The 137,854-nt window shown below is 55.8% G+C and overlaps 6 protein-coding genes across 34 annotated transcripts in view; 3 read left to right on the forward strand and 3 right to left on the reverse strand.

Annotated features, from left to right (window-relative positions):
- On the forward strand, positions 201–83,841 carry LRP1 (LDL receptor related protein 1). The gene is given in 93 exon segments (XM_021091826.1): positions 201–833; positions 9,273–9,395; positions 12,158–12,295; positions 14,307–14,426; positions 17,040–17,168; positions 17,277–17,540; positions 26,879–27,041; positions 27,132–27,354; positions 28,341–28,530; positions 28,966–29,109; positions 30,288–30,524; positions 31,729–31,909; positions 32,741–32,963; positions 34,039–34,240; positions 34,591–34,716; positions 37,490–37,630; positions 37,730–37,855; positions 38,245–38,360; position 38,625; positions 38,799–38,879; positions 40,511–40,678; positions 44,564–44,746; positions 45,156–45,356; positions 46,714–46,959; positions 47,168–47,365; positions 48,758–48,962; positions 49,135–49,299; positions 49,753–49,997; positions 50,224–50,355; positions 50,850–51,077; positions 51,308–51,482; positions 51,568–51,662; positions 51,922–52,071; positions 52,195–52,335; positions 52,609–52,743; positions 54,525–54,656; positions 54,900–55,034; positions 55,222–55,351; positions 55,477–55,603; positions 56,218–56,369; positions 56,453–56,577; positions 56,866–57,243; positions 58,542–58,731; positions 62,074–62,278; positions 62,646–62,838; positions 63,495–63,620; positions 63,827–63,955; positions 64,214–64,333; positions 64,543–64,656; positions 64,955–65,104; positions 65,182–65,304; positions 65,635–65,751; positions 65,892–66,020; positions 66,272–66,394; positions 66,476–66,616; positions 66,722–66,912; positions 67,709–67,892; positions 68,044–68,129; positions 68,300–68,419; positions 68,836–69,023; positions 69,150–69,355; positions 69,867–69,941; positions 69,944–70,006; positions 70,009–70,053; positions 70,637–70,785; positions 71,206–71,299; positions 71,421–71,537; positions 71,762–71,881; positions 72,243–72,365; positions 72,499–72,624; positions 73,251–73,367; positions 74,068–74,139; positions 74,142–74,173; positions 74,278–74,410; positions 75,072–75,191; positions 75,304–75,426; positions 75,761–75,901; positions 75,985–76,119; positions 76,197–76,316; positions 77,296–77,564; positions 78,000–78,178; positions 78,668–78,774; positions 78,963–79,079; positions 80,116–80,292; positions 80,436–80,576; positions 80,689–80,862; positions 81,069–81,230; positions 81,645–81,819; positions 81,926–82,027; positions 82,178–82,242; positions 82,346–82,436; positions 82,535–82,679; positions 82,843–83,841. Coding segments are annotated over 93 exon segments (13,626 nt in total). The 5' UTR covers positions 201–766; the 3' UTR covers positions 82,984–83,841.
- NXPH4 (neurexophilin 4) lies at positions 87,497–101,179 on the forward strand. Its single transcript, XM_003355482.3, has 6 exons — positions 87,497–87,713; positions 95,360–97,281; positions 97,736–97,831; positions 99,112–99,381; positions 99,997–100,245; positions 100,345–101,179. Exons 1-2 carry the CDS (start codon positions 87,654–87,656, stop codon positions 96,221–96,223), a joined length of 924 nt encoding a protein of 307 aa, XP_003355530.2. The 5' UTR covers positions 87,497–87,653; the 3' UTR covers positions 96,224–97,281; positions 97,736–97,831; positions 99,112–99,381; positions 99,997–100,245; positions 100,345–101,179.
- Positions 100,345–104,887, forward strand: SHMT2 (serine hydroxymethyltransferase 2). Its single transcript, XM_021091827.1, is given in 12 exon segments — positions 100,345–100,542; positions 101,782–101,861; positions 102,039–102,239; positions 102,520–102,601; positions 102,693–102,815; positions 102,943–103,082; positions 103,392–103,501; positions 103,504–103,556; positions 103,762–103,861; positions 103,944–104,099; positions 104,180–104,287; positions 104,400–104,887. Coding segments are annotated over 12 exon segments (1,449 nt in total). The 5' UTR covers positions 100,345–100,374; the 3' UTR covers positions 104,528–104,887.
- On the reverse strand, positions 105,047–112,983 carry NDUFA4L2 (NADH dehydrogenase (ubiquinone) 1 alpha subcomplex, 4-like 2). 2 transcript variants are annotated; one of them, XM_013997635.2, is made up of 5 exons: positions 107,562–112,983; positions 107,150–107,483; positions 106,723–106,811; positions 105,897–105,957; positions 105,047–105,779 (listed from the first exon to the last, which is right to left on the reverse strand). In XM_013997635.2, the coding sequence occupies exons 2-5, from the start codon at positions 107,204–107,206 to the stop codon at positions 105,723–105,725; spliced, it is 264 nt and encodes an 87-aa protein (XP_013853089.2). In that variant the 5' UTR covers positions 107,207–107,483; positions 107,562–112,983; the 3' UTR covers positions 105,047–105,722.
- On the reverse strand, positions 113,573–120,895 carry STAC3 (SH3 and cysteine rich domain 3). Of its 3 annotated transcripts, none has more exons than XM_021091829.1 (12): positions 120,564–120,895; positions 119,510–119,674; positions 118,964–119,231; positions 118,624–118,721; positions 118,337–118,409; positions 116,956–117,053; positions 115,266–115,332; positions 115,028–115,077; positions 114,651–114,736; positions 114,415–114,466; positions 114,189–114,326; positions 113,573–114,016 (listed from the first exon to the last, which is right to left on the reverse strand). In XM_021091829.1, the coding sequence occupies exons 2-12, from the start codon at positions 119,573–119,575 to the stop codon at positions 113,918–113,920; spliced, it is 1,095 nt and encodes a 364-aa protein (XP_020947488.1). In that variant the 5' UTR covers positions 119,576–119,674; positions 120,564–120,895; the 3' UTR covers positions 113,573–113,917. The 3 variants fall into 3 exon arrangements, with proteins under 3 accessions (XP_020947488.1, XP_020947487.1, XP_013853105.2); XM_021091828.1 differs by having other exon boundaries at positions 119,510–119,576; positions 120,564–120,880; XM_013997651.2 differs by lacking the exon at positions 119,510–119,674 and having other exon boundaries at positions 120,564–120,880.
- Positions 123,210–137,854, reverse strand: part of R3HDM2 (R3H domain containing 2) — a 155,606-nt gene continuing 140,961 nt past the window's right edge. For 22 of the 26 annotated variants that reach the window (XM_021091855.1, XM_021091846.1, XM_021091843.1 and 19 more), the window contains 10 exons: positions 137,204–137,446; positions 136,730–136,856; positions 136,332–136,492; positions 135,539–135,693; positions 134,333–134,433; positions 128,839–129,008; positions 126,963–127,110; positions 125,563–125,660; positions 125,129–125,213; positions 123,210–124,242 (listed from right to left, as the gene is read on the reverse strand). In XM_021091855.1, the coding sequence (XP_020947514.1) occupies positions 123,902–124,242; positions 125,129–125,213; positions 125,563–125,660; positions 126,963–127,110; positions 128,839–129,008; positions 134,333–134,433; positions 135,539–135,693; positions 136,332–136,492; positions 136,730–136,856; positions 137,204–137,446 (1,629 nt within the window). In that variant the 3' untranslated portion in view covers positions 123,210–123,901. The remainder of the gene's footprint in view (positions 124,243–125,128; positions 125,214–125,562; positions 125,661–126,962; positions 127,111–128,838; positions 129,009–134,332; positions 134,434–135,538; positions 135,694–136,331; positions 136,493–136,729; positions 136,857–137,203; positions 137,447–137,854) is intronic. The other 4 variants (XM_021091850.1, XM_021091849.1, XM_021091851.1 and 1 more) reach the window with 1 other exon arrangement.

Consider the following 137,854-nt stretch of genomic DNA (forward strand, 5'->3'; position numbering starts at 1 on the left):
CCTCTTCAGTTCTGCAGCGCAAGGGACCAAGCCCCAGTCAAGGAAAAAGGCGCTCCAGGCCCAAAACTAGCCAGCAGGGCCGGGACCCCCGCTCTAGGACCGCTAGCCAGAGATCCAAATCTGGTCGCCTCTCTGACTCCCCCTCCCCAGGGCAGCGCGCCAAATCAGCGCATGCGCACTCACAGGACTGCCGCGTAGCTCTTCCCCCCCCCTTTTTCTTTCCCCGCCCCTTCTCTCCCTCCCTCCTCTCCTGGTCCCCTCCCTCTCCCCCCTCAGCCCGCCCCGCGACACCTCAGTCCGGGTAACAGTGGTGCGAGCTCCAGGCCCGTGCACTGAGGAGGCGGAAACCAGGGGAGCCCCCAGAGCTCCATCAGGCCCCTTCCAAAGGCTCCCCCACCCGGTCCACGCCCCCACCCCCCTACCCCGCCTCCTCCCAATTGTGCATTTTTGCAGCCGGAGGCGGCTCGGAGATGGGGCTGTGAGCTTCGCCCGGGGAGAGGGGGAAAAGAGGAACGAGGAGAACAGCAGGGGTGAAGGGTTTGGATTGGGGGGCTGGGGGTGCAGCTGGTCTGCAAGCCCTTCCCAAGGGGGCTCCGAACTTACCTCGTCACCCACGCCCCTGGTGCGCTGTGCTGAAGGATAGGATAAGAATAGAGGAGGAGAAGGGAGGAAGGAGGAAAAAGGGGGACCCCCCAATTGGGGGGGGCGACGGCGAGAAGTAACAGGACCAGAGGGGAGAGGGCTGCTGCTTGCATCAGCCCACACCATGCTGACCCCGCCGCCGCTGCTGTTGCTGCCCCTGCTCTCAGCTCTGGTCGCTGCCGCTATCGATGGTGAGTGAGATCCCGCGGCCCCCTTGGACCCCTGGGGACACCCACTCCCCAGCCCCCACTCCAGCGTTCGGAGGGGAAGGGAGACGCGGGAGGGGGTGCCTTTTGTTATCCCAGTCCAGCTGACACAGCAGCGGCCCAACTGGGGGTGGGGATGGGGGGGTCCAATTTGGAGAATGGGGGCCCTGACAAATGATGCTTCAGGGACCCCCCAGCCCAAACAAAGACCAGAGGCCTAGGAAGGGAGAAGAGGGATCCCCTTTTTCTGATCCTGGGATCTAGAGGCCTTCTCTTCCTATCTCTGGTCGGGGAGGGCCTGCGCCTCTTCTACGTCCTCCACCCCCCAACCCCCCATCTGAATTGTAAAGGAATCCGGATTTACAATGTACTGGTTGCAAAAGGGGGCGGGGGTCCTTTTGCAGTGCCCTCTGAATCTGAAAGGGGGAGCCAGGTCAGGGGTGCCCTGCTGAGAGCAGACAGGCCCTGGAGAAGGCTGTGGGTGGGGAGAGGGAGGGCCAAGAGAAGGCCCCCTGCTTGGGTGTGGAATCTGGGCCCTTGGAGACCAGGCTAGGAGGCCTGGGTCCAGGATCCAGCAGGCTGCCAGCCTGGGTTCCGCGGAAATGGGCACTTCCCCTTCTCAGGGCCTCTGTCAGTAGCCTGGCAAGGGCCGTGTTGGGGGGCATAGGGTGGGGGCAGACGAAGCTGTATGACTTTGAATTTCTCAATTCCTGGGAGCTTTGAGATGAAAAATGTCAGATGTCATCCTTGGGGAAGGGGGCTGGAGAATGGCCTGGAATGCTGAGGTGGGAGGGTAGAGGAAGGTTGCCTGCTCCCTGACTTCTGGCTTGATCACATTTTGGAATGGAAGGAGAGTTGGAGGTTGGAGGGGGGTTATGTCTATGCCTATGCCCCCACCCCCTCACCCCCTCATTCTCTGCTCCTTTGGTAAATGTGTTTATTTCTCTCCACTATTTTCCCTCCTACACACACAGACACACACACACAGACACACACACACACACAGACACACAGACACACACACACACACACACACACACACCACTTTGTATACTGCAGTTAGGCTTGGGCCAGAACTGTGTCCTTTCGGTGAAGTGGGGTGCCCCCTTCCCTCTTTCTGTGTCAGCTATTTTCCCGCTTACTTGTGAGTCACTGGTTCAAGTCTTGCTCAAGCTTTGAGCTGGGGTCATGGAGTTGAGTTGGGCTGGGTCCCTGATTTGAGAAGGGGTGGGATCCCATCCCTTCCCGACATTTAGTCCTCTCATCCCGGGGAAAATCTGGGCCCAATATCACCCTGCACCCCTCCTCCATCTTCTAAATTTTGCCAGGTTGGGATTGGGAAAGTTTTTCTCTGAAACCAGATTATCTCTCTCTCTTCCCCACCCCCCAGCTTGCTTCAGCTAGGGGAGGGAGGTTAGGGGGTCAGGTAGTAGCTGTGCCCAGAAAGACACTATATTCAGTGGCCCTCAATCATGCCATCTTGGGGACCCTGTCCACTTGTCCCCACACACCTCAGTTATCTGCCCAAGAGGAGGAAGGAGGCTCTGCCCCGAATATCCTTCAGATCAGCCCTTGCCCATGACTTCCTCCGTTATTCAGGTTGTTTCCTCTTGTTCTCAGCCCTGTGAAGTGGGAGAGGGAACTGAGGCAGAGATTTGGGTGCAGCAGCTTCTGGGAGAGATAGTGAAAAAATTTTAAGAGTGAAAGTGTGAGCCATCAAACGTTGGAGGTAAATGGAGTTAGAAGGGAGAGGAGGTCTCTGAGAGCAGAAGAGGTCCCCAGCCCTGTCAGGAATGGCCCAGGGAGCTTCATCCCTAGGGCTGTAAAGTGGGGTTTACCCACCAAGTTGGGGGGCAGGCGGTGAGTGGAAGAGAGAGACTGGGCATGTTCTCCTTAACTGTCTCCCAGCCTTCCTTAAGTTTGCACCCAGTCCACAGCTGTAACCCCAAGTCAAACCAAACTCTACCCAAAGTCCCAGGGAGAGGACCCCTCCCCCCAAACACATCAATGTTCTCCCCTTAGCAATGGGAATGGGAATCGGTGGTTCTACCCTATTCTAGGGGGTGGAAAAGGGCACCTGCCCAGACCTGTATGGCCAGTGTTGTCCAGGACAGCCTAGGGATTCCTGTATCCCCACCCTTGCCCTCATGGCCAGGCCCCACAGACACAGAACTTTCTCCTCCGCTTTCCAGAGAAGGACACTTCCTGGCTCCAGCTTCCCTGACTCAGTGTCTAACCTTCTGCAGACCTTGCTGCTTTCCCTCCAAGGGAGCAACCCTGGGGTCCTCCTCCACCACCCCTGCCTTCTCTGCTAAGCCCGAACCCAACCCGCAGCATGCCCTGCTCTTTGGGGAGCATTGTCACTCCCTGCTAGTAAACAGAACAGGGTATGCTTGCTACCTGGGAGGATGGAGGAACAGATGGAACGGGGGACGGGAAGAGGGGTTACGGAGGTCCCTGCTGAGACGAGGGACATTTTGTAGTAGAGAGGGCTGGCTGCCTCCCTCTCTCTTACCCATCTCCACATACCCGCCCAAGCCATGTATCACCAGTGATCAGACAAACTGGACAGCTGAAATGAGTTCTGAGGCTGAGTTGTTTGCCTCCTGGCTCTCCAAGGGGTGGTTCCAAACTCCTTTCTCCTCTGGTCAGACTCAGACCCTGAACATCTCCCCTTACCCTCATCTTTCAAAGCAGGACATGCAGGACATTGATTTAGGGATTGGAGGGGTATTTTGATGTTTGTGGCTGCTTCTCAAGACTTCCTTTTCTCCCAATCCTGCTCTCTCTTCCTCCATTTCCTCTACTTTTTTTTTTTTTTTTTTGCCCCCCAGCCACTCCCCATCACTGGGCCTCTTTAAGGATGTCAGCTGGGGCCCTGGTCAGAGCCAGATCCTGTCCAATTCTCTCAACTCTTCCAAACTCTTTACTTTCCTTTGGGAAGCCCTTCCTTACCAAGTCTAACTTTCTTTCCTCCTGCTGTTGTCTTGGCCTTTGCATATCAAACCCCCAAGCCTCAGGTTATTCCCCTCATTAGTCTCCTCTTGGGGTCCCCCCACCCCATCACCCCATGAACTCTCCAGCATTCGAGTCCTCCAGCTCTGGATGGGGGCGCGTTGCCCTTGGGGAATCTGGTTGCAGTTGAATGGGACCCTGCAAGGGTCCCTGACCTGGTAGAGCTGGGTGCTGAGTGCTAGTGTTTGGAGAACCTAGGGCCCTGTGTTCAGTCCCACATTTCAGCCCAGTGAGCAGGATCCTGCATTGTTTGGAGAAGGAAGCAGTTAGCTCCGGATTGCTTCCGGTACATTGGCCCCAGGCCCCAGTGTAAAATCTGCCTGGGAAAGAGGTGAGGGACCATGAGAGCAGGCATTTGTCCCTCTTGCATCCCCACAGGAGGTGAGAATCTTTCTGATGCCTGGACTTGGCCAGTTGAAGAGCTCCAGTCTTCCCTCCTCCCACCCTCCCAATTCCGTGGGAGGCAGTGACCCCTATTCTGAGTCTCCCTTGGGTCAGACTCTGCTAGGGCAGGGACTCTGTCTGCCCAAGTCAAGATATATGCTTCTCCCACCCTGAGTCTCAGGGATATTATTCTTTGGGTTCATCCCAAGACAGCTGTGTCATAATCTTGGCAACCTCTGGGCTCAAACCCCTTCCTGGTTTTTTGCCTGTCTGTCTGTAATGGGTGCGTGCTGTCTTGGCCTAGCAGAACCTCCGTCTCTCCTCCTGGTTCATCTGTCTTATCTCATCCTTCTGCGGCATCCTCTGTCCTGTCTCTCTCAGTCTCTGTCTCTTGCTTTGCCTCTGTCTGTCTCCATTCACCTCCACCCAGGCCTCTGTGTATCCTGGAAGCTACCTGGGAGCAGAGGTCTCTCTTCTGCACTTTCCCACGTGCTTGCTCTGTTGGAGTTACTCTTCCCCTCCCTGGCCAGACTCAGAATATCCAGTTCGGCTGTGGAAGTTCTCTCCCCACTTTTCTCCAAGTTCCTCCCTCTCCTTTCCCCTCCACTAATTTTGGGGATGGATTTTTGGAGAGAATGTTTCTGGAAGAAAGGGAACTTGATACCCTTTGTGGGTTGAGTAAGAAGGGGAATGCAGAAATTTCAGAAAGAAGGAGGGAGGTTAGACTCCTAGCAGAACTTCCTCATAACCTGAGAACTGGAGAAAGCTGTGGGGAATGGATCAGGAGCTTAGAGCTTTTACTTCTGCTGTGCCTAAGCCCTGTGTGTGTGTTGAGGGGTAGGTGGAGAGGGCTTCTGAGGCCTGGTGAGAGATATGCCGACCTCTGGAGGCATTGGAGGGGTCTGAATTTTACTTGCGGGGGAAGGAAAAAATGATAGGGAGGTCACCAGTCAGGCTAATGTCCTGCTGAGTCAATATTGACTCAGGACAGAGCGGGAGACCCTTCCCCTCCCCTGGCAATCCAAGCCATCCCGTCTGTCTGTCCAGGCCGCAAAGCAGAGGCCCAGACTCAGGAATGACAAAAATGTGTCTGAGCCTCACTGAGCTGCGGGAAGGAGCCACCGGGTAACACCCAAAATACATAAAATTCAGTGAAAAGCTCTCGGTTTGGGTCTGGGAGGCCCCTGCTGCCCCACCCCCGTATGTTTGAAAGTTTAGATTCCTGCAGGCTCTGCCCCCTACCCCCTGGCCACCCCCTGGCTCCTCTGTTCCCTGAGATATATCATGTGGTTCCTTTTAGAAAACATCCCCCGGTATATAGCCCATCATCTCTCCCACTGCTGAGTCTGCTCTTGAAAAGGACCTAGTTGGGGGGGCGATTCTCTTTCATGCTTCCCCTGCCTCAGGTCTCCTGGGTCTTTAGAAGTCTCACCTCTCCTCCTCTCCCTCTCTGCTCCCAGGGGGATCAGTGGATGGGTTTTACTCCTCCAGAAGACCCCTCAAGGTCTGTCACCCTCTCTTCGCAGGTCAGGCACTCTTGCTGCCCTTCCCTACCCCACCCCCAAGTCCCAGAATGGGACAGGACGACAGCCAAGGCTCAAGCAGGGCAGTGGGGTCCTTGTTGTGTCTGGATGCGCAACCAACCCTACACCTCCTGTTCTGGCTCCAGCTTGGTGGCCCTGGGGGCCATGGCTGGGCCGGGTGCCTGGGTTTGAGGGGGGGCAGGGGTGTTGGCCAGAGTTAGCATGGCGGTCACATTCATCTCCAGGCAAAGCTGAGAACAGACGGCCCCTGTGTCCTGGCCTTCTCTCTGCAACCTCGCTCACTCTCCCTCTATAGTCCTCTCCTCCTTCTTCTCCCTCCTCGCTTCCCTCTTCTGTCCTGTCCCTTTCCGGCTCATCTCCTCCGCCCTCTCTCCTCCTCTCTGGGGAGCCCTGAAGGCCACTACCACCTCCTGCAACCCGTCTCCCCACTCCCAGCTCAAGGACCAAATATCCTCCCTTGCCGTTTTCCTTCTTCATCCTTCTTCATCTGGCTCCATCATCGTGGTCAGTGAGAAACCACCTGTTCAGTTACTAATCTCTCTGTGCCTCAGTTTTCTCATCTGTATGATGGGGATTGCAACTGTACCCATGTCACAGGGTTTGAGCATCTAAGGGGGTTAATATGTCCGAAGCGTTTCAGCCCAGTGGCTGACACAGAGTGGCCATGTGGAAAAGCATTAGCTCATATCCTTGGGCAGCCCCAAGTCTCACAACAGGCAGGAGGCAGAGGAGGCCATTCGTCGCCCCTGAACTTAGGGCCACTTTGTCTCCTCGTCTAAGGCCACAAAGGTGGGTTTTCTGGGTACTGGCATCTGGCATGGAAGCCTCCGCTGAGGGGAGTGGGGTTGGCTGCCGGCTCTAAGCGGATTACAACTTTCCTACCCCACGCCTGCTGCAGCTCCGCCACCTCAGATGAGGCTGCCCTTGGCTGTGTAGACTGCCCCAAAGTAGGTTATTTGTTTCTTCCCTCCTCTCTCCTCCTGCAGGCAATTGAAGACAGCCTAGGGCTTTCTCCACTTGGCAGAAGGGACGTTCTTTCTGATCCTTGTGCTGCCCTGGCCCGTGGGAGGGGTGCACCCCTGCCTCTCTGCCCTGGGCCCAAAAGGATGCTGCTGTGGGACAGGGTCCCTGAGGGCTCCTCTTCCTTTTGCTCCCATCCCCCACTCCCTCCCTCTGCAAGAGCACATCTGGTTTGTGAATCTCTCTCATTCCAGCTTTCGGAGTTTGCCAGCTGCTGTTTCCTCTGCCGAGAGTTCAGGCCAAAAATGGGGGTGGGGGACAGCAGGGGTTTGGGGAGGGGACAACATGAGGGCCAAAGGAAGAGGGGATCGTGGCTGGGACACGGAATGGAGGAGAGGTCGGAGTGACCAACCAGTGACCTTGGCCACGGCTGTGAGCTCAACCCCGGGGAGGAGTGGGGGTGTGGACTAAGTCCAGGTGGGGGTGGCGGTGACATGGGGGCCTTTCTGGGCTCCAAACAGCCCATCTGCCTCTGAGTCCTATTCCAGTCTCCTCTACTCCCCCCCCCAGCCGGTCTCGGCTGGCCAGGGGAAGAGGACCGGTCTCCGGCATGCTAACTAGGCTGGCGGGCTGTTTCCCCGGGAAGACCTCACAGCTGGCCCAGTGGGGCAATGAACTCAGCATTATCCACCTCCTCAAGGGGCCTTTATTCCCTGCTCAGGGTGGGGGGTAGGGGAGGGAGACTCGGGGCTGGGGGGCCCAGCCAGGCCATCCTTGATGTGTTTCCTGAACTCAGCTCTCATCCTGGCCAGGGGCCTGAGTGCAGTCCCGTCTGCCAGAGATGGGGGTTAGGGGGGAGGCTGTCTTCTCCGTGTGGCTCCCCTCCGACTCCGTCCCTCCCAGCTCAGAGCCCTGACACACTTTCCTTCTGCTCTGTCCCAGCTCTGAGCTCACTCTGCCCTGCATTCACGGTGGTTGTGCACAGCTGCCTTCCCAGGCTGGCTCCTGAGGGACCCTCTCGCTCCCCCCTGGCACCCTAGTGCCCAGTGCAGTGCCTGGCACAGAGCTGCTCTCCCCTGCACGACGGCTGAGAGAAATGGGAAGAGGGCTGGGAGACTGGGTGAGGGTGAAGAAGGGGGCCTTTTCTTCCCCTGGAAGACATGCTGATGGGACGTGGAGGAACAACCCCTGAGAACTTTTCCGTGGGAATGGGGAGACTGGTGGGGACTGGCTGGTTAGAAGCTGAGAGTCAGCTCAACCGGTGTGAGCACTGGTTGTGTCACTTGCCTGCTGGGCGACCGCACCCTCTCGGAGGCTCGGTTTCCTCATCTAGGAAATGGTGGTATTAGTAGCACCTACTTTGTCGTATTGTGGAGAGGATTAAGTGATACATGGAAAGAACTGGTTTACCACATTTCCCGGCCCACTCTGAGGTAACGAGGAGAGTTAGTGTTACCGTCATAATTCCTCCTTGGAGGATGATGTAAGAGAATAGGGTGGGAGCCAAGGGAAGTTGCTGGGGCAAAGGAAAGAGGTCCTGGATATAGGAACTTTGCCAGTCTGCTGGGCTCAACCAGCTCCTATAGGGAGTTCCCACTGTGGCAGAGAGGGTTAAGAACCAGACTAGTATCCATGAGGTTGTAGGTTCAACCCCTGGCCTCACTCAGTGGGTTAAGGATCCAGCATTGCCATGAGCTGTGGTGTAGGCCTCAGATGCAGCTCCAGTCTGATGTTGCTGTGAGTGTGGTGTCGGCCGGCAGCTGCAGCTCTGATTCAGTCCCCAGCCTGGAAACTTCCATATGCAGTGGGTGCAGCCAAAAAAAGACCCAGCTCCTATAGGTCACCCCAGCCATCCCCCTGCCTCATACCAACTCCATCATCCTGAGCAATCTTAGGTGCCTCTTCCCTCCGAGGGCATGAGCTGAAAGTCTAACCAAAGGGAGGCTGTGTCTTTATAGAGAACGGAGGTAGAGACGGGGCTCCTCTGTGGACACCACCTCCAGACCACCACTGGGCCAAGGGCACCCCAAACATCCTTGGTTGTTGGGAGTTGGAGATGATAAGTTCCAGGACCAGGAGTGTCCCAGAGATTAGAAAAGACCAGCTTTGGACTTCTAGTGGGATGGAGAGGCAGATAAAGACAAAACATGTCACAGGCCTAAACACCCCATCACTCTCAGCCAGCAAAGTGAGGGGTGCTGTTGTTTGACCAGAGTAACAGAACAGCAAGGGCTTTGACCCCGAGGATCAGGCAGGGGCACGCTGAACAAGCAGCCTTTGGGACTGAGGGGTGGGGGGGGCAGTAAAATGTGCTCTCTGCATCTGCCTCCCCCATCACAGGTACGCAGGAACGTTCCAGGAGTGACCCTCAGCCACCTGCTCCGCAGCACGTGGACTGTGGCTCAGAGTCTGAGCCAGATGGGGACTGATACTGGGGAAAGAGGAGTCCCTAGAAGGCTTTATGGCATCAAGCTGGCCTCCATCCTCCCTTCACGCCCCTGTTTTCTTCCCTTGCCTCTAGTCCCTAAGACCTGCAGCCCTAAGCAGTTTGCCTGCAGAGACCAGATCACCTGTATCTCGAAAGGCTGGCGGTGTGATGGTGAGAGGGACTGCCCGGATGGATCTGATGAGGCTCCTGAGATTTGTAAGTACCTTTTCTGGATCCCTTCTCACACCCCTGATTGACCGCTTTCCCTTTTGGCCCAGGCAGTTTGCGTTGAGGACGGCTGAGCTCCAGCCTGGGGTGGACCTTGCTCTGTGACTGTTTGTCCATGACACAGCTAAACCGTCCTCTCGCACTCTTCAAAGAGCCCGGCATGGTGCTTGGTGTGCCCAGAAATGGGCTCCCTCAGCTGCTCTACCCTCAAGTCTGCCTGAGACTGTTCTCTGGGCTGACAGCTTTGCTGGAAGGGGAGGGTCCAACCTCTCTTTCCTCTGGGCTCAGCTCGTCCCCCTTCTTCCCACCTCTGAGCCTCCTGATCCTTGATGAGGGCCCCTAGGTCTCGCTGGGTCCCCTTCCTGTCCTCAGGGTCCCAGGCCAAAGGCCACTGGTTCTTGCTCAGTCTCTGTACCAGAAGCCCCGCCCCTGCGCATCCCCCCCCAGTAAGTGGCGTAATCAGAGGCAGCTGTTTAAACTGGGAGAAAGGTCCCCACCCAGCCTTTACCCTGCCAGCAGGGGGTGGAGGACTTGCTGGCGGGATCCTCGAGTCCTGGGCAGCTGGCCGTCTCTACCTTCAGCATCTCCTTTGCTGGGCTAATCTGGGCCGGGGTCCGGGGGACCCTGCCTTCCCAAGTCTGTATCTGTTCCCTCTCTGGGTTTATTCCGTCCCAGCCCCAGCCCCACACCCTCACCCATAATTATCAGGGATAATTTTAGGGCTGGAAAGGGAGCCACCAGTTCTCTCTGCCTCACCCCCATACCCTGCCCTGGAGGTGTGGAGGCGAGGGATATTCCCTAAGTGTCTCTACGGTGGGGTTGCTCAGCCTCGAGTGTCTTCTTGTCTGATGCCATCTTTACGCCCCACATTTCTGACCCTGATGCTTTGAAGTTTTCTTGTAGCCACATTCAAAAAAGTAAATACAATCAGGTGAAAATAATTTTAACTTTATTTTACCCAATGTATGCAGAATATTATCATTCCACTGTATTATTCATATACATTATTAATGAAATTTTTTTGCATTCTTTTTTTGTGGCCATGACATTAAGTCTTCAAAAGTCAGGTGACGAAAGCCAGGCACAAAGGCCAGCTCTGGCTCTTTGCACCCATCCTTCCTTTACTTTGATGCACACTCCACCTTATACACATCCCCACGCTGTCCCCACTCATATACACTCCTGGACCCATCAATCTCACACTCAGCCACTCCGGGGCACTGACTCACTCCCCCCAGCCCTCCTGGACATACACAGACAAGGGCAGATGCTAGCACAGACACGTCCTCACAACAGCACAGAGTCAACACTCTGAAACGGGGATGCAGAAACACCACCTGCCCTTGGACCCTCACACACCAACCCGGACTCGCCCCCCAAAGGACATGGAAATGCACATACTGAGGCCAGAAGCACCAGCACACGTGGAGACTCATAGATTCACCCTCACTCCACACCGCTCCACGGTGAACACTGCCCTCCCCTGTGCACGTGGACTCCTCCCAGGCGGAGGCGGGCAGGTGCATTCACACACAGACACTCGCTCACGCCCTGTCCCGGCTTGGGAGCCAATGGGCATTGGTCTGTCTCCCAACCTACAGGTCAGCCGGCGCCCTAGCTCACCTGGCCTCCTTAGAATCCCCTGAGGAGCTCTACCCTGCCCTCCCCCTAGCCCATCCTCTTGAGCAAGAATGGAATTACCAGAGATAACACCAACAGGCCACAACCTTTGACCCTTCCCAAACCCGTCCATCAGGCAGGCGGTTCTGGGGCTGGGGGTTGAGAATAGCACATCCAATAGAAATATAATGCAAGGCATGTATACAATTTTGAAGTTTTCTTGTAGCCACATTCAAAAAAGTAAATACAATCAGGTGAAAATAATTTTAACTTTATTTTACCCAATGTATGCAAAATATTATCATTTCACTATATTATTCATATACAAGCATTAATGAAATTTTTTTGCATTCTTTTTTTGTGGCCATGGCATTAAGTCTAAAAGACAGTGTGCATTTTATGCTTAGAGTTGGAACTGGTCACACTTCAAGTGCTCCATAGCCACATACGGCTTGTGCTGCACATGGGATTGTGCAGTTCTAAAATCCTTGGTCCCCCTCTCACCCTCAGGCTCTGTGATCTGGGGAGCTTTGGGAAGGAAGGGTCCTTTGTCTCCTGAATGTAGAATGTAGAGGCGATGGGGTCCACAGCATGGAGCATTTGGGGAGTGGACCCTGCTGAAACCTCGTTCTCCCCTCCACCTGGCGGCTCCCAGGTGGCTCCTGTTGGGGATGGTATAGAAGAGCTTGATGGAGTTCCCATTGCAGTGCAGCAGAAACGAATCCGACTAGGAACCATGAGGTTGCGGGTTCGATCCCTGCCCTTGCTCAGTGGGTTAAGGATCCAGCATTGCCGTGAGATGTGGTACAGGTTGCAGACATGGCTTGGATCCTGTGTTGCTGTGGCTGTGGCATAGGCCGGCAGCTGTAGCTCTGATTCAACCCCTAGCCTGAGAACCTACATGTGCTGCAGGCGTGGCCCTAAAAAGCAAAAAAAAAAAAAAAAAAAAAAAAAAAGAAAGAAAGAAAAGCTTGAGGTGAAGCGTCTAACCAGCCCTGACGTCTCCTGAGACTAAAAAGTACAGTAGCCTGAAACCCCAGTCTCAGTTCCTCAGCACCCCCCTGCAGTGAACAGCTGGTCACATGGTCTCTGTGGCCAGTGTGGTCACCATGGCCTTCATCTGTCTGCAGGTCCACAGAGTAAGACCCAGCGGTGTCAGCCGAATGAGCACAATTGCCTGGGCACCGAGCTATGTATTCTCATGTCCCGCCTCTGCAACGGGATCCAGGACTGCGCTGATGGGTCAGATGAGGGGCCCCACTGCCGAGGTAAGGCCTTTTCTATCGCTCCTATCTCAGCCCGGACGCAGAGAGTTCTCAGCAGGGCAGCTGACGGAGGGTGTTCCGGGCTGAGGCCTTGTCCTGCTCCCCCATGGCCCAGGCACTTCTCTGGCTGTGTGTGTGCTTGGACGAGTCACTAGCCCTCTCCAGACCCTACCTTCCCACCTGTGAAATGAGAGTTTTATCGTAGATCAATGTTTTCATGCTTTTTATCTTTATAAATAGCAAGGCCCCTTTTTCAAATGGTGTCTTCCATGGAATCAGCATATGAAGAGCAGATACTGTGATTGAAGTGGGGGCTGGGGGTCTGGAGTTTCAATCCCCTGCCTCCCGGCCAGGGCCCTGAGGGCATCCCCCAACAGTGCAGATCTTTGAGATTCTCTGAAGCTTCTTGATGGGAAGATGGTGCAGGATAAGGCGGGAACTTTAGGATGATGGCTCAGACTTCCTTCCCACCTGCAGCTCAGGTCATCAGCTCTGCACTTCTTCTCCCGAGAGCCCGCATGGTCCAGGGAAAGTCTGGATCACACATGAGCGATGGAGGAGATGCTGTGGGGGGGCGTCAGGAAATAGTAGCCTCTACCTTCTACTGCCCTCCAGCTCTGGCCTGGAGCAGGAGGCTGGCCTTGTGAGGCCCTGAGCAAGCCCCTGGGGGCGGGGCAGTCTTCTGGGGGTGGGGACTGCATCCTGTGCTTGTAACGCGTGTCAGAAAACATCTGCCTGTGAGAGGAGACACATCTGGATCCTGTTCACTGAGGGCAGGGAGTGTGGAGCAAGGGAGTTTGTGGAAGATTTTTATCCTTTCCTTTGGTTGATTCCACATGTTTTTGTCTGAAGCTCCTGGAATGGGATGCAGAGTGTGGGCCTAGGGGCTGACTTCAATTACCAGGCACGTCCCATCTTATCGGGTGGTGCATGCTCAAGTCTGCTAGCTTTTGAATAGCTGGTCAGTAGCAAAAACAACCAAGAACCTCAAAAACCTAGGGTTTGAACTTCCTCCTCTGATGTTACAGAAGTTGGACCTCGCCATCCTCCTACTGCATATCCAGGAGAGAAATTCCTTTCTAGATTTTCCAGGACAAACACCATATCCCCCCCTTTGTGGGGGCTGGATGGGCAGCACATTTGGGCTCTCGGGCGGAGGTGGGGAGGAGAAGGAATAACCAGGGCCTCGCCCCCCCATCCCAGCTCCTCCTGGCAGGCTTAGTGCCTATAAACGTCTTAGCATCTCAGGCAGCGCTCCCTCCTGGGGGGGGCAGGGGGAGCAGGGGTGTGAGGCAGCTGGACAAAGGGGTCTTTGTGGCCAGGCCGCCTGGCCCCACGCAAGGCCATTAATTGGGTCGCTGATCTGGGGGGGCAGCTGCTCTCCCACCTCTTCCCCCTCCCATCTCATTCCCTTCTGTCTCCCCTGTGGAAGTGGGTCAGTGGCAGGAGGAAGATTAGAGAAGGATCCTGGGGGAGCCAGTTTTGCTCCTCCTCCTCCTCTCCTGTACCTGGACCTTGGGCCTTCTCTCTGAGGCCTTTAGGGCTCGAGGCGTGGGTGGCAGGGGTGCTTCCAGATCAGAGCTGGGGTCCTGTACAAAAGACTTAATTCCATGCCCACTCCTCACCTTCAGCGCCAAAGCCAGCATTGCAATCCCCAGGTAGTGCAGGCAAGGGGCATATGAAGGGGATAAGAATCGCTGTCCCCTCTCCCTGTTGACTCCAACAAACTACCAGAGCTCCTCTCCATGGGGACAGAGGGAGTCCAGGGCAGCTAGAGCAGGGAGATGTAGGTTCTAAGCCATAACTGGTAATGTGACCTTGGACCTGTCTTATACCTTCCCTTGGTCTGTTTCTTCACTTGCAAAATATAACAGATGCTTCCTAAGTCCCTTCATCTCCAACACTGCAGGCCTCGTAAATGCTTTCTGAAGGGGTGGCAGAAATTGGGGGAGGGTTGCAGCCTTAGTATGGCTGCCAGGTCTCAGGGTCTGAGTGTGTATCTGCCGCTACACAGAGCAACGAGGACAGTGTTCTCATCTGGGCTGCCAGCACCACTGTGTTCCCACACTCAACGGGCCCACCTGCTATTGCAACAATAGCTTTCAACTGCAGGCGGATGGCAAGACCTGTAAAGGTAAATGCACACGTGCGCGCACTGGGGGTGAGCGGGTGGCCCTGGCTGGGAAGGAGAAAACAATGGAAGGAGCAGGACGGGAGGTGGGGCCACGTGCCTGACAGCCTCAGGGCTTGACTGTGTGCTCTAACCACTCGCTTCCACCAGACTTTTAAAAATTCAGGAGTTCCCGTTGTGGTACAGTGGTTAACGAATCCGACTAGGAACCATGAGGTTGCGGGTTCGATCCCTGTCCTTGCTCAGTGGGTTAACGATCCGACATTGCTGTGAGCTGTGGTGTAGGTTACAGACGTGGCTTGGATCCTGCATTGCTATGTCTCTGGCATAGGCTGGCAGCTACAGCTCCGATTAGACCCCTAGCCTGGGAACCTCCATATGCAGCGGGAGCGGCCCAAGAAATGGCAAAATGACAAAAACAAACAAAACAAAACAAAACCAAAAAACCCACATTTATTTAAAAAAAAAATTCATTTTGGCAGTTCCCGCTATGGCGCAGTGGGTTAAGAATCCAACTTCAGCAGCTGAGGTTGCAGGTTCAATCCCTGGCCCCGTGCAGTGGCTTAAAGGATCTGGTGTTGGAGTTCCCGTCATGGCTCAGCAGAAATGAACTGGACTAGTATCCATGACGATGCAGGTTCGATCCCTGGCCTTGCTCAGTGGTTAAGGATCCAGTGTTGCCGCATGCCGTGGTGTAGATTATAGACACGGCTCAGGTCTGGCATTGCTGTGGCTGTGGTGTAGGCCAGTGGCCACAGCTCGGATTCAACCCCTAACCTGGGAACCTCTATATGCCGCAGGTGAGGCCCTAAAAAGACAAAATAATAATAATGATAAAGGATCTGGTGTTGCCACAGCTGCAGTGTAGGTCACAGCTGTGACTTGGATTCAATCCCTGGCCTGGAAACTTCCACATGCCTCGGATGCAGCCATAAAGTGTTTGTGTGTGTGTGTGTGTATGTGTGTGTGTGTGTGTCATATGTGAGTTTTCCTATAAAGAAAAGTAAAGCATTATAGTTAAAACAAAAGTCTCCTTTGACAAATCCTCTTCAATTCTGATCCTTTTCCCATCTCTCTGGAGGTCAACTCTGTTGCGAGTTTGCCATCTCTGTGCAGGCCTTTTTCCGTCCATGTATACACGTACTCACAAAGAATCTAATTGAAAGTACTGTTAATGTGCTTGTGCCTTTTTTTTTTTTGGCCAAGCCTGCGGCATGTGGAAGTTCCTGGGCCAGGGATCAAACCTATGCCACAACATGACCCAAGTTGCTGCAGTGACAACACTGGGAACTCCCATATGGGCTTTTTTTTTTTTTTGCATAAATATTACACTATACTTTTTTTTTTTTTTTCTCAATTTTTTCACCCTGTATGTTCTGGAAATTTTTCCAAGTTACTGTGTAAAAGATCTACCTCATTCTTTTAAAAACCACTGTGAAGTGTGACTATTACCAGAGTTTACTTGGCCATCTCTGTTTTGATGAGTAAGATATTCCCAGTTTCTCTCTGTTACAAACAATACAAACTTTTCTGTTTTAAATTTACCTCCTTTGGGTCTTTGCACAAATGTCACCTTCTCAAGGAGGCCACCCCCACTGCCTGCATTCTCTGTCCCCTTTCTCTGCTTAATTTTTTTCCATAGCATCAGCCACTTTCTATTGCACTATCACCTCAAACACATAATGTACCTTTTTGTTTTCTTTATTTTTGTAATAATTATATTTCATTTATTATCAGAATTTAAGTTTCATGAACGTAGTAATTTGAATCTGATATATCTCCTTAGCCTAGGACAGTACCTGGCACATGGTGGATACTCAAGAAATCTTTTTTTTTTTTTTTTTTTTTGGCCTTTTTAGGGTCATACCCACAGCTAGGGAAGTTCCCAGGCTAGGGGTCAAATCAGAGCTGCAAGTGCTGGCCTATACCCCAGCCACAGCAATGCAGCATTCAAACTACATCTGTGACCTACACCAGAGCTCATGGCAATACAGGATCCTTAACCCACTGAGCGAGGCCAGGGATGAAACCTACATCCTCATGGATACTAGTTGGGTTGTTACTGCTGAGCCACGAGGGAACTCCAGATATTCAAGAAATCTTTTCTGAATGAATGGATGATATGCACATGTATGACTATTTCTTTAGGGTAGATTCCAAGTCTGGACTAGCTAGGTGACTAAGTTTGCAGAATTCTTTTTTTTTTTTTTTTTTTTTTTTTGTCTTTTTAGGGCCGTACCTGCGGCATATGGCAGTTCCCAGGCTAGGGGTAGAATTAGAACTGTAGCCGCCAGCCTACACCACAGCCATAGCAACGCCGGGTCTGAGCTGAATCTGTGACCTACGCCACAGCTTAACACCAACCCACCGGATCAATCCTTAACCCATTAAGCGAGGCAGGGATCAAACCTGCATCCTCATGGATGCTAGTCAGATTTGGTTCCACTGAACCACGACAGGAACACCCTACGTTTGCACAATTCTTGTAATAGATTCTGCCAAATTGTCCTCCAAAGTAGCTGTCGGGATGGACATACTCCTGGTGGTGTCTGAGGGCGCTCCCTGCCCTGCCCTCGGCGTGCTGGAAATGACCACGCTTTCACCTTTTCCCGGCAGACTTTGACGAGTGCTCGGTGTATGGCACCTGCAGCCAGCTGTGCACAAACACAGACGGGTCCTTCACGTGCGGCTGTGTGGAAGGGTACCTGCTGCAGCCAGACAACCGCTCCTGCAAGGCCAAGAATGGTAGGCCCACCTACAGCTAGGCACCCTCAGTGTTGTTCCCTGATGGGGAGTGGCTGGAGAGGTCCCAGGGCCACTTACTGCGTTGACCCTTCTCTCCTCCATCTCCAGAGCCAGTAGACCGGCCCCCCGTGCTGCTGATTGCCAATTCCCAGAATATCCTGGCTACGTACCTGAGTGGGGCCCAGGTCTCTACCATCACGCCCACCAGCACTCGGCAGACCACGGCCATGGACTTCAGCTATGCCAACGAGACTGTGTGCTGGGTGCACGTTGGGGACAGTGCTGCCCAGACACAGCTCAAGTGTGCCCGCATGCCCGGCCTGAAGGGCTTCGTGGATGAGCACACCATCAACATTTCCCTCAGCCTGCACCGTGAGTCACCTGCCCCAGCTCGAAGAGCAGGGGAGGGCAGGGGAGATGGGCAAGACGGAGCCTGTCTGGGACAGAGACAGGGGGATAGACGGGAAGACCCCTGACCAGGGCAGGAACCTATACAGAAGCCCCTGGCTGAGGCCGAGGCAGGGGGCTGCACGTGATGACACTTGTTTGGAGCGGGGCCGAGTCACAGCTGTGCTTCCTCCCCTCTCTCTGGGCTGAGTCTCTTACGGCTCCTGCAATTTTAGCCCAGGGCAGAGGAAGGCCTCCCAGGAGAAGCGCCCAAGGGGGCAATGACTGGTCAACCTCCAGAGGCCAGGGACTGTCCCTTTTCAGAGAGAGGAGTGTTGATTAGTCTGCAGAGGGGCTTTCCCACACAGCTAAGTTGTGGCTGAGCGCAAAGGAGCTGGGCTGGGTCCCTCTCCACGTCCATCATTTCCCTTGGGGGCATCGCCAGGATGGCCTCCCTGCTGCAGCATGGCTGTGGGGTCCTGAGGCTGTTTCTAGGGGGCTCTGTGGCAGGAATGAGCCCAGAGGCAGGGCCAGGAGTGCTGGGGCCATGTTCTAAGCATCCCGGATGTTCCCCTTCAGGCTCCCTTCCCAGGCAGCACTGTGCCGTCTCGGGTGGAAGATGGGGTGTCATTGAAGAAGGGGCCACCAGGGCATAGATCCAGTGCCTGGAGCAGTCCTGCTCATCTCATATACTACATAAACAAACGAAACATCCAGCATCATCACATTTCCAGGAAATGCACCACAGGGCTGAGGGGGAAGATTTGGCCTGTGGTTGATCTGACCCTTGGGAGAGAGGGTAACTTGATCTGTGACCTTGAGTAAACCATAACGCCCCCGTCTCTGCTTGGGTTTCCTAATCTGCCTAATGGGTTTGAGCTTGTCAGGTCAGTCGAGATCAGATAAATTGAAGTCAAAGCCAGAAGTAACTAGAGGACCGTGCACACGAAGTTTAGGGTGTGAACCTGGAGCCCATTTAGAAGATCTCTAAGTTCCTTCACTAGGTCCCTCTATGGTCTTCCCCACAGGAGACAAAAATCCCAGGAGGACACAAGTGGAGCAGGGGTTCCTCGGAGAGCCCCGCCCTCTACATCCTCCTCATGTGGTCCACACCTCAGCTGCAGCCCCTCCAGTGCATCCCGGTGGGGTCCTTGGGCTGTTGGTGACCAAGGCTCAAGATCTGTGTTAGACCCGGCCTCCTTGGAGGGCTGGGCTGGGAGCTGCCACCCCTGGCTGGCTGAGCTCTTGAGGGGCAGGCAGCTCAGGGAACCTCATGTCAGGTAGGGTAGGATCCGGGCAAGACCCCAAGAAACAGCTGCCCTCTCTCTGTGCCTTGTCGACAGCCCCACCCAACAGGCCTATCTGGGCAAATAGCTCTAGCCAGTCCCTCCCTGGCCCTGCCTCAGGGCCAGATGGGCTGATGGGCTTGTGGGTAGGCGGTTGATGGGGTGCCCTGATGGGAACCTTCTCCACTTTTGCTCTGCCCTGGCCCCTTTCCTGCCTCCCTCCCTAGGAGAAGCAGGAAATAACCTCAGGCGGGTACCCCTCCCTTGGCAAACAGAGCCTTGCCTTCCAGTCTGCTAGATTCTCTGGGCCCCTCTGGGGCAGAGTCCAGGAGGCCAGGAGAGACCAGAAGATTCTGGGGAGAAATGCTGGTGGGGTGAATGAATGAGTTCCTCTTGCTCCAGCCTCTGTCCTTTCCTCCTGCCCTGCCCCCACCCCACACCCCATGCCGCCTGAATGTCTGGCTGTCACCCTGAGGATGGTTGTTTTGCTCTCATCCCACAAACTAATTATGGGCCCTGAGCTGAGGACGTCGGATGTGTCTCTCCCTAGCACCCTCCCCCATCCCCAGTTCATCCCCCTTCCCAGGAGAGGCTGAATGGCCTGCCCTGGTGTGCAGCATGGCTGGTCCCAGGCGCTCACCTGAGCAGTGGGCTGCCGGCCTGTAATTAGCTCCCCCAGGGGCACCGAGAAGAAAGGCTGCTGCTTCTTCTGCTTTCTCTCTGCCCTCTGGGGGAGCCCTGCCTTCAGTCATGCCACTCTTGGCTGACCCTGACCTCCATCGGACCCCTGGGCTGAGCCCCACTCAGGAGGGCAGGGTCTGACAAGGGGGAGGTGCTGGAGTCCCCAGCCGAGAGGCTGAGAGAAGCCCGCCTGCTGGTGTGGGAAGAAGGGGGAGCCTGCCCTGGAGAAAACTCTGGCAACAGAAATAGAATAGAAAGAAGGAAGGCGGCCAGGAAATGAGCCTGTTTCACATGGGTCCTGAGGCACATGTGAGTAGACCTGCCCTGAGTCCTGAGCCCCCAGAGGGCCCCTCCCAGGCCCCGAGGTGGTCAGTGCAGCTTCAAGGAAAGGCTCTGGGGAACAGGATCGAAGTCCTCCCTTTTCCTGTCTTGGGCCCAGTGCCTTCCTTCTGTCTCTACTGCAGAGTTGGGGGATACTCCTTAACCAGCATTTGTATTCACAGATAGGTGTATTTGCGCCCGTGCGCGCCTGCTTTCCTCTCGTAACCAGGCTGAGGCTGCCAGTCCTTCCTCCCCCAGCCTTGTCTCTCATTGGCCTGATTGGGGAGTGGTCCTGGAACTCATCCTCACCTCTACGCCCTCCTGCGTTGTAAGCACAGTGTAATTTGAGGATGCCTTCCCCTCTGCCGTGGTCCAGCGGGACGGGAGGTCACTGAGGACTCTGATCCCATGACTGGAGAACATGACGGGGAGAGACCCACCCCTCAGGGTTTGCTTCTGCTTTCCCAGAGCAGGGAGGTCTTGATTTTAGGTCCTAGGTGGACGTGTATGTTTTATTTTGTTTTCTCTTTTTAGGGCTGCACCCATGGCATATGGAGGTTCCCAGGCTAGGGGTGGAATCAGAGCTGTAGCTACTGGCCTACACTGCAGCCCACAGCAATGCCAGATCCGAGCCGTGTCTGCAACCTACACTGCAGTTCATGGCAACACCAGACCCTTAACCCACTGAGCAAGGCCAGGGATGGACCCTGTATCCTCATGGATGCTAGTCAGATTCGTTTCTGCTGAGCCAGATGGGAACTCCATGGACGTGCTTTTTTTTTTTTTTTTTTTATTATCATAGGTATGTTTTTATTTAATACCCATTAGGAAACTCCTGTAGCTAGCATATCAAATCTATGATTTCATAGATTGTCTAAGATGCAATAAAATAAGAAAAGTGGATTGAAAGAAATAGACTAATGATAGAGCAAGCTGCGCTCGAACGACATGGCGCGTGTTTTGAAAGTGATAGAAGACCAAAGTCCTAGAAACTGAGGCCCAGAGGGGTCGACAGGCCTGGCCTGCCCAGCCCACCCCCTTCCTCTGACCACCCTTTCAAGGAACCTCAGGCCCTATCCAACCCCCTGCAACCCCACCCCACCCCGGCAGGACTGGAGGTCAAGTCTATGAACCCCAGCCCAGCCCAGGCCAGCCCTGCCTTGCCCAGGTTTCACTCCTTGGACGAGTCCTCCCTGATCTTTGAGGAGGTTTCCCCTACAGGGAAAGAATGAGCACAGATTGTAGGAGTGGGACCCTGGGAAGGTGTGTGGGGTGTGTGTGTGTGTGTGTGTGTGTGTGTGTGGTGAGGGGAGGGTCTGAGGTTGCAAATAGAGGCCTTGAAGGAAATGATGTTTGCTGAAGTCACTTCATTCTGGCTTATGTAGGAGGGGATGCTGTGGAGGGCTTGTGGGGGTTCTGGGGGTCCTCCCCTGTACCATGCTGCATGGGCACGGAGGATGTGGGCGAGAAGGCCCAGACAAGGCCACCGAGGCTGCAGGCAGCAAGGTTGCGAAATGGGTCCCTAAGTCCAGCTGGCCAGCTTCACTTTTCCCTCCCTCTTTGTGTGTGTGTGTGTGTGTGTGTGTGTGTGTGTGTGTGTGTGTGTTTAAAATCACAACAGGAAACAGGGCAGTGATTTGTGTAGAGAAGGGGCAGAGAGAGGGAGTAGCTCCTGGATCCAATGAACAAGCTTCCACGCTGGAGGGGAGCTGGCCTCCCTCTGAGCTGGGCACCCAGGCCCTCTCAGCTTCCACCCCAGCCGAGGGAGCACTTCCAGTGTCACATATGAAAACCAGCACCCGCCACCCCCTGCTTCTTGGGCCTTTCTCATCTGCTGGGGGTCAGAATATTGGGGGCTCCCCCCAGCCCACTCTTCCACTTTGCGCCCCGCCCCCCCCCGGGCCCATCCTGGTGCTTTTGCTTCCCTTTCCCAGTCCGGGTTTCCTAATCATTTAACAGCCCTTCTCTCCTCTTCCTGGCCAGGCCAGCCCTGTGTCTCCCGGCACAGCTCCAGCCCAGTCCTCTCCTCCCCCGCTGTCTCCTTGAAGTTGCCTCTCCACCCAGCCTGCTCCCAGCAACCCCCTCCCTGTTTTCAAGCCAAAGGAAGTAACTGAAGCAAGAGAGATGTGTTTTAGAGCCCAGCACGGATTTCTCAATAGTGGGAAGACCCTGGTTCTGATTCTGAATCAGAACTGCAGAGTCCAAGCATTCCATCCCCGGGACCCAGGACTGAAAGCCCGTGTGGACCTGGGCCAGGCAGGGGAGGGGAGCAGGGCAGGAAGGGGGCCCTGGGACAGAGTGACGCGATGTGGCTGAGCCCTGGACCTGCTGGTGGAATAAGAGGAGCTGAAGTCAGGACCCAGTGGGAAACAGGAGTGTGAGGACATGCCATTTTAGCAGAGCTTCTGCAGGCCTACCCGGTGGTCTCCTCCCTACCTGTGGAGGCTCCGGGCTCCCAAGCATCTCCCCTGGCCCTTGGGTGACGTCCCAAAGCAGCTTTGACAAGCGGGAAGATTGCCTGAGACATCTTGTCCCACTGTCTTGGGTGTCCCCAGGCCAGAGAAGGAGGATCCTGGCAGTAGAAGGGAAGGGAAAAAGTGATGTCCCAGCCCTAGGACAACAGAGCGGGCACTCGGTGCTCACCAAATATTTGTTGAATGAATCAGTACGTGTATGTCGGCGCTGGGGACAAAAATGAAAGACCGTGCCCTGCCTTCAAAATATTCGTAGTCAGGTCAACAGGCTGTGATAAAAGGAACTACTGGGGCTTATGGAAGCCTGTAATATAGAAATCTTCCTTCTGGGGACCTGAACAGAGTCTTGAAGAGTAGTAGGTGTTAGCCCTGAACTGCTTACCTGGAGGGCCCGCCTTTAGTCGGGAGGCCACAGGCTGCAGGGAAGGATGGGGATGAGCGGAGGGAGGCGCCCTTGAAGGTGTGAGCAACAGCTCCCATTGCGGAGTGTTTGTTTTGTGCCGTGTCCTGTGCTCAGTGCTGTCAATGCACCAGCCCACTTTACAGATAAGCAAACGGACACTCAGACATTAACTTGCCCATAACGCCACCGTTGGAGGGTGGCAGAAGCAGGATTCAAACCCAGGCTGTCAGTGTCTGAGGCCGGTTGGGCCCTGGGCAGAGCTGAGTGATGGGAGAGGCAGGGGAATTTTCTGGAACAAGGGCAAGAGCTTGGTGTGTTCGCTGGGGATGTGGGTAAGGTAGAAATGGGATTCTCCTTCCTCCTCCGGGGCCCTTCTACCCTATCTTGTCATCTTGGGGTATGTGGACGAATATTTCCTCAAAGCATAGCAACTCTCTTCCTCCCCCAGAATTATTTTAGGAAGAGCGGCCAGAGTCCTGCGGCTAAAACTAGGGTCTTCTTAAGAATGGGGTGGGGGCTGTTTTTGGAAAAGCAGCCACTATTTAGGGAAATGCTTCTTGAATGATGTGAAAGATGGAGAAGTTGAGAAAAGCTGGAGCTGTGGGGAGGTCAGAGTGCTGAGCCTCGGGTGGGGGTGCAGGGAGGGCTCAGCAGTTACAGACACACACCCCAGGTCTATTCTGGGGCCTGGAACTGAAAGTCCCTTTGCGACATCACAGACAGGCTGTGGTCTATCCCCTGTCTCATTGCCCTCCCAGCGTCCTAGCCTCCTCCTCTGTGCTGAGAGTCCCCCGTCTTCAGGATTCACCTCTGCAGGGTGCCGTGATGGGGGTCAGTCCTAAGAAGACTGGGCCACAAGGGGACACCTCTGGGTGTGTGGGATCAGAAGGCTCAGGTCCTCTGGGCTGAAGCCCAGGACATCACTTTACCCCACTCCATGCCCTGGGACAGAGGGCAGTGGCCCAGGCGCCAGGAGGGAGCTGCCCTCGCCTAGTCTGAGCCCGTCTCACTGCACTCGGAGTGGTGAAAGTAGCCAAGCGTGTGTGTGCGTGTGTTTGTGTGTGCGCGCGCGTGCACGCACGCACGCGTGTCTGTGGTGGGGCGAGCAGAGGAATCTGGACCTTAGGAGGGAGGAGAATAATGTGGTGGAGGGGGTTGGATAACAAAGGATTTTTGCTTTTGCAACTAATAGTCTCCAGCTGCAAAAATACCAAAGGGGAGGCCAGGCCGGGCTGGGGACTCCAGTTCTTGCCAACTCCTCACCGGCCTGCTGAGTGGGGCCCTGCCTGGCCTTTGGGAGGTGGAAGGGGAGACCAGCCAAGGGTAAATGTCTGAAAGCGGGGATGGGTCCCTCTGCCTTTCTTCCTGGAACTGGCAGGGAACCCAGGCCACGGGGGAGGCTCAAAGGTGCTGAGGCTGGAGGGGAGGCTGTGGAGCTGCACCTGGGATGGGGCCACGGCGTCCCCTCGGGTTTCTTCTTCCTCCCCTCCGGCTGAGGGAAGGGTGGATGGGGGAGCAGGGGCAGGGTGTTGCCAGCCTGGGGCTGGGCAATGACTCAGGAAAAAGCCTCGGGAGGTTGGCTAGAAGGATGCAGCTGCACCAGCTGGTGCTGGGAAGACAGCTCCAAATGATGAGGTTCACCTACATGCCAGCAGCCCCCAGACCCCCACCGTGCCCCCCGAGTCAAGGGCACGCAGCCCTGTTTGCCTTTCAACCACCCTGCCGGCTGCCTGGGCCCGAGCAGTTTCCGCACCCCCCATCCCCCACCTTGGGACTTTGGTTTCCTCTGGACGCGGGCCCAGCAGCATTCATTTTCCTCTGTTTTCTCTGTGGTAACTGTGGGGTAATTTGCTCACCCGACCCCTGCCCTGGGCCCTCTTCTTCCCCGGGCCTGGGCCCCATGCTCTCAGGCCACTCCACCCCCTCTCTGACCCTGTCAGGGCAGGACGGTACCAGGGCCCAGAGGAAAGAGTGGCTGGGTTTGGAGGATGCACCCCCAAACCTCTCAGGGGGAACACCTCATCCCTGTGACCCCTTTCTCCAGTCATCTTGGGGTGGGGTTCCACAGGAGGGACCTGAAGAGGAAACTAGTCTGATGAGAGCCTCAAATTGGCTCTTTCCCTTCCTCCCGCAGCCTAAGTCCTGTGACTGTGAGTCAGTGTCAGGGCCTGGCCAAGTTCCTTGGGAACGACATTCCTGTTCCCTTTGCCCCCTGCCCCCACCCATTGTTAGGGAACAGCCCTGGTATCCCTTTGGGGAAAGGGGAGGGGAAGGAAGGGTTGAGCAGAACGACTCGTCATTATACCTGTAGCTGTGTGGGGGTAGAAGAATCCTTTCCAGGTTGAGTGTGGTGGGGGTGGGGAGAGGTTCGGTAAGAAGGAAAAAAAAAAAAAAGGTTTCAGCCAAAGGCAGGTGGTCCAAAGATTCCTTCACCTGTTGGGGAAATCGGTGGAAGTGATGTGTAAGCAGGGGTTCCAGGGAGTCCCTGTCTTGGAAATTTCCCAGCTTACGAGAGGCCTCCCCTCTGAGGGTGGTTGGAGCCTGAGGGTGGTAGTTGGAGCGGGCAGTGGGTCCTGGAGAGGAGTGCCCCACCCACCCCAGGAGGCCCACAGGGGTCTGGTCCCAGACTGCTTCCTGTGCCTCCTAGACTTCCTGCTGCTCTTGCTTCCCACCCCCCACCCCCGACACACATCTTTTTGCCCTCTCCCATCTCCTCCAGCGACGGTGTCGACCAAGTGTGGGTGCCTTGTCTACATCTTCCTCCCCCCCCCACCCTTCTAGAAGGTCCCCCTCTTTCTAAGCCCTGCCTCCTTTTCCTTCAGCCCTCCTCCCATGCGCTCTCTCCTCTAGCCCCATAGCTGCTTCTCTGCTTCTGGGACAGGAGGAAATTGAGCAATAGAGACATTGAAGAAAAGGGAATGAGAGTGAGTCCAGGAAGTTTGACCCCTGTCACTGGTTCCAACCTTTTGCTACCATGAACCTTCCCTTTTCCATCTCTATGGGCCCCCTATTTGGACCTTCTTTTCTTTCAGATTGAGCTCATTGATCGATGCCCTGCTTTTCCATTTTTAAAAGTCATGCAACACGTACAGCTTCCAATCATTGCACCTGGCTAGCATGAGATAACTCGACTTACCATACAAAGCTGATGAAAGTCCAGCTGAAAGAAGAAATGTGTGATGTTTTATTAGCTTGAGTACTCTTATCACAAGTAAAAGCAGATTAAAAAGGAGTTCCTGTTGTGGCTCTGTGGTTAACGAATCTGGCTAGCATCCATGAGGATGAAGGTTGGATCCCTGGCCTCACTCAGTGGGTTAAGGATCCAGCGCTGCCATGAGCTGTGGTGTAGGTCGCAGATGCAGCTCGGATCCCATGTTGCTGTGGCTGCGGCTGTGGCTGTGACCAGCAGCTACAGCTCCCATTCGACCCCTAGCCTGGGAACCTCCATAAGCCATGGGTGCAGGCCTAAAAAGATAGAAAATAGGAGTTCCCGTCGCGGCGCAGTGGTTAACGAATCCAACTAGGAATCATGAGGTTGCGGGTTCGATCCCTGTCCTTGCTCAGTGGGTTAAGGATCCGGCGTTGCTGTGAGCTGTGGTGTAGGTTGCAGACTCGGCTCGGATCTGGCGTTGCTGTGGCTCTGGCGTAGACCGGTGACTACAGCTCCGATTCGACCCCTAGCCTGGGAACCTCCATATGCCGCGGGAAGCAGCCCTCGAAAAGGCAAAAAGACAAAAAAAAAAAAAAAAAGACAAAAAATAAAAAGAAGCAGATTTAAAAAATTCTGGAATGAGCTATCAGACCTGTCCCTGCTGCGTTTTGGAACCCCAGGAAGATGGTCCCAACCAGCCAATGCTTACCCAATACCCCTGTGTCCCCCCGCCTGAGCTCAGCATGGGGAGCAGGGCTGGGTGGGAGAACACTCAGGGCTTCTCTTTGGGGAGACCACATTGATGAGAGGTGGCCAAGAGCACAAGGCAAAATGTGCCACTGCCAGTTGCTCCTGGGGGAGCTCAGGGAGGAGAGACAGCTGTGGCCTGGGGGGTGAAGGAGGGCACCCTGGAGGAGGTGGGTATCCCGCAGTGGGCTCTGCACCAGCAGAGTGGGAGTGTCTGTGGGAGGACCTCCACCTACAGCTCTTTCATGTGCACTCTCCAGACGTGGAGCAGATGGCCATCGACTGGCTGACGGGCAACTTCTACTTTGTGGATGACATCGATGATAGGATTTTTGTCTGCAACCGAAACGGGGACACGTGTGTCACTTTGCTAGACCTGGAGCTCTACAACCCCAAGGGCATTGCCCTGGACCCTGCCATGGGGTGAGAGGGGCTGGCAGGGAGAGGCAGAGGCTGTGGTAGAAGGAAGGGTACCCCGTGTTCAGCCTCACGTGACCTGCCATCTGCCCACAGGAAGGTGTTCTTCACTGACTATGGGCAGATCCCAAAGGTGGAGCGCTGCGACATGGATGGGCAGAACCGCACCAAGCTGGTCGACAGCAAGATTGTGTTTCCTCATGGCATCACGCTGGACCTGGTCAGCCGCCTCGTCTACTGGGCCGATGCCTACCTGGACTACATTGAGGTGGTGGACTACGAGGGCAAGGGCCGGCAGACCATCATCCAGGGCATCCTGGTGAGGAGGAAGTCTTGGCAGGGGAACCTCCAGGCCCCCCAGTAGGGGCGGGACAATGTGGAAGTGTGGTCACCCCAACCCTCTGGCGGGGAGGGGGTGAATGCGAGTGCTTGGGGGGGAAGGACAGGATATGACATCCACTCTGATGGCCACAGTCATTTTAGAGGCATCTTTTACTTCCCTTTTCTCATTTGATCCTGACAGCAGCCTCCAGAAATGAGCAGGAAGGTGGCTCAGTTTCCTTTTGGCCAGTGAAAATGGCAGGGTTCAGGAGGTTAAGTGGTTTGCCTGAGATTACACAGCTGAGAAATAGCACTCTAACCTAGCCTAGCAGCCCTTCCCGCTCAGAGGTGGCATTTCTGTTCTGGGATAACTGGGGTGACCATCCATCCTGGTTTGCCCGGGACTGTCCTAGTGTCAGCCCTTACAGTCCCTTGGCAGATCCCTTAGTCCTGGACAAACTGGGAGGGTTGGTTACCTTAGCTACATTATCAGGTAGTAGGAGATGTTACAGGGCTTGCTCGGGGCCAGTCTGCCCTCTCAACCCTCCCAAAAGCTGGGAGCTGGAGGCGGGCTAAGAATGTTCTCTGTGGACAGAGGGTAGGCCCAACGCCAGTTCAGTGCAGAATTATCCCATCACCTCCTGTGTGCCTGATTCTGGGAGGGACGTAGATCCTGCCCTCGAGGGGTTTGGGCAGAATGGGCATCACGAGGGGTTTGGGCAGAATGGGCATCACCAGACACTGGCTAACAGCCAGAAATGGAATGTGGACATTGAGACCGTTGTCGTCGTCTCCCGTTAGAAGAGCCCGGAAGCCCTTCAAGGAGGTGCTCTGTGAAGGATGGGTGGGATTTGACAGGGGAGTCCAGGCGGAGGAGATGGGAGGGAGGCTGTGGAATGAGTCTGGGCGAGAGGCTGGGGGGCTCTCCCGGGGCAGAGGGAGGATTCCTTTCTCCTCTCACGCTCTCCTGCCCACCCACGTCAGATCGAGCATCTCTACGGCCTGACCGTGTTTGAGAACTACCTCTACGCCACCAACTCGGACAACGCCAATGCCCAGCAGAAGACGAGCGTGATCCGTGTGAACCGCTTCAACAGCACCGACTACCAGGTCGTCACGCGTGTGGACAAGGGAGGGGCTCTGCACATCTACCACCAGCGGCGTCAGCCCCGAGGTGAACGGGGCCCCGGGGACTCTCCTGTGGGAACCCCCGATTCTCTCCTGTCATGACGGCGTCTCCCAGCGACCTACTCCAGGCTGCTTCCCCTGACGACTCCTTCCTACCCCTTAACCTCCAGATCCCACCCCCAGGGAGCCCCTTACTCGGGGCTCGATCACCCCTTCCAGTGCCCTGGCTGCTCTAGAGTAGAAGCACCTGGCTGTGGGCAACAGCGTGACTTTCCCCTGACCACAGAAGTCCCCACCCAAGAGTCTGAAGCACAGTGGTGTTGGTGGCAGAGGACTCCTCCATCCTGTGGCTTTCAAATCCTCAAAAGGGACATCAGACCCAAAGACCGCAGCTGGGGAGTGTGGGCAGACTTCAGGAAGCCTTCTTAAGGCCTGCACGGGGGCTTCGAGGGGTCCTGACCTGCTCTCCACTCTGCCCCAGTGAGGAGCCATGCCTGCGAGAATGACCAGTATGGGAAGCCCGGCGGCTGCTCTGACATCTGCCTGCTGGCCAACAGCCACAAGGCTCGGACCTGCCGTTGCCGCTCCGGCTTCAGCCTGGGCAGTGATGGGAAGTCGTGCAAGAGTGAGTGACAGGGATGGGCTGCTGTGCCTTTGGGCTGAGTGGGCGGGGGTCCAGGTCTGCCTCCCATAGCCTGGCTACTTCTGTCTGAGATGCAGGAAGATGGAGGAATTTAGCCAAAGGTCTCCGCTAGTGAGGGGCAGGTGACTGGAACTCACATCCAAGAGCAGGGCTTTGCCACTACCCACTCAGGCTCCATAGAAGACTGTCAGCTGGTGCCTTTGTTCCTTCATCCCTCCGTTCACTCAGCAAGTGTCTACTGCATGCACTGTGTGTCCGCATTGTCTTTCGGTGAGAGTTCAGCAGTGAATAAGATAAATGTTATCTCTGGCCTCATGGAGCTTAGAGTCTGGCAGGGGAGGCAGACAGACCCATAAAAATAACTTTGGGTGGTGGTAGCTGTTAGGAAGAAAATAAAGTAGAGCAGAGGGTTAACGAGGACCATGAGGGCTCCCGTCTAGACAGCGGACAGGTGAAATTAGAGCCAAGCACTCTGTGAAGTGAGGAAGTGAATCAGGTGTCATGTACCTGAAGAAAGAGCATTCTGGCAGAGGGCATCAAGGCGCAGGGGCCGGTGTGAGCTTGCTGCTGGAGAACCGTGCGGATGCGGGAGGCTGAGCCGTGTGAGGGGAGATGAGGAAGGAGGCTGGGTTGTATTCTAACTGGGATGAGAAGCCCTTGGTGACTTTACAGATTCAATTCACCTTTGTACAGAAGCTTATGCTGGCTGCTGGCTGGAGGATGGGCCATGGGGAAGTGGCAGGAGGCTATTTCTGCGGCGTAGGCAAGAAGTGATGTGGCTTAGACTAGGATGATAGCAGAGGAAGTGGTCAAAAGTGATCAGATTCCAACATATTTCGGCCACGAACTTTTACTCAACAGTGGGCACTTACTGAAAACATGCTACTTGCTGCTTTTGTCCCATTTCCCACCCCTAGAGTGCGTAGGGAAGCCCCTCAGGGTGTTGTTCCCTGGACCTTACGTGTTCATGTGTCTGTCCATGTGATTCAGACCCTCTTCCCCCACATCCCCTGACCCAGTACTGCCAGGGCATTGGCTAGGTGGTGGTGATGTGTGTGTGTGTGTGTGTGTGTGTGTGTGTGTGCGCGTGAGCGCTCTCTCCTTCTCACACACACATGTGTCTGACATCGTGCCCCCCTTCTTGTGCCTGCCCTACCTAGAGCCGGAGCACGAGCTATTCCTTGTGTACGGCAAGGGCCGGCCAGGCATCATCCGGGGCATGGACATGGGGGCCAAGGTCCCAGATGAGCACATGATCCCCATCGAGAACCTCATGAACCCCCGAGCCCTGGACTTCCATGCTGAGACTGGCTTCATCTACTTCGCCGACACCACCAGCTACCTCATTGGCCGCCAGAAGATCGATGGCACTGAGCGGGAGACCATCCTGAAGGATGGTGAGGACCCCACAGTGAGATGTGTGCGGACTGGGCACCAGAGGGATGTGCCCACCTGGGGTGGGAAGAGATCTGGGGCCTGGACATCTTTCTCTCAGTGCCCTCCCAGCATGGAGAGCCACTTGCTGACTGGCTGGCTGGGCTGGTTGGCATGGAGATGAGGGGATAGACAGATTGACCCCTGGGTGACCCCCTTCTTGGCTGAGCCGAAAAGAGGCAGGAGGATGGATGGGTTAGGCAGCGTGGGCTGTCCTTGCCAGCCCTTGGGAAAATGCAGGGTCTCTCTGCCATTGGCTCCGAGCCCTGGAGCTGCACACAGCACACAGCCAGGGAGAGGCCTGAGGCTCTGAATCAAGCCGGCGCACCGGCACATGTGCCGCCAGACCTCACGGCCGCCAAGAGCTGCATGGGTACACGTCCTGAGAAAACTGTCTTGTGCATTGAAACCAGTTTTTCCCTCTGAGCTGCCCAGGCAGGTCAACAGTGTATTGTCTTCGGAATATCCACCAGTGTGGAGGCCGTGAGCCCCTGGGTGTTGCACCACCCATGTGGCGTGTTAGGAACTCCCAACCTGCACTCTAGCCCCCATAATCAGGCTTCCCAACCAATCAGTCTGGCTGATGCTGGTTACCACCCCTTGTCCTGCTCCCCATCCACCACCGTGGCTTAGAGAACCCCAGCAGTCAGCAATCATGAGACTTTAGGGAAATCAAAAGTAACTCCTCATCAGGAAAATATTGGGGTTCCCTATACCAGGAAATTGCTATTTAAGCTCAGGATGAAGCCTCTGGCTAAGTGAAAAATCACTTCCTAATTTACTCATTTTGTTAACTCAGGATTTTCAAGCCTGGGATGTGGCGTCACACTTGGACACAGAGCCACACGCTATTACTTCAGCTCCCCCATCCTCAGCTCAGGCCCCAACGTGCCCTTTTTAGGAGCTCACGTGTGTCACTTAGGTTTACTTGCTGCCATGTGCAGTTTTGAGAGATTGTGCCTCAACACAGATGTGGCAACACAAACCACCTCCCTGGCTCCTTCCTCCAACTTCCCGTCCCATTCCACCCACCATCCAGGGCCCAGGAGGCTCCCTCTACTCCCCACTGGCCAAGTGCCCCAGGGTGCAGGTATCCCAATGGTCAGAGGCAAGTAGTTTTGAGCCTCCTTAGGGGCTCTCTCTCATTACCCCCTTCGCTCCCCGCAGGCATCCACAATGTGGAGGGCGTGGCTGTGGACTGGATGGGGGACAATTTGTACTGGACGGATGATGGGCCCAAGAAGACCATCAGCGTGGCCAGGCTGGAGAAAGCTGCTCAGACCCGCAAGACCTTAATCGAGGGCAAAATGACACACCCCAGGGCCATTGTGGTAGATCCGCTCAATGGGTGAGTCTTCCCAGGACCTTGGGGTGGGAGGAGCTGGGGACTGTGTGGCCCCAGGACTGAGGAGTTGAGACCAAGAGTGGACAGGGGAGGAAAGCTGAAGTGGGAGGCTTGGGCAAGGATCCAGCTGGGAAGGGGAAAGGGGCCCCCATCTTCAGGGCAGTGGGAGCTATGCCCTCAGAGCACTCTGGTCCTGTTAGCCCCATCTCAGAGCCCTCCCCTGAGTTACCTTGCCTTATCAGCCCTGAGGTCCTGCGGGGTCTGCCTGCAGCCCGTTTGACCTCACCCTCTGTACTTGGAAGTTCTGTCCCCACTGCCTGATGTCCTTTCCGCAAACCAGCACCCCAGCTCTTCCCGCCTCAGGGCTTTTTCTCTTGGCATTTTTCTGCCTGGGACTCCCAAGGATTTGCGTGGCTCCTTCTCAGCATTCACAGCTCAGCTCAGATGCCACCTCTTCGAAGAGGCCTTCCCCACTGGCTGCCCACTCACTTTCCATCCCTTCCTCCAGCTCCAGGTCCTTCCTGACCTTTACCGCTCTCTGATGGGTGTGACCCTCTTGATGGACGTGTTTCTGCCTGTCTACCTGGCTGGGGATGTGAGACAGACAAAAGAGCGAGGCCGTGGCTGCCTTGTTCAGAATGTGCCCAGCTCTGTAGGGACTCAACAAGAGTCAAATAGAGGAATGAGTGGCTGGATGAAATGTGCGGGTCAGAGTGAGCAGGGCAGGAAGACCCCCCGTGAGGGGCTCTAGAACAGCCCACCTGGATGGGGTTATAGGGGAGGATGCTGGTGGCAGGGGTGGCCCAGGGGGTGCTGACCAGCCGCTGTCCACAGGTGGATGTACTGGACTGACTGGGAGGAGGACCCCAAGGACAGTCGGCGAGGGCGGCTGGAGAGGGCCTGGATGGACGGCTCACACCGAGACATCTTTGTCACCTCCAAGACAGTGCTTTGGCCCAATGGGCTGAGCCTGGACATCCCAGCGGGGCGCCTCTACTGGGTGGATGCCTTCTATGACCGCATCGAGACCATCCTGCTTAATGGCACAGACCGGAAGGTGGGCAGGCGTGCTGGTGTTCCCGTGTGCATTGCTGGACCATGTTTGTGTGCAGATGAGGCTCTGTGTGTCTGAATGTGTGGGCATCTGTGTGCATCCAGGCCTGTGTGCTTCGTGTGTGTTTACCTGTGAGCCTGTGGGTGTGTCCCCCTGTGTGCCCGTCTTGCCTTGTTTGAGGATTGCTCCTATCAGAGCATCTCTGTTGACTGCATGTGGTCTGCAGGCGTCACCGCCCATGTGCACACCTGAGCATACACATGGTTGTGCACATGCACACAGCACACGCCGGCGTGTGCCTCCACCATGTGCTTCTGTATAGGTGCGAGGTGCCTAGAGATGGTACGTGTATGCACGCTTATCTTTTGGGTGGCTTCGTGCTTCATTCCTGAACCATGTGTGTGTCTAGGCCTTTATGGTGTGGCCTCTGACCATCTCTATAGTCGTCTTTCTTCCCCTGTTGCATCCCAGCCCTTGTACAGCAACACTAGACAGCTTTTAAGTCCAGTACACATCACAGGGGCTGCCCTCTGCGCTGCTGCTCATGCAGATCTTTCTGCCTCCACCCAGTTCCTCACCTGTCACACTGCTCAGGGGCCACTTCCTCTGGGATGTCGTCTCCAGACCCCTCTGCTTCCCTGGATGACTGTGTGTGCCTTTCCTGAGGCAGTGGGCATCTCCTGTGCAGGGACCATGTCTTCCATTTCTTAGTGCTACCTTAGTAGATCCTGGCAAATGTTTGTTGGATGAAGAAACAAATGGATGGATTCTGGCTGTTTGCTCCCTGCTCTGGGTGTGCGCATGCATGCACACATGCCTATGTTGGAGGGATATGAATGAACATGAATCAACCTAGGAGAGAAGTGTGGGCAAGCTCCCCATCAGCATCCTGTTGGGTTCAGGGTCTGGCACTTCACTATGTGCCAGGCTTTTACCCTCAGGGTTTCCCAGGATGATGGGGGAGAGAAGTCCTATAGCCGAGCCATGGATATGAGTGTACAAAAGAGTGACCCCCTGGGCTCCCCTGAGGCACCCCACTTGTCTCCCAGCTGCTTAGTAACCTCCCCTCCATTCCTAGATTGTGTACGAGGGTCCTGAGCTGAACCACGCCTTTGGCCTGTGTCACCATGGCAACTACCTCTTCTGGACTGAGTACCGGAGTGGTAGTGTCTACCGCTTGGAACGGGGCACAGGAGGTGCGCCCCCCATCGTGACCCTTCTGCGCAGCGAGCGACCCCCCATCTTTGAGATCCGCATGTATGATGCCCAGCAGCAGCAAGGTACCCTTGGGGCTGGGGCTGAAGTTGGGGTGGGACCTGGAAGGGGGGCTGAGGCTCCTGCAGAGGCTGAAGGCACTCCTCAGGGATCCTAGGCACTGACTTTTGAGGCTCTCAAGAAGGGAGGCTCTCACCCCAATTTGACCTTCTGTGTTTCCCATTTCCCCTTCCCACACCATGCCTGCATCTACTTTTCTTCAACTTCTGCATATTTCCTCTTTCTGTCTCCTCCTTTTAATGCATCTCCTCCCCTGGCCGCTCATCTGCCCTCTCTGGCCTTTCCTGACCCTGCTATAACCCATCCCCTGTCCTCCCCCTCTTTCCTCCTCCCACTTGTGGTCCCTGCTTCACAGTGGGTACCAACAAATGCCGGGTGAACAATGGCGGCTGCAGCAGCCTGTGCTTGGCCACCCCTGGAAGCCGCCAGTGTGCCTGCGCCGAGGACCAGGTGTTGGACAAAGACGGTGTCACTTGCTTGGGTACGAGGGGCCCAGCTGGGGTGGGAGGTGGGGGAGCAGACCCCAGCAGGAGGGAGCCACAGGGTCCCCATCGGAGATGAAGGAGGCAAAGAGAGCCCTGTGGGGACAATGGGAGGTGAGGGATGACAGACGGCTTGGAGGCTGGCAGGTGTTTAGGGATGACTGGGGGGGCGGGAGGTTTGGAAGGGCATGGTGACTGGGGAAACTGAGTGACAAGCAGAACAGCTATGGAAAGAGAAAAATATTAACTTGTTATGTTTAATTAATTAATAAACATTACATTTATTTTCCCATTATTAAAGTAATGCAAAAATAGTTCAAAATATTGGAAATTACAGGAGAGGAAAAAAGGCCCATCTCACCAACAAGCATGACTATATTGTTAGCATTGTGGTAAACAAACACCATCCTTTTTTCCTTAGGTGGGTTTTTACACGGCTGGAAACATACTGTATATAAATGTTTTCTGCCCCTTTTGGCTCATATACACCACAGATTTTCTGCGTGTTGGTATTTCATTATTTTAAATAGCCCTTTTCTTTTTTTGGTTGTGCCCAAGGCATGCAAAATTTCCTAGACTAAGGATTGAACCTGAGCCATAGCAGTGACCCATGCCAAAGCAGTGCAATACCAAGTCCTTAACCATTAGGCCACCAGGGAACTCCAAGTAACCACATTTTTTAATAAAAATGGGTCATGCTCATTGTAAATATAAACAAACAGTGTAGAAAACTACAAAGGGCTAAAAGAGAAAAATACAAAGGACAAAGGACAAATCACCCCATATTCCACAGGTACTATTGTTACCATTTTGGGGAACAGTCTCACAATTTCTCTGTATGTTTACTTGTATTAAGTGGAATCATGCTGCACATGCTGTTCTGTTCTGTGCTTTTGTCACTGGACAGTGTGTCATTACTACATAAGCAGTCTTTCTAATTGTGAAAAAAATATATTTCATTTGGTCAACATCCCATAATTTACTCACCATTTCTCTACTGTTGCGTGTTTGTGTTATTTCCAGTTTTTTGTTATAATCACTGTCAGCATTTATTGAGCACAGACTATGTCCTAGGCATGGTTATACGCACTCCCCTTGCAGTAACTTATTTTCTCCTTAGAGTATTGAATCCTGTAGGGAAGGTATTTTTATTATCCCCAATTTAGAGATGAAGAAACTGGAGCCTGAAGTTAAAGCAGAGGTTTGAACCCAGAAAGTCAGACCCAGGGTCTGTTTCTTAATCACCTGCTGTGCTGTTTCCCATATTTTCATGCCTTCCTGTATTCTGGATGGTTTCCTTGGGATAGAATCCCAGAAGTGAAAATGGGTCAGTGGGCCATAGCATATAGCTAAGAGTGAGGGACTGAGGCCAGGTGCAGGGCAGGAGCGTTGGTGGAGAGGAGCTTATGGAACTGTGGGCCCAGTGTAATGCAAAGGGTCATTGACACGGATGTGGAAATCACCAAGAATTGAAGAGGGAATGATTTTGGAGAAAGTGACAGTGAAACAGGAGCTGAAAACCCTTAAGGAAGATGAGGGAGTTCTCTTGCGGCTCAGCAGATTAAGGATCCGGCATTGTCACAGCAGTGGCCCAGGTCACTGTTATGAGGCAAGTTCGATCCCTGTCCTGGGAACTTCCGCATGCCACCAGTGCAACCAAAAAAAAAAAAAAAAAAAAGAGAGAGAGAATGATGAGGAGTGGTCTGGGGCTGGTAGAAATAGAGGTTCACGTGGTCTAGTAATGTGAAAGTCACAGATTTTTCAGAGGACAGAGGGAGAATGATCTGGAAGCAGAGATGAGGAGCAAGGTGGACACATACAGTCTCCAGGTCCAGTGTTCCTTGGGACCCACAGGATTAGGGGGTGAGAGATGGGTCAGAAAGGCGGTGCTCAGAGCTGTGGTCCAAGGCCAGGGATTGACATGGGCATCTTGGGCTTCCGGAGCTCACCCTGTGCAAAGACAGACAAGGGATGCAGTGATTGTACTGCTGATAGCCGAAGGCAGATAGTCACGGTGAGATGTGGAGTCATGGTGAGATGTGGTGAGATGTGGAGTCATGGTGAGATGTGGTGAGATGTGGAGTCATGGTGAGATGTGGTGAGATGTGGAGTCATGGTGAGATGTGGTGAGATGTGGAGTCATGGTGAGATGTGGTGAGATGTGGAGTCATGGTGAGATGTGGTGAGATGTGGAGTCATGGTGAGATGTGGTGAGATGTGAGATGGTGAGATGTGGAGTGGAGTCATGGTGAGATGTGGTGAGATGTGGAGTCATGGTGAGATGTGGTGAGATGTGGAGTCATGGTGAGATGTGGAGTGTGGAGCCTGCAGAGTTCTGGCACCTGTTTCCCTCCTGTTAGTAGAGTTGATGCATAAAAAGTCCAGGGACCAGGGCAAGACCCAGAGGCCCTGGAGACAACTTCCACGGGGCACTTCATGGAGATGGCAGGGAGGGGCAAGGGGCATTCTGCTTGGTGGGGACAAAAGGATAGTGGGGCTCTAGGCTCTCTTTATTCTCACACCACATCGAAGTCCTGGAAGCAGGAGAGCAAACATCATCCTTGTGGCTTGAGAGAGACTTGCAGTTTCCATCCAGATAATTTGTTCACGAAGAACAGTGCACTAGAAAAAATTATTTTATGTATATTATTTTAAAATCATGAAAAATAAAACTAAATAAAATCATAAACCAAGCAAACAAAGGACAGGGGGCTCCGCACCTGTCCATGACCTGCGTCTGACCTTCCCCTCACACCCCTGTGGTGCCCACAGCAAACCCATCCTACGTGCCCCCACCCCAGTGCCAGCCGGGCGAGTTCGCCTGCTCTAACAGCCGCTGCATCCAGGAGCGCTGGAAGTGCGACGGGGATAACGACTGCCTGGACAACAGCGATGAGGCCCCCGCCCTCTGCCGTGAGTCCCCACCACATGGGGTGGGACAGCTGGCCTGGGGGTAGCGGCCCGGGAGCTGGGGGCCCCTCCCTCCGGCTGACCATGACCTGTCCCTCCCAGATCAGCACACCTGCCCCTCTGACCGCTTCAAGTGCGAGAACAACCGTTGCATCCCCAACCGCTGGCTCTGTGATGGGGACAACGACTGTGGGAACAGTGAAGATGAGTCCAATGCCACGTGTTCAGGTGTGGAGGGTGTGGCCAGGGGACCCCCCAGTTACTGGGGCAGAGGAGACAGAGGGGCCCCAGGGAGAGAAGGGAGCTCGAGGTACCCAGGGCAGAGGGGAGGGGCCCGAGCAGATTGGACAGGAGGACAGGGGTGACTGGGAGGCCCATTGTCCACAGGGGACAGAGCACAGCCCAGGGTTGGGGATGACAAACGAACGAGTGGATCCTCTGCTTGGAGGACACCAGAAGCCCCTTGAGAGATGGGGTGAAGTGTCCCGTGTGAGACCGCTAAGAGAAATGGCTTTGAGACTCTTGGGAGGACTTCAGAAAGGCAGAGAATAATAGGGAAGAAAACAGTTTAAAGTGGGGACTAGACTGTGAACACTCACTCACATCCCTGTCCCCAGCTCGCACCTGCCCACCCAACCAGTTCTCCTGTGCCAGTGGTCGCTGCATCCCCATCTCCTGGACGTGCGATCTGGATGACGACTGTGGGGATCGCTCTGATGAGTCAGCTCGTGTGGTGAGCGGGACAGCGGGAAGGCCAAGCTGGCCCGGGAAGGGAGGGCTCACAAGGACACGCCTGGAGTCAGGGATGCTGGAGAGACCCTGCAACTTAGTACCTGGGTGGCCTTGAGCCAGTCACTTCATCTCTGTGGGCCCCTGTGAGTTTCATCTGCAAAGTGGGGATAATAGTACCCACATCACACCACTGATGTGGGGGGGCGGTCAGTGAGATCATGAACAGAAAGCACTCAGCACGTTCGGTAACCAGTTGCTCGAAAAGGGTGTTTCGAGGGGTGGGGGTGATTCAGGTCAAGGCACCTCCACTTAGCCTTCCCTCCGCCATCTGGCTGGGCTGAGGGCTGCTGGTTTGGGGAGGAACCCTTTCCCACCTGCTCGGTGCTATGATGCTGTGTAATCTGGAGGACCCTGCTTGACTACCCTTTCTCCCTGACAGCTTATCCCACCTGCTTCCCCCTGACTCAGTTTACCTGCAACAATGGCAGATGTATCAACATCAACTGGAGATGTGACAATGGTAAGAGGCGATTTCCCTTTACCTGCCCCAATTCCTAGGAAAGCTAGAAGCTGCAGCCAGACTCTGGGTGGAGGGGGTGAAGGGGTTTTAGAATCAAGCCAGGGCCTCCCTCCAGTTCACTGAAGCCCCGCTGGGGTGGCTGGGAGAAATGAGGATGAGCCAGAAATGCCGTGGGGGAACCAGGATGGACCGAGGGGAGACCCCACCCATCTCCCGCAAGCGCCATTCCTCCCCAGGCAGGGCCTGAGCTACCCATCCTCTGGCAGGGGCTCAGGGGCCGCGGAGAGAGGAGCCAGAGGGGCCAGAGGGGCAGAGCCCGGAGCGCCCCTGCCCAGCTCCCTTCTCTCTGCACACCCCATCTCCTGGGGTCCTTGCTGCACCCTCTAGGCTCCGGCTCCAGGCTCCAGAGCCCCCCTGGAGGTCAGCCCCGGACCAGGTGATGCCAGCCCAGAACCACGAGGGCTGGTGGACCTTTGTGTGTGTGCCGTCTTGGGGCTCTGGTTGTGTCCAGTGTGGTGTTGTGACGTGTTGCAGCAGGGGGCTCGAGCCCTGGCTAACGTGTGTGAAGATGTATTGGGTCAGCGCCAGGTTGCCCCTCATCTTTGCCGTGTCTCGTGTGCCAATGGTTGCTCTGGCGGTTTCTGTGTTTCAGAGAAGGATTGTGGGGACGGCTCTGATGAAAAGACCTGTCCTGAGCCTGCCGGTCAGTGCATAGAAGCACATGCACCATCACCCCTAGAGCCCTGGCTGGCCTCGGGCCGCCTCCCAGGACCCCCAGGCAGCTCCCCTCCCCAAAGCTCCTAGGATGTGAGGGAAAAGCAAAAGAGAAAAGAGAGAGAGGAGATGACAGAGGGAGAAAGAGAACAACGGAAGGGAAAGCAGAGAGGGCAGAGGGCGCCTCTCCCAGGAGGGATGACAGAGAGGCGGGGACAGGAAGACCAGGACATGGGGGGAGGAGAGCCTTAGAGAAGCAAAGCCAGCTGGAAAAGGCAAGAACACAGCCCAAAGGGGACAGCCAGACCCGTCTTCTCCAAAAGGGTCCAGAACGTGTAAAGTCTGGTAGCCCCGACCCACCTGGCCTAGAAAGCAGGACTTTCACTCAGTCACCCTCCAAGACCTTCCAGAAGTGGTCCCTGGCCTTCCTGGTTGTAGGCAGTGCCCCACGTGAGCCAGGCACTGAGATGCTCAGAGTGGGGCCTGATTAAGCCGTTCCCCGCCCCCCGCCTGCCCCCGCCAGCAGAAGGGCCTCACCTCCACTCCAGCCACCCCTGTTCCTCCAAAACCAGAGGAATCCCGCCTTTACCCCAAAGCAAGCAGACCCCTCTCCCCAGACCCTGCCAAAAGAGGAAAGGAATGAGTCCTGTCCCTGCCCTCCCCCCCCACTTCCGGGACTCAGGGAAGGGCCCTCCCGGCGCCGCCTGCCTCTCCCTGCCCACCCCTGCCCGTGGGCCATGGTGCATGCTGCAGTCTATGCAGTTTCTGTGTCTTTTCTGTTTGTTATTTTCTCAGTGGGGGGTTGGGGTGGGTCGAGAGTGGGAATGGGGTGGTGGGAGCGGGGGCCCCGTGCTGGGGTCACAGAGAAGGCTGCTTGCTGACTCCCTGCTCGCCTCTTCCCTCTTGCCTCCCCCTAGACAATGACTGTGGGGACAATAGCGACGAGGCTGGCTGCAGCCACTCTTGCTCTAGCACCCAGTTCAAGTGCAACAGCGGGCGCTGCATCCCCGAGCACTGGACCTGCGACGGGGACAACGACTGTGGGGACTACAGCGATGAAACACACGCCAACTGCACCAACCAGGGTGGGTGCCTGGGGACCAGCGGGGTGGGGCCAGACCATCCACCATCCATCCATCCTCCCCGCTATGTGTTGCCGCCATCTGGGAACCAGAGATAACCCAGACGTGGCTCTTATCCTTCAGGAGTTTCCAGTCCTGTGGGAGAGGGAGGTTGTCGACATATCACTGTCACACACTGTTAAGATCTTGGGCTTCGCCATTGGGTGGCCTTGAGTTTGAGCTCCAGCTCTGCAACTTACTATCTGGGTGGCCTTGAGCAAGTTACTCAATCTCTGTGGGTCCCTGTGAGTTTCATCTGCAGGTGGAGATAATAACAGCAGCGGCAGCGTCACAGTGAGGTGATCATGTTGAGGTGGGGGCTCGGTGAGATGCACGGAAGGCACGCAGCCTGTGTTTCACAGCTGGTAGCTTGAAAAAGGGATGCTCAGAGGGGTTGGGGTGACTGAGCGCAGTGGAGGCCAAAGGACAGAGGGGCTGGCTCTGTGGCATTGCCAGTGCCCAGGGCTCTGGGACCTAGAGAGGGGCCCCCAGAGGCTGGGCTTACTGGGAAGCACAGACCCTCTCGAGAGATGCTGGTTTCTCAGCCCTGGCCGATGGTTACCATGGGAGAATGCAGACCGGGGACTGGCCAATCAGAAATGCAGATTTTTTTTTTTTTTTTTTTTTTGTCTTTTTGCTATTTCTTTGGGCCGCTCACCACGGCATATGGAGGTTCCCAGGCTAGGGGTCCAATCAGAGCTGTAGCCACCAGCCTACGCCAGAGCCACAGCAACGCAGGATCCGAGCCGCGTCTGCAACCTACACCACAGCTCACGGCAACGCCGGATCGTTAACCCACTGAGCAAGGGCAGGGACCGAACCCGAAACCTCATGTCATGGTTCCTAGTTGGATTCGTTAACCACTGCGCTACGACGGGAACTCCCAGAAATGCAGATTTTTATGTGAAATCTCCAGGGTTTTTTTGTTTTGTTTTGTTTTTGTTTTGCTCTTTAGGGCCACACCTGTGGCATATGGAGGTTCCCAGGCTAGGGGTTGAATAGGAGCTACAGCTGCCGGCCTACACCATAGCAACATCAGATCTGAGCCATGTCTGCCACCTATACCACAGCTCATGGCAACGCAGGATCCTTAACCCACTGAGCAAGGCCAGGGATCAAACCCACTACCTCATGGTTCCTAGTTGGATTTGTTTCCAATGGGCCATGACGGGAACTCTGAAATCTCCGTTTTAAAGCATTGGTATATTAGTTTCCTGGAAATGCTGTAACAAAGTACCACAAATGAAGTGGATTAAATAGCAGAAATGTTCACGGTTCTGGAGGCTAGAAGTCCAAGACCAAAATGTCGGCAGGGTTGGTTCCTTTTGAGGGTTATGAGGGAGAATCTAGTCCAGGCCTCTCCCCGAGCTTCTGGTGTCTGCTGGCAGTCTTTGGCATTCCTTGGCCTGTACCCGCTTCACCCCAATCTCTGTCTTCATCTTCACATGAAGACATTCTTGCTGGGTGCCTGTCTGTCACTGTGTCCACATTTCCTATTTATTTTATTTTATTATCTTTTATTGTCCTTTTGTCTTTTCTAGGGCCGCACCCACGGCATATGGAGGTTCCCAGGCTAGGGTTGAATCAGAGCTGCAGCCGCCAGCCTGTGCCACAGCCACAACAACGTCAGATCTGAGCCGCATCTGCGACATATACCACAGCTCACGGCAACACCGGATCCTTAACCCACTGAGCAAGGCCAGGAATCGAATCCACAACCTCCACAACCTCATGGTTCCTAGTCCGATTTGTTAACCACTGAGCCACAATGGAAACTCCCAGATTTCCTCTTTATATAAGCACGCTCCTGTTGGATCAGGGCCCACCCTAATGACCTCCTTAAATTGATCATCTGCAAAGAAAGACCTATTTCCAAATAAAGTGGTGGTCGCAGGTACCATGAGGTAGGACTTCAGCATCTTGGTGAGCACAAATCAACCCATAACAACTGGCAGATGATTTGAAAAGTATAAAAACAACACAGACCAAAATCTCTGTGCAGGCCTCATCTGGCCCCTGACCAAGCTTTTAGAATTAAGGTTCATGTAATGGGAACAGTACTCAAAGCATGGAGTACCCACTGTGGGCCCAGCACTGAGAGGGAGGGTGGGGAGGGTCACCCAAGGCCCAGGAAATAGGAACCGAGTCTCAGGGGCTGGGGGAGTGGGACAAGTGCTAGTGCCTTGGGATTCTGAGAAGGGGACTTCTGGAGGCTTGTGGTGGGAAGAGCTGTCTGCCCCTCATGGGCGCAGTGAACTTGAACACGTTCAAGTTGCTTCCTCCTCTGAGCCTGGGCTTCCTCCTCTGTGAAGCGAGAGGAGGTGCGTCCGGGCCCGGCACGTGGGAGCAGGGATGTCATGATGGGTGACAGTGGTTAACTATGCTTGGGAGCTGGAATGGTCTGGAACCATTCAGGAAGAGGTGGGATTTGAATCCCTGATGAGGGATTAGGCTGTGGTTAATGGACAAGGGAGAGGATCTTCAGATGGGGGTGGGAGTGTGGCCTGAAGAACCCAGCAGTAAGACCTAGAGGGTGAAACCAAGCACTCCTGCTGGGGCCAGCAGGGCCGGGTGAGAACCTTCCAACTGAAGGGGAGAGCGGGAAGGAGGCAGGGCCTCCGGGTCAGGGGGTGGGGTGCAGATTGCAATAGCAACTGAAAGCAGGTTAGGCACTGGGACCCTTAGATCTCAAAGCTGGAAGGTGATAAGATGTAGGAAATGTTTTCAGAAGACAGTCTTGGAAGGAGATTAGATTGGAAAGAAGTTTAGGGGCCCTGAGGGAGGAGAATCAGCTTGGTGGCTGCTGCTGAATTCCAGGCACTAGACAAGAGCATGGACCATGTCAATGGCAGGGCTCGTGGGGGAGCAGGGCATGCAGGGGAGTGTGGGTATACAGGGGGGCTTGTGCACAGTCATCTGTGTCTCCCAGGTGCGGCTCCTGCTTCTTCCCCAGCCTCCTGAGTCAGATCTCAGCACAGCAGCCAGAGTGATGCTGCAGAATATAAGTCAAATCCCTCCCTGGCCCTGCCCTCAAGCCTGCCCTGGCTCCCTGTGTGCTTAGAATCGACGCCAAGCCCTGCTCCATGGCCTGCAGGGCTCCCACAACCTCTCTGACCTGCATTCCTGCCACTCATCTCCTCCTTCACTCTACTCCAGCTATGCAGCCCTAAATATGCCCTGGACATTTTTTTTGAACATGCCCTGCATGGTCCCATCTCTGAGACTTTGCACTAGCAGTTCCCTCTGCCAGGTAATCTCACAGCTCATGTCATTCAGGCCTCTGCTCAACATCGGCTTAGGGGCCTTCCCTGGCTGTCTTAGCTAAGTGGCATCCCATCTTCCCTGGCCTTGATCTGGCTTTGTCTGCATGTACTTGAGTGCTACCTGCAGTTCTATTCTGGATTTTTATGTCATGTCTTCATTGTTTCTCTTCCCCACTAGAACTTCAGCTCCATAAGGGTAAGGACTTTTTCTTGTTCATACTGGCACCCAGAGCAGTGCCTGGCACACAGTAGGTGCACAGTAAGTGTTTGTGGAGTGAATGGAACGGAGGCTAGGCCAAGGTGGGGACATTTGAACTTTGGTCTAGCAAACTGCTTCTCTAACGGAGCTCTTGTGTGTAAAATAATATTAGACAAGCTGATTTCCGGAATCCTGGGAGGTGTAATTGCCCTGATTCTGAGTTAGTGCTTTCGAGGAGGTCAGCAGGACTCAGAGAACTCTCCAGCCCTGGCTCAGCTCCTAGCCCCAGGCTAGGCTTAGCAGGAGGGGGCTAGGAAGGTAGAGATGAGAGTGGCTGACCTGGAGCCCTTAACGACCCCCCCATGACCCCTACCTTTCCCCCCCCAGCCACAAGGCCTCCTGGCGGCTGCCACAATGATGAGTTCCAGTGCCGGCTGGATGGTCTGTGCATCCCCCTGCGGTGGCGCTGCGATGGGGACACTGATTGCATGGACTCCAGTGATGAGAAGAGCTGTGAGGGAGTGACCCACGTCTGTGACCCTAATGTCAAGTTTGGCTGCAAGGACTCCGGTAAAGAAAAGGAAAGGGAAACAACATGGACAGGAGGAGACTGTACTGAGAGCAGAGCCGGGGCGAGGGAGTCACTGTCCCGTGAGGGGTGGGGTGGGGACACTGAGGCAGAAGGCTGCACAGAAAAAGCCTGTGCCTGACGCCTGGGGGGAGAAGGTATTGAAGGGGCCAGGCCTGCAGGAAGGGCCCTGGGAGCCCAAACACTCATCAGCGTTGAGCTTTAGCACCTCCTGCAGATTCCTGCCTCCTTTGTTGTCCAAGTGAGTTTGATAGAAAAAGCCTCAAGGCTCCTAGCGGACCCTAAGGCATTGTAGTCGTGACCCCTATTAGAGAAGCCCCATGGGGCTGGGAAGGACACAGAGAGCCCCATGACCCGGGCCTGGCCCCTGATACCCTGCCCGTCCCCCAGCTCGGTGCATCAGCAAAGCATGGGTGTGTGACGGTGACAGCGACTGTGAGGATAACTCGGACGAGGAGAACTGTGAGTCTCTGGCCTGCCGGCCACCCTCGCACCCCTGCGCCAACAACACCTCAGTCTGCCTGCCCCCTGACAAGCTGTGTGACGGCAACGATGACTGTGGAGACGGCTCGGATGAGGGCGAGCTCTGCGGTGAGGCCCCCGCCAGGGAGCGGGCTGGGGGGCTGGATGAGGAGTCCGAGCCGGGCTAGGGCGGTAGAACAGGACATGCTCCGAGGGGAGAGACTAGGAAATAGGACAGGGCAGCTCTGGGTTGGGAGGTCTGTGTGGTCAGTGCAGGCTCCTTATCCTGCGAGGGAGCAAGGAGGTGGGGGGAGGGGTGTGCATGCAAGATCAAAAGAATAGGGGTCAGGGAGGGCCACATGGTGTGACTTGGGGATGAGGAGCAGAGCAGAGCCACCTTATCTCCCCTGAGCCAGGCAGAGCGTCATTGGCTTCTTTGGAGGAGAGGAGTGGGAGATAAGGGCCTGCCCTGGGAAAGGCTGACGGGTCATCGGTCAGGGCTGGCAGGTCCCAGGGTGTGTCAGGGGCAGGACATTCCCTACTACACCCCAACCCACATCACCCACATCAGGAGAGACTGAGGGAAGAGGACCCTCCCAGAGAGAGACAAAAAGCTGGGGCTCAAGGGGCAGGAAGGGAGTTCCCATGTGGCTCAGTGGGTTACAAACCTGACTAGGATCCCTGAGGTTTCAGGTGCGATCCCTGGCCTCGCTCAGTGGGTTAAGGATCCGACATTGCCTTGAGCTGTGGTGTAAGTCACAGATGTGGCTTGGATCCCACATTGCTGTGGCTGTGATGTAGGCCAACAGCTGCAGCTCCAATTCAATCCCTAGCCTAGGAACTTCCATATGCTGCAGATGTGGCCCTAAAAAAGGAAAGGAAAGAAAGAAAACAAAAACAAAAACAAAAAATGAAGGGGCAGAGGGAGTTCCTGTTGTGACTCAGCAGGTTAGGAATCTGACTAGTATCCATGAGGATGCAGGTTAGATCCCTAGCCTCCTCGCTCAGTGGGTTACGGATCCTGTGTTGCCTTAAGCTGTGGTATGGGTCTCAGACATGGCTCAGATCCCATGTTGCTGCGGCTGTGGCATAGGCCAGAAGCTGCAGCTCCAATTCAACCCCTGGCCTGGAACTTCCATATGCTGCAGGTTCAGCCCTAAAAAGCAAAAAATAAAATAAAATAAAATAAAATAAAAATAAAGAAGAAGGGGCAGGGAAATAGAGGCCAGAGAGAGATTGGGCCGTGATGTGGGTGTGCTCCTCGGGGTAAGGAGAGGGTTGATCCCACGTGGTGCGTGCTGGGATCCCAACTCTGGTCCCGAGGGAACCTGGGAAGCAGTAGGGCAGAGGAATGGAAAGAAGGATGCCACAGGCAGGGTGCCAGGGTTCTGTCTCTGCTGCTGGGGACTGGGGCCCAGCCAGGCCGTGTGGTCTGCCTCCTTCCGGATCCTGACCCCGAAACTGTCCACTGCTCTCCACCCCCCAGACCAGTGCTCCCTGAATAACGGTGGCTGCAGCCACAACTGCTCGGTGGCACCTGGCGAAGGCATTGTGTGCTCGTGCCCTCTGGGCATGGAGCTGGGGCCTGACAACCATACCTGCCAGATCCAGAGCTACTGTGCCAAGCACCTCAAGTGCAGCCAGAAGTGCGACCAGAACAAGTTTAGCGTGAAGTGCTCCTGCTACGAGGGCTGGGTGCTGGAGCCTGATGGCGAGAGCTGCCGCAGCCTGGGTGAGATGCGGGTCAGGGGTGGCCGGGCAGCCAGGCAGGCTGGGGCAGGCCCCTGAGCAGCAGCGAGCTGGGCTTGGGTGGCCAAATGCCAGAGGCTGAGATTTCCATCCAGGCCCAGTGCCAGGGCCCACAGAGACCCTGCCTGCCCCCGGGCAGGGCGGCTCCAATGCAACGGGCCCCTTGTGACTCCTGTCACACCCCTCCCCAGACCCCTTCAAGCCGTTTATCATCTTCTCCAACCGCCATGAGATCCGTCGCATTGACCTTCACAAAGGGGACTACAGCGTCCTGGTGCCGGGGCTGCGCAACACCATCGCCCTGGACTTCCACCTCAGCCAGAGCGCCCTCTACTGGACCGACGTGGTGGAGGACAAGATCTACCGCGGGAAGCTGCTGGACAACGGAGGTGACTGCCCCCTGCCTGGGACTGACGCCAGGCGCAGCGCACCCAGACGGGGCCCTTGGGCGCTCCGAACCAGGGGACCAGATGCAGGCTGCCCAGAGCAGAGGCCCTTAGCTCCCCTATCCCCCACACTCTCGTTAATTGGGTTAGATTTTGCTGTGGGTCTCGGTGCCTGACGCCCCATAATTATCGTCAGCAGAGCTGCCAGCCTGATAATTAACAAAATGATCAGCCTTTCTTTGGAACGGCCAGAATTGCAGGCTTGCAAGAAAAAAGCCATTTAGGGGTGGGGTACCTGAATCCTGCCTTCTGTCCCAAGGCTGCCTCACCCATCACAGACTTCCTTGGATTAATAATAACACACGCTCCTGAGTGTGCACCTGCCACACACACTGGACCTGGGAGATGGCAGGGAGCTAGGCCAAATATCTGCCCTCATGGAGCTTACACACCAGTGGGAACTTCAGATATAAATACAGGACAGACTGTGATGAGGGGAGTGCCGTGGATAAAGAGAAAGGGGTCAGGAGTTCCTGTTGTGGCAGCGGAAACGAATCCGACTAGGAACCGTAAGGTTTCAGGTTCGATCCCTGGCCTCACTCAGTAGGTTAAGGATCTGGCATTGCTGTGAGCTGTGGTGTGGGTCGCAGACGCGGCTTGGATGCTGTATTGCTATTGCTGTGGTGTAGGCCAGCAGCTGTAGCTCCGATTCAACACCTAGCCTGGGAACTTCCATGTGTTGCGGGTACAGCCCTAAAAAGCAAAAAAAAAAAAAAAAAAAAAGAGAGAGAGAGAGAAAGGGGTCAGTCAGGAGAATGAGGGTAACATTTAATTTGAATGGTCAAGGAAGGCTCCCTGAGAAGCCAACATCTGAGCAAAGACTTGAAAAAAGCACATTTGACTAAAGGAGTTGGTATTTGTAGTAGAGAAAATCTGAAACTATCTCAAATGTCTATTAACAGGGAAGGCCAAGTAGACTGATAATATTCACACCACCTAACAGTTTCTAAAGTAATTTTATACGTATGCATATATATAGAGAGAGTGAGGGAGTGTTACAGTAGAAAAGGCTCTGGGACTATCTGTGGAATGACTGTCTATCTGCCTCATATTGAGTCTAGGTCTGCCTCCCAAGACTCTCACCCTCTGCTATGACCTACTCCCGGGGGTTACTCTCAGAGAGTTGCAGGCAAAAACCCCTTCCTCTGGGGTTCTGGAAGCCAGGCTTCAGCTTGATCTCCTGGGGCAGGGGGCCTGGGTAAGGAGAGTGGGGGTTCTCTGGACACACCAGAGATATTGGTAGAGGGTTGAGGGTGAGTTATCCAGGGTTCCTAGAATAGCGTGAGGACACCCCACCCCAGGTGATTCTAATCTCCTGTGACCTCTCGTCTCCAGCCCTGACCAGTTTTGAGGTGGTGATTCAGTACGGCCTGGCCACACCCGAGGGCCTGGCTGTAGACTGGATTGCAGGCAACATCTACTGGGTGGAGAGTAACCTGGACCAGATCGAGGTAGCCAAGCTGGATGGGACCCTTAGGACCACCCTGCTGGCCGGTGACATTGAGCACCCAAGGGCAATCGCACTGGATCCCCGGGATGGGTGAGGACCCCACCCAGCCCTCTTCTGGCCCACCAGCCCCCTGAAGCCTCGTTCACCCAGCCCAGGCATACCTTTCTCCTCCATGCTCTCTGCACCCTTCACCAAGGATCCTACCGCAACCTCTCCCCCAGACCCCCAATTTGGCCCTCCTGACCCCCTCCCTACTCCCCAGGATCCTGTTTTGGACGGACTGGGATGCCAGCCTGCCCCGCATCGAGGCGGCCTCCATGAGTGGGGCCGGGCGCCGCACCATCCACCGGGAGACGGGCTCCGGGGGCTGGCCCAACGGGCTCACCGTGGACTACCTGGAGAAGCGCATCCTCTGGATCGACGCCAGGTCAGTGCCTTGCATCCCACCTGGGAGGCCACCACCCTCCTCTCCCCCTCAGGGATGGAAGGCAAGGGTCCCAGGACTTGGCAGCCATGAGGGGGAGTGGAGCCAGAACCATGGGCCAAGGAGTGCCGGCCGAGGGCTGGAGCACAGTGCCGTCCTTGCTCACACATCTGGGGGCCCAGGGGAAGGGGAGGCTTTTTCTAGCTGATCTCCTCAAAGCAGTGCCTTTTTCTAACTTTTACCGCAGCCCTGGGTGCTGACAGGGTCCCTGGGGAGACACGAGCTGGAAGACTCTGGGAATTGGGGGCAGAGTTGGGATCCCGCATGGTTCTTGCACTGCGGGCACCACGCCGTGGGCTGGGGGGTGGGGGGCATGGAGGGTGGGAGCCCCAGGGCACACGCCCCAAGGGCTGAGACGCCCGTCAGCTCCTCACTCTGCCCCGACTCCGCTCTCAGGTCAGACGCCATTTACTCAGCCCGTTACGACGGCTCCGGTCACATGGAGGTGCTTCGGGGACACGAGTTCCTGTCACACCCGTTTGCAGTGACACTGTATGGCGGCGAGGTGTACTGGACGGACTGGCGGACAAACACGCTGGCCAAGGCCAACAAGTGGACCGGCCACAATGTCACCGTGGTACAGAGGACCAACACCCAGCCCTTTGACCTGCAGGTGTACCACCCCTCTCGCCAGCCCATGGGTAAGGGGCCAGGACTCAGCCCACAGCCTCTGTAGAAGCCCCCGAGGGGGCAGGGGTCTGTGCTGGGACGGCAGGTGGCCAGCCTGCTGACAGAGGCGGGTCTGGCAGCAGACATAGCAGGCGGCGCTGGAACGGGGTTGGGGGGGTGGCGAGGGGGTGGGCTGGGTGAGCAAGGCCAGGTAGGGCGGGTCACCAATGGTCTTGCTTTTCCTCTCTCCCCGCCCAGCTCCCAATCCCTGTGAGGCCAATGGAGGCCGGGGCCCCTGCTCCCACCTGTGTCTCATCAACTATAACCGGACCGTCTCCTGCGCCTGCCCGCACCTCATGAAGCTCCACAAGGACAACACCACCTGCTATGGTAGGAGGCCCCGCCCAGCGCCACGGGGAAACCGAGGCTGAAGGGGACCCAGTCAGGTACCCAAGCTCTGGGTTGTAAGTGAAGGTAGACAGTCCCAGGTGTTCCCGTCGTGGCTCAGTGTGTCGAGAACCTGACTAGTATCCGTGAGGTTGCAGGTTCGATCCCTGGCCTCGCTCAGTGGGTTAAGGATCTGGTGTTGCCGGGAGCTGTGGTGGAGGTCGCAGACGCAGCTCGGATCCCGCGTGGTTGTGGCTGTGGCGTAGGCCAGCAGCTGTAGCTCTAATTGGACTCCTAGCCTGGGAACTTCCATATGCCACAGGTGTGGCCCTAAAAAGAAAAAAAAAAAAGGTAGACTGTCCCCCACGGGAGGGGCCTAACAGGAGAGGTTCCAGCAGGAAAGTGCCAGAAGCACACGGAAGGAACCAGGGGAATCTGGGTAGGGGGGACACATGGAGGCAGGGGGCTGCCCTCAATGACCTGCCCCGTGCCCGCAGAGTTTAAGAAGTTCCTGCTGTACGCACGTCAGATGGAGATCCGGGGTGTGGACCTGGACGCCCCCTACTACAACTACATCATCTCCTTCACGGTGCCCGATATTGACAACGTCACCGTGCTGGACTACGACGCCCGCGAGCAGCGCGTTTACTGGTCCGACGTGCGGACACAGGCCATCAAGCGGGCCTTCATCAACGGCACGGGCGTGGAGACAGTCGTCTCTGCAGGTTCTGTCCTGGCCCTGGCCCTCCCCCTCCACTGGGCGTGGGTACCGCCCACTCAGCCCTGGTTGCAGCCCACATGCCCTGGTCCCCTCGGTCCTGCTCTCCCTTCTCCAAATCCTTTTCCTGGTGTCCTGTCCCCTGTTCCCCCAGAAATCCAGCCAGCCCCCTCCCCTCAAGCCCCCTGATCTATGTCCTGCAAACACCCAACCGCAACTCCCCACCGTGTCCCCCAGACTTGCCAAATGCCCACGGGCTGGCTGTCGATTGGGTGTCCCGAAACCTGTACTGGACGAGCTACGACACCAACAAGAAGCAGATCAACGTGGCCCGGCTGGATGGCTCTTTCAAGAACGCTGTGGTGCAGGGCCTGGAGCAGCCCCACGGCCTGGTGGTCCACCCCCTGCGCGGGTCCGTCCAGGGCTCTGGGTGGGGAGCATGGGGCATGGGGCGGGGGAAGAAGAGGACTTCCTGACACCCACCCACCGCCCCATAGGAAGCTCTACTGGACAGACGGTGACAACATCAGCATGGCCAACATGGACGGCAGCAACCGCACCCTGCTCTTCAGTGGCCAGAGGGGCCCCGTGGGTACGAACTTGCCCTGCTGCCCTGCCTCCCTTCCTTCCCTAATTCCTCCACCGGGAGATGCTCTCAGGGTTCCCACAGTTGCCCCGCTGTCTCCCCAAACTTCCAGCTTCGTACATGTTCTCCCCACCCTCCTCCCAGGCTACACAGCCCTCACACATACTCTGTGTCCATCCCCGGAGATGAGAGGCCCAGCTGGGTCAGGCCCCTGGCCCCCAGCCCCAGGGCCAGGCTCTCTGGCCATGACACTACCCTCTTCCAGGCCTGGCTATCGACTTCCCGGAAAGCAAACTCTACTGGATCAGCTCCAAGAATCACACCATCAACCGCTGCAACCTGGACGGGAGTGGGCTGGAGGTCATCGATGCCATGTGGAGCCAGCTGGGCAAGGCCACCGCCCTGGCCATCATGGGTGAGGGCCTCCGGATGGGAACAGGGGTGGGAGCGGAGCGGGCAGGGGCCCAACTGGCAGGGGAGACAGGGCTGGCCTAGGGAGGGGCCTCGCCCAGCCTCTTATCCCCTCCTTCCAACCCAGGGGACAAGCTGTGGTGGGCAGATCAGGTGTCGGAGAAGATGGGCACCTGCAACAAGGCTGACGGCTCAGGGTCCGTGGTCCTGAGGAACAGCACCACCCTGGTCATGCACATGAAGGTCTATGATGAGAGCATCCAGCTGGGTGAGCAGGGCTGAGGGCCAGGGACGGTGGGCCAGGGTGACAGGGGTCAGGGCTGTGGCCAGGAGGGGCTGCAGGAGCCATGGGCAATTGAGCGGGAGTGGACACAGGTGAGGCTCTGCCCACCACCCTGCAAGACAGAAGACCTGAGAGCTGGGTTGGGTGGTCCAGGTGAAGGGGTGACCATCCTGTCCCCAGGCAGCACAAGCCTGACCCCGAGGCCCTGAGGAGGACCACTAACCCTTCCCCTCGGCCTTCCCCCACCCCCGCCCCCAGACCACGAGGGCACCAACCCCTGCAGTGTCAATAACGGCGACTGCTCCCAGCTCTGCCTGCCCACGTCGGAGACCACCCGCTCCTGCATGTGCACCGCCGGCTACAGCCTCCGGAGTGGCCAGCAGGCCTGCGAGGGTCAGTGCCCCTGCCTCTCCTCCCCGCCTTGGCCCCAGCCCCCAACCCCAACCCATGCTTCTCTACGGCCCACTTTCCTCCTCTCACCTTGGGGGCGGGACTGCACTCCTGGTGTGTTAAATGCCTCCAGTTAGATGCGTAACAGTGCCTGCCGCTGGTTGCTGTGGGGAAGCCAGGGGCAGAAGTCCCTGTCCCTGTATCTGCAGCCTTAACCAGAGGGGAGGAGGGCCAACATGAAGCGGCTCTGACTTCAGTAACATTTTGGAGAAAGAGACATCGGAGCTGGGTTTTCTACGGCATGTAGGGTGTGAGTGTGGTTCAAAGGAGTTAAGGGGCAGATGATCTGCAAGGCGAGGGGTCCAGAGCCCCAGGAGGGGGCCAACCAGGTGGTGGGCAGGGCGTGGGAGTCAGGGGTGAAGGTGTGGGGTGGGCGGGGCTCCCCCAGTTCTCAGCCCGGAGAGTCTGGAAAGTGGTGTTTGGGGCAGATTAACCTGGCGGCAGAGAGCCGGCTGGCGAGGAAGAAGAGAAACCAAGGCAGTTAGACCAGTCAGGAGACTATTAGCGTAATCCCAGTGTTAGGAGATGGGGCCGAGGCTGGGGCTTAGCAGCTGGATTGGAGAGAAGGGATGAAACTCAGAGACATTTCACAAGAACTTGCTGACTGATTTACAAGCTTGCCCCAGGACAGCATTTCCCAAAGTGCACTCCTGGGAACCTCCCTCTTTGATGTGGTAGATGTTACAGAAAGAAACGCTGGGTTGAGCAAAGTTTAAGTGGTTTTTTGCGGCAGAACTTCTCAGAGCCTTGAATATGCTCATCTGCCCTGGAATTTTTCAAGGGAAGACTTCAGAGTTTGGGGTCTGCCCAGACCCACTCAACCAAGAATCCCTTTTATCAGGGAACCTGAGCAACCAGGAGCTATTTAGGGATTCATTTGGGGGCATGCTATATGAAAGCATAGAGGCAAGGGAGGATTCTGGGGTGCGTGGATAGTGATGCTGCCTAAGAAATGGGACACCTGGGTAGGAGGTTGGCTCAGGAGAGGGATGTTGGAGACAGGGTATGGCACAGACCAGACGGACAAGAACCAAGAGGAAACTAAGGTGGAAATCTAGATTTGGGAGTCATCTAGTCCTATTGTTTGGTCTGAACCTCCCCCAGATTCTTCTTTTGGGGGGTACAGTGTTGTGTGGAGTGAGGCCAAACTGGACAGCAGAATTGGAGAGAAAGCCAGGTCTCTGCTGCCCTCTTGTGGCCATTAGAGGTCTCTCAAGTGGTTTCCCAGAGCTGTGGTCTCCTTTCCTCTCTTCCAGACTGGTGAGCTTGCCCAGGCTCCAGCCCCTAGGTCCCACACTAGGGTGTGTACATGTGTTGGGGGGGAGGTTATTCTGTCTGGGGGAAGATACCAAAAGGAAAGCAGAGGAGTTCCCACTGTGGCTTAAGAGCCCAACATAATGTCTGTGAGGACATGGGTTCAATCCCTGGCCCAGCTCAGTGGGCTAAGGATACAGTGTTGCCGCAAGTTGCAGCATAGGTTGCAGATGCAGCTCAGATCTGGTGTGGCTGTGACTGTGGCTGTGACGTAGGCGGGCAGCTGCAGCTCTGATTCTACCCCTAGCCTGGGAACTTCCATATGCCAAAGGTATGGCCGTAAAAAGAAAAGAAAAGGAAAAAAAAAAAAAAAAAGAGAGAGAAGCAGAGGAAAATGGGTTTGAAGGTAACAGAAGCCAAGCTTAAGGGGTGTCATTGAGGCCCATGCTGGAAGTGTCTTTGTGTTTCAGGTGTGGGCTCCTTTCTCCTGTACTCTGTGCACGAGGGAATCCGGGGGATACCCCTGGATCCCAATGACAAGTCTGATGCCCTGGTCCCAGTGTCGGGGACCTCCCTGGCTGTCGGCATTGACTTCCATGCTGGTGAGCTGTTTGGTAGCAGGAGGGAGTGGGACGTGACCTGGGGGTGGGGGTGCTCTGGGGGTCCAGTTAGAGGCTGCTTGACCACAGCTGGAGGGGCTGGCACGTAGCTCCTCCCCACTCCCCTTCCAAGCCCCTGGTCCCCCCAGCTCTCAGTCACCTCTATCCTGACCACCTCGGGATTTTGATCCCCCACCTTGCCCCCTGCCTTGTTGAGCGTCCTTATGTTGGCTGCTCCACCTCCAGAAAATGACACCATTTACTGGGTGGACATGGGCCTAAGCACCATCAGCCGGGCTAAGCGAGACCAGACATGGCGTGAGGACGTGGTGACCAATGGCATTGGCCGAGTGGAGGGCATCGCAGTGGACTGGATCGCAGGTGAGCCGTGGGGAGGGGGTCAGGGCTGAGGTGAGGCAGAAGATGGGGACGCAGGGTCTCAGAAGGAGGGGTCTGAGAAGGGGCAGGAACAGATCGGTGAGAAGCAGGGGTATTGGGGAGCCGGAGGGAACCAGGTACACACGTTCCTCCCTACCTGAACCCTGAGCCCCGCCTATTCCCTCCTCAGGCAACATCTACTGGACAGACCAGGGCTTTGACGTCATCGAGGTTGCCCGGCTCAATGGCTCTTTCCGCTATGTGGTCATCTCCCAGGGTCTGGATAAGCCCCGGGCTATCACCGTCCACCCGGAGAAGGGGTGAGGAACTGGGCAGGCTGGCCAGTCCCCACTCCTGGCTCTGGTCTGGCCCTGTGGCTCTGGCCACAGGTCCTCTCTCCTCCATGTTCTAGAGACTGACCCCCCTCTTCCACCTGCACCCGCAGGTACTTGTTCTGGACTGAGTGGGGCCAGTATCCGCGTATAGAGAGGTCTCGGCTTGATGGCACTGAGCGAGTTGTGCTGGTTAACGTCAGCATCAGCTGGCCCAACGGCATCTCGGTGGACTATGAGGTTTGAACCCGGGCTTGGCCCTGGGGCTGAGGGGGTGGACCCGTGCTCTGGGGGGCAACTCCCCTTACCCTGTGCCCTGCTCCCTATGCTGAGCCCCTGATGGTGGGAAGATATGGAACCAAGCAGTCATGCCCAGTCACCAACCCAGAGTAGGATTCCACCACCCAGAGATGGAGTGGTGGGGGGCGGTCACTCAGAAGTGGAGGGAGGAATTCCTGTCGTGGCTCCGCGGAAACAAATCTGATTAGCATCCATGACGACACTGGTTCGCCTGGCCTCGCTCAGTGGGTTAAGGATCCGGCGTTGCCGTGAGCTGTGGTGTAGGTCGCAGACACGGCTTGGATCCTGCGCTGCTGCGCCTGAGGTATAGGCCAGCAGCTACAGCTCTGACTTGACCCCTAGCCTGGGAACCTCCATATGCAGCAGGTATGGCTGCAAACTCCCCCACCCCCAAAAAAAGTGAAGTGGAGGGAAGCCTAGAGGTCAGCAGATCAGGTCAGAGGGCGGGAGGATATGGAGGAAGGAGGGGAAACAGCAAGAGGCAGGAGTGAGCGGGACACGCCTGCTGTCCAAACTTGGGGGCCAGCGGTGAGACGGGTGCCTCTGGCCCGCAGGATGGGAAGCTGTACTGGTGCGACGCCCGAACAGACAAGATTGAGCGGATTGACCTGGAGACGGGAGAGGACCGAGAGGTGGTTCTGTCCAGCAACAACATGGACATGTTCTCGGTGTCTGTGTTTGAAGAGTTCATCTACTGGAGTGACAGGTGGGCCTGGTCCTGGCCTTCTCCTGGGCTATCTGTCCCCGTCCCCGCCTTCCGGCTGACGCCAGGCCCTTCTCTTCCCCCAGGACGCACGCCAATGGCTCCATCAAGCGCGGGAGCAAGGACAATGCCACCGACTCCGTGCCCCTGCGGACTGGCATCGGCGTCCAACTCAAAGACATCAAAGTCTTCAACCGGGACCGGCAGAAAGGTGAGGCCAGGGCGCTGGGCAGGGCTGGAGAGGCCAGAGGGCCCCCGTGGGAGCCCAGAGTGAGGGGACAGGGCGAGAAGTTAGACCCCGGGGCACCATCCTGGGTCCCAGAAGCCCAAGGGTGGCAAGGAGGGGCTGAGGAGTTGAGCGCAGGGGCCTGGAGGGTTGTCTGAACTGGGGGTACCAAGCGGGGCAGGGCACCAAGCAGTTTCCACCTCAGCGGAGGTGACAGAGACACCAAGGTGGGCCTGCCCTCCTTAACCTCCACCTTCCCCGTGCCCCCTGCAGGCACCAACGTGTGTGCAGTGGCCAATGGCGGGTGCCAGCAGCTGTGCCTGTACCGGGGCGGCGGGCAGCGGGCCTGCGCCTGCGCCCACGGGATGCTGGCTGAAGACGGGGCCACGTGCCGCGAGTATGCGGGCTACCTGCTCTACTCGGAGCGCACCATCCTCAAGAGCATCCACCTGTCGGACGAGCGCAACCTCAACGCTCCGGTGCAGCCCTTCGAGGACCCCGAGCACATGAAGAACGTCATCGCTCTGGCCTTCGACTACCGAGCAGGCACCTCCCCGGGCACCCCCAACCGCATCTTCTTCAGCGACATCCACTTTGGGAACATCCAGCAGATCAATGACGATGGCTCGAGCAGGACCACCATTGTGGAGAGTGAGCCCAGACTCCGACTCCTCCGAGGAAGCGGGGGTCGGGGTGGGGATGGTCACATTCAGGGTGGAGGAGCCTCAGACACCCGCCACCCACCCCTGCCCCAGATCTGAATCCCGCCTGCCTCGGTGTCCCTGACAGATGGCTGGTGACTCACACTGCAGCCATTGTAGTTGCTTGAAAGTTTCTCCTCCTTTGGAGCCAGAGGTATCCCCTCTCCTCTTAGTTCTGCTCCCAGGCTGCACAAAATGAGCCGAAGCTCTCTGCGTGTCTGGTGCTCACAGAACAGGCTGCAGAGATGGGGCAGGTTCAAGCCCAGGATTTCGGTCACTTGGGCACGTTTTCTCTGCTCTCTAAGCCTCAGATTCCTTATCTGCATAAAGGGACAGGATCACCTGAGATGGTGGTGGGAAAATTTAGTTCCGCCCAGGACACATCACTCACTGTCCATGAAGGGTGGTGGGTGTTTGAGCTGTCATCCTGGGACAGTTGTTTGGCTCTTGGAAAACGGCTGTTTTGTTGCAGTAGTTTGCTCTTCTCAGGGCTGGATGCCCTGGGTCCTTTGGTTCATTTGTTTATGCGTTCATCACTCCTGTCCTTAAAGACCTGCCAGGCATGGAACTAGGTGCTGGGCATACAGTGCTTCTAAAACCAGACCTGTCCTTTCCACCTCCTTGGCCATTTTCTGCTCCACGGAATCCAGTCCACATGTCTGTCTAAAAATGCAGAGTCCAGAGCTACACTTGACACCCTGTAATTGTAGCCTGATCAGGAGAGGCTGCCAGAAAGGTCTCTTCCTTCGGGCTATTGTTCAGGCCACAATACTTCTGTTAACGCAGGCTTCTGGCAACCACATCGCCAGACAGCTTGAAGCCACTGAAACACCTGAGTCTGTTCTATTAAACTAAGTTCTGCTGCGTCTCTTTCATCGTGCACTTAGTTCTTTAACCTGAGCTTAAGATCTCTACCCAACAATCTGGTTCAAGGTCTTTTTGCGTTGGAAGCTCCCCAGTATAGCCCACGTGGGATCTGATTTACTGAAATCCAGTTTGCACCCAACTTGGCAGAACTCTAGCTCCAGAGAAGTGTGGCCACAGCATAAAGCCAACCTCCTGTGGTGGGGAGACACAGGCACAGGAGTTAGGGGAACGGACTATGGATCGTTTGGGTGGGAAACTGAAGTCTAGGAGGGATTGGGCACCAGCCCCGCATATGCGGGAAGAATTGGGTGACCCAGGCCATCCCCCTGGCTCTGTCCTCTGGCCCTGTCCTAACGGGCCATTGCTCCTGTTTGCTTGCAGATGTGGGCTCCGTGGAAGGCTTGGCCTATCACCGCGGCTGGGACACTCTCTACTGGACAAGCTACACGACATCCACCATCACCCGCCACACAGTGGACCAGACCCGCCCAGGGGCCTTCGAGCGAGAGACGGTCATCACCATGTCTGGAGACGACCACCCCCGGGCCTTTGTGTTGGACGAGTGCCAGAAGTGAGCTGCGGGCTCGGGGCATGGGGAGGAATGGGCCACAGGGTGCTAGAAACCACCTCCTGGGAGACTGGGCCAGGGGTTCCAGGAGCACGAGAGCCTGGCTCTAATCCAAGCTCAGTCAGTTCCTTGCTGTGTGACCTTGGACCAGCTGCATGACCTCTCTGAGTTTCAGTTTCCTCATCAGTCATATGAGGACACTCACATTTCAGGTGGCTCATCAAGGGGAGGATGAGGGGGCTATGGAGGACCCTCTGGCTTGATGGTTAATTGACTCATTCATTGGTGAGCCATGTTCAAGGCACCTAGTAGGTCCTCTGTATTTCTGGGACTCCAAGCTTCAGGCAAAGATTGTTCCACCTGCCTAGGAAGAGAAAGGACTGGTGGAAAACACCGACGACCCACACAGGGCTGGACCAGGAGGTGTCACGAGGGTGGTGGGTTGGCATGGGGTCTGGAAGTGGAAAGGCCAGGGAAGGGCAGCCCGGACTGGGCTGAGCAAGCGCCAGCGGGGGAGGACTCCAGATGGGAAAGGACGGTGAGGGGCCTCCCCAACCCCAGGCCAGTCGAAGTTTCCATGGGCGGGGCAGGCTGAGGACGCCCAGGAGGCTAGGCTGAGGTTGCAAAGGGAGAATTTGGGAGGAAACCCCCTGAAGGGGTGCACATCCCTGACCTCCACGCTCTGCTCTTCTGCTGGGGCAGCACCTGTCCCCACCGTGAGGTCTCCCACCCTCACCTTAGCACTCCCAGCCCACATGCAAGTAAAACTTTTTTCCCCTGGATTCAGCAGCGCTTGGAATGTTTTCCCAAAGCTTTACTAGGAAACTAAGGGGCAAACAAAACCCAAAAACGGGAATTCCTATTGTGGCTCAGCAGAAACGAATCTGACTGGCATCCATGAGGACGCAGGTTTGATCCCTGGCCTCACTTAGTGGGTTAAGGATCTGGCATTGCTGTGAGCTGTGCTGTAGGTCACAGACATGGCTCGGATCCTTTGTGGCTGTGGCGCAGGGTGACAGCTGCAGCTCCGATTTGACCCCTAGCCTGGGAACCTCCATATGCTGCAGGTGCGGCCCTAAAAGGACAAAAGACAAAAACAAAAAAAACAAAAAAACAAAAAAAACGAAAGCAGCTACTTGGAAACTGTGAGTGTACTAAACCTAGATTCCTCCCCTGATGCAACCCACATCCGGCCCCAGCTCAGCCTGCCTGGCCCACTGACCACTGAAGGGCCCTTCCTGCCCCAGTCCTGTCCTACATGTACTCAGCTCATGCTAGAGATCCCTCTGTGACCCTCAGTGACTTCACCTGCCTGGGGCTGGCCAGAGGCTCATGTGGAGGGGCTGGGCCTGGGGCTCTGGAAGGGCCACGTTCTGAGCCCCCCTGCCTGCCTCCCACTGTTGATCCAGAGGTGACCGGGCAATGCAGCTTCAGAAGCTCCACCAGGTTCCTTTTGCTCTGAGCCCAGGGGATTCAGTCCCTCTCTCAGCAAAGGACTTTTGATAACCAGCCGTGTGCTGAGCATCCAGTAGGGCTCGGGGTGGACGTCGGCCGTGTTGGCATATTTGATTCTTGCCCTGACGAGGCTGCAGGCAGCTCCATGAGTGGGTGACGGGGACCTGATCGGGGGCTGGAAGTCGGGGAGCATGTCCTCAAGGAGTCTGGAGGAGGACTGGGGAACCGAAGCCAGGCAGGGCACAGGAGAAAGAGCTGAGCTGTCTGGGAGAGGCTGTCCCTTGGCCAGAAGGAATGAGCGCTTTGGAGAAACTGGAGGGAACCAGTGTGGACCCAGAGGGGTCGGGGCCTTCCGCTGGCCCAGCTAGAAGATCACTGCCTGCCCCTCAGGAAAGCCTCCCCTCCCCACCCTTCCCCACAGCCTCTTCCTGGGGAACAGTTTTACCCAGCTTGGGATCTGCTTTGCACAGTGACAGCACAGATCGTTCTGCCACGTGTAGCAGTTTGTCATGATAGGAGGAGAGTCGTGACAGCCTCCCCACCCGCCCAAAGTGTGCTGGGCTGTACCTGAGGGTGTGGGCGTCCCTGGTGGGAAGGAAGATAACTCTGGCAACGGCCCTAGGACACCCAGTTTCTCTGTGGAGGCCGGAGGGAGGCGGCTCCATCCACTCCCATCCTGATTCCAGGGCCTCCAGAACCCCGTCCCTCCCCCACGAGGCCCTTAGCACCAGAGCCTTCTGCTCAGGGGCACAGGAGCAGCCAGCACCTCACTGAGCTTAGAGGCAGGATGGAGAGACTGGGGGAGGGGGTGTTAAAAATGAGGCCTGGAGGAGTGTGAGGAGACACGTCCAGCTGCTGAGCACAGCCACGTGACCAGAGCAGCAGAGGGAGGAGGGGCACAGAGGCTGGGAGGCTGAGAGCAGGTCCTGTGAGGGAACTGAAAAGGGGTCTGGCTTTGGTGTGGCTCGGTGCTTCTCAAACTCCAGGGCACGAGGGTGGCCTGGGGAGCACTGGAAAGTCGGATTCCCCAGCCTCACCCCTACCCTAACTGCGGGTGACTCTTCAGGGTGGAAGCCCCAGAGATTGCCATCCAATGGGGGTGTCTGAGGACCGCACTGTCAGCCCAGTGTAGGGCTTGAGCAGCCCTGCGGTCTACCACACTCGTCTCTGGGGCCTCACCACCCCCCAGGAAGCACTGTGTTGGGGGGGGTGCCACTTCCGCCACGTCCTTTAGCGAGAGGCAGCCAAGGCTCAGAGGCCGAGAGGCTCCTTCAGTGTCAGAGCTAGTGAGGGGCAGCAGAGCAGGGGCTCAGATCCCAATATACGAAGGCCTTAAACCACGGAGAGGGTGACTCTTGGGAACTCGATGATAGAATCCACGCATCCCCAGGACCTAGGACACACTGGACTCTCAACATCAGTTTCCTGGATGTCAGAAGGGAGCAGTTAAGAAAAAAATAACAGAAATCCCCACATAGCACTACAGCTGTCCTTTAATCCTAAGCTCCTCTAGTGTCATCCTGCCTTCAAAGAGCAGGAAACAGGCCCAGGGGGGTTAAGTAACTTGCTAAGGTTCCTGGCTAATAAGTGCTGGAGCCCTAGAGCCTGAGTCACCCGGCTACACTGTCTCAGAAAACTCAGGTGGCCATTTCACAGGCACTGAGAAACGCTTGTGTGTGCACATGCGTGTGGGCACACACATGCACACACACACAGAGGCAGTCCTGTGTGGCAGCGGTTCCCAGTCACCAGGGCCGTGTTGGCCTTGGTGGCTCTGAGGTTGCCTGCAGTGCTGGGTTCTGGTTCGCAGCCTGGCCGACCCCTGTGCACGTCCTCGTGGCAGGCTCCCTGGCTTTGGGTCCTGACCTCCGCGGCCCTGTCTTCCCCCAGCCTGATGTTCTGGACCAACTGGAATGAGCAGCACCCCAGCATCATGCGGGCAGCCCTGTCGGGAGCTAATGTCCTGACTCTCATCGAGAAGGACATCCGCACCCCCAACGGCCTGGCCATCGACCACCGGGCGGAGAAGCTCTACTTCTCCGATGCCACCCTGGACAAGATCGAGCGGTGCGAGTATGACGGCTCCCATCGCTACGTGAGTCTCCGGGCCAGACGGGATGGGAGGCACCAGGGGGCCAGCGTCAGGGGACGGCCAGGCAGTCGGGTCAGGGCTGCCCAGGCACAGGGAGGAGAAAGGGAGGCCGCCTGGCGTGGTGGGAAGAGCCAGGAGGACAATGAGGAGTCCTAGCCAGGCCCTGACGTCACCGCTCCACCATCCTCGGCCTTCCGTGCTTGGCTCCCTCAGTAGTTAAATGAGGGAGGTGATGAGAGGCCTTTGCAGATCCTATCCCTTTGGTGACTGTGCTGAGGGAGCTGGCCTGGCCCCTGGAGCCAGGTGCGGGGGAGGGGGGTGGAGGCAGGCGAGGGCGAGCGCCTTGACGGGGCTGATGCTGCCTCCCCAGGTGATCCTGAAGTCAGAGCCGGTGCACCCCTTCGGGCTGGCAGTGTACGGGGAGCACATCTTCTGGACTGACTGGGTGCGGCGGGCCGTGCAGCGGGCCAACAAGTACGTGGGCAGCGACATGAAGCTGCTGCGTGTGGACATCCCCCAGCAGCCCATGGGCATCATCGCCGTGGCCAATGACACCAACAGCTGTGAGTGGGGCCACTGCCACCAGCCTTGCTCCCCTGCCCATCATGCCAGCATGAACACACACACACAAGACCCTGGGCCTGCTCCCCCAGGGCCTCCATGTGCACAGACACACACTTGTACACACCAGCACCCTCAAGAAACTCCTTCCAAAACAGCTCACACTCCTCTACTCCAGCTCCCCCAAGACATCTGCATGCTGGCACACAAACACACACATCCAACTGGCTTCATCCACATCTTTGAATGCTCCCAGCACATGCTCCAATCATTCCTCCCACCCAGAACCGCACATACCCAGCGGAACCTGATCTCACACCCATTCCAGGCTGTGCCCCCTCCACCCTCTGTGTGCACAGTACAGACACACTCCCACCCCGGGTCTGGTGACCAGGGGTCCCCCCCACAGATCTGCAGCTTTCCCAGCCTCCCACACCCTCCTCACACACACCTGGGGCCCCCAAGCCTCCCACTTAAGAGCACACACATCCTCGACCCCAGATCCACCCCAAACGCTCCCACCAGGCCCTCCCACAGCAGCCCCCACCCCAGCCATGAGCCACCGTGTCACAGCTGGTGCCAGGAAGCTCGGGGGTGGGCATTGTGCGTGTGCCCAGCAGAGAACGCTCTTAGCCATGGCCTTGCCTCCCTGCTGCAGGCGAACTCTCCCCTTGCCGCATCAACAATGGGGGCTGCCAGGACCTGTGTCTGCTCACCCACCAAGGCCATGTCAACTGCTCCTGCCGAGGGGGCCGCATCCTTCAGGAGGACCTCACCTGCCAGGGTGAGAGAGAGAGGAGGGAGGAGGGCACCAGCGGGGGACCCCAGGCACAGACGGGCACCGTCTCTTCCCAGACTTTCCAACAGCCCCATCCCCGAAGCCTTTCATTGAGCAGAAATAGGATGACCTCAGTTCCTGCAGGGAGAGGGATCTGGGTGCTTGAGGCCCCAGCACCCTGGCTCCTGCAGCACCTCCACCTTCCTCCCCAGCGGTGAATTCCTCGTGCCGAGCACAAGATGAGTTTGAGTGTGCCAACGGCGAGTGCATCAACTTCAGCCTGACATGTGACGGCGTCTCCCACTGCAAGGACAAGTCTGACGAGAAGCCGTCCTACTGCAGTAAGGACCACCCCCCCAGGCTCCCACCTCCTGAGTCACCAGTCTCAGCCCCCAGCAGGGTGGGGCATGGGAGTGAGGAGCAAAAGCCGGGGCCTGGAGGAGTTTGGGGAACTTATGAAGGGTGGAGCCATCTTAAGCCCGGTGCCAGGCCTGTAGCAGGGGCTCAGTTGTGTCGAGGGAGCGAAGGCACGAGGTCTCATCAGAGGCAGCCCCTCCCCTGTAGCTGCTGCTGACTGTGGCCTGCTCCCCGATCCACAGACACACGCCGCTGCAAGAAGACCTTCCGCCAGTGCAACAACGGGCGCTGTGTGTCCAACATGCTGTGGTGCAACGGGGCAGATGACTGCGGGGATGGCTCTGATGAGATTCCCTGCAACAGTGAGTGGGACTGGTGTAGGGCCTCAGACCCCCCATACCACCCCCACCCTGGCTCTAAGCTTTGGTCCCCAGACCCCAGGGAGTCTGGTTCAGGGTACGTTATGATGGGCCCAGGCAGACAATTTGGGCCAGGAGCTCTGGCCTGGGCCCATCTGGCCCCACGGGAAGGACCCCACCTGATGGCCCCCGGCGGGGGGGTGCTGTTCTAGAGACGGCCTGCAGTGTGGGCGAATTCCGCTGCCGGGACGGCACCTGCATCGGGAACTCCAGCCGCTGCAACCAGTTTGTGGACTGTGAGGATGCCTCGGACGAGATGAACTGCAGTGAGTGATGCCCTATCCTGGTGCCTTGTCGTCTCGGCTCCCCTCCCCTCCACCCACGGTCCTCACTGCCTTCCCCCTGGCTCACAAGCAGCCTCAGTCCCCTTCCAGCCTGCCTCAGACCTGGGCTCCCCTGGGACTCGGAGGGGGCAGGGAGTGGAAGATGTGGACAGAGCCCCCCAGCAAAGGACACGGTTCAACTTTCTAAAACCCAAGGGTCCATGTGAGCCAGCAGCTCCGAGGGAGGGTGTTTAATGGGAAGCGGGTATCACCCCTCATCCCTGCCCCCGTCCCTCACCAGGCGCCACCGACTGCAGCAGCTACTTCCGCCTGGGGGTGAAGGGTGTGCGCTTCCAGCCCTGTGAGCGGACGTCCCTCTGCTACGCGCCCAGCTGGGTGTGTGATGGCGCCAACGACTGTGGGGACTACAGCGACGAGCGCGACTGCCCAGGTCTGGTCAGCAGGCAGGTGTGCAGTGGGCAGTGGACCCCCGAGGTGGCTGTGCCCTCACGCCTCCCTCTCCCCCAGGTGTGAAGCGTCCCAGGTGCCCCCTCAACTACTTTGCCTGCCCCAGTGGGCGCTGCATCCCCATGAGCTGGACGTGTGACAAGGAGGATGACTGTGAACATGGCGAGGATGAGACCCACTGCAGTGAGTGATCCCAGCCCCGCTCACCCAAGCTGTGGGGGGTGAGGGTACCTGTGGAGGGGTGGGGGCTTCATCAAGACCCTGTCCAGACCCCACTGCTTGGTTCCCTCCCAGGAATTGCCCTCCTGGAAGAAAGGATCCTAGGGCCTCATTCTTTGCCCCCCTCTCAGACCCGCAGGCTCAGAGAGAGGGCCATCTTTCTAGCTCCTGCTGAGCTCCCCCTCACATACATGTGCCATGGGTGTCTCTCCCATTTGTCTTGTGGCATCTACCTGCCAAGCTGCATGACCCATCTTCCCTCCCCCACCTAACTGTGGCTTCCCACCGCCCCAGACAAGTTCTGCTCAGAGGCCCAGTTTGAGTGCCAGAACCATCGTTGCATCTCCAAGCAGTGGCTGTGTGACGGCAGTGATGACTGCGGAGACGGCTCAGACGAGGCAGCTCACTGCGGTGAGGGGTCCCCAGCATCAGGTTGGGGAGATGGCCCCGGGAGGGACAGTACCCCCCAACCCAGGGACAGCACAGCAGTGGGGACATTACCCAGCGGCCAGGCCCTGCATCTCTCAGTGGCTCCCTGTTGCCCCCTACAGAAGGCAAGACCTGTGGCCCCAACTCCTTCTCCTGCCCGGGCACCCACATGTGTGTCCCTGAGCGCTGGCTCTGTGACGGTGACAAGGACTGTGCTGACGGCGCAGATGAGAGCATCACAGCCGGCTGCTGTGAGCATCAGGGCCCCGAGGAGCGGGGTGGGCAGCACCTGGTCACAGTCTCACGTTGCAGAAGGGGAAACCAAGGTCAAGGAGAGGAAGTGTGTCCATGGGGGCCGCTCTGGTGGTCGGTAGCAGATCCCTACCTACAGCTCAGGGCTCCAGAGATCTGCCAGTTCCACCACTCAGACCCCAGGAAGGTCGGGGATAACAGTCAGCAGCCTGTTGGCGGGGCTGAGGGCCGTGTCCGCCTCTGTCCACAGTGTACAACAACACCTGTGATGACCGCGAGTTCATGTGTCAGAACCGCCAGTGCATCCCCAAGCATTTCATGTGTGACCACGACCGTGACTGCGCCGACGGTTCTGACGAGTCCCCCGAGTGTGGTGAGCCCGGGACCGTGGTGGGAGGCGGACCCTGCCCTCCGTTCACAGGCCGCCAGCCTTACCTGCCCCCTCCAACCTCAGAGTACCCGACCTGCGGCCCCAATGAGTTCCGATGCGCCAACGGCCGCTGCTTGAGCTCCCGCCAGTGGGAGTGTGATGGTGAAAATGACTGCCATGACCAGAGTGACGAGGCCCCCAAGAACCCGCATTGCACCAGCCCAGGTAGTCCCACGGATGGCACCCCTCCCCTCTCTTGGCCCCTGTCTCCGTCCCCCAGCCCCCAGACTGCCTGGGACCGACTGACCTGCCACCTCCTCCCCTCCCTAGAGCACAAGTGCAACGCCTCCTCGCAGTTCCTGTGCAGCAGCGGGCGCTGTGTGGCCGAGGCACTGCTGTGCAACGGCCAGGATGACTGCGGTGATGGCTCAGATGAGCGCGGCTGCCACGTCAATGAGTGTCTCAGCCACAAGCTCAGCGGCTGCAGCCAGGACTGCGAGGACCTCAAGATCGGCTTTAAGGTATGCCGTGCCCTGGGTGGGCGCCTCCACACCCCCAAACCTGGCAGGGGCCCTACCTGTTTATTCTTTCCTCCAACAAGGGCTAATTGCTCTCCTGCTCTGCCAGGCAGTGTTCTGGACACTGGGGACACAGCTTTGGACGCAACAGAAATCTCTGCTCGGTTGGTTCGGCGGGTAGAGCCAGCCGGCAGATGAGGTCAGGGGCCTAAGAGAAGGAGGGGCGTGCAGATGTGCAGCGGGCAGCAGATGCACAGGTCTTCAGTTCAAGGGAGAGGCCAGACGGGGGAGAGGGCCTGGAGCCATCACCATAGAGACGGCATTTAAGCCATGAGCCTGGATAAGATGCCCCAGCAGGCGAGTGTAGATGGAAAAGAGGACTGTGTGAGGCCCGAGCCCTGGGCTCAGTCACACCGAGGACAGGGAGGTGAGGGGGAAGCAGCAGAGGAGCCTGAGCAGGGCCCGCCGCAGGGACGGGAGGACAGCCAAGTGAAGAGGAGAGCGTGTTGGAGGAGGAGGAGGCGATCAACTCTCAAGTCATGCTCACGGTCACATAAGAGGAGGCCTGAGCATTGACTCGGATGCAGAGACGTGGAGATCGCTGGGGTCTCACGATAGTGGCGGGGTGAGGACCTGTTTGCTGCCTACCTCCCCTGGCAAGGCTGGGCCTCCGCGTCAGAGCCAGCCACCCCAGGTGGAGGGAGCCAGAGCCCCAAGACAGCTTCTGACCCCAAGTCTCGAGGGTGGGAGGCCTGCAGACCCCTGCCTGGTGCCCACCCAAGGCTCCCTGTGCCCACAGTGCCGCTGCCGCCCTGGCTTCCGCCTGAAGGACGACGGCCGGACATGCGCCGACGTGGACGAGTGCAGCACCACCTTCCCCTGCAGCCAGCGCTGCATCAACACCCACGGCAGCTACAAGTGTCTGTGTGTGGAGGGCTACGCCCCCCGCGGCGGCGACCCCCACAGCTGCAAGGCTGTGACTGGTGAGACGGGTGCTTGGAGGGTGTGCAATTGGCCGAGGCAGCCGGCGGCTGTGGTGGGAGGGCCGGGAGAGCAGAGCCGAAAATAGGCTGGGGACCGAGGGTGCCAGAGGGTGTCCCAGCCAGCAGCTCAGCCAGCACCCTCTGTCTCCAGATGAGGAGCCATTTCTGATCTTCGCCAACCGCTACTACCTGCGCAAGCTCAACCTGGACGGCTCCAACTACACGCTGCTTAAGCAGGTGCAGTGCTGGCCCTCCCCACCAGCACCCCCAGGCCCACAGCTGCTTCCCTCACCCAGTTTGGCCCCTTGCTCTCCACTCTCAGGCCCATGCCATCACCCCCCACTGACGTCTCCAGCCATCCACAACCTGACTCTTTGGTCACCCCTGTGCTCACCCCCCAAATCCAGGGCCTAAACAACGCTGTCGCCTTGGACTTTGACTACCGAGAGCAGATGATTTACTGGACAGATGTGACAACCCAGGGCAGCATGATCCGCAGGATGCACCTTAACGGGAGCAACGTGCAGGTGAGGCTGGGGCAGCGTCCCTCCCAGAAGCCCCCTCTGTTTCGAGGCCGTCTGGCCGTCTCCCCACCCACCCCACTGAATTATGCCTTCTCCCCCTTCCCCCCTGAGTCACTGCACAACTCTGCTCGTCCTCGCTTCTCTCTCCCCGAAACCCAGGGAGGGCTAATGTCTAGGAGATTCCTCTCGCTCTTTCTCTAATTAGCAGCGAGTCCCCCTTATGTCTGACCGCCCTTAGACCTGAGCTTCTGGGCACTGTGGGGTTTGGGGTGTGGTCTCTCTCCTCTAGAGACCCCTTTCCTCGAGCCTGGGCTGACAGCACGACTGGGGCTGGGCCTTTTCCCTCCACTGTCCTCCCAGATAGGTGACAGTCCTGTCCCAGGTCACCCAGGACCCTTTCTCCCTGCCCCTGTCCTCAGGTGCTGCACCGGACGGGCCTCAGCAACCCCGACGGGCTGGCTGTGGACTGGGTTGGTGGCAACCTGTACTGGTGTGACAAAGGCCGGGACACCATCGAAGTGTCCAAACTCAACGGGGCCTATCGCACAGTGCTGGTCAGCTCCGGCCTCCGTGAGCCCAGGGCTCTGGTTGTGGATGTGCAGAATGGGTATGTGGGCCTGGAGGGTTGGGGGAGCCCCTAAAGCAGCTGGTACACTTGGGTGTCCAGGCCCAGCCTTCCTGAAGGCTCCTGGTGGGACCTGTCACTGGATCTCCCTGCCCACCCACCTGCCAGGTACCTGTACTGGACAGACTGGGGGGACCACTCACTGATCGGCCGGATCGGCATGGATGGGTCTGGCCGCAGTGTCATCGTGGACACCAAGATCACGTGGCCCAACGGCCTGACACTGGACTATGTCACCGAGCGCATCTACTGGGCTGACGCCCGTGAGGACTACATTGAGTTTGCCAGCCTGGATGGCTCCAACCGTCACGTCGGTCAGTGCGCCAGTGAAGCTGCCTGGGCACAGCAGACCTGGTGGGGTTGGGGGTCTGAGGCTACAGGGGCTCAGGCCTTTGGGGCAAGAGTGGGGTTAAAAGCCAGAGGGCTTGATCTGAGGACCCCACCCGCCAAGGGTCAAGGGGTCTAGGGACCTGCCCAGGCATGAGGCCACCCCATGCGGCCTCAGGAAAGAGAGAGGGGCACCTTCTCATGCCCAGATCCCAGTGACTGGCCCCGAGGAGGGTGGGAGGGGGAGGACAGGCTGGTATCCAGCACTCCCTCATTTCCTGACAGCAGTGGGTATTTTGGAGCAAGAACCTGCTGTCCAACAGGCCTGGGTTTGAGTTCCAGCTCTGCCACTTACCAGCTGTGTGGCCCGGGGCAGGGGTGCGGCTAGTGCCCACCTCACAGGGTTGCTGTGGAGTTAAGGAGACTTAGCAAAGGATGTGCCCGGTACACCGCTGGGTGCTAACTGGCTGCTGGGTCTGTCCCCACCCCCGGCCACAGTGCTGAGCCAGGATATCCCACACATCTTCGCCCTGACCCTGTTTGAGGACTATGTCTACTGGACCGACTGGGAGACCAATCCATCAACCGAGCCCACAAGACCACGGGCACCAACAAGACTCTCCTCATCAGCACGCTGCACCGCCCATGGACCTGCACGTCTTCCACGCCCTGCGCCAGCCCGATGGTAAGCAGCTGAGGAGTGAGAGTGGCCATTGGTGAGCCAGGCACGAGGGACCCCTGGGCTGGGCTGGGGCCCCACAGTCTCAGCGGGGATTCCTGCCCACCTCTTCTGCAGCACTGACCGGGCAGTGTTATAGATGCCAGGAGATTCAGGAGGCTGTAGACAGGCTATGATCTGGCTCTCAGGAGCCCAGCTGGGGTCCAGCCCTGGGGTCTTGTAGCAGGGAAGCCCTGAGGCTGGTCCAGCAGGGCAGGTCTGGGTAGAGACCACCGAGGCCAGACCCCGAAGGCAAGCAGACCAGAGCTGAGGGAAGGCTCAGGGGAAGCTGTGCGTGGGCTTCAGGCAGGGCCTGATCCTGGGACCTTGAGAAAGTCCTCTCCCGTCTCCAGCTTCAGCTCCCTCCCGAAAGAGCAGGGTTTGGATCCATCCCACTTCCATTCAAGATCGATGGGCTAGGCAGCCTTTGAAAGGCCAGAAAACGTATTTCCAGCGAGGGCTGCCCTTGCTCCGGACCCTGGCAGCTCAGGGGGCAGTGGTCCATAAACTGAGCCAGTCAGCCGCCGTTTAACCGCTTTTCCCCTGGCAGTACCCAATCACCCCTGCAAGGTCAACAACGGCGGCTGCAGCAACCTGTGCCTGCTGTCTCCTGGGGGTGGCCACAAGTGTGCCTGTCCCACCAACTTCTACCTGGGCGGTGATGGGCGCAACTGTGTGTCCAACTGCACAGCCAGCCAGGTGAGGCTCTTCCCCTAGACCCCGTTCACCACGCCTCATTCCCCGACCCCCGCACACCAGTACCCCCACTCCTCCTCTAATGTCCTCATGCATCTGGTTTTCCCACGCTAACACCCCCACATTTCTTGCCTACCTCTTGTCTCCCCACAGCAATACTTTTACACCCGTCACCTCACACAAACACCCCCACACCCTAACCCTGAGCCCTCCCCCACCAATCCCTCCAATCCCAACCTCCGCACAGATACCCCCTGGCCTGGCCTTCCTACACTCGCCACATCCCAACCTTCCATCCAGCCCATCCTCCCCCCAAGACACCCGACCCCACTGCTTCTTTGAAACATCCCAGCCCCCTCAAAAGAAAACCTCCTGAGTTCCCCGGACCCCCACCAACCCCTCTTGCCCCCACCTGCCCTCCAGTTTGTGTGCAAGAACGACAAGTGCATCCCCTTCTGGTGGAAGTGTGACACGGAGGACGACTGCGGGGACCACTCGGACGAGCCCCCGGACTGTCGTGAGTGCCCCAGCAGGGTGGCCAGAGGGTCCTGCATCAGGTCCGAGCCTCCTGACTCCCAGGCCCCGCATGGGCGTGCCCACCCCCAGCCCTGCTGACCCTGAGCCTCCCCTCCCGGCAGCCGAGTTCAAGTGCCGCCCCGGACAGTTCCAGTGCTCGACAGGCATCTGCACGAACCCTGCCTTCATCTGCGACGGGGACAATGACTGCCAGGACAACAGTGACGAGGCCAACTGCGGTAAACGGCTGCCTTCCCACCCCGCCTTGTCCCTCCCTAGGATTTGGGGGTTTGGTAACTGCTCCAAGGGCAAGGGAGCTCAGCTGTGGCTGCCGCCGCCTCTCCAGGCTGGACCCCTGCTGCTCCAGCCCTGAGCCCGCCCTCTCCCACTGAGGAGGTGGCCCGCCCTGCCTGAGTCCTCCATCCACCATAAGTTACCCCCCCTCCTCCTCCCACTCCCACAGACATCCACGTCTGCTTGCCCAGTCAGTTCAAGTGCACCAACACCAACCGCTGTATTCCTGGCATCTTCCGCTGCAACGGGCAGGACAACTGCGGAGACGGGGAGGATGAGAGGGACTGCCGTGAGTGCCTGGGGTGGTGGTGGGGAATGGGGTGGTGGGAAAACGGGCACAGAAACACAATTCACATTGAAATCTACCCCCGCTTCTTCGAGGGGCCATGCTGCTCTCAAGTAATGTTATTAGATGAGCCACATAAATTATATGGGGTGTGACTTGGTTTGCTCATAAAATCATCATGCACATCATAGAGTTGTGCGGATCCAGAAGACTAAAAGCACCAACATTAAACTGTCCCTTCCAAGAAATTGCTGGCAGGACCAAGACCAGGGCCAGGGCATAGACGAGAGGGGAAAAATGATGACCTTCCCCCTATGGTGGGAGGCAAAATGGGCAGGTCTTCATTCTCTCCCCAACCCTGCAGCCGAGGTGACCTGTGCCCCCAACCAGTTCCAGTGCTCCATTACCAAGCGCTGCATCCCCCGAGTCTGGGTCTGTGACCGAGACAACGACTGCGTGGACGGCAGTGATGAGCCTGCCAACTGCAGTGAGTCACCCGGAGCCCACCCTCCCTGCAGTGTCTGCTACTCCCACCTCCCCAACGTGTGGCGGCTCCCACCCAGACCCCACCCTCACCGCTCATTCCTCCCCATCGTCACCACTGGGCCACCCCCTTGCAGCCCAGATGACCTGCGGAGTGGATGAGTTCCGATGCAAGGACTCGGGCCGCTGTATCCCGGCACGCTGGAAGTGTGACGGAGAGGACGACTGTGGGGACGGCTCGGATGAGCCTAAAGAGGAGTGTGGTGAGCTCCCAGCCCCGCTCCAGGGAACAGCACCTGGTGGGGAGGGCCAGCCTGCACCCAGCACCTCCAATCTAGTTCCTGTCCCTGTCCCTGCCTCCACCCTCACCTGTACCCGTGCAGACTCTTCTCCCCACACCTGATGGGATCTGTGATCCCCTCCAAAAAGCAGCTCTCCCAGTCTCCTGTCCTTCCTGCCCCAATAGCTCCATAGACGCCACATCTCAGAACACAGCCTGGGGAGTCCCATTGTGGCTCAGCAGGTTACCCAACATGGTGGCACTGAGGATGTGGGTTCAATCCCTGGCCTCAGTCAGAGGGTTAAGGATCGGGCCTTGCCACAAAATGGGCATAGGTCGCAGATGTGGCTCAGATCCCATCTGGGGCTGTGGCATGAGCTGGCAGCTGCAGCTCCCACTCAACCCCTAGCCTGGGAACTTCCATATGCCGCGGGTGTGGCCATTAAAAAAAAAAAAAGAAAAAAGAACACAGCCCAGCCTCCCACTGCAACCTCTGTCAGGCAAGAATGCCCACTGTTCTGCTCCTGGCCATACTGACCACACCTGTCCGAGACTTTGATGTGTGTCCCCTCCCTGTCCCTGACCACCCCTCAACCTGGCCTCTTCTAGATGAGCGCACCTGTGAGCCCTACCAGTTCCGCTGCAAGAACAACCGCTGTGTGCCCGGCCGCTGGCAGTGCGATTACGACAATGACTGTGGGGACAACTCTGATGAGGAGAGCTGCAGTATGTCCCCTACCCTGCCCCATTCGGCCCAACAGGCGCCCTTCCCCGGGAGACCTTGGACACCTCCCTGCTCAGCGCCCCTGCCCCTCCCGCCACCAGGCTGCACTAGGGCAGGTGGCCATCTCCCAGGACTGGGGGTCAGGAGGCCCCTCCCTCCTCACCCCACCCCACCCCACTCCATGTTGTGTATTTGAGTTTGTGCCATTTCACCTCATCTCATGTTTCTCTCCATTTTCACACTGTCCTCTCGGGGTTGCAGAGGTAGGTGTCTCTGATGTGCCCGTGCTCCTACCACATTCCCCTGCCGCTGCCCCAGAGCCCACCTGTCCCCGTGCGGTGCCAGCCCATCGTCCTTTACTGGCCTCTCCCTAAATCCTGGTGCTTGTCTTAATGGTCTTGTCCCTCCCCTGCCCTCCCCACACACAGTCTGCCCTGAGGGCAGGGCCAGGGACCATGCCCTCTCTTGTGTGTCTGCCCCAGAGGGATAAGTGGGAGCACCCTCTGTGACCAGCTGGTCCCATGAGGGCAGCCAGTTGGCTTGCCTGGGATTGGTGAAGCTTCTTGGTCATTATGCCAGTCACCTGTGGCCTTCAGGGACACAGGGAAGGGTGACATTGCTCTGCAAGGACTAGAGATGCCCTGAAGGGCAGAGTCCCTAAGCCCACCCTCCTGGGCCTGTCTCTCCCCTATCTTCCCCCAGCCCCTCGGCCCTGCTCTGAGAGTGAGTTCTCCTGTGCCAACGGTCGCTGCATCGCCGGGCGCTGGAAATGCGACGGGATCATGACTGCGCAGACGGCTCAGATGAGGTGGGCGGGGAGACCAGAAGGAGGGAGAGATGGCATCCAAAGAGTTGGGGCAGAGCCACAGGGGCCCTCAGATCTGACCAGGATGCCTGCTTCTGTGCCCACAGAAAGACTGCACCCCCCGCTGTGACATGGACCAGTTCCAGTGCAAGAGCGGCCACTGCATCCCCCTGCGCTGGCGCTGTGATGCAGATGCTGACTGCATGGACGGCAGTGATGAGGAAGCCTGCAGCACTGGTGGTGAGCCCCTCCACTTTGGCTCCTCAGCCCTCCCACCGTGTCCCACAGTAGCACTTAGTCAAGGTGCCACTTGCATTGAAATCCAGCAGAAACCTGTGGACTATGTGCATCCAGGCCTCACCCCACAAGTTCCCATAGCTGTCAGCTGCTCTGAGAGGCAAAGTCCCTGCCCACTTTCCTTTCCTGAGACAAGGAGGCAGCACCTACCGCTGGCCTGGGCTCAACAGCCCAGAGGGGGCAGTGGGAAACCCAAGTGAGAGAAGGTTGGGGCTTGGAGCAGAGACCCCAACAGTGAGGGCAGACATCCTGGCTCTGCGCAAGTGGCTGAGGCCAGGGCCTGCAGCCTAGGTCTCCTGACTCCCAGCCCAGTGCTCCTCCTCTGTCCCTGCCACTGAACTACAGCAGACGGGGGAGCCCTGCCACACCACCCGATAAAGAAGGCCTACTGGACCACTCTGGACACTTCCCCCAGAAAGGCCTCTTCTCCCCTAAATACCAAAGGATCAGTTTCTGCCCAGCTACCGGCCAGTAGCAAGTTAGGAAACCTGGGTTCAGTCTGGTGGGACCTCTGCCCATGGAGGGAGGGATCTGGGCAAGAGCCCACCCCCAGCAGCCTGGGGCCGAGGGCTGATCCTTTACTCTCTGCTCCCCCTGCGCCCAGTGCGGACCTGCCCCCTGGACGAATTCCAGTGCAACAACACCCTGTGCAAGCCGCTGGCATGGAAGTGCGATGGAGAGGATGACTGCGGGGACAACTCAGATGAGAACCCAGAGGAATGCGGTGAGGCTCCGGTCAGGGCGGGCCGGGGGCGGGGTTCTCACTATCCAGGGTGGGCGGTGGGCCGCCGCCCCGCCCCCTAAGCGGATTCTCTCTCCTCCTCCCTCCCCCGCAGCCCGTTTTGTATGCCCTCCAAACCGGCCCTTCCGTTGCAAGAACGACCGCGTCTGCCTGTGGATCGGGCGCCAGTGCGATGGCACCGACAACTGCGGAGATGGGACTGATGAGGAGGACTGTGGTGAGCAGGGGCCCAGTGGAGGGGAGCCTAGGGCGCCTCAGGCGGGGTGCTCTACACGGGGTGGGGCAATTAGGTGCGGTGTCTGGTGAGCAGATTCACCTGGGAAAGGGGAGGAGCCACTGCCAGGAGCCTGGCGGCCCTGCCTGGGAGGGAGAGAAGCCCGCTGCGGAAGGCCTGGAGGTGGAAACTGAGAATGAGAATGTGTAATCAGCTTCCCCTGAAGCTTAACAGCCAGGCTTGTGACCCCTCTACCCATGGCTGACTGGAGGGTCCCAGTGGGAAGAAGGGGCAGAGTGGTAAATAACTCAGGACCTGAAGCCCCGCCCTCCCCCAGAGCCGCCCACGGCCCAGAGCCCCCACTGCAAAGACAAGAAGGAGTTTCTGTGCCGGAACCAGCGCTGCCTCTCCTCCTCGCTGCGCTGCAACATGTTCGATGACTGCGGCGACGGCTCTGACGAGGAGGACTGCAGCATCGGTGAGATGACGTTGGGGGGTGGGGGCAGGGCTCGACCGGGAGGGCGGGGAGCGGAAGCCCAGGCTTAGACTCAGTCCTCGCAGACCCCAAGCTGACCAGCTGCGCCACCAATGCCAGCATCTGTGGGGATGAGGCACGCTGCGTGCGCACGGAGAAAGCCGCATACTGTGCCTGCCGCTCCGGCTTCCACACGGTGCCCGGCCAGCCCGGATGCCAAGGTAGGACGGCAGGCCCAGCGGGGCGGGCAGAAACCCCAGCCTCGAGACCCGCCATGACCCATCCATGTCACCCCCAGACATCAACGAGTGCCTGCGCTTCGGCACCTGCTCTCAGCTCTGCAACAACACCAAGGGCGGCCACCTGTGCAGCTGCGCTCGGAACTTCATGAAGACGCACAACACCTGCAAGGCAGAAGGTAGGAGGAGGGGGCGGGCTTATAACGGCGGGATATGAAACCAGGACCTGGAACGCGGGGGTATTCCTCCATGCAGCCTTGCCCAAGCCTGAAATCCTAGACCCGCAGTACACAGTGCTGGCAGTCGTGCGGGGGCTGCAGGTCCCAGGGCTGAGGCAGTTTGGGGAGGGGGAAGCACGCAGATGCGCATCCCTACACTTCCCCTGATATGTACCCCACCTGCACAGTCCCATTATTTTTTCAGCTTTTCTGAGATACAGAACTGTCAGGTAGTTAAATGCATACCAGGTGATGACTTGATGTAAGTACACTTTATGAAAGGATCCCCCCATCGAATTAATTAACACATCCATCACTTCACATATTTACTTTTTTTTTTTTTTTTCGGTGTGAACATGTATACATTCTGCTCCCTCGTATGCTTTGACATACAGTTGCACCTTCCTTGTGCCTGCATACACACCCCCCCACACACATCCATGCACACACAGGAACATGTATATACACACACAAGCCCACCACGCATACCCAAGTGCACTGAGATGCCCACGCACATCTGCACCCTCCATGGCCGTGTTCACACACACCCACATGTGTGTGCGCCCATATCAGATGATTTGGAGCAGAGCACATGGTGATGCCCGCCAGAGGCCACAAGGAGGCAGAAGTCCTGAGGCTGAAAGAGAAGAGACTGCTTTCTAGAGTAGCAGCTTAGATCAGATCAGCTCCGGAGAGAGGGAAGTTTTGAGGGCTGAGGCTGGAGCCCTCAAGACCGGCTAGGGGCAGGATGAGCAGAGGCTTCTGGCTAGGGCAGATGGTTCCATAGGAGAGAAGACACTGTCAGTGTGAAAGGGACTGGCCTGGGTGGGAGCACATCTCTGGGTGGCTCCTCCCAGCACTGGGCCCAACAACCCCAGCCCCGCCTTTCACACACACCCCCGCCCCCACCCCGCCAACATCTGGTCTCTTATCCCTCCAGGCTCTGAGTATCAGGTCCTGTACATCGCTGACGACAATGAGATCCGCAGCCTGTTCCCCAGTCACCCCCATTCAGCGTACGAGCAGGCCTTCCAGGGTGACGAGAGCGTCCGCATCGATGCCATGGATGTCCACGTCAAGGCTGGCCGCGTCTACTGGACCAACTGGCACACAGGCACCATCTCCTTCCGCAGCCTGCCACCTGCTGCGCCTCCTACCACTTCCAATCGGCATCGGCGACAGATTGACCGGGGTGTCACCCACCTCAATGTGAGCACCTGGCATGGGGTGGGGTCCACACACAGGCACCGATTGGGCAGGAAGAGCAGACGGTTCAGAGCAGAGCTGGCTGAGGACAGTGGAAGGGCAGAGAGTGAGACTGGAGGATTACATCACAAGGCACAGACTGCAGATAGACAGTAGCACCGTCGTCAGTAGGTGGCTCTGTCACATCACAGCCAAGGCTGCAGGGCATGGTGAATACCGGGCCTTCAGCTTCAGAGCCATGTCCAGTGCCTGATTGTCACTGCTGGCCCACTGTGTCCATCTTTTCAGCCTCTTTAGCCTCTTTGGGCCTCACTTTATTCCTCAGTAAAGCAGGGCAGTGATATCTGGCAGGGACAGGCTGGCAAGTGTGGGGGGCTGGATAATGGGCAGGAAGACAAAAGGTGGTAGCCTCTGAAACTGTGACGCCCCCCCATTCAGATTTCAGGGCTCAAGATGCCGAGAGGCATCGCCATTGACTGGGTGGCTGGGAACGTGTACTGGACTGACTCGGGCCGAGATGTGATCGAGGTGGCACAGATGAAGGGCGAGAACCGCAAGACACTCATCTCCGGCATGATTGACGAACCCCACGCCATTGTGGTGGATCCGCTGAGGGGGTGGGCAGGGGTCCTGGGGGGAGGTGTCTGGGCCAGGGCTGTGAATCTCCTGGGATTGGGGGCAGGTGCCCAGCATCTTCCATTAGCATCTTCCAGCATGTCCTTCCCCTCTCAGACCAGCCTGAGATCAGAGTCCTCCAAAGGCCCCAGGTCTTCCAAGCCGCACCCAGCGCTGGCCCTCCCTGACGCTGCCTGGAGTCCCACGGGCCTGCTCGGGTGGGGCCTGACCTCCGCTTGGCTGGCTGTCATGGGGAGCCAGGTTCTGGGCTTCTCCTTTGCTCCAGGGGGCAGCTCTGCTACTTAAATGACTCCAGATCAGCACATTGTGGTTTTAGAGTAAAAGCTCTTTAACCTGGGCAGGGAGCTGAGTCCCCCTGATTCTCTCTGGTGGGGTGGACAGGATACTCTCTTCTCAATACCCAGCAGTCCCCCTGTGCCCACCTTTGGGAGCCCAGGCCCTACCCACACTCACTCCTTCTCTCTCCCCAGCACCATGTACTGGTCAGATTGGGGGAACCACCCCAAGATTGAAACAGCAGCGATGGATGGGACCCTTCGGGAGACACTGGTACAGGACAACATCCAGTGGCCCACAGGTCCGTGCAGCAGGGGATGGGGGTGTGGGAGGGGAAGGGGCTTGGACTGGGATGGGACAGATGGTTGGGGAGGCTTTTCCCAGAAGAGGTGATTGGGAGCAGTCATGGGAACAATGGTGCTGCCCCAAATGCAGAGATTGCCCTGGGGCAGGCAGGCTGGGCCCTCACAGTGCTGTTTGCTCCCCCAGGCCTGGCCGTGGATTACCACAATGAACGACTGTACTGGGCAGATGCCAAGCTCTCGGTCATCGGCAGCATCCGGCTCAACGGCACAGACCCCATCGTGGCTGCTGACAGCAAACGAGGTCAGCGTCCACCAGCAGCCTCAGCTAGCCCTGACCTTACCCGGTCTCTGTCTTCCCCTCTGAGCCCCAGGCCTCCCTCAGCACCTGCCAGCCTCCTCAGCCTGGCCCCCAACAATCTTTTTTGTTTTGTTTTGTTTTTTGTTTTTTCGTCCTTTTAGGGCCGCACCTGCAGCATGTGGGGGTTCCCAGGCCAGGAGTCGAATCAGAGCTGTAGCCGCCGGCCTACACCACAGCCACAGCAATGCCAGATCTGAGCCTGGTCTGCAACCTGCACCACAGCTCACGGCAACGCTAGATCCTTAACCCACTGAGCAAGGCCAGGGATCGAACCTGCAACCTCATGGTTCCTGGTCAGATTCATTTCTGCTGCGCCATGAAGGGAACTCCTATGACCCCCAACAATCTTGCAGTGCCCTTCAGGCCTCTCCCAGCACCAGCCCTGCAGGCCTGAGGCCCACTCTGACCTTCTGGGCCACTTTTCCATTCATTCCATGTTTTTTTGTATTTTTTTTTTTGGTCTTTTGGTCTTAGGGCTAGGCATGGCACATGGAGGTTCCCAGGCTAGGGGTCCAATCAGTTATAGCCACCGGCCTGCGTCAGAGCCACAGCAATGTGGGACCTGAGCCGCATCTGTGACCTACACCACAGCTCACAGCAACACCAGATCCTTAACCCACTGAGCGAGGCCAGGGATCAAACCTGCGTCCTCATGGATACTAGTCAGGTTCACTAACCGCTGAGCCATGACAGGAACTCCCTCCATTCATTCATTCTGACAATGAGTATTGAGCTGCATGGAGGCAACACAGGTGATAATAGGAACTTATTAGCAAATATGGGGAAAGGGGGCAGAAGTTGATCCTGACCCCAGAAGTCCAGGGCTGATGGGACGTTCTGCCAGCAGCGGCCACTGGAGGAGGAACAGGTTGAGGAGCGTTTGCTTTGGACATGTTGAGTTAGAGGTACCTGGGAGCCATGTGGCCCAGTGTCCTGGAGACTGTGACCAGGGCCTGAGTCCCCTCTGACTCCTCCCCAGGCCTCAGTCACCCCTTCAGCATCGATGTCTTTGAGGATTACATCTATGGCGTCACCTACATCAATAATCGTGTCTTCAAGATCCATAAGTTTGGACACAGCCCCTTGATCAACCTGACAGGGGGCCTGAGCCATGCCTCCGACGTGGTGCTGTACCACCAACACAAGCAGCCGGAAGGTGGGCGGAAATGGAGCACCCAGGCTGGGCCAGGGAAGGCCCGGGGCTCTGTGTCTCCAAGCTGCTGCCTCAAGTCGTGGCGGGCAGGGGAAGTTCTGGGTCCATGAGTCTCAGCATCCTCCCACCCCTGCCCTCACCTGCAGTGACCAATCCCTGTGACCGCAAGAAGTGCGAGTGGCTCTGCCTGCTGAGCCCCAGTGGGCCTGTCTGCACCTGTCCCAATGGGAAGCGACTGGACAATGGCACCTGTGTGGCTGTGCCCTCGCCAACACTCCCACCAGATGGTATGCCCATGCCCCTCCCTGGTCCCCCATCCCGTGTCCAGAGCCCTCTTTCCTGCAGCCCCTGAATTCCCCCCACCCCCTTGGCTCTGCCCCCTGATAATCCTTCCTGCAGCTCCGCGGCCTGGAACCTGTAACCTGCAGTGCTTCAATGGTGGCAGCTGCTTCCTCAACGCGCGGAGGCAGCCCAAGTGCCGCTGCCAGCCCCGCTACACAGGCGACAAGTGTGAGCTGGACCAGTGCTGGGAATACTGTCGCAACGGGGGCACTTGCGCTGCCTCCCCCTCCGGTATGGCCTTCAGTTCTCCTGCCAGGACTATTCCTGGCTCCTGGACCCCAGCCCCTGCCCTGCCTTACTTCACCTCTGCCCACCCCCGTGCCTCTTGCCCACAACCCCATTCTCTGCCAACTGCCTCCCACCCTGTCCTATCCCCCTGCAGTAGGGCCGGGCGGCTCAGTGGGCCACAGTCCCGCTCACACATCCTCTCCCACCAGGCATGCCCACGTGCCGGTGCCCCACGGGCTTTACGGGCCCCAAATGCACCCAGCAGGTGTGTGCGGGCCACTGTGCCAACAACAGCACCTGCACCGTCAACCAGGGCAACCAGCCCCAGTGCCGATGCCTCCCTGGCTTCCTGGGTGACCGCTGCCAGTACCGTGAGTGAGCCATCCCTGGGCCCTGGGGGAGGGGATGATGGAGCTGGGGGACCTGAGAACCTAGGGTGGTGGTCACAGGGGCGAGTTCTAGGGAGAGAGGCCATTCACAGCTCAGCCAGGCCTAGGTTACTGGAGCTGGGCCGTGGAGTAGTGAGGTAGTGCCCCCGCCGCCGCCCCAGGTAGTGAGCCCTCTGGCATCAGGGCTATTCAAGCAAAAGCAGTGCGCTGTCAGGATGCTCAGACACATCTTTGTACCCTGGAGCCTATGACGTGGGGGGGCAGCGGGCTTAGGAGGTAGGAGTCACCCAAAAGTCCCAGGGGTTCCCCAGGTGTCTAGCCACACCAGCAACCTCTGGAGGACACTCATGAAGGTGGGGCCTAACACACCTCCTCTCCTGCCTCCCGCAACTACAGGGCAGTGCTCTGGCTACTGTGAGAACTTTGGCACGTGCCAAATGGCTGCTGACGGCTCCCGGCAGTGCCGCTGCACCGCCTACTTCGAGGGGGCCAGGTGCGAGGTGAACAAGTGTAGCCGCTGTCTCGACGGGGCCTGTGTGGTCAACAAGCAGAGTGGGGACGTCACCTGCAAGTGAGTGGGGCCCACCCCGCCAGGCCCTGCCCTGCCCCACCCGCTCCTTCCCCAGCACCTCAGACACCCTCCCGAGCCCTGCCCAGCCTCTCACTCCCTCCTGCAGCTGCTCTGATGGCCGGGTGGCCCCCAGCTGTCTGACCTGTGTTGGCCACTGCAGCAATGGCGGATCCTGCACCATGAACAGCAAAATGATGCCTGAGTGCCAGTGAGTTGGGCCTGTGCCTCCATGAGGCCTAGACCTTCCCTCCCTCCCCCCCAGTCTGACCAGACCATTAGGATCCTGTGGTCCCTCCTGGTTTCCCTGCCAGCCACGGCTGTGGTCCCACCTATTCAGCTCTGCCCCTCCTGTCTGCAGGTGCCCACCCCACATGGCAGGACCTCGGTGTGAAGAACAAGTAGTCAGCCCACAGCAGCCTGGACGTAGGTGGCAGGGGGTGGGGACGCAGGGCTGCTGGGACCCGGGACAGAGGGCCTTGTGTTTCCCAGGCTCTCGGGACTGAGCGTCCCACCTCCTTCCCTCTAGATATGGCCTCCATCCTAATCCCTCTGCTGTTGCTGCTACTAATGCTGCTGGTAGCCGGAGTGGTATTCTGGTACAAGCGGCGAGTCCGAGGGTGAGTTATGGGCAGTCTGGGAGATTGTGGCCATGATTTTACTGCCCTAGCCTTACCCCCCTAGAATCCCTGCCCCCAATGGTCCCGCCTCTCCCCAGGGCTAAAGGCTTCCAGCACCAGCGGATGACCAATGGGGCCATGAACGTGGAGATTGGGAACCCCACCTACAAGATGTACGAAGGCGGGGAGCCTGATGATGTAGGGGGCCTACTGGATCCTGAATTTGCCCTGGACCCTGACAAGGTGGGCTGAGAGGACAGAGGAGGAGGCTTCCAGGACAAGGGACCAGGGGCCGTGGGTGGGCTGACCGAGCGTATTGGGTTGGATGATGGAATGTAGGTGGGGATGGGGTGGGGTGCCCGGGCCGCAGGTGCCAGCCCCACCTGAACCCTCTGTCACCTTGCAGCCCACCAACTTCACCAACCCCGTGTACGCCACACTCTACATGGGTGGTCACGGTAGCCGCCACTCCCTGGCCAGCACGGACGAGAAGCGAGAACTCCTGGGCCGGGGCCCTGAGGACGAGATAGGGGACCCCTTGGCATAGGGTTCTGCGCAATCGGACTTCCCCAGAGAGCCTCCTGCCTGCCCTGCCAGAGAAGTCCTTCAACGAACCCTCTCCTGCCCAGCCAACCCCTCCCCGGCCCCGCCGGGATGTATAAATGTAAAAATGAAGGAATTACTTTTTATATGTGAGCAAGCGAGCAAGCGAGCACAGTATTATCTCTTTCCGTTCTCCTTCCTGCCTGCTCCTCAGCAACCCCCCCCATGCTGCCTTCCAGGAGGGGGGGCAGGGAGGGAGTTCTGCAACTTACAGGTACGAGGGGCCCCGCCTCCCACCTTCCCACCAAAACTGCACCCCCACTGGGAGAGCTGGTGGTGCTGCTTCCCCCACCCCTGTACAAGACACTTTGTCAAGGCTCTCCCCTCTCATCCCCCCACCCCTGCCTCCAGCTCCCTAAGGGCTGATTCTAGGATTCTGGGGGGGATGAGCCCTTTGCTGCCCCTGTCTGGAAAATTTGGCTCTGGCTGAGGTAGGAAGAAAAGGATGGAGATTTTTAGTTCCCTGTCGGGGAAGCCATCCCATGCCCCTGCCCCTACTCTAGGGGCACCTCTGAGATGGCCAGGCTCAGTATCCCAGACAGGCCCTCCCCCTCCCCAGTGCCCCCACCATGGCTCCCAGGACTGGAGACTTTCTTTGGTAAAACAGTCCCCCAGGCTCCCCTCCCCTGGGGACTAGGAGGAAGTGGGGCACACCAAGGAAGGGCAAGCAAGCGGGCAGCCCCGTTTTGGGGATGTGAACGTTTTAATAATTTTTGCTGAATTCCTTTACAACTAAATAACACAGATATTGTTATAAATAAAATTAAAAAAAAAAAAAAAGAAAAAAGAAAGAAAAAAAAAAGCCACTTGTGTCTACCTATGAGTGTGAGACTCTGGGAGCTGGGCTGTGCTTGCCCGCTCTAACCACCAGAGGGAGCCGTGCTCTGGGCTGGAGGCAAGCTTGAGCATCTGGTCTTTAGTACCCTTCTGGAGCTCCCTCCCCCTTCATTCTGCTGTGGCAGGGAAGGGGTAGCACTGGACTTGACCAGGAAGACCTGCTTCTCCTGGCTGTGTGAACTTGAACCAGTGACTTCATCTCTCTGGGTCATATGTTCTCTGGCTCTAAGACACTACAAGATCTATTTGTCACCTTTATGGGACAACACCGCCACCCCTTCCCAAAAATGATCTCCCACAGTGAGAAATCTCACAACCCTGGGGGTGTGAAAGCCTTTCTGATCCTTCAGGGTGGTCCCATACAGCCCTGTCTACACTTGGTTTTCTCTCAAAGCACTAACACCTCGTATGTCCTGGAGACTAATCAATCAGATGCCAGCAGTAAGAACGCTAGATTTGGGAAAAGGGAGACCCAATGGGGTGAAGGAAAGCTGGGAAGACCAGTCTGCCAGGCCCCTAGGGCCACCCGCAGACCTAGCTCACATCCCATGGGTTGACTGGAAAGGACTGCTACGCCAAAGGGTCTTCCTGGGTCTACTTCAACCCTGCCCAGAGGGGAACTTCTTAAGGTCACACCGCTTTCCACTGCCCAAGAGTGAGAGAGGGTTAGAGCCCCACTCTCCCCACAATAGCAAATATGCTCAGAGAGGGTGACTCTAAATGAAGAACCCCCTTCCCAGGAGTTCCCATTGGAGCTCAGCAGTAATGGACATGACTAGTATCCATGAGGACTCGGGTTCGACCCCTGGTCCCACTCAGTGGGTTAAGGGTCCCACATTAAGTGGGTTAAGGAGCTGCAGTGTAGGTCACACATGTGGCTTGGATCCCTCATTGCTGTGGCTGTGGTGTAGATGGGCAGCTGCAGCTCCAATTCCACCCTTAGCCTGGGGAACCTCCATAAGCCGCGGGTTCAGCCCTAAAAAGACAAGAAAAGAACCCCTTTCCAAATCCCAAAGGGGGAGCACTGCCTTTTATTCCTCCTCCCTCCCTGGTTCAACTTCCTCAATCTATATTCCTCCTTTCTTGAGGAAGCTATGGGTCTCAGCACGTCTATAAACAAGAACCCTCTGCTTCACTCATAGTGCTGAGAGCCCACCTCCAGTCTCAGCTTCCAAGCCAGTTCTGTGATTCTCCACTGCCTCTTGGGCTCCCTAGGGCCCCAGGGCACAACGACCCCCGGCTGGGGAAAGAGGGCGTCCTTGTTGATCGCTTAGAGGGAGGATTGTGTCTTCATCTGTCCACCAGGTGGCGCAGGCACTCCTGCAGCTCAGTTCATCCTGAAACCCAGCACAGCCCCCTCCCCAATGCACACTAATTATGCACCTGCGGGCGGACCCCAACCCAGCCTTTCACTTCCTTCCCTTGGGCTATTCTACCACACCCCCTCTACCCTCCGCCAGCCGGCTCCTCTCCCTCCCCCAGCGCCTGCCTGCTCCCCACCACCAGCAGCCCCACCCCCTCACTCTCTCCCTCTGCCAGCCGTGCATCTGGCGCCCCCGGGGAGCCACTGATTCTCTGCCTGTCGCCTCAAGATCCTGGGCAGAGCGAGAGGGGCCCCCAGCTGCAGCTTGGAACACACACCCCTCCAGTCAGTATCTTCCCTCTGCCCGCTAGGATGGCCGGGAGAGGGTCTACCCGGAGACAATCCTCAAAAACTCTCCACCTGGCAAGGATGGCAGAGAGTCCTAAGACAGAGATGGGGAAGAAAGAGGGGGCAGAACCAGAGGCTGATACAGACAGAATGAGAGACAGACACAGACAGGGAGGGGTAGGGGTGTGTGTGTAGAGGGAGAGAGCTGTGACCTGACACTAGCAAGAGGAGGAGAAATGGGGTGGGTCAGGACTCCAGAAGATCCAGACTCTTGATGAGCTTCTGTCCTGGGTCCCCTGTGTCTGAGTGTGCCCACCCACTACCACTTCAGCAACCCCTGTGCTCAGCGCCCAGACTCAGGATTCTGGATGGAGCCCTGAGGCCTTGAGCCTAGCCGTTCCTGCCCCTTCCTGCCTTCCTCTCTGCCCCACCTACACCAAGATTCCTGCCTACCGACTTCTGTCTATCTTTCTGGGTGTCTCTGTATCCACCTCATCTTCTCAGCATTCCTGATCCTTGTTTTTGTGTCTGTAACATCCCTCTATTTGTCTGTTTGTATGTGCCTGGGCTTGTCTCTTGGACTGCCAGTGCCAGCGACCACCTACATGTGTGTCCATCTCTGTGGATGCTTACCTCTCTGCCAAGGCAAGAAAGGTGGGGTTGGCTCTGAGTACCTGGCTGGGCATGCTTGTCTCTTGGTGCAAGTGTGCATTAGTCTCACACTGAGTGTGTCCATCTGCGTGAATCAGCTCTCTAGGCATGTGTGTGTGTGTGTGTGTGCACGTGTGTATGGATCCGGTCTCTATGTGACTGTGTTCCACTCCCCCTGAAGGCTCACCTCTATGGTGTGGCCTGCCCCTCTGAATGCACCTGCATGCATGCCTGGGGGTGTGTGTCGGTGTCTCCAGATACGCGGATATGCGTCTGTCTCTCTATCTCTTTGCTTGTCCCTATCTCTCGCTGTCTAAGTGTCGGTCATACCACAACCTCAGCCACAGCCTCAGTGCATAGCAACAGCTGACAGCTGAAGACTCCCCGGGCAGGAGAGAGAGACTAGGGGGAGGAGGGAGCCTATGAAGACACAGCCAAGAAGATAGGGACAGAGACGGGGACAGAGACAAGGACAGAGTCAGAGAAGGAAGGGGACAGGGATGGAGAGGAGCTGATGATGAAAGATGGGACACCAGGAGGAAAGGGATGGAGATTGCACCAAGGGGCCGGCGCTGAGGGGGACTTCCTGCCCAATGTCTCCCACGTAGGAATGCTCTGGGATGTGCCCGGAGTCAGCTGTCGGGGGCGAGGGGCAAAGGTGAACAGCCTGGTCTAGCGGAGGGGTCCTGAGACTGCGGAGGTGCCTCGAGGGCGGGGGTGGGGGCGGCGGGCGCCGTTTGTCAGCCCTATTGACAGACGTGATGGGGTTTCCGTCCGTGATCAATGATTCTCATCTCCGGGCCGAATGAGCCGCGGGGCGCCCATCCATCCCCGTCAGCGCTGCGCGCCGGCAGTCGCCCGAGGCCCCGCCCGCCCTCACCTTGGCCCCTGCCCTGCTCCTGCCCCGCTCCTGCCCCGGGACCCTCCTGGGCCCGAGCATCGAAAGGACTCGGGGCTCTGAGAGACCCTGGTCTTGTTGGGCCGCTGAGACTCGCCAGGCTCCTGCTTCGCCGTGCCCGGCTTCGGGGACACGGTGCTGGAGCCCCGAGCCCCACGCCAGGCCCTATTCCTCCGCGGTGCACAGACCCAGCCTCTCGGGTACACTGTTCCTGAGCCCCTCGATCCTCTCCTCTTCGCACCTGGGCGGGGGCGTGTCTGGGGCGTGTCGGGGTGAAAGTCACCTTCGGTGCCCCCAGCTGGGCGGGAGGGGGCGCGCGGGGCGCGGTCGGGATTGGAGCGCCGCGGAGCCCCGCCCCCCCGCCCGCCCGAGTCCGACCCAACTTTCTCCCCCGCCCGCGCCCCGCCCCCAGCGCGGCGCTCCGCTCCTCTCCCCGCTCAGTCCGCGGGCCGTGCCGCCTGCTCCCGCCGCTCCGGCAGCCACCCCGCGGCGCGCCCGCCGGGGTCCCCTTGCTCTCAGGTCTGGCTCCTGCCTGCCCGGGACCCGCCCCGCCCGCCCTGCCCGGCCGCTCGGGAAGATGCGGCTGCTGCTGCCGGAATGGCTCTTCTTGCTCTTTGGCCCGTGGCTCCTGAGGAAGGTAAGGGCAGCCCGGCGGTAGCTCGAGTGCGGGGGTCCAGGACACAGAGGTCCCGGCGTGCTAGGGGTTCTGCGCGCCCGCCCCGTCCCCCGCGCGGAGCATCCCAACTTTGCCCGGCGTGGGGAACGCGGACAGACAGACTCCCGATTCAGGACAGGCGCTCTCCCAGCTCAAGTTGGCTGAGGGTCGGGGAGGGTGCTAGGGTGGAGGCCCGGCTCGGATCGCGCTCCGGGAGCGGCGGGGGAGGGGACGAAGCTCGACCCGCGAGTGCGCCAGACAGAGCGGGAGTGCGAGACAGACAGACAAGCCAGCAGGGTGTCAGCCTTGCCGTCTTTCCGCGCCAACCTCGCTCGCCTTCCTCGCTGTCTGTCCTTCCACCTCTCCACCCCCACCTTCCCCTTTCAATCCTCTGCTCTTGTCACAATGCCAGGTGGGCACTGTGGTGTTGTTCTGAGCATACACGGGCCGAACACACGCGCGCACACACGGACTCACACAGATACCGCCGAACTTGGCTACAATCTCCCATCACATTTCCCGCGGAGACACCATCTCCCCTGCACAACCTCACAGACACACCCCTCTCTCGCGCCTGGCGGGAAGGGGGTGGGGGCTGTCTGGAAAGAGAGTCTTTCCTCCCGTCCTCTCCTCACCCCCTCCTCCCTAAGCTGCCTCTTTCCCTGAGGCTCCAAGGCGAAGACACAGAGGCTAAGGGGACCCAGACTTCATCTGCCTCCCTCCCGACTTGCAGGCTTCAACTCCTGTACACTGTGTGCTCATATGTGCTGCTGTGGAGTGTGTGGGTCAAAGCATGCACCTGTGTGTGCCTGTGACCGGGGCAGCCAGGCCTGTGTGTCTAGTGCTGGGGTCCAAGGTGTGGGTACACTGGTGAGGTGTGTGGTGGTGACTCAGAAGGGGTGAGTGCAAGTGCAACCATCTGTTTGTGCCCCACTGTGAGTCCCACAATGGGGGCCTGGGCCCTAGACCCTTGTCTTCTTCCACCAGGTCCCCTGCCCCTGACTTTCCTGTTTCCAACATCCCAACTGTGACCTACCCAGTTTTGAGGCAGACAGGTGGCTCCCTAAACCCCTACTCCCTGAACCCCCAGCCCCAGCGCCTGCAGAGTCTAGAAGGGGTGTAGTTCTCCCCCACACACACTTGGCCCCCCACCTGCTCAGCCAGATTGCACTCAGCAGCTCCAGCAGGGCAAGGGCTGCCCTAGGGAAGCTGGCGATGGAGCGCCCTGATTCTCCCAAAGCCTCTTGGTGACCTTGAGGGGCTGGAAGGTGGGCCAAAGAGCCCCCTCCACAAAAACTGCGTCCACTGGCAGGAGCTTCTTTTGGACCTGCTGCCCATAGAGCACTGCAGGAGGGGGTCTGTGCCCCACAACCCACCCAGGTGTGAAGGCCCAGGGGAGAGGAGGTGGGGATGGATGGTACGCCCCTGCCCCTCCTTTCTCATTCCTCCCCACCCTCCTCTCCACTCTCCCCATCAAATAAACTCCCCTGTGGACAGATCTGGTTTAATTTCCTTTGCCCCCTGAAGGGGAATGAAACATCTGGTGGAGACTTGAGGGAGAGTAAGCGTGAGGATGTGAATGATGGGGACCTATCTGAGTGTGCCAGACCTGCAGCTGTGGGCCTCCGCGTTGGCGTCCGTGGGGGAGAGGGTATCTGCCATTCGGTCCAGCTTGTGTGCATTTGAGCAGGTGTGTTTATGTGTCTGTACAGACTATGTGTGTGTGAATATGTGTAATTGTGTGGGAGAGCATGTGTCTGAGTACCTGTCTGTGCTTGTGTGCACACGTGAGTATGGTGTGTGCCATATGTGTACACCTTTCGGTGTGTCTCTGGTGCACATCTGTGTGTTGCGTTGCATGTGTTGTCTGTATGTGGGTCTCTGGAGCTTGTGAGTGGATATCTGCATTCCTGTCATTCTGAGCGCATTCGAGTGTGGATATGGGATTGTGAGCCTTAGGATGTGTTCGTGTATGTGTATCTGAGGGTGGCTTGTGTGTGCTCAGGGCTGTCTCAGTGCCAGAGCTGGCACTGGGTTGACACTGGGTAAAGAGGCTGGTGGGGGACAGTTTACAGAGAAACCCTAATCGTCCAGCGCTAACAACCCTGCCTTCTCCCATCCTGCTAACCTGCCCCTCATCCAGGAGCTCTCTCCTTCTTTGCACCAGCTCCCTGCCTGCTATGGGGCCTGGGGCTCCTGGCTTCCGTTGCCCCTGGGACTCTGGTCCAGGACTTCTTCAGGATCTTTCGGGATCTTTCTAACACCGTCTCTGACTCTTCTTCCCCACCCCTTGCCAAAGCAGCTGCCTACTGGGAGAAGCAGCAGGCGATCAATAGTCACTAATCACTAATCACTAATTACTAATTAGCTGGGGGAGGGCAGGGGCGGGGCCCTCTGGGGCCTTCCAGCTCTCTCCTGCCTCAGGGAAGGATTAGGCCAAATCGAGTCTCTCTGGGCTGGCTAGCCACCTCCTTGCCTCCCTATCCACCTCTAGCCCCCTAGCTAATCTCTGGCTGGGCCACTTAGACACGTGCAGGCTGGGCCAGGGCCCAGAGCTGTCTGCGGGGATTTGGGGGTAATCAGGGGCTGCAGCTGGGCCAAGGGCAACGGGCTGGCTGGACGAGGTGGGGGTGGGCGCGATATGATAGCTCCCTTGGCCAGATCCCGTGAGTATGGGAGGGGTACCTAATGGAAAGAATTTAGATGGTCTTGGGTTTGGGGGGGGGGTGGCGGCGGAGCTGGAGGTCCCGGACAGGGTGACTGGGGAAGAGAGGAAGTAACTGGGGGACAGAAACAAGGTAAAGAAGGGTCACTGGGGTCAGAGACAGAGTCATTGGAAAGGGGTGAAATATATGTTCAGAAAGACCAGGTAAATGGAGGGGGCATCAGGGGTCAGAGATGAAGACACTGAGGAGGAGGTGCGGAACTTGGGCCGAGCCCTAGAACTCCACATGGACGGGGTCCTGGGTGGGGGGACCGGGTAACCGAGAGAGGGCAGGGTCGGTCCTGGGGGATGGGTCCCAGGGCTCAAGGGTGGCTGGGTGCAGTGGGGTTTCGCGGGGCTTGGGGTGGGAACAAGCTGCGGGGCCGGGGATGGGAAGCAGGGAGCGCTGCCTTGAGCTCTGGAAATTGGCGAGTCTCCCCTTCTCCCTCGCCTACCCCTCCTCCACCTCCACCCCGCCCACTCCCCCTCCGGCTCCGGCTTCGGGAAATTACATCCCAGCTCCGCGGCTCCCACCCACCCCCCCACCGCGCCCCGGAGCCCGCGCCTTTATAGGCACATTTATTGCAATAATAAAGTGAGGCGCGGGGCGGGGGGCGGGGGTGGCCGTTCCCGGGGGGACCGCGCCGGCTCTAGGAAGCAGGGAAATAAAATAAAATAAAATAAAATCAAAATTCAGATAACGGTGAGCCTTGCGCTGCAGGCCACAAGCAGGGGGGCAGGCGGGACTGAGGGGGGAGGGGGCGCCCGGCCCAAGGGCAGAGCCCGCCCCACCAGCGGTCCCCGCCCCCTCACGCTATGGCTCTGGTAGGGTCTAGAAGGAGGTATCTTTGCCTCCACCTGCCTGGGTCCCTCCTGTAGCCTCATCGTGCCGGTCTTCTGCCTTTTCCTGACTTGTCTCCCATACCTGCCCTCAGCTCCAGTCTCTCTATCCCTGTCTCTCATCTCCTACCTTGTCCCCCATTTCCTGTTCCAATCCTCCATCCCCATCCCCCGGGCCTCTGCATCCCTCAGCATCCCTGTTTCTGCCCAATAATCATTTCCCATCCTCCATTTCTCTTCCCACCCTCATCTGGCTCCCATCCCCATCTCCCAGTCCCTATCCCACTCTCATTCTTGACTCTCCCCAGTACCCATCCACCATCCACCATCCCTGACCTCCCCCTCCCTATTTTAGTTCCCATCCTCTTCCGTTTTCTCATCTTCATTCTCCTGGCCCCTGGCCCATCTGCATCCCAGTCTCTGTCCAATGCCTGTCCACCATTTCTGATTTCCTCTTCATCTCGGTTCCCGTGCCCATCCTTCTTCCATCCCTATCTCTGCACCATATACCTGTCTGCTGAGTCCCCAGTCCCAGTCCCCCTCCATCTCTGTCCCAGTCCTCACCCCAGCCTGTCCTGTCCACCTCATTTCTATCCCTGGTTCTCAGCCAGATCCTGGCTATTCCACCCACCCTGACTGCGGTACCCCGGCCTCTTTCTAGGTGCAAGGGCTCAGTATGCTATTGCCTCCCCTTCCCCAAACCAGGCCTGGAACACCCCTCCATTCCCAACCTCAGGGCACCTTCCCCTCCCCGGTTGGTCAGAATCCCAAGCGGCCCCGCCTGACCCACACAGCAGGAGAGAAGCCACCGACAGGTCCGGAGGCCTGGGGGAGGTGCGCCCTGCAATGCGGCTGGGGGGGCCAACAGCCTGATCTTCCCCCCATTCCCAGCGGTTCCATCCCAAAAGACCCCCCCACCCCACCCCCAGTGGAGTTCAGCAGCAAAAGGCAGCCTCAACTCCCCTCCAATGCGTGGGCTTGCTGCCTTGGGGGCAAAGCACTCCTGGCTCAGCTCCCGCCCTGCTAGGGCCTGGAGGCGCCTGGTGAAGCGCACCCCCCACCCTCACCCCCCCACGTCTTCCTGCTGCCGCCACCGCACCTCCACCCCCCCAGCCGACAGCCAGGCTAGCCTCTCCCCTCCGCAAATGTCACTGCGCCCAATTAGCTTAATTAAACCGACTCTGGAGGGAAGGGGACCCCTCCTCGGACAACACCCTGCTCCCACTCTCATTCGTAGAGGGGGAGGGACAGCACCAGAGATTCTGGGCAAAGAGGGGCTCCCTTATCACCTTGTTTTCCCCTCCCTCCCACCCCCACCCACTGGGGGTGGAGACAGAAGATCTGAAGGGTAGAGGGAAAGAGACACAGAAAGACAAACAGAAACAAGGAGAAAACCAGCATCACAGAGAAAATTAGAGTGAGGAAGAGACAGAGACAAAAAGAGAGAGGGAGAGGGAGAGATGGAAAAACAGTGAGAGGGAGAGCGAGAGAGGGAGAGCAGGCGTGCGAGCAAGGAAGCCAGAGGGAGGATTTTATTTTATTTTATTCCATGTTCCCATTTCTCGGCTCGTTTCCTCGCAGACTCTGGCCCCTCCCTGACCGAGCTCCCCCGCCAAGGTCGCTTCGACTGCCCCCCCAACTCTTCCCTTTTATCTTGGCTGTCTCCAGCGGCAGTTGGGGGGTGCAGGTGCCCAAAGCCCAGGGATTTGCCAGGATCAGAGAAGCGCAGACAGCAATTTGTCTGGGATCAGAGGGGGGGCACCCGGCACCCCTCACCACCCAGCCAAACCTCCTTCCCTCTCCCAGCCCCTGCCTTGGAGGAGTTGCAAGACTGAAGCCATTCTTGAGTCTTGGGCTGAGTGCTGGACCTGGGGTGCGGCTGGGGTGTGCTGGGAGGGGGTGGCTCAGAGGGACTGATGGATGTCCCTAGAAGGAGCTAGTTGTTAGGCCCAGAGGGATGAGAAGATTAGGTGTCAGAGTTCAAATGACTCCCCCCAACCATTCTTCACCTTGCCCTGGAAGCTTCACACCCTCCACCCTCCCATGCCCTCTCTAGGGCTCAGGCCCTGCCCTCTCTAAGCCCACCTCCTGGGGCCTTGATCCTCCCTCCTGAGAGGCCCTTTCCTCGTCCCCTAGTGGCCTAGGACCCTTCCCCTCAGCCCTTCTCAGGCCCAGCCTCTGAGTGTTAGCTGCCAGCTCCAGCTTGTCTGTCTGAGTCAATCACTCTTGCCGCCCCCGCCCCCCTCACCTGAGCTGGGAGGAGAGATGGACGGGGGGAGGAATGAGGGGGGCAATAAATATGTATGATGAGCGGGTGGCGGCAGCATTAATAACTCGAGATCTCAGTGCTTCGGGGATGGGGACCTGGCAGTGGAGATTCTAGCCCAGCTGCTTGACTCTGCTGTTCCTGTCCCCCTGTGGACACATGGTATATGCAAACAGAGGGGGACCCCATACCACCTGGCCTCCTTACCTACCCAAAGCTCATCCTGCAGGCCAGCGTGGGGCTCCCCACTGGGGACCATTCATACACAACTCACACATAGGCATCCCCCAGGGGAACACAATGACACCACACTTGTTATATCATTGTGGACACACTGACAGACAACTTTGAGAAAGAGCTTGGTACATGGACAGAGGATGACAGGAGCTCACACAGGAAAATTGTCACCCTCAGAGAATCACACACAGCTACCCTCAGATATACAGCCAGCCCAGGTATACAACAACACCAGCCCCAGAGGCAACTACCACGAACCAAAATACAGTCTCACCTCAGATCAATACACACAGACAGAGCCAGCCCTGGCTCATCTACAACCCAGGCACTTATTCATAGCCACCACCGACTGATACAACAGACATTCAGCCACCAGAAGCAGGCAGACACACGTACGTGCACAGCCTCCTTGTACTGATACACAGGGGCATGTAAATACACACAGACAGGCACACACACACAGCCAGCACATACACAACACCATGCACAGCCACCCCAGGCTGACGCATACACAACCCATCATCATCGGTTGAGACTTGGGTGTGGGTGTGCACACACACATACACATAGTCATCACTCCAGGCAGAAAGACACACACATACAGGCTAACAGAAACCCAACCACCCCAGACTGATACGTGCAGTATGCACAGAACTCCCTCTCCCCAGTCCGAACCCACATGCAGTAAGGGCCACACTGAACCTCACGGCTAGCACAGTCTGACTGACACACTCTGACACGCACGGCTCCTCTCCCTCCCTCTCCACTCGCTGGAGCGGCATCTCCATATTTCTTCCGCTGCTCTCGCACGCGTCTCCTTCACTCCTGGCCACCCCCCCCGCAACCCCCGCCCCGGATAATTGATGGCCCGGGCCTGGCCCGGCCGCTCCAGCCTCTCGATCCATCTTGTACTCGCGCCCGCGCTGTCTCCCAGATCGGCTGCCACCTGAGACACACGCAGACGGGTGGGGGCAGGCGGGGGCCATCCTCTGGCCCCCTCCCAGCCCAGGGAAGGGCCACCAGGCAGCCTCCCCCACAGCAGGAGCGCTGGAGGCGGAGAGGGGTGCCCAGTAGCCCACAAGACTCAACCCAGGGCCCAGACTCTCCATTGCTCTCCTTAGCTCCATGGGTTCGGTCTGCCTTGCTTCTCCAGCAAGGGAGTAGAGGCTGAGACCCGAGTCGGAGGTCTCACTCTTTCTTGATACTGGACATTGGCAGTGGTCACCGCCTCCCTTGCCTGAGCCCAGCTTCTCCCTGGTCCATTGCTCCCAACCAAGCGTGAAGTCCTCAGCTCCACTCTCTATTCATAACCATGTTGGCTTTGGCCGTTTTGGCTTTCTCAGCCCTCAGTGGAGTTCTGTGAGAACACAAGGAATCTAAGCGTCATTTCCTAGATGTAGAAACTGAGACTGAGACCATACAGCTTGAAAGGGCTGCAGTCTCACTCCAGTGCTCAGTCCCTGAGGCACTGCCGCAGACAGCCGGATTCTATTTGGTCTCCTAGCGGCTGTGGATGGGGACCTGCGTGGCCTTGGTGGGGTGAGACAACCCCAGCGTCTCTTCCTCTTTCTTCGTCCACAGGCCGCCAGTGTCCAGCTACCAGAGTCCAGGAGGCCGCAGTACCTGGAACTTCGCCCTGCCGAGGCCGCAGGGGGCGCCCCTGGCCATCAGCTCCCGGCACCGCCGCGGTCCACCGATGGCCTGGGAACCGCCCGCGCCTGGAGCTGGGCCTGGCCGGCTAATCACACTGGGGTACTAGCCCGGGTGGGGACGGCAGGGGCGCCCGCGCAGCGCACCAAGAGAAAGCCGTCTATCAAAGCGGCCCGCGCCAAAAAGATCTTTGGCTGGGGAGACTTCTACTTCCGGGTGCACACTCTCAAGTTCTCCCTGCTGGTGACCGGTAAGATCGTGGACCATGTGAACGGTACCTTCAGCGTGTATTTCCGCCACAACTCGTCCAGCCTGGGCAATCTCAGCGTCAGTATCGTGCCGCCCTCCAAGCGTGTCGAGTTCGGGGGTGTCTGGCTTCCAGGGCCCGCCCCCCACCCTCTGCAGTCTACACTGGCCCTGGAGGGGGTGCTCCCTGGGCTGGGGCCCCCGCTGGGGATAACGGCCGCAGGGCCTGGGCTAGGCGGCACCCTCGGGGGCGCGCTGGCGGGTCCGCTTGGGGGCGCTCTGGGAGTACCCGGGGCCAAAGAGTCACGCGCTTTCAATTGCCACGTGGAGTATGAGAAGACAAACCGCGCGCGCAAGCATCGCCCGTGCCTGTACGACCCATCGCAGGTGTGCTTCACCGAGCATACGCAGAGCCAGGCCGCCTGGCTCTGTGCCAAGCCCTTCAAAGTCATCTGTATTTTCGTCTCCTTCCTCAGCTTTGACTACAAACTGGTGCAGAAGGTGTGCCCAGACTATAACTTCCAGAGCGAGCACCCTTACTTTGGATAGCGCGCCCCGCCCTCGCCAGGGTCTTGAACTTCCCGCGAAATCCCGGACTCCCTAAGTGGGACCCTTCCCAGTGCCCCGCAGCTCCTGTGGCCGCGTCCACCCCTTCCACTCTGGGACGGAGAGGAACAGCCCTCCTGGGGACTATCAGCCGGTATGGGTCCCCTTTTCCTCAAGGGGAGTGCCCACAGGGCTGGGTATAGCCCATGCCTACAGCCTGAAGTGGAGGAGCAAGAGCGCAGCCCTAGAATAGGCGGGGCTTGGAGGCGGTCCCAGCGTCCGCAATAGGTTCCTAATACGCCCCTGGCGCTGGGCTGGATACTCCCTTTGCCCGCGGCTTTAATAACGCCTGGCCTGGCATCCTCATCCCATACTGACTTCCTTATCCGCAGACGCTTGTCCTCCACCCTGTGCCCACGTAAAGACCGTAAAGGTCTAGAAACCTCGGGCTGTTCTATCCCCTTCTGCCTGCCATATGCCTGGCCCCCTTTCCCGCAAACTTCAGTAAGTAGAGCAGCGGATGCAGAACTCCTGGGCATAGACTAGGGCCCCAGCCCTCTGCCCACCTCTCTCTGGTCCCTGCTGTCCTGCTCCACCTTTCTGGCTGCTTCCTCTCTGTGATTTTTTTTTTTTTTTTCTACACCAAAACAGACGGGAAAGGGAACAAAATAAAGTGAAATCCAATACACATCTGTGTGAGACTTTTGTTGGGAAGGGTAATAGTGGTGCGGGTTTATGTTTGGCAGAGACCTGGCCAGGACCACCTCCCTTGGCGGCTCTGGGGACACTGAGGCAAATATTGTGGAAGCTAGCACGTCGGAGGTCATCCAAGGCCAGGTCAGATACAGAAGAGGGCGACGCCTGGGGTAGGAGCCCTGCTTGAGATGGGGATTTTCCTTCCAGAGCTGGGCTACGTGAATCTGCCGGAAATGGGATGGAGATTAGACCTGAAAGGGGACCACCTGCGGACTATTTGGGATTATTTGGGGGAGGAGATATAGGGCCTTGATTGGGATGGTAAAGCAGGGACGACGTAGGCAGAGCGCTGACAACCTGCTAAGGTCTGCGGGGCTGGGGGGAGGCGGCAGGTGTTGGGGGGGGAGGGGAAACCGTGTTTGCGGCATCTGGAGTCATCGATCTTCCTTTTCCTTCCTAATTTCGTGGGCGCTGAGTTTGCATACGGGTGGGGGAGGGAGGGAGGCCTGAGACTAGGGAGTGGGGGAAGGGACGGGCGCGAGTTTGGAGAGCCGGGCCGCTTCGCTGCTGCCTGCCGCCAGCAAACGCAAACAAGGCCCCCTTCAGCCAGCTGCCCACCCTCCCCACCCCCGCCGCCAGCTCCCTCCTGTAGACGCGGCTGCTAATTTTATCCGCCCCCAACCCTGGCCCGGGCGTTAATTGGCTGAGGCTTCATTAGCAGTTCTCAAGCTCAGCCGCTCCCCTCCCCTCGGGACCCCTGACGGGGGCGAGGGAGGAGGTACCGACAAGCTGAGGCACGGAACGACACCTCTTCTTCAGCCTTCCTTCGTCTTGAGTCCTGGGTCAAGGTATGACTAGGAGAGAGCGGTTCTCCAGAGGATTGCCCACTGGCTCCAGCGGGAAACTGAGTCAGAGGTGAGTCTCGCGCAGACATGCCTGGGAGTGAAAAGTCAGTAAAGGGAAAATAACTATGTGATGGACGGATGGATGAATGGATGGATGAATAAAAGGATCAAGTTAGCCCATCTGGGCCTCAGTTTCCTCATTTGAAAAGCAAAAATAAAATAGCGTGTTCTGGAGATTAAATGAGACTTTGCAAGTGAACACGCTTTGTGATGGCTTGTCCTCCCCCTCTTCCTCTGACTCACAAACCTGCCTCCTTCACTGTCATCCACTCCTCCCCCTTTCATTGGACATCTGCACATCTGGGAGCAGAGTGAGGTGCCCCTGCCTGTAATTGCACTTGTTGTTCTCCTCTTGATGTCCCAGGAGTCAGTGGTCTATTTTGATATCTCCAGAGCTATGGCATGCCTAGCATGGGGAAGGAGCTCAATATGTCTGCCGAATGAATGAATGTGTAATATTGCTATGTAAGGCAATGATTCTCAAAGTCACTGCTTATTAGAATCACTAAGGAGAGGTTTTGTTGTGTGTCAGCGTGAGTGGGCACCACTTTTTAAGATCTGTTGACTTAGAACCTCTGAGGAAAGGCTCCGCACTCATCTGTTTCTGTCAGTTTCCCAGCCAGTTCTCTGAAAATAACTCCCAGAGGGATAGATGAGTTCTCCTGCCCCCAAAGGATGAGTCCAGGTGAGGTCAGGCAAAAAGGAAGATCCCTTCCAGCTCCAAGGATCTATGGCCCCAGGATACAAAGAGAGGTCACTGATTGCTGGAGTATAAAGAGTGAACAGGTTACAAAATTCAACAAGTGCAAAGACAGGAGGGGGCAACTTATTCAGCTTCTGGATGTCTCAGGAAAGGAGGAGATGGCCGCAGAGGAGGCAGGTTTGAGTTTGAGGGGGGATGATCCATCCCAGAGCGTGTTTACAAACAAAGTCTTATTTAATCTCTGCCACATGTTATCTTATTATTGATTTACATGTGAGGAAACTGAGGCTCAAATAGGCTAATTTTCTAGTTAATCCCAGAGCTGGAACTTGAACTCAGGTCTCTCATCCTTCCAAACCAGGGTGCTTTCCAGTGCACCAGGGCTCTCTAGCTTGTGTAGGTGTCTTTGTATTTCAGAGAGAGCCTAATAATACTAGGTACACTCAGTGGACACCCAATAAATTGTTGCCGTCTCTCTCGAACAAGAGACAGAAAAACAAAACAAAAAAACAAACAAAAAAAAAACAACCCTGAAGAGCTTCAGGACAATGAGGAGATGGGGCGGCACTGGATCACTTTTCTTTCAGGCAAGAGGCTCTGACGCTGGAGCTGCAGACGGGTAATGAAACTGAAGAAGAGGGGAGAAAACTACAATTCCCGAAAGACCATAAGGGACTACATTACGCATGCGCAGACCCCGCCCTAACTCTGGCATCCTGGTAACTTCTCGCGCTTGCGCTCTCGGACTAGTCTGCTCCGGAACCCTTGTTCTCCTTCGCTAGAGTTGGTGCCGGGACCTCTTGCGACCCTCGTCTCGTGTTATGATGCTGCCCTTCCCTTTTCTTTGGGCGACTAGGGTAAGAATGGGGGCCCGGAGACTGCGTGATCAGTAGAAAGTAAGCTTCCCTCCTATCCTTGTTCCCAATCACAAACTTGATGTTCTCTTGGCTTTTAAATGCACGTGGTCTGGGTTCTTGGGGAGCAGAGAGCAGACGTGCAACTAGGGGGTCCCTGGGACGCTCCGTGGGAGCAGGGTGATTGGACCCCTTCCCCATTCCAGGAACCAGAGGCCCCAGGGCCTCGCGACCGCCCATTTGACGTGGCATTAGGGAGAACCGCGCCAGATGTCCCCGGGACCCGGTGCTGGCCAACGAGCAGGGTTCCTGGCTTGGACTGGCGAGCTGAGTCTTTCCTAACAGTTCTGGGTGTGCAGATGATGCAACTGGGATCCCATGCTTGCATCAGGGGTCCTACAGCTCTGTGGGTTGGAAGGAGGTGGAAAGAATGGGAAGTGCAAAAGACAAAATCATGGATTTTGGCTTCCCTGCCAGCTGTCTCCCCCAGCCCTCATATACACCTGATAAAGGTCTGCTCCTCCACCTCCATTGCTCCGGAAACCACCTGTACAGTCTGTTGCCGTAACCTTGCCAGCTTAGTGGTCTCCTCACTGACTGGGGTATCACTTTATAAAGGCTCTGCAGGAAGACTGCATTCCTGTGGGTGGGGACTGCCCCTGAGTTCCAGAGGCTTCTAGAGGAAGAACTTTGCCCTGAGGCTTTGCAGAGTGGCTCCTGAGCAGAGGTGGAGGGAGATTCTGAGGTGAAGTGAATGGACCGAATCAGAACCACACTTTGGACATTGATCTCTACCTTGGCTCTGGAACTGGCTTTTGAGAAGGTGGAGGTGGTGAGAGCTGGAACAGACAGACAGCTGGCTGCTGGGTATGGATGGCGCCTGAGAGCCTGATAATCATGGCCGAGGGCTGTTGACCGTTTTTTGTCTGGGCACTTTTTATTTGACCCTGGCTTTTCCTCCCCTAGCCTCTGTGGAGATGTGGTCAGCTGGTCAAGATGGCCATAAGGAGCCAGCACAGCGAGGCGGCCCAGACCCAGACTGGAGAAGCAACCAAGGGCTGGTCAGGCCAGGAGAGTCTATCAGACAGTGACCCTGAGATGTGGGAGCTGCTGCGGAGAGAGAAGGACAGGCAGTGTCGTGGCCTGGAGCTCATTGCCTCAGAGGTGGGGCCTGGGGAGAGGGGCCAGGGCTTGGGCCACCATGGATGCTGGAAGTAACAGATCATCTTCTTGCCATTTCTCCAGATCTCCCTTTCAGACTTAGGGCCTTCCTGCTGGGTATTGTCTCCCTCTGTTGCTAACCTCTGAAGTAAAGGCAGGGCCAATCTAGGTTATGGGATGGGGGCATTAGAAAGCTTCTAGAGTGGAGCTCCCACTGTGGTGCAGCAGGATTGGGGAGGTCTTGGAAACTCCTGGGATGCGGGTTCGAGTGACGGTCCAGCACAGTGGGTTAGGATCCAATGTTGCTGCAGCTGCGGCTTAGGTCTCGACTGTGGCTCTGATCCCTGGTCCTGGAGCTCCATATACCAGCGGCGTAGCCAAAAATGACTAAAAAAAGAGAAAGCTGGAGTTCTTATCGTGGCACAGCAGAAAGGAATCCGACTAGGAACCATGTGGTTTCGGGTTTGATCCCTGGCCTTACTCAATGGGTTAAACATCCGGCATTGTCGTGAGCTGTGGTATAAGTCGCAGGTGCGGCTCGGATCCTGAGTTGCTGTGGCTATGTGTAGGCCAGCAGCTGTAGCTCCTATTGAACCCCTAGCCTGGGAACCTCCATATGCCACAGGTGTGGGCCTAAAAAGAAAAAAAAAAAAGAGAGAGAGAAAGCTTCCAGAGCTTGAGTTCCTGTTCTGGCTCAGTGGTTACAGAACTGACTAGCCTCCATGAGGATGTGGGTTCAATTCCTGGCTTCACTCAGTGTGTTAAGGATCCAGTGTTGCCATGAGCTACAGAGAGGGTTGTAGACGCGTCTTGGACCCCGTATTGCTGTGGCTGTGGCGTAGTAGGCTGGCAGCCACAGCTGATTCAACTCCTAGCCTGGGAACTCCCATATGCTTCTTGTGAGACCCTAAAAAGAAAAACAAAACACAACAAAACCCTCCAGAGCCTTCTGGGGCTCCTACAGTTTAGTCTGGTCCCTCTTCCATCTCAAGAGGAACGAGAAGCCTGGAAGCACAGGTTCAAGGACACAGATGGCTTTACCGGGGACACCTATCACAGCAGCTGGGTTTCTGAGGATGTTGCTGTGATCCTACCCCAGGCCTGGCAAGGAACCCTAAATGAACAGAGATTTCTATAGAACCTGGCTCTTCCCTGCAGCCTGGGGCTTTGGCAGGATGGGGCTGTGGGGGTCCAGGGAAGGGGGCTCAGTACCTCCTGACATTGCCCCCTCCCCTACCCCAGAACTTCTGCAGCCGAGCTGCGCTGGAGGCCCTGGGGTCCTGTCTGAACAACAAGTACTCGGAGGGTTATCCTGGCAAGAGGTGAGGGCTGGGCACCAGAAGACTGGAGGACAGCCTCAGGGATGGTGCCCCCAGCGGGGGACACCTGCCTGTACCCTCCCAGTGTGTATAGAGGAGTGGCCTTCCCAGTCCTTTGCTGCTGGTCCAGGGGGATGGTGGAACCCTTTCTCTGTGCCCTGATAAACTCCTCCATTGCAGATACTATGGAGGAGCCGAGGTAGTGGATGAAATCGAGCTGCTGTGCCAGCGCCGGGCCTTGGAGGCCTTTGACCTGGATCCTGCTCAGTGGGGAGTCAATGTGCAGCCCTACTCGGGGTCCCCAGCCAATCTGGCTGCCTACACAGCCCTTCTGCAGCCTCACGACCGAATCATGGGGCTGGACCTGCCCGATGGGGGCCAGTGAGTGTGGATGGGGTGGTGATGGGCCTGTGGGAGAAGAGTAATTTATGGAGCACCTATCATGGGTTAAAAGCCAAAGAAAGAAACTGCAGGTTACAGTGGACGAGGATGTTAGGTCCCCAGGAACTGGTGCCCAGCACAGTAGACAGAGCAGTGAGGGTGGAGCCTGCTGGGAGCAGGGCTCCCTGGCCCCATGCCTTTCAAGCAGGTCAGGAACGGGATGGTTAAGTCTGGGAATTATTCTAGTCTGAACCTGCTGCTTCCTCTCCTCTCCGCCCAGTCTCACCCATGGCTACATGACCGATGTCAAGCGGATCTCAGCCACATCCATCTTCTTTGAGTCTATGCCCTATAAGCTGAATGTGAGTGAGCACTCTCGGGTGCAGGGAGGGTGCTGTGAGAAGTTGCCCTGCTTTCTTCTTAGGCCTTTAACCTTTTTGTCTGTCTGCGTAGCCCAAAACTGGCCTCATTGACTATGACCAGCTGGCACTCACTGCTCGGCTCTTCCGGCCGCGACTCATCATAGCTGGAACGAGTGCCTATGCACGCCTCATCGACTATGCCCGCATGAGAGAGGTTGGTGGAGGGCTGGGGTCCTGGCCCCTCCCTGGGGGGAGGCGGGGAGATTTTGGAGGAGGGGCGGCCTTGGGGGGGGCCTGTCTGGGCCCTCTCCAGACGGAGGTTTGTCTCTGTACCTGCCCAGGTGTGTGATGAGGTCAAGGCACACCTGCTGGCAGACATGGCCCACATTAGTGGCCTCGTGGCTGCCAAGGTGATCCCCTCACCTTTTGAGCATGCGGATGTTGTCACCACCACCACTCACAAGACCCTTCGAGGGGCCAGGTCAGGCTTCCCTGTCAGGCCTTGCCTCTCCCTGCCTTCATACCCCATTCTCTGGCACTGTTGGGCTAGATCTGAGGGGAATTCATTCCTACTGGAAGTTTCCTGTCTATGACAGTTTTCCTTCTCTTGGCCATGGTGGCAGTTCCTCAACAGGGGGTTTGAGGGTGGAGGCGAAGACTGCTTCCCTTGACCCCACAAGTGTGCTGGGCTCTGAGAGCCTGTAGGGGTGGGCCCCCAGCCTCCTCTGCTCTCCCTATCCCCTTGTCCTTTCTTTTCAGCTTAGTTTCTGACCACCTATGTCCTGCACAGGTCAGGACTCATCTTCTACCGGAAGGGTGTGCGGACTGTGGACCCCAAGACTGGCCGGGAGATCCCTTACACGTTTGAGGACCGAATCAACTTTGCTGTGTTCCCATCCCTGCAGGGGGCCCCCACAACCATGCCATCGCTGCAGTGGCTGTGGCCTTAAAGCAGGTTGGGAGCCTATGCCTACTCTGGTGGGGTGGAGGGGGACAGGGCCTGGCACCTCAGACCTGGTGCCTTGCTGACTGAAGTTGGAGCTTGATGGGAGGGAGGTGCTGGGATGGGTGGGGCGGGGAGGAAGTCACAACTCAGCTGGGGGGCAGAGGGGCAGAAGGGGCAGAGCTGAAGGTGACATTGTCGCCCATCTCATCTTCAGGCCTGCACCCCCATGTTCCGGGAGTACTCCCTGCAGGTTCTGAAGAACGCTCGGGCCATGGCTGATGCCCTGCTAGAGCGAGGCTACTCGCTGGTGTCTGGTGAGCCAGGGGATGGTTGAATCTCTGTCGCCTCAGGCAGAGGCCCAGGACTCACCACCTCCTGCATCCTGTCTCCCCTTAGGCGGCACTGACAACCACTTAGTGCTGGTAGACCTGCGGCCCAAGGGCCTGGATGGAGCTCGAGTTGAGCGGGTGCTAGAACTTGTGTCCATCACGGCCAACAAGAACACCTGTCCTGGAGATCGAAGTGCCATCACTCCTGGGGGCCTGCGGCTGGGTGAGACCTGGCCTTCCAGGAGGGAAGGGTGACTGCTAGGTAGGCTCGGGCTGGGCTGATCCTCTCTGCCTCTCTCCCAGGGACCCCAGCCTTGACGTCACGCCAGTTCCGTGAGGATGACTTCCGAAAAGTTGTGGCCTTTATAGACGAAGGCGTCAGCATCGGCTTGGAGGTGAAGAGCAAGACCAGTGAGTGGGCCAGACCTCCCCTGCCCCCAGCCAGCTGCCATGCCCAACCCCAGCTGATCTAATGGTCTTCTCCGGGGCTCTAACCACGTTTTTCCCCCTCACCCATCTCTAGCTAAACTCCAGGATTTCAAATCCTTCCTGCTCAAAGACCCAGAAACGTGCCGTCGGCTGGCTGACCTCAGGCAACGGGTGGAGCAGTTTGCCAGGGCCTTCCCCATGCCTGGCTTTGAGGAACACTGAAGGCACCTGAGAAATGAGCCCCACAGAGTGACATTCATTCCTCCTCCCCCTACCTGGATAAGGGTGGGGGTTTTACTGCTTATCTTCCAATTTTTTGCTGGAGGAGGGGAAGGCCTCCCACCTCGGGAAAGGGCCAAGTGTAGTTCTCTGTCCCAGAATCTGTAGCTGAGAAGCTTTCTTCTTGTAACAAGACTTAGAAGGAAAAGGCTGGGAAGCTTTCTGCCCTAACCTCTCCCACTATTTCAGTGTTACAGACTCCCTGCCCTTTCTTGGGGAGGGGGGAGTCCCCCTTCGTGAGCCAGAGGAAGGGGTGGGTATACCACCTCCTTTCTGTTTTTATCTAATAAAATGTTAACCTACCCTGAGCTTCTGTTACTGTGGGAGGGGTACCCTGGGCCAGGGGGTGATTTCCTCGCTCCCCTCCCACCACCACCACCACCAGGACCCCCCGGGGCTGCAGCCTCCTCTCTCTGTCTCTGATCAGAGCCGACACCAGACGTGATTAGCAGGCGCAGCAAATTCAATTTGTTAAATGAAATTGTATTTTGCCCACGGCTGCTTCTGTTTGATCCCGGGGGACAGAGGGGAGCAGGGGAGGGGTGGGGAAGGCAGAGAGAAGCCCAGGTGTGTGGCGGGAGCGGGGGCTGGTGGGGGGACACTGGCATGGGAGGCAGTGGGCTGGGGCACTGGGAGGAGGGAGCCGTACCTTCCTGGGTGTCTCATCCCAAGCTGGCGGGGCTGTCAACAACCAGCAAGCCAGGGCAGCACCGCCCCTGGGCTGGCACCCAGAGCCTGGGCTAATGTGGGGCCTGCCACGTCATTTGGCACTCAGGCCCCCACTTGCTCGCGGCTCTCACGTAGGCCACGCTCAACACGTAGCATGTACCACACCCTGTGAGGCCCGGGTAGCGGGGACTGGCTGGCATGGGACTTTTGGGTCGACTAGGCTGCTGCCTGCCCTCCGAACTCCCCCTCCCCCTCCTGAGACTCAGCTGAGGGTCAGAGGCCCTTCCGGTGCTGGGAACAGGGGAAGAGGAGGGGGGTGGAGCTACTCCCCTCCTCGTGGGAACCCGGCCTGTGTAAGCAGAGGTTGGACAGGGTGGCTGGAGTGGCGCTCTGGGGTTGGGAGTGGGGAGTGGAAGAAATGAGTAGACTGGCTGGTGGTGGTTTACATCGACTTGCACTGCAGCCAGGCTTAGAAGTCTGGCCGGTCCTTCTTCAGCTTCTTATAGTCAGTGGAAACTGCAAGGAACTATGGGAGAGAAAGGGGGAATTGCACTCAAAGCCCCAGGCCGCCCTTTGCTGGGCCGGGATTAGGAGATGAGTGATGAGTGGATGGAGGTGCAACCCTAAAGCCACCTGGAGGTACCTTGTATTGGTCGTTGGGGCTCAGGCGGTTCCAGGGCTCTGGGTTGTTCTTTCTGTCCCAGCTGCAGAGAGGGAGGGAGAGGGTTAGGGTTTCCTCTTTGGGAGCTAGGACTCTGGAGCCTGAGGGGACATAAGGGTCTGTGCGTCCCCCCTACCCCCTTCCTCCCAGGGGTGGGGCCCATTAGCAGGCACTGACAAGACAAGAAGGCTGTCACCATTGTCAGGCGTGGGGCCAGATGACAGACTCGACAACCCAGCCCAGGGACTCCTGCCTGCTCCGTGCCACCCTAGGTTAGCCCTGCAGAGCAGAGAGGTGGGAATCTGAAATCCTGAGGCACTGGGGTTTCAGTGATGCCAGACAATGCCCTGGGTGCTCCTGCCTGTGCACTGGAGGGCCCTCCATCTCGCTGCCGGCGCCTTTAGCGGGGCTTGGGGTCTCCTGCTGCCCTGACCCCAAAGGCGTCCCCAGCAGCTCATGGGGCCACCCCCCCCCCAACGCTTGGGCGACAAGAGAGGTACCCTAAGGCCACCAGCAGCCGACTGATCGGCGTCGCCATGGCAACAAGGCCGGGGATCCGTGGAGTTCCAAAGCGGGGCCAGTCTCGACTCACTGAGGAGCAAACGATCAGTCGGGCGGCCCGAGGGGAAGCCGGGCCCTGCCAGGTCAGGAGTGAGCTCCAGTCCCAAGATGCCACTTGTGGCCTGGGGACCCCTGCCAGAATCACTCATTCCCACCGTTCCTGAGAGGCCTGTGTGTTGCTATCCCATCTTAACCCCCATCCCCACCCCCCCAGGACCTCACTGCAAGGTCCAAGCCCGGCCTTTACCAGACGTCGGGGCTGCGTAGGGCGAGTCGCAGCAAGTAGAGCGCAGCGCTGCCCATGCCCAGGCCAATGAAGCCAATCATCGGGATGAGCTGCAGGAAGACAGAGGCAACTTTCAGGGGCAGCTCCCTCCCAATCGCCCTGTGAAAGCTTTTCTGCTGGGGCTGGCGCTCCTGCTCCCTCCCTTTTGGGAGAGGGGACTTGCAACCTCCCACATCACATTTCCTGCCACAGCCTCCCTCATCCAGTCTGTCTGAGGTGGATTCAAGAGACACAGGGCATATTGCAGAGGTGGACTGAGGGGCACGTTGAAGAGAGAATAGGACATAGGGGCAACTGGGCAAGAGGCAGGATACTGGGAGATTTGGGGGCCGCTGGGGCAGCCAGAGAGTTAGAAGGTAGAATCATGGCTCCTGGGACAAAAACTCACCCCGGGATGTCTCTTGATCTGCCGATAGAAGCGGGCTCCAAGGGTCGTTCCTGCCATTTCTCCTCTCCAGTGTCTGGTCCTCTCCAGCTCTCCAGAGGCCCTGCTCCCTTTTTCCTCCGGGGTCCCGCCCTACTCTGGGGAGGGGTCAGCCCAGCCCAGCTTTGCCCAACCCAGCAGCTTCATCATACTTACCACGCCCCCCACCTCTACCGCAGTTCCAGGCTTCTCCAGGAGGAGAATTATTTGGGAGCTGAGGGATTTCTGCTCATCCACTCTCCACTCCAGGGGGTTGAACCCTGGCCCATGGGACACCATTATCCTTTGGGCTTTGGACCTGTCCAAGGGAGAGGCCTCTCAGACTCTGACTCAGGGACAAATTTAGGGGCATCCAAAAGTGGGAGAAGGGACTCACCATGGGACAATCTGCAGACAGACCTCCAACAAAGTGCAGGTGTGGGTGTGGCATGTTCACAGGTCGGACCAGAAGGGGCCAGGGATGAGTGACGGCATCTGTAATGCTTCCCTGACATCCTTTGAGCCTCCCAGGAAGCAAGTCTTAGGGGCCCTGGTTCTGTCTCCCTCAACCGTATACTAGGGAAAGGAGGGGAACAGAGGTGCCAACAGCACTAAAGCTGCTCAGCCTCTCTAGTCCTGGATGATTTCTCCCAGTTGTGTTGTTGTTAGCTTTTAAAAGTGTTTGGCGGCCAGGAGAACTGGGCATTATTCTAAACCTGGCTCAGGAAAGAATAAGTCAGTTGGCCAAGTTTGGGGACTTGAGAGACTTTCTGCCTACCTCGGGTAGCCATCCAAGGAGGTCACTTGATGCCTGTGGCTGAGATGGAGAGAAAGAGAATGGAGTGAAGGAAATAGGAAAAGATAGAGAAGATGTTGAAAGAGGAAAGAGAACAAGACACAGAGTGACTGCCTCCCTTTGCTGGACAACTTGGGTGTATGCTAGGTTGTCAGCGTAAGAAAGTACACTGCCACCATCTTTGGGGACCTGGGGCCCTAGGGATCCAGCAGCTGTGCCCTAACCACCTCTCACTAACCTCCACCTCCACCTTCACACTCACTCTCTCTCACACACACACACACACACACCCTGCCACTGCCCTGGCAGCCCATCCTATAGAGCAGAGTCTCCCACTTCTCAAACAGAGCCCCAGGCAGGGGCAAGCGGTGCACCCATTGCTGGGCCCTCAGAGTACAGGGAAGGAGGGGTCCCTTCCTGGGGGCCCTCTTCCTTTCCTTTTCTCTGATACCTCCCCGCCTCCTGAGCTGACAAGCATGGCTGTAATTAGGCTGCGGGGTCCTGAGCTCTCCGAGCTCTCCGCCTCCCTCCGGCGGATAATGAGATAAAGTGTCAGAGACACAGTGAGAACAAAGAGACAGAGACTCAGTGCTTACGTGTATAGGGGGCGGGGGACGGGGACTGATGGGATGTCAGAACCTGGAGCCAAGCAGAGCCCGGCCCTCCCTGAGCAACTGCACCTCAGGGCCGGGTCAGGGACTGGGGTGTCCTGTCACTTATGTCCCCTAGCCCTCCAGTCTCTGGGACTAAAAATCAGTCTTGAGGGGCTGCACAGCTGGGCTGCAAGCTGGCTCTTGAGGCACAGCTGGGGTGTCAGGATGCCAACGGGAAGTCTGGCCCTTTTGCTTCTTGGGCTCTTGCTATCCTTCTGGTGCCCTTTCCTGTGAGTTCCAGGGACCTGGGCCTAGGGCATTCCAGACCCCTCCGCCCCACTTCTTTTCTAGAGCCTGCCTTGGGCCTCCACCCCTGCTTTTCTACTTTCTTATACATTATTGCTTCTGCTCTTGCCTCTCCAGGGCTCCCTGACCCCCTCACTTGCTTCTGGAACATGTCTCTGACCCCCTTGACTGTGACCCTATTTCTAAACGCCCTCCCATCTCTGGATAGTGGTCTCTGGGGCACAGAACTCCTTGGGTTCCAGATTCCATTTCTTCCCACCTCCCTACACTTTCCCATGAGAAGGACTCAGGCCACGCTGATCAAGCCGGCAGAAGTCATTAGCTGCGGATTAGGCGTGGCCTGGGGCGGGCTGGGGGTCCCGCTGGGAATCGTACTCTGAACCGAAACAGCATAGGGCACTAATCCTCAGTCTGAGAGCTGAACGTCAAAAGCAGCTGGACTCGAGCAGAGGAGCTTGCCGCGGGGCCGCTGGGCGGCGGGGGGCCGCGGGCGCCCCCTGGGGGCAGAGCTACTCTCAAGCACTTAGGGGCGATGCCTCCAGCGCCCCCTATCGGGAAGCGCCGGCCCCGCGCCCTGCGGCTTTTGCAAAGGTAAGTTAGCTCCAGGAGCGCGGGACCCGCCCGCCTGCCGCTCCAGCCACTCCCCTCGCCAAGGCAGTGGGTTCCAAAGCCTCCACTCTACTGAAGTGAGGTGGGGCAGAGTGGAGGGAAGGAGAGGGGACGCGGAAGCTCCCACTTCTCCAGCTATGAGCATCCCAGGTTCAAGCGGGTTCCTGTCTCCGGCTGTGAGGCCCCAGACGCAGTGGGGCTCGGTCTCCGCTCTGAGACTGCTCTCTGCCCTCTGACTCTGCCTGCCCCTGCCTCTGACTGCCTTTTTTACTGCCTCTTCTTCAGGCCCTGTTTATCACTGTATCTTTGTGTCTTTATCTCTGTGTCTCTCTGTTCTTTCTCATTTTGTCTGTCTCTCCCTCTGCAGCTCTCTTTATCTGGCTTTGTCTCCCTAAGTATGTTTCTCTGTGCCTCCTTGCATTTGTCTCTCCTTACCTCTACCTCTCTCTACCTCGCTGAGTCTCTCTTTACAAACGCCTCTGTCACTGTCTTTATCTCTGGCTCCCCCCTCCCATTCCCTGGTTCTATTCCAATTCTCTGGCTTACTGTCCCTGGGGGTCTGCAGCAGTCCAACAGGACAGCCTTGGGGACATCTCAGGGCACAGCCTAGAGTCCCCTCCCCGTCACCTCCACATGCCCATCACCTTGGCGCGGCCTCTGTCTTCCCCCTGCAGCAGTGGGGCGCGGAGGGGGCACCCGGGAGGGAAGACACAGTGCCCAGAATCTGCTCGGGAGCCCCAGGGCCCCTGACCCCCTCTGCAGCTATTAAGGGCGCCGGGTCCCGAGGCTCCGAGATGATCAAGATTGCATCAGCCAGACAGTTTTGGAGCTGAGAGCCGCGCAGCGAGCGAACCAGCGAGACAAAGACGCCCGCGCCATCTGTTTATGCAAAGCGCTCTCCGCTTGGGACCCCGGCGTCCCCGCGCCTGGCCCGGTTCGGGGCACAGGGTCATGAGTCCGCTACTGCTGGGCGCTCCCGCCGCGCTGTGCCCCCCCTCCCTACTTCCTAGCACCCAGAGGGGCCGCAGGGCCAGGAGAACGGAGGAGGGCGGGGTGGGGGGGTGTTGATGTGATTGGAGCGGACGCGGCTGTTTCTTCAATAATGGATGGAGATGATGCGGACGGCGGAGCCAAGCCCGCCCGGAGAGGAGAGAGGAATAGAAATGGGGAGAGGAAGGGGTGGGGGCGGGAGACTCACCCTGGCGAGCGCGCATTTGTGAGAGCGCGTGTATACACACACACCACACACACACCACACACACACACGAGCGTGCGTGCGTCACACTGTCATTCAAATACATGCCGCCGCGCGGCTCACACCCAGGCACACACCCACGCACTGTCACCGAGACACACACCTGCAGGCAGAGACGCCAGAGCAACACACACTCACCAGAGGCTTTTCCTGATTCTTACACATACACAGTCTTGCAGGAAGAGGCACACGGAAATGCCCACACTCGGGGCACACAGAGGGGTGAAGAATGCACAGACACGTAAACACATCAAAGCACATATGTACATCTGACACCCAGGGACTAAGACAGAAAAACAAAAATCTTAGAGGTTGGGGGTGGGGGCAGAATGGGGACAAGATACATACATACTTACTGGCACAGACATACACCAACACACACACCGCACTTGGGATTCTGACAGATACACCTTACACATTCAGGGCACAGGCATAGACACAGACACACACACACACTACACACAAAGGGCATAGACACCCATAATCAGCAGAGACCTCCCTCCTACCCTTGCACATTCAGAGGATTGCACACATATGCTGGAGAAGAGTGGCAGAAAGAACTCTGGGATCCTGAAGCAGGCCTTGTTAATCTAGCCATATAATGAGGTCCTGATGATAGGAGAAGCCTGGGGCTGTGGATACTACAAATTTCCTTCCTTGGCCCCCAGGGCTGGTGGTGTGTACCTTGGGCCACTCTGGCCACAGCGGACCCTGCCAGCCTCAACCTGGGTAGCTGGGGAAGAGGTGGGAGAGCCGTAGATATTGGCAGTTGCACAGGGAGACTCCCAGAATCCCCAACACAGCTAGAAGGCAGGTTCACCCCTGGTGCTGCCCAATCTTCTGACTCTAAGGAAGGAGCACTTTCTTTGCTAAGAGCCCAGTAGGCACTGGGGGAAGGATATGATGCAGGTTGCATCCTGGACCCTAGTAATCTGGCCCCTCCTTCAGACTGTTTTCAATTCAGTCAGCTCTTTGGCCCAGACTTATGACCTTTGCAGCATGAGGCAGCATCATCCATCACCCAGGCGGCTGCTGGCAGGAGTAGGGGGCGTTGGGGGCTCACACGGGGTGGCTGTCCCTCCTGCCTCCCTCTCTGGAGACCTGCTCTCTGCTGGTGGGCCAGGACTCAACCAGACAGCAAGTATTGGGGGGAACGTGTGACCCAGGGGCTCATTCTCTTACTGGGCCTCGTGTCCCACACCTGGCACCCCAGTACCCGTCCTTCGATCTCAGCACAGCCAGCCTCTGCGCTCCTCCCGCCCTCCTTCTCTCGGGCCCTTTGCTTAATTTCCTATTAACTGCTGATAAATCCAATTAAACCGCCGCTCTAATTAGGGACAGCTGCCGGCTCCGCAAGGCGGGGGAGGAGGGTGCCCCCCGAGTGTAGGGGGAGAGAACAACCGCTCTGCTTCCCGGTACCCCCACACTAGCATCACCGCCCAATGAGCCAGTAAATTGGTTTTGCTTCAGCATTGTCGGGGGGGGCCTCTCGAGGATCTTGGGGGGGCTCTGGTTTAGAGTCCCTCAGACCGCTTGATGAAGAGTTGCGAGTGGAGCCCTACGTCCCTACCCCTGCTCCATTGGTAGAAGGCGGATCCTGAGGAGAGAGGGGGGCAAAAGCTTTGATTTGTGTGCGGTGGTGGGGTGGGCCTGTGATCTGCTCCTATTCCAGACCAAGTGTGATTCAAAGGGGGCTGCCTGAGTCTTCCATTATGACCCTGTCGCTGTCCCTAGACGTCTGGGACAGTCAAGGGCAAAGAGAACAGGAAACCTAACCAGGTTCTGAGACAAGTCTTCTTATGTGCTTCCCTACCCCCAACACACCTCAGCCTTCTGGAAGGAAGGGGGGCTCGCCCGTCCCGGGCCCTCCTCTTCCCCAGCCCAGCTGAGCCTCTGCCCTCCCCCCCGCCAGCAGCAGATGGTGCCCGGGCTCCCGCTGCCAACCTTGCTAGGCGGTGCCAACCTCAGGCCTGGCAGACAACCGGCGGAAGAGGAGAGGATCTCCTGGCTGCCCAAGCTGACCCTCCCCCACCCGCCATCGAGCTCAAGACCCTCCGCCAGCCCCACTCCAGCGGCCACCTCAGGATGCCTCTCACTGTTTTGCTCCCAGGTCCCTAAACTCCTCGTCTCCTTCAGCTCCCTTTCCCACACCTTCCCGCTGCCGGCCACCTGCTACCCTGACCGGGGCCTGTACATTTGCATATTTACATATGCAAATAATAACATTTGCATACGGCGCGCCACAGGGGGGGCTCCGCTTGAGCCGGTTAGCTGTCTGCCCCGCGCCCTCTCACTCGGTACCTGTCGCAAAGGGCTGGGGCTGGGGGCCGCGTAGGAGGGGTTAGACCCCCGGCCTCGCTCGCTCAGTTCCCGGAGGACAAGAGGAAGTGTTGCCATGGAGACGGCACGCACCCCACCCCCTCCCAGGCCCAGGGTCTCTGGCTTGGTGTCTCCAGTTCTCGCTTCTCCCCCCGCCCCTCCCGTCCCTCGCACTCCAACCGAGATCTTGTATCGCCCCCTGGCGGCCCAGCTCGGAACTGCGCCAGGTTCGGAAATGAAAGGGGCTGCCAGAGGCTTAAATCGCTCGTTAAGAGTAGGGGGGCACCTACCTTGCTACAGGATCCTGCTCCTCGCGGCTCAGAAGCAGTGACACCAGTCCGGCACCGTTTTCTTCACTGACCGAGGCCTTGCCTGGCGGACGCACCCGTCTCCCCACCTCGCACCAGCCTCAGCCCAGGCGGGTCTAATTACCCAATGGTAATTAGCTGAGACGGCTGGAGAAGATTCTCCGCCCCTTTGTGGGCCCTCTCCTTTCTCCCCTCGGCTCCCAGTTAAACAGCAAACTTTTCTAACTTCTGTCAAAACTTTAATAAATTCGCAACATTGGACACTTCGCCTCAACCCCCCTCTCCTCGGGACGCCTCCGAGTGGAGATGCCTTCTTTTTCCAGCTCTCAAAGGCTGGGCTTGAGGGGTTGCGGGTGAGGCTGCTCCAGGCACCAAGTCTGCGACGCCCTCCGAGGGGGAGGGGGGCGGGAACCAGTCCCTTCCCAGAAGCCCCGTCACGTTCCGGCGGGCCTTCCCACCTCTCCCCCACCCAGCGGTAAAGTTGCTTTCGCCCCTTCTCTTCCCAACCTCCACTGGGCCTGCCCATAGTGGGGTTTGGGTATCTCCCGCCAGCAGGCGTCTGCAAGCCTAAATCTCCTCTAGAAAGTCGGTGGGGAACAGCCCCATCTTGCGGCCGGTGTAGACCTTGACGTAGCCGCCGGCTTCATCTCCTTTCTGCACCACAATCTAAAGGATGAAAGGATGAGAAGGGAGGAATCAAGAGAAAACAGAAGAGCTGAGGGGGGAGTTCTGAGTTTTGGAGGCCCGATCTAGTCCCATTAATGGGTGAAGATCTGCAAAGAAGATGGTTTGCAGAGAAGCCTCTGCGCCTGGGGTTGAGTTGGGGCACCAGAGCTACCTGGTCCTTCTTGAGAGTGATCTGCCCTATCTCGCGGTTCCCCACGAAGGATCTTGTTACACGGTGCACTCGCTCTCCAGACCGGACCCGAATGATGAAATTTGGAGGGAAAAATCCAACCTTCTCCCCTATCTTCCCCTAGAGGACATGGTAAGCAGAATCAATCTCACAATCTCAAGTCCTAACTTAACCCATGTCCCACCTGAGACTCAGCCACTTCTCTTACCCGCCACCACTCCTCATTGGAGTCATCAATGACGGTGATCTTCTCTCCAGGCCTGGGAGAGGAAGGAAGAAGCCTCTGAGATTTAGGGGCCTTATACATCTAGTCCCTTGGCTGTGCCCAGGTCCAGCCCCAAATAGGCTCCAAACCCTGAATCCCCCCTTTTCCTTTCCCATAGGGAGCTGGGCTCTCCCCTCTCCACTCCCAGTACACCCCACCCCGATCCTAAGGCCTCTCACGGGAAATCCAGATCGTCCTTCTCCAGGGCTTTGAACCGATAGAGAGCCACAAAGTAATGAGACTGCTGGAAGCCAGGCTGCTTGTGCTGGGGGTGAAAGGGGGTGATGAGTCTCAGAGCTCCTCTGTCCCACACTGAGGGGCAGGAGGCCAAGACAAGGGCATTTGCTAGACACACTACATTCCAACTCTCCTCCATGTCCCTGAACTAAGAGGAATTTATTGGTTTGCGTGTGTGAGGTGGTGGAGAAGGCAGGTTAAGGGTGATTGGGAACCCATGGAATAAATGTGAGCTTCTGCTAAGGCCATGAGTGGTGTCAGACCTGGGTTGGGGAGAGGACTGGGGTCCACATAGGGAGAAAGATTCTCAGATTCTCACTTTGTCATCAGGTGTCTTCTTTTCAGCTTTCTTATCTCCTTCAGGGTTTCCTGGAATGGGAAACACCAACAAATTGTCTCTGGCTCCTGGAGGTAGCCCTCAATCTCTTATCCTTCTATTCCAGGGACTCTTTTCTCAAACCTGAGATGCCCTTTGCCCGCCCCCCGCCCCCAATCCCTTGTGGCACAGCTGAGCCTCAACACTCCTCCATCTCTGGATGGAGGCAGGTGTCACTCACCATCCTGGGGTTTGCCTTCCTCTGGTCTGGCAGACTCTGGCTCCTCTTCCATCATAGCTGCTAGAGGCTGGAGGGGGCACCAGAGTTAGGAAGATGCTGTCTTGGAAACCCATGCTTGCTCTGACTCTACAGTCAGGCCAGAGAACTACAGAATAGTATCTTAGGGTTGGAAGAAGCCTTAGGGGAAATATCTAGTCAACCATCTGCCAAATGCAGGGACTTCCTCTGAAACATCCGGGCAGTTGGCCACCCACATCATGCTTCAATATAGTTGACAGGACGCTCACTACCTTGCAAAATCCATGTCTGCCTTTAAAAATACTACAATGTGTAAAAGAAATATGAGCAGCACAGTTTTCATAATTCCCTTAAGAGAATAGAACCTGAGGAGGCTAGCTTTTCTGGGGATAGTTAAATCACATTGATAGTGCCTTGTAAGTCATAGCTCACTCCACAGAAATCCCTTATTTGCACCCAATCTCCATGTGAACTACTTTGAGGCCAGATCTCTAGTTCGGTTTTTGTGCAGTTGATTTTCTTTTTTTGATCCAAGAACAGTTAGGTATTTTGCTTACAAAGCTTTGGGTTTTGTTTTTGTGTGTTTTTTTTTTTTTTTAAGGCCACACCCATGGCATACAGAAGTTCCCAGCTTAGGGGTCTAATCAGAGCTACAGCAGCTGCTGACCTACACCAGAGCCACAGCAACTTGGAATCCAAGCCATGTCTGTGACCTACACCACAGCTCACGCAACGCCAGATCCTTAACCCACTGAGCAAGGCCAGGGATCAAAACCGCAGCCTCATCATTCCTAGTTGGATTCGTTTCTGCTGCACAATGACGGGAACTCCATTTGCCTTCCCCAAATTTTTGAATTATTAGTTCTTGGTCTTCTGATCTGTAAGATTTTTTAATATATTATTCAGTGTATAAGTTTTTCCTCCTAGGTTTCCCAGAAACTTAATAGAATATACCATTTATGTCTTCATTTTATCATGGAAAAATGTCCACAGGTGAGGACCAAGGACTAAATCATGTCATAAAGCATCAGAAATATCCCTCTAGCTGGACACTCCCTAGAGGACCAGGATCCTTTGGGTGCTATCATTCAGCCACTTTTAGGAATCATGCTAACCATGACCATTATCCACATTAGTCTGTCCTGGTTGTCCAGAAAAATAAAAGGATATGCTAACGAATTCCTTGCTGAACTGAATACAAGTCTATTGTATTACCAATCTAGTAATCCTGTTACAAAAGGAAATGAAAGTCCACTTGGCCACAAGCTTTGTGCCTCAGTTTCCTCATCTCTAGGATAAATGGGTCAGACCAGATGATCTTCATGGATCCTTATGTGGCTCTAGAATTCTCTGATTACGTGGCATGACAAGTTCTCCTCCCCAAATCCAAATGCATTGCTCTTGCCTCTGTTGCCTGGCAATGTCAGGGGCCTGGGGCTGGGCCTTTAGTTAGTTATGGTGGTTAATCTGACAATTTCAGAAGGGAGTTCCTGGAGAAGATACATGCTGTGGCACCTGAGGACCTTGAAAATAGCATGCAAAGTTTGTCTGTTGAGTAATGAGCAATTTTAGGGGAGGAGGACCCCTACTTCTGTCAGCTTTCCAGAGAGAAGACAGGACCTGCTCCATGGGGTTTCCGAAAAGGACCTCAGTAGGAAACTTGGGTGCTCACATTTTTCTTATCTGCCTGTCCCTTCTTCCGTTCCTTGTTTGCCATGATCACCCCAGTGCGCAGGGTTTCAAACACAGGGTCATTGCGATTGGCAGCAGCTATAGTTGGAATATGGGAGAAGAAAGAAGACATTACTGGGGAGGCAGAAAATGTTTGGAGGAGAGAGACTAAGGGAGAGATGGGACTGAATAGATAGATACCCGTGTGTGTGTATTTAGGATTAGGAAAGTGTCAGCTGGATATACCTAGGTCATCAATCTATAAAGAGCTCTGAAAACATCACTGGAAAAATATTTACCAGCCCTCCTTGCAGGCAGAGTGTTACATGATGTTGGAAAGTCAACTCTGCTAATAAGTTGCTTAGGAGTTGGGGAATGCTCAGAATCACTAATTTTCTTTTAAGGAGAGTGGTTTAACTGCTGGCTTTTGTTCCACTGAGTGTAAGCTGGGGGACTACCACAAGTGGGTTCCTTTTTTCTACCCAAGCTCCTCACAGAGTTCAGCCTCTCCTCCAAACAAATGTTCAGCAGATTGTCAATGAACATTCTTTTTAAAGGAGTAAGGTATTTATTTTTGTTTTCTTAGGGCCACACTCATGGCATATGGAGGTTCCCAGGCTAGGGGTCAAATTGGAGCTGTAGCTACCGACCTATGCCACAGCCACAGCAACGCCAGATAAGTACAACACCACCACAGCTGCATCTACACTACAGCTCATGGCAACACTGGATCCTTAACACACCGAGCAAGGCCAGGGATTGAACCTGTGTCCTCATGGGTGATAGTCAGATTCGTTTCTGTTGAGCCACAAAGGGGAACTCCATAAGGAGAAAGGTTTTTAAATTTTTATTTTTATTTATTTTTTGGGCTATGCCTACAGCATGTGGAAATTTATGGACCAGGGATCGAACCCATGCCACAGGAGCCACTGGGGCTGCTGCAGTGATAGCCCTGGACCCTCAACCTGCTGCACCAACATGGAAGTCCACGGGTATGTTTTTTAGGGTTGCCAAATTATGAACCTACCCAGGATGCCCACAGCTCTTGGTCTGGCCCTGACTCTGGCATTATTCTGTAACAGGGATGAGGACAGTCTAGTTCGTGCTTAGAAATGATTTTGTACATGAAGAGCAGAGTTTGAGGTTAGGCGGGTGAAAGTTTCAGTTTTGGTTCTGTCTCTTCCTGAGTAGAGCCCCAGCTAAACCTTATTTCCCTCAGCTATAAAACAGAGGAATACTGACTCTGCATCCAAGATGGCCAAGATACTAGGTTGAGCGAGAACCACAGGATATAGAATCTTTCTGTTTCAGAATTTTGTTTCCACATCTGGAAACCACCTCTAGGCTTGCCCATTCCCTCAGGTCCTGTATGGGGCACTTACAGAGATCTTTGACACAAGCGTACTGCTGGTTGCTGTAGAGTGGGGAGCTATAGGCCCGACGGAAACCAGGGGGCTGTAGGATGGGATGGGAGAAAGCATTAGAGATAACAAGGTAGAGCCCCAAACCCCACCTCTCCCATGAACGTCCACCCTTTCTTGGAGTAAAAGATAGGCTGAGGAAGAAAAAGCAGGGAAATGGATGGGATGCCTTGAGGAGGGACCGGCAAGGAGGTAGCGGGCAACATGTCCCCTCCCTTCTACTTTCTTGCTCCCCAGAGCCTACTCACGATCTTGCCGAAGCATCTCTGCATCTCCACGTAGGACTGACAGTGTTCGTGGATGTTAGTTTTGCAGTTCTTACAGCGAAGCCCAAATTTGTTGTTGACTTGGGAGATGGGGAGAACATTTGCGTGAGGTTCCTGATTGCCCTTTCCCTTCCTAACACTGCTGCTACTCTAGTTCTCAGGTCCCTTTTCAGTATAGGACCTGACACTCTCCATCTCTGCAGTAGTTTCTTAAAGCTAAATCTTGCCACAGCCTATCTGATGTACAAATACTCCTCTCCTAAATCCTTTCCCCTGCCCCCTGCCTTTGGCATCACACTCTCCACTTCCCTCTGTGACTCACGCACAATCATCCGGGCGCAGACGTCACAGAACTTGGGCTTCTTGAAGAAGTGATCTTTGAATTTGTGGGGCTTATCATTGACAAGCTTGGGAGGTTCTGGGAGTGGTTCTTCTTCCTCTTCCTCCTCTTCTTCCTCTTCCTCATAGATGTAGTAGATGGGCCCACCCCCAGCTCCCACTGCCTCCCCATTGGCCTGGGGCTCTGGGGGAAGCTCCATCTCCTTTGTCCCTGTAGACTCCTTCCTAAATAACTGCTTCAGCCGCTGTAGCTGAGGGAGGGAAGGAAGGAAGGAGGGAAGGAAGGAAACCCAGTGTTAAAGGAACTGTCTTGCTTTTTAGAGTAGGTCAGGCTGAAGCTAACTAGACATTCTTCAAGCTTGGGGCAAGGGGCACACCCCAGGATTAGGGGGTCCTGGGGCCTGTAGGTGCTAGCTAGCATTTGAACAATACATGAATCGTATACAAGTGAGATCAATTCAAGCAATTTTCTTCAAGACTGCAGTGGCTTCCCAGCTCCCCATACCCCATGGTCAAGGCCCAGACTCACCCCACTTTGCCGAGTCTCTCCTGGGAAGGAGGGCTTATGGGACTCCAGCACCTCCTTTTCTGTCATCCTGCAAGAGGTTGACCTCACTATGAAATCTAATCTCTGAATGACATTCTTCCCCCCTTGTTCCTGTCCCTTGCAGTAGGGTGGTCCTTGAAGGGGAGGCTTTGGGAGAAATTTGGTTAAACAGAGATTCTTTCACAGACAGGGGCAAGGAGCAGAAAGATTCCAGAAAGGCCCAGAGAAAAGCCCAACAGACAAAAGAACTTCCCTACCAACTCCTTAAACCAATGACCATCCTTCTATCCTGATGGGCAACCCCAGAGTTTACTGCCCTGAGACAGTGCACAAGGCTGTGTGGTTTAGGCATTTTCCTACAAGCACTTTGTTTCTCTTGGGAATCTGTGGGCTTTGGTTTTTATTTATTTATTTTTGTCTTTTTCTAGGGCTGCACTCGTGGCATAGGGAGGTTCCCAGGCTAGCGGTCTAATTAGAGCTGCAGCTGCCGGCCTACACCACAGCCGCAGCAATGCCGGCTCCTTACCCCACTGAGCAAGGCCAGGGATCAAACCCGCAACCTCATGGTTCCTAGTCGGATTCGTTAACCACTGAGCCATGATGGCAACTCCAAGGGAATCTGTGGGCTTTAGAAATGTGACACACACCTTCCCAGATCCCCTTTCAAGAGGTTTAATGTGCATGTCCACAAGTGCGCATAGAGGGATGGGCTGGGGACATTTGTTCTCTCCTACCTTTCTTGAGCTCAGGGGCCCGGTGCCTAGTTCCCTAGTTCCCAGCCTGCCTCAGGCTTCAGCTATTTTAAGTTTTCAGAGTAATATGAGACTTTCCTTCCCTTACTACTCTACTCCCCTGACCCCACCCCCACCCTACCCTTCAATCCTAACTCTTGTCCTGGAGTAGCTTAATAATTTCACTCCTAAAACCCAAACTACTCACAGACAATGAGAGAAATGAAGAAGCTGAATAGACTACGGATTGGGGAAGCTGGGGTGAGAAGTCCTGGAAACGCAAAGAGGATGAAGAGGCAACTTACGTTTGGGATTCCCTAAGTCAGTCCACAGTCTGTGGAGAAAAGAGGGAGCCCCTGGGGTCTTGATGGTGGTGCTGGGGGAGGACTGGTCCTCTTCCTTGGGGGCTAAGCCCCCCCAGTACCCTCTGTACTCACACCAGCTACCCAGACGGTATTTGTAGACCTCCTAGCCTCTCGCCTTGGTGTCAGAGCTGAAATGACAGGGCTGGAGGAAAGTGGACAGCTGAGCGACACAGCTGACACAGAGAAATTGGACACGAGGAGGTCTGGGCAGGGCTGGACCCTAACTCCTCCCATCCCCCCACACTGCTGTTGCTTGGTTTTTCATCCACGGTGTGCAGTTCAGCATTGGCTAAACTCAGGAGGGGACAGTGTCCATGCTGGACACTTGCGTGGCTGATTTTAGATGACTTACAAACAGCCTTATCCATCCCCTTTCCCCCAAGGTCTCAATACCTCCCCGATTCTCCCCTCCTTGAACCTGTTTTAGGAACTAGCCTTTGACTTCTTAGCCATTGTCTTCTTGTGGTCCCTGTCTTGTTTTTATACCCTCAAGCATCGATCTAGGCTCCAACAGTAAGAAAGCTTGGAAACTGGTCAAGAAAGGATAATTTGGATTTCCAGAGCTCAGCCAAACTAGATTGCCTTTTTTTTTTTTTTTTTTTTTTGGCCGTGCTCACGGCATGCATAAATTAATTCCCGGACCAGGAATTGAACCCATGTCACAGCAGCAACCAGAGCCATAGAAGTGATAATGCCGGGTCTTTAAACCACTGAGCCACTAGGGATCTCCTAGATGGCCTTCCTGCCCATGAGCAGTGGCTGCTATCTGGTAAGGCAGTGACGACACGCAGTATTGCTTTGTTCCCTCCAGCTGCCCCCAGAGATCTTTTCCCTATTTCTCTAAAGTCTTGTCCTCAGGGTGAAAGGAATTCTAAGAGCTATTTTAAAAAGTCAGGCTGGGACTTCCACCTGAGGGTCTCTGAGGGAGTGAGGGTCCAATGATCACAGAGATGGTTTCATTAACATTGCACAGAAGGCAAGAGTTGTCACATTGGGAGTTTTTATCATCTGTAAGTAAGTCTCCTTCCTCATGGGAGCTGCAAACTCTTGGAGACAGGATGGCCAAGCCTCACATTTCCTTCATCATTCTGACTCCCTGATTCCTTCTCTTTCTGATGATGTCCTGGCATATGAACTGATGGGTCAATGAGATAGTTGGCATTCTTTTTTTTGGAGGGGGGTCTTTTTAGGGCTGCACCTTCGGCATATGGAAATTCCCAGGCTAGAGTCAAATTGGAGCTGCAGCTGCCAGCCTATACCACACCACAGTCACAGCAACGTGGGATCCGAGCCTTGTCTGTGACCTACACCACAGCTTACAGCAACACCGGATCCTTTGACTCAATGAGTGGGTCCAGGGATGGAACCTGCATCCTCAGGGACATTAGCTGGGTTCATTACTGCTGAGCCACAACAGGAACTCTGATATCTGGCATTCTTTTTTTTTTTTTTTTTTTTTTTTTTTTGTCTTTTTGCTATTTCTTGGGCCGCTCTCGCGGCATATGGAGGTTCCCAGGCTAGGGGTTGAATCGCAGCTGTAGCCACTGGCCTACACCAGAGCCACATCAACGCGGGATCCGAGCCGCGTCTGTAACCTACACCACAGCTCACAGCAACGCTGGATCGTTAACCCACTGAGCAAGGGCAGGGACTAAACCTGCAACCTCATGGTTCCTAGTCGGATTCTTTAACCACTGCGCCACGACGGGAACTCCATATCTGGCATTCTTATCTCCCAGGCAAGCAGGCTTTTCCTAGTCTGGGCTTGACATGGCTGAAAGAGGAGATACTCCCATCTTGGAGAGCGATTAGAAGGTGGTAACTCGGGGTGGGTGATATTGAAAAGGGGCTGCTGTGTGGTTCTGGTCAACGGGCTCTGTAGTGGCCCTGGTTTGACTGGCTGAACAAGGCTAGCTTTGTGAAGACAGGAGAGCTCTGTCTTGTGGGTGACTGACTTTTGCTCTTTACCTTTCTTCAGCTGCCCGGGTCAGGGACTGCTGAACACACCTGGATGGTATGGCATCTTGGCACAGCAAGTTCAATTGATACAGCTTTTATTGTAAGAAACATCCACTTCTGTTCCTGCCATGTAGAACCTAATCCTCTGGCTTTGCGATTAAAGAAAGGCCCATGTCCTCCATCCCTGAAGAATTTTCAGAAGATGAGATGGATAAATATAAGGCCAGCAACTCAACCCCATTTCAGACCTCACTCATACCCTTCTGGATTAGCTACCAGGGCAATAAATGAATATCACAGAGTTAACAGGGTAGAAGGAAACTTGGAGGTCACTTAGTCCAAGTCTCTTATATTACCGCTAAGAACTCAGAGGTCCACAGTTGAGAACACTATGCTTGATAAACCACAGTTAGTGGCAGACCCAGTCATCCATCTATTTGTAAGGAGGAGGACGGGATTCAGGGAAATCGTGTTAGGAAGACATGTGTGCCTATGCCAGAGAAAGCCATTCCAGCCCACGTCAAATCCCTCCAACAGCTGTGGGCTGTATTTACCCAGGACCTCCATCTCCCCCGCCCCCTGCCCCCCACCCCCACTAGAGCGGCAACAGAAAAACAGGGACTGATGTCCAGTGACAGATTTTTTTTTTTATATTTAAAAACAAAATCAACCTCCCCCCAAGCCCCCCCAAACAAACAAAAAAATCAGATTAAATAAAATTTACAGTGAATATACCCAGCAAACATCTGTATGTGCAATTAAATACTGTGTCTGTTACTGCGGCACAAACCTCAAACAAACAATATACAAGTGTTCTGAGGGGTGGAGGGAGGCCCAAGTTTTAACTCTGTGGGATCTGGGGAGACGAGATGGGGTGAGAGAAAGGGGAAATCAATTTTGTTTTTCTTAATTCTGTCCATATAAATATATTCATAAAGACCAAAAAAGAAAAGGGAGCTTGGGATGGTAAGGAAATAGGAGAACTGGGGAGTATGGGACCCTCCCAATTCTACCTGACCAAAAAATATGAAGGAAATTAATTTCATGGTGAGAGAAGAGATTAAAAAATGATAGACGAGGATGGGAAGGGGAGGAAAACAGACATGGAGCCAACCAAGGAAAAAGAGGGACCCTTGGCAGGGGAGTGAGAAAGAGTCCAGTGCCAGTGTGAGTGTCTATTTCTGTTTCCATCTTCATCCCTACTGTCTTAGGCTCCAGTTTAGTCACCTTACTTTCTGCCCCTGCTTGTGGTCTGACAGTACCCTTTGACCCCCTCTACCTGGCCCCCACCCCTGCCATGCTGGTCCCTTCTCCTCCATTTACTGGGAGCTGGCTCGCTCCAGGATCCTCAAGTCATAGTTCTTTTTGGCCACTCGAAGTTTGAAGCGACTCACGGAGTTGTTGAGGCGAAGGGAGGCGTTCTGGGCAGCCAGGGGGCTGGGGAACACAGCCACGATGGTGTACAAGGCAGCGAGGTCCGCGTGGCGGCCGTTCTCAGCAGTCCCACCGTTGTCCCCCCCACCCCCGCCAGGCAGCCCCTGAGCATCCTTGAGCCACTGGATCTTGGCACCAGACATGGCAAGCTGAGTGAAGAGTTTGTCCGCCTCGGTACGGGTGATGCCCTCTGGGAGATCTGTCACCTCCAGCACCCGCCCCAGGACTGGAAGGAGGGAGAGAGGACATGGTTGTGAGAGGTGCAGAGTAGGAAGGACTGGGCAGTAGCCCAGCAGAGCAGCATCCAGCTGACCAAGTCTGTATACAATGTCCTCAAAAGCCCAGCCTTTCTCACTTAGCCCTTCACCCACCCCCAAATCGACCCAACTTCCCACCATCCAGACTCTTATCAGGGCAACTTGGAGACACAAAGGAATCTTTTTCTTCTCTTAGCCCAGAGGTGGAGGAAATGAGAATCCCAGATTTAAGATCTGGAAACCTATACCTCAGTTCTCTCACAGGGTGCCATTATAGTAAGGAAGTGTGCTTTTGGTGATTTTTTTTTTCACAAAGTTAATGGTTCAATCTGAAATATGTTCCATAGTTTCCATCTAAGAGGTTGGCCCAAGTAGATTCTGTTTTCTTGTCATCTGGGGAAGTCAGTTTCCCTTCCTTTCCCTGTTTAGCAAACTGCTTGAAAGAGGGGACAGAGAGACTGTGTGTGCCTAGTATGGGAGGCCTGCAGGAGGGGACTACTCCCCCATATTCCCTTCTTGAGCCTCTCCTAAACCAGGGCTAGGCCTATGACTACCAAAGGCAGACATCCTAGATAGGGGCAGGACCGCTTCCACAAGGTTCTCTGTTAACAGCAGGCTCAACAACCCCCATCACTGCGTTGTTGCCAAATTTCACCCTCATCTTCCCCAGGTCCCGGAATGGCTTGGTAAGGAGGACTGAGACACTTCACTTCTCCAGCTTCTCCTTGCTCTTGAGTACAAAAAGGTCCTCTTTCAACTCTCTACCCTAAGCTGGCCTTTGTCATTATCCTGGGCTGGTAATGCAGGGGTGGAGGGTAAACACCTTCTCCGGGGATTTGGCATCCTGTCACTCACCAACATCTGTCGTCCCCAGGTCAGTGGAGGCAGATTTGAGTGCTTGTCTCTTGCTCCGGTTCCCATGCTTCAATCCACTCTGTCCCTTCAACATTCGAAAGATATGTCTCATCCCAGGTAAATACTGACTGCCTTGAATCCCCGTCTGTCTAAGCGATTAAGGAGCAGTACCCAACCCTGAGGACCCCAACCCATCAGCCAGTCAGCCTGGCCAGAGAATGGTCACTGAGAAACAAAGAGCCCCTCTTTCTTGGCACCAGGGAAGGGGTGAGAGAAATGAGTACAGGAGTGAGGTAAGACCCTTGCCACTTGGTCCATTTCTTCTGCATTGTCTCCCTTGTCCACCTAACTGGTGGAGGTGGATGGTTCAGAAGGAGGGGCCTGGATGAGAAGGGGACTCTGATGGCCCTAAGGCTGATGGGAGACACCCTTACCTGGTGTACCGTGTAAGTTGACTGGCCATGGAGCAAGGGAGGGCAGATGGATAGATTGTACTGTAATGGCTGGCCCAAGAGGGAGTAGCGCCCATCACCTAGGGAGGAAGAACGGATGGTTGTCTAGGAGTTTGAGCTTTGTGGTATGACTTTTAAAGGACTTTGGGGGTCTTTGGACATGGACAGCAACGATGCATACTATTTCTGCTTTTTCTGTGATAAGAGCGCCCTTGTCTCTTCCTAAACCCTTTATAGGTCTCAGCTGTATCACTGACAAATGGGGTTATTAGGTTCCCTCATCTCAGAAGAAGGGCTCTGTCCATTGTAGACAAAAGGCCCTGGAGGAAATCTACAGACCTTTGTGACTGACTTTTATTTCTCATACAGTTTCTTCCCGCCCCAAACCCAGGGCTCAAGTTTCCAACTCACATGAGAGGCAATACAATGTAATGGACAAGAACACAGACTTGGAGCTAGACTGCTTAGGTTCAAATCCTGGCTCTGTTACTGAAAAAGGGATACCGGTTATGTTTTCTTCTCATTAGCACTGCTGATTGGCCTCAGGAACACTTATGGCACCTATAAAGTACTTATAAGTAAGGCACTTACAGCAATTCTTGATACATATTAAGTACCATGTATTACCTATTATTGGTGATAAATACTGTATTTCAGAGCACTGTGAAGTTTTAAAACCATATTGTCATCTTTTTTTCATACTGCTTTTGACAGCCCAGGCAGAAAGAAGATACGATTATTTACATCTTATGTATGATTAATATTTTTTTTGGTTGCGCCTACAGCTTATAGAAGTTCTGGGGCCAGGGATCGAACCCGTGCCACAGCAGTGACCTGAGCCACAGCAGTGACAACCCTGGGTCCTTAACCTACTGGGCCACCAGGGAACTCCTAACCTCATTTTACAGTTTAGGAAACTGAAGTCTGGTTCTAAGTTTAAGTCATTTGTTCAACAGCACAAAGCTAGTTAGTGGTAGAACTAGAATTCAAACCTGTTTTTTAATCCAAATTCAGCATTCCCTCTTCTAAAACCAAACTGTTTCTGACACAGCCTCAGCTTTCAAACGTAGTACTGACAGGCTATACTCTGTTGTTCATTAGAAAGTCCAGTGAAATTCTTTTTTCTGGCTCATAGTCACCAGGGACTTGATGATAAATACTAAATATGTAAAGGAGTTCTGGAGTAAGTTAACTATGTGCAGCATTAAAGAGGAGCAGGTGTCTTTGGGCTAAACAGGGACATTAGAGGAAGTGCTGGCTCCTAGAGTTGGATGACCAGCCACAGTGGTTCCCTGCCTGATGTGACCCTCTCAATCTCCCCACCTGGGAATGGGATGCGAAAGGTGAATTTGACAGCAGCTAGCCCCTATCTAACCCCTTACCCTGTGCTGGACCCCCAGGCCGGGGGAACTGTGTGAGGACAGGAAGGGGACTGAGTCCTGTGCAGACATTGCTGAGGCTGGTGACAGGAGAGGGTGCTGGAGACTGGGTAGGAGATGTGACAGGGCTGTTGCTTATCTGTGTGTTGGCCTGTGGGAGAGAGAGGAGTATGCATTATACATATACCAAACATTAACCCCTGTATATGCCTATGGCTTGGCTTAAAAGTCAACTCTCTTAGAAAACTTCTCTTGGAGTTCCCGTTGTGGCTCAGTGGTTAACGAATCCGACTAGGAACCATGAGGTTGTGGGTTTGATCCCTGGCCTTGCTCAGTGGGTTACGGATCTGGTGTTGCTGTGAGCTGGGATGTAGGTCACAGACGCAGCTCAGATCCCATGTTGCTGTGGCTCTGGTGTAGGCTGGCAGCTACAGCTCCAATTCGACCCCTAGCTTGGCCATATGCCGCATGGGTGAGGCCCTAGCAAAGGCAAAAAGACAAAAAAAGGAAAAAAAGAAAAAAAACTTCTCTTGTGGAATTTTTTTTTTTTTTAATATTTTCACGTTATTATACAGTTCTTTTTTTTTTTTTGTCTTTTTGCCATTTCTTGGGCCGCTCCTATGGCATATGGATCTTGTTGAATTCTAAGTCAAACTGCTCCTTCAAACTTGGTCCCTAATTAGTTTGAATTATTTGTTTATTTATTTATTTATTTAGGCTGCCCTGCAGCATATGGAGTTCCTAGACCAGGGATCAGATCCCAGCCACAGTTGCAACCTATCCTACAGCTGCAGCAAGGCCGGATCCTTTAACTCACTGTCCTGGCCCAGGGATCAAACCTGCGTCCTGGTGCTGCAGAGATGCTGTCAATCCTGCTATACCACAGTGGGAACTCCTACTATTATTTGGCGGTGCTCACAGCATGCAAAGTTCCAGGGCCAGTGATCAAACCCATACCACAGCAGTGACAATGCCAGATCTTTAACCCACTGAGTTACCAGGGAGCTCCTAGTTTGTATTATTTTATTTTTGAAATTTTATTTTATGGCTGCACCCACGGCATATGGAAGTTTCTGAGCCAGGGATCGAATCCAAGTCATAGCTGTGACTTATGCCACAGCTGTGGCAATGCTAGATCCTTAAACTGCTGCACCTCAGCTGGTACTCCTAATATGTAATTTTTCAGCTAGGAGTTGAATCAGAGCTGCAGCTGCCGGCCTATGCCACAGCCATAGCAATGCAGGATCCTAACTGCATCTTTGACCTACACCACAGCTCACAGCAACGCTGGATCCCTGACTCACTGAGTGGGGCCAGGGATCGAACCCACATCCTCATGTATAACAGTCGGATTCGTTTCCACTGTGCCACAACGGGAACTCCCCTAATACCCATTTTTTTTTTTTTGGTCTTTTTGCTATTTCTTGGGCCGCTCCTGCTAGGGGTCCAACTGGAGCTGTAGCCACTGGCCTACACCAGAGCCACAGCAACGCGGGATCCGAGCCGCATCTGCAACCTACACCACAGCTCACGGCAACGCCGGATCGTTAACCCACTGAGCAAGGGCAGGGACCGAACCCGCAACCTCATGGTTCCTAGTCAGATTCGTTAACCACTGCGCCACGATGGGAACTCCCCTAATACCCATTTTTTGATGTAATGTTTTAAGTATTCCCTTAGCATTTTCAAGCATGTGTTGCACCTGCTACCTTAGATCTTAGGTTCCTTGAAAGAAGTTACTCTCCTCTATTTTTTGTGTTTCTTCCCAAAAGATGTCCAGGGAAAAACAAGTAAAAGAGGCTACTCGATGGCAAGGACTACTTCCTGAGAAGAATCTGGTTATCTCCTTGCCAAGAAAAAGCTGGGTTGCGAGACTCACCTGGGGGCTAGTGTCAGGGCTGTATAGCTCTCCAGGTTTCTGCCCTCGTTGGTCCATGCTGTAATATTTACAGTGACTCCACTGGACCATGGATGGGTTCTGAGGGGGCTGGGGTCCATTAGGGACATTCAGCTGCATGACCACCACACCTGGTCCAGAAGGTGACACTCCTGGGTGACAGGAAGAAAGCAGATGTTTGTGAATTCAAACTATATTTTAGCCTGTTAGCTAACCCTGAGTGGGAAAGCCAATATGCAAATCTACCTATTGGCTTCAGGGTCCCCTCATATCCCAGGATTATGAGATAGTTGCTGATTTGGTCTCTGACTCTCCCCAAACCAGTGGGAGTTTGAGTGGAAGATGCCAATGCTCTGCTAGCATTCACCTGGTGAGGGGTACTTTGGCATGCTTGGCAGAAAACTACTCCATTCTGAGTTGGGATTTACCAAATGCCCAGGTCAGACTGCTCTGGGCATGGTACAGGTGACAGGCTGGGGCTTGGGCCTGGGCTGCAGGCATACGCAGGCTTTTCCGGTAATGGCCACGGGTCAGTTAATGACCTCTGGTTGTTCCAGAAAAGATAAATGCACATAGTTTCACTAAGCCAGAACCGGGGAATAATTCTTGGGCAACAGTGGGGTGAATTGGGAACATCTCAAGTGGAAGGAATGGCACAGAGATATGTCATATTTAGGAAATGACAGATAACTCAAGGTACTAAGGCATAGGGGCTATGCAGGGGAAGTAGTAGGAGAGGAGACACATCTATTCATTTATTCAATAAAGATTTATTGAACATTTACCTATGTGCCAGTTTCCACGCTGGCTACTGGGTGTGCAACAAAAAAACCCTCTCTGCCCCCCATAGAATGGACAGTCTATTAGGGAACCAGACATTAAATGATACCTGGTGTCAGGGTCTGAGACACTTTCTGGTAAGGGTATGATCCTGCAGGTGTTGAGAAAAGGACTTGTGCTTCACAGAGCTAACCTAAGTGGTGGAATGTAAGATGGATGAAGGGAGGAAGAGACTGGTGGCAGGAAGACTAGTTGGGAAGCTACTGAAGTAGAAGAGGTGGTTCTGAATTAGAGCAGTGACAGCAGGAATGGAACGGGAGGGTCAGACCCTCTGAAGGTGTTACTGACAGGTTCAGGTAACTGACTATGCACCTGAGGTTTTCGCACAGGCAACCATGGATACAGCCTTACTCTCTCACAGGCTCGGGGAAGGAGAGGGCTCAGTGAGGAGGAACATAAAGTCCTGAATCTTCCTCATGGTGAAAAGCAAGGTAAGGGGTCAGGGATAAGCAGTTGATGGACAGTCCCTGCTGGGAGAAATGGGCAGGAGTTCTGCTTGCCCCCAGGGGACTGTCCAGCATGAGGGTTTGCTCTCAACATCTCCAGACTACACTTCTGTGGTGGGACAGGCTGAGTTCGTGTGTGGGGGGTGGGGGTGGGGGTGGGGGTGGTAGAAATGGGAGTGGGGGTTGCTAGACAGAAAACCTGCTGCAATGCTGCTGTCTTCATGGCTCAGTGCTCTGGGGCTGCCACTGCTGCTGCCATCACATTGCTTCCTGTGACGGGAAATGTTGCAGCCTCTGCCCTGGGCACCAGTCATGCTGGGAAGTGAGCGTGATTGCTTTTCTCAGGTAGCATCGGTCAAAGGAAAGGAAAAGAAACAGTGGGAGGCCGAGAGGACAGTTCAGGAGACACATCATCTGCTGTATCCTATTTCCCAGTCAATTTGTGCTCCCCACCCCATTCTCTAGGGTTCTTCTAATCAGAGAGCACATATACTCAGAGCGACAGGCTCGACAGGCTCCCATCCCCCCTTCTCCTGCCAAAGGGACAGGGTATTCATCAGCATGGCCTGTAAAAGGGCCACAGGAAAATTGCACAGTTGTGATGTGTCATGCATTTAACAACTCCCCCTTCACTATAGTTGCTCTGGGCATTTTATTTCCCCCTCCTAAGAGCCCCACTTGCTCCAACATCCTCTACCCATGAAACCAAAATTGGCCTCATTCAAACATCTCATTGCTACCTGAGGGGGGCAACACAAAAATAATCACATCTACAGGGTTTCTGGAAGGCAGCTTATAACCTGAGCCTAATGCCCTGGGCCAGGAAAGGACATAGGATCTGTGAGTGTGTAGGATGTGGGCATAAGTAAGGCAGTAGAAGCCCCTTCCAGTACCAACACGTAGCCATAGGGAGTTATTAGGGGGCTCAAGGGGAGGAGGAAAGAGAACGAAGTCCTCCTATTATTTTCTCTTATACCAAAGAAAACAAAGCCAGGGTTCTTGGCGCAGCCTCTTTCCTGAGCTCCTCCCCACACTGTCCTCCCCTGTTGGCCGGGAGCGTTGTTCCTTCACTCAGCCAACAACACAGAGCACTACGCTGCTGATGAGGTGATTTTTATGCTTCTCTTCCTCAAGCCAGAAGCAGGTGGCATCCATTAGCAGTTGAACTGTGGCTACTTCTTAATGGACATGGCAAAAAAACCCCAAACCCCAAAACAAAACAAAACAAACCCCATGCCACTGCCCAGTGACAGCACTTTCATATAATCAGGTTGGGGGAAGGAGTCTGGCTTGAGTGGGAAAGAGGAGAAGGGAGTTGAATAAGGAAATCAATTTCAGCTTGAAGGCTCTGAAAGGAGAGGGGACGTGTGAATGGCTTTTTAAGTGGCATCATTAAACCGGGCAGAAAGGTCGATTGGGCAGAGCAAACCACATAAATACAAACAGATGACATTTATGTCTGGCAGAATTGGTTTTTGTTTATTTATTTATTTATTTAAAATCACTGAGGTAGAAGACTGATAAGGCTTCTTCCTTACCATCTGGAATCAAATCTATGGAAAGGACTGTCCAGAGAAATAAAACCCCACAGGCATCTTTCCCAAATTACAGGACAGAATTCTGTATTACCTTATTTTTTTTTTCTCTTTTTTGTGGGGGAGAGGGATATCTTCAGGGAGTGAGGAGGGAAAGGAGTTAGTCTCAGTTTTGGAAAGCTCTCAGCTACAAAATGAGCCAGTAAGTATGTGAGAAGCTATTTCTGTATGTACCTCACTCTGGCTGTGCTGTGTCACTGTGAGTTGAAAGTCTGTGCATAGGTTTCACTGCCATTTCATGTCTATGTGCATCTTCCACAGACAAGCATCCCTGAAGAAACCTCAAGAGACCTGCGAGCCATTATTTTAGTGGGAATAAAAGTGTTTCCTGGAGTTATGGTTATATCTAATATCACAGTGGAGGAATTAAGGTCTAGGCCTGGGGGTTAGCTGGGAAAATACAAAAATGTATTAATAAACCAGAACAGTTGCTCTAGGAACAGCCAATCCTAATCCCTGCTTTTATTTTTGGAAAAGTGACCATGTTGCTACATGAGAGAAGGGCGGGTGACTGTCCTCTCAAGGTGACATAGCAGCCCTTGTGGGCTACACTGGCCTTCTACCTTTCTAGTACTGGGCAAACTGGAAAAGAAGGCAGAAGAAGCACATTTTCCTTTCTTCCCCTTCCTCTTAGATTCCCATGAACAGGGACTGAAGGCTTTTAAAATCAATGGGGTCGTGAATATGGTCTCTTAGTTGGTATGAGTGGGAGAGAGGGTCCCATCATTTTGGAAAATGAGTCAGTCAGAAGCCTAGGGTCAATCAGGGTAGCCAGAAAGAAAGGTATTATAACAAAAAACTCCAAAGAAGCAAGGAAACTAGATGATTAAGGGGGTTTTGTTTATTTCTACTGATTTGGGAAAAGCCTAGATTATTCCTTTCCAATCCCAGCCCAGCTCTCTAGTGCTGCCAACTTTCAGAACAACAGCTGTTTCAGTTTACTTAACCCAGCACTAGGTCTAGAGTAGGTAATGAAAAATTATTTTCGCTTGGTTTGCTTCTAATTCAAACACTTCATATTTGCACATGAAGAGACTAACTCTAGAGACCCAGTAGATATACTGATATACCGCTAAGGATAGACACAAAAATTCGCATAAAGTATACCCGTATGAACATGCACACACTTAACAAACAGGAGAGAAAATGCCCTGCGGTACCAAGCACCACCACAGGCTACAGTGGTTCCTGGAACAGGTTTCCATAATTTCCATACCCCTTGGGAATTTCAAGGTCAAGTGCCCCTGGCAGACACTAGAAGAAACAGCTAGAGAGACCAAAAATGTAATAAAGGGTAAGGGTTGCTGAATTTTAAAATCTCTCAGCCTCAGAAGTCATTGCTCCTCGACAGTAAGAACTGATGTCTTATGAGAAAGATTAATTCTGGGATCCATTCCATAGCATCTACCATACAGTGCAAAAAAGCTTACGTAAAAAATATTCCATTTCTAAAATGGGAAAAATTGGCAAAATACCTCCTTCTCACCAGAAGAGGGCACCGTGACATTCCCACAATAGAGCAGAATGGGGATGGCTGGATGCTACAGTAAGACTGCCTCCTCTCCAGAACACCTGAAGTCTATTTAATTGCAGTGTAATGATACCTCCCAGTGGGGTGAGAAGGAAACAAACAAGAGTACATGAATAGACCTAATGACAGAGATCCAGTAGATATACATGGTGTAAAGGGGGAGTTCTTGGCAAAGGCAGTACGGGGCTGCATGGCATAAGCCTATTCACATGGCCCCTCCAAAGAAGGCCTTTAGCTATTTATTGTGATATCCATTTATTTCCCACTGGAGGGAAAGGAATAGAGTACAGAAACTTGTTGAACATGTGTTACTGAGGATGCAGCATGGGTTATGGAAAGTGAAAACACCCTAAGTTCAACCTTTGGGATTGTGACCTTAGGCAAGTCATTTATCTTTTTTTTTTTTTTGGCCTCATAGGAAGTTCCTGAGCCAGGGATCAAATCTGTGCTATCACACTGACAACAGCAGATCCTTAACCTGCTGCGCCACCAGGGAACTCTCATTTATCTTCTTTGAGTCTTAAATTTCCTCTTCACAATGTGTAGTGAGAATTAAATGATACAATGTACGTGACCACATATGAAAACCTGCTAAACAAATATACGATTTAATTTTAAAACCATTTTATTAGCCTCCCTCACACTCCCAGGAGAAAAGAAAAGCTGTTTACAGAAAGAATGAGCACAGGAGACAGAGGTAAGAACTTTGTGTCTCAAAGGCATGTGAGTGGTGAATAGAACACTGGACTCAGGGGTGGGGGGAGGAGGGGGGAAAGAGAGTGAGAGGGAGAAAAGGAGAAAGTAAAAGTAAACAGGGAACCTAATCAAGATTTGGCTGCCCAGGGATGGGGACAGGGCAACCAACCTCACCTCTTGAGGGGTCAATTTCAGCACCTGTGGAAAACATCAGCCAGCCAGGATTTTGATCTTTCCTGTGATGGGGTCACAGCTGGGGACAGAGCCAATCCCTGAACTCTTTGCCCTTCCCAGCTCTAGGGCCCAAGTTCTTCAGCAGTGTTTGCTCTCACTGGTACCCAAGACCCCTCAATTCTTTATCCTCTTACCTGAGTACTGTTGTGGCATCTGTGGTGGACTGCAGGGAGAGGGAGACTGAGGCATCTGGTACTGCTCAGAGCCAGGAGGCTGCAGAAACCCCACAGAAGGGCTGGGGAAATGGAGAAGAGAGGAGTGGTAAAGCAGTAGAGGGAGGAACCCAGCTCCTGGAAAACAGCTGTTGCTTCCTGGGCCTCCCCTGTGGGAAGCAGAAGCAGCTCCAAGCCATTCCCAGACCAATTTGCCATGCAATTTCTAAAATCACTCATCAGTTCAAAGTTAATTATATATATTTGTACTTGATCATTTTTCAATTAGGAAGCTGCTAATCAGTACTACAGATGGGATGCTGGTGACACATGTTCTTCCCAACCGTGCAGAAATACCAAATACATACATGTGCACACACACACGTTCTGAGAAACACAACAGAAACACAGACAAAAAGAGTGCCAGAGACAGACACAGAGGGCTAGAGTGCTAGAGAGAAATGGGTAAAAAAATAACTAAAGAGACTTAGGTTATTTTCTTAATGGCAAACACAGATAGTGACCTAAAGACAAATGGGGGAAAGTCCCACAAAACTCAAGGCAACATACATATAAAAAGAGAGAAACATATACACACTGAGACACAGAAATACATCCAGGTAGGACCAGAATTCAGTTCCAGTTCCAGATCTGCTTTTATTAACTACTTGTGCGACTTTGGATAAGTTTCTTAGCGTCCCTAGCTAGAATTTCCTCATTTATAAAAGAAGGGAAATAGACTAGATATTTCTAAGATAACTTCTACCTCTGAAATTCTATTTGCTATGACCTATACTAAGACATACGTAAATAGATACATGAAATACACCGTCTCAGATTCATCCATGGATAGAGGTACACAGAAATCTTTACACATATATACTCCAAACCACTTTTTTTAGTGATAAGCAGTCTCTCACTAGCGAATCCCACTAGTTAGAAAAACAAAAAAATGGGGGAAATGATAAAGTCTCTGTCTCTGAAGCAGGAATTTTTTTTCCTGCAGAATTATTATGCAATATCAAATCAACCAGGGGAAAGGAATGAAGTCCTTCATGTTCTACCTATTTAGGGTACCACTGGGATCTTTACCCCTGCCTTTCTTTTCTTGGGCCAGTGGAAACCAAATCATGGTGTGCAGTTGCTAAAGGTCTGTGAGAGATGCGCCCCAACTCTGGGAGTTCTCACCTCGTACCGTTCTGCTGAGCTGGCGGGATCACGCTGTAGTACACTGGCACACCCCCTGCTGGGAGGCCCCCCTGCACAGACTGGCTTGCAGGGACCAGCATGGGTTGCTGGAAAGGCGGCTGGACCACATTTTGCGAGTCATTGCCCACTGGAACCTAGGTGGAGACGAGAAGAAAACGGCCACTCGTACTCCCAACGAGTTCATCCAGAGAAGAGCCTAGTCATCACTAGTGCAGGACACTCTAATCTCCTTCCCTACCTTTAGAAACTCCTATTCTCCTCACCTATCTAAAGGAAATGCTTACAGAGCACCTCCATTCTCCTTTTCACCAAACCTCACCCTCGGGCATCTGACATATAGGAAGGAGCCTCATGTCCTTTGGGCCCTACTTTTCTGGGCATATATATATTCATCATAGCTGTATCAAGACTGAACAATTTAAATAAAGACCCTTCTCAGACTCTCTGGCTTTCTTTCAGAGGAAGAAAACCTAAAATTCTAGGGGTAAAATAAACAATGTTTTTAGTGTTAGAGTTGTCAGACTGGGTGATGGGGAAACTGTCCTCCTTTTCCTCCTCTCAAGGACTGGGTGATCTTTTTTTTTTTTTTTTTTTTTTTTTTTTTTTTTTTTTGGCTCCGCATATGAGTTAGAGTCCTCGGCGTGCCCCCCCAGCCCACTGCGTCCGCCCGTCTGCACCCCACCCCCACCGATCGTACCCTGGCCAACCCCCTCTTTCTTCCGTCCACTGCCAACGGACCTGGGTGATCTTTCTCAATGCAGAATGCACCCACCTGGTAAGAAGGCAGCGGAGTGTACTGAACCACCAGGCCTTGCATCTGGCCCCCCATGCTGCTCCTCTGGCTGCTGAGTAGGCCCTGGTTCTGTGGCTGCTGGACCCCAATCATGCCTTGGTAAGCCGCCTGCTGCTGATTAGGCATCATGGGCTGTAAACCTAGGGATGGGCAAGGCAGAGAAGACATTAGGATAGTCTCAACAATGTTTGGGATGTCACACTCTCAGGAATTTTCTTTCTGTCTATTTTACCTTTCTTTTTCTGGAGATCATGTGTTCTTCTTTAGGACCCTAATCATTCCTGCCCTCCCACCCCCCTTAAATGGGGAAGGTAATTCTCTCCCAGTTTCTTCCCTTCCCTTATTAACTGCCTTCTGATATCAGCAGTTCCTCTTACCAGGCTGCTGGGATGGCTGAGGCAGCTGCTGACCACGTTGGGGGCTGTAGGCCACCGGGTGAGAAAGAGGTCGATATTGCTGGTTGGAGTTAGGATACTGTCCAGGGGGATAGTAAGAAACCTGGATCTACGGTGGGAGGAAGCAGATATATGAGAAGGTCCCTCAAATTCAGCCCCAGCATCCCTGAACTATTAAAAACATCAGGGTCAATTACCAGAATCTGTAAATGGAGATATTCTGGGCCTGAAACTGCAGCATTAGTATACAAGTTTGAAACAGAACAGGAAGGGCTTATATTATATAGAAAGATAACCTTCTGACTAGAAAGACTATTCTCAAGTGCAAGGTGGGGAAATGCAGGTGGGAGACAGGTATTCCCTCCAGTTTGGCTAAACCAGAGGAGCAAGAAAAAAAGGATTATAATACTGGACAAACTCAATTAGTGATTTAAACTGGGAACCCGAGCCACTCACCTGTTGAGGGGGCTGCATGTAGCCCTGGGGTGGCAGGACTTGCTGAGTAGGTGGTGCATGGCTAGAAGTGGAATAGTTGGAAGTAGGGAGAGGCTGTCCTGTAGAAGCCATGATGAAGCTAGTCTGCTGCGGGTGCTGAGAGATAAGTGGGGTCTGGAACAGAGCTGAAGATGGGTCAGCTGCTTCAGTAGAACCTTGGCGGCTAAGGCTCATTTGTCCAAAGGGGTTGTTGAGGTCGTCTGCCTATTGAGAGTAGGAGAGACCCAAGGACTGAGGTCATATCAAGCCCTATGTCTTTGACCTCAACACAGTCAGACAGATAGACAGAAATAGTATTCCTCTCTACAGCCTTCCTTACTTATACCCATTGGGGACACTCCTGCCTCTGTGCCCTGGGAGGCACGTTTCAGCCCTAAGCATCAGTCATATGGTATTTCATTTATTTATTTATTTGTCTTTTTGCTATTTCTTGGGCCTCTCCCGAGGCATATGGAGGTTCCCAGGCTAGGGGTCGAATCAGAGCTGTAGCCACCAGCCTACACCAGAGCCACAGCCAACGCGGGATCCGAGCCGCGTCTGCAAACTACACCACAGCTCACGGCAACGCAGGATCGTTAACCCACTGAGCAAGGCCAGGGACCGAACCCGCAA

Source organism: Sus scrofa, chromosome 5, assembly GCF_000003025.6.
Source record: "Sus scrofa isolate TJ Tabasco breed Duroc chromosome 5, Sscrofa11.1, whole genome shotgun sequence".
NCBI classification, from domain to species: domain Eukaryota; kingdom Metazoa; phylum Chordata; class Mammalia; order Artiodactyla; family Suidae; genus Sus; species Sus scrofa.

Bases quoted from the DNA above. Each gene is read 5' to 3' on its own strand.
- STAC3 (XM_021091829.1), bottom strand. From the start codon at position 119,575: ATGACAGAAAAGGAGGTGCTGGAGTCCCATAAGCCCTCCTTCCCAGGA. The intron at 118,410-118,623 runs GTGAGTAGGCTC...CCCATCCTACAG, and splicing joins AGAGATGCTTCGGCAAGATC to CCCCCTGGTTTCCGTCGGGC. The intron at 114,017-114,188 runs GTAGCTCTGGTG...TTCATCCTTTAG, and splicing joins TCACTCTCAAGAAGGACCAG to ATTGTGGTGCAGAAAGGAGA.
- NXPH4 (XM_003355482.3), top strand. From the start codon at position 87,654: ATGCGGCTGCTGCTGCCGGAATGGCTCTTCTTGCTCTTTGGCCCGTGG. The intron at 87,714-95,359 runs GTAAGGGCAGCC...CTTCGTCCACAG, and splicing joins GCCCGTGGCTCCTGAGGAAG to GCCGCCAGTGTCCAGCTACC.
- NDUFA4L2 (XM_013997635.2), bottom strand. From the start codon at position 107,206: ATGGCAGGAACGACCCTTGGAGCCCGCTTCTATCGGCAGATCAAGAGA. The intron at 106,812-107,149 runs GTGAGTTTTTGT...GTCTTCCTGCAG, and splicing joins AGATCAAGAGACATCCCGGG to CTCATCCCGATGATTGGCTT. The intron at 105,780-105,896 runs GTACCTCCAGGT...TCTCTCCCATAG, and splicing joins GCCCCAACGACCAATACAAG to TTCCTTGCAGTTTCCACTGA.